The 135889-nt window shown below is 33.4% G+C and overlaps 1 protein-coding gene across 3 annotated transcripts; it reads left to right on the top strand.

Annotated features, from left to right (window-relative positions):
* Positions 1 to 17125: 17125 nt before the first annotated feature.
* On the top strand, positions 17126 to 116073 carry SS18 (SS18 subunit of BAF chromatin remodeling complex). 3 transcript variants are annotated; one of them, XM_074276914.1, is made up of 11 exons: positions 17126 to 17576; positions 26521 to 26597; positions 37065 to 37149; positions 70100 to 70253; positions 71980 to 72201; positions 98217 to 98384; positions 99054 to 99158; positions 101859 to 101951; positions 102748 to 102870; positions 108137 to 108270; positions 115827 to 116067. In XM_074276914.1, exons 1-11 carry the CDS (start codon positions 17508 to 17510, stop codon positions 115851 to 115853), a joined length of 1257 nt encoding a protein of 418 aa, XP_074133015.1. In that variant the 5' UTR covers positions 17126 to 17507; the 3' UTR covers positions 115854 to 116067. The 3 variants fall into 3 exon arrangements, with proteins under 3 accessions (XP_074133015.1, XP_074133024.1, XP_074133034.1); XM_074276923.1 differs by lacking the exon at positions 101859 to 101951 and having other exon boundaries at positions 17233 to 17576; XM_074276933.1 differs by lacking the exons at positions 99054 to 99158; positions 101859 to 101951 and having other exon boundaries at positions 17233 to 17576; positions 115827 to 116073.
* Positions 116074 to 135889: the final 19816 nt, after the last annotated feature.

Raw genomic sequence — 135889 nt, 5'->3', positions numbered from 1 at the left:
CAAAGAGGACCATGACTTCAGGAGGTGATGCTATGACATGCAAGTGAATTGGATTTGACATAAGGAAGGGCTGTATAAAGTCAGCAGTCTCACTTTCTCTTCCAAAGCTATCTGCATCCAGTAGCAAGATATAGATCAGGAGGATGTGAGATGGCCCTGGATGTAGTGGGAATTCTTGGCTAAGGATTCTTCCTCAGGTCTCAATTTAACATGCATTCCATGATTAAGGCAAGGTAAGAAATGAGTCAAAGAATGGTCTCTTTTACCTATTTAAAAGTAAAATCAAATTAATCTAGGATGGGAAGACTCTCAGGGTTTCTGAGATAAATTGCTATTTACATTCACTCTAAGCCATCAAGGCCCAAACATCTTTTTATACCTTCAAAATATATCAAGAGATTTCTTGCACAATTGCTAGAATTAACTTTAGACATGCTGGTCTTGAAGCAAGATTTAGTCTGCATACTTACTAATCTTTCTGCACGTCACTTCTAGCCTCTATAAAATAAGGAGAATAAGAATAATAATTGTTCATCTCATTTCATAAGTTTTTATGAATTTCAAAAGATATATATGAGAAATACCCTTTAAATTTTTGAAAACCCAAACTTTTATGTTTTTATTCTGTTAAATAGTTGATATATAGTTTTCTTTTGAACCTAATTTGGTTTCTAACAATCTAGTTTTTGAAACTTAAGATTTGTAATTTGAGGGGCAGCTAGGTGGTGCAGTGGATAGCACACCAGCCTTGAATTCAGGAGGACCAGAGTTCAAATCTGTTCTCAGACATTTAACACATCCTAGCTGTGTGACCCTGGGCAAGTCATTTAACCCCAGCCTCAGGGGGAAAAGAAAAAGATTTGTAATTTGATTAAATAATTATAGATTTGCATATTATATAAAATATGTGTATAAATACACATACATACAAATATGAAATTTACACAAAGTTTGAAATTAACAATCAGAACCATGAAATTGTTCTAAAATAGGATTAAGTATTTAGTTGTTTTCTGTTTGCATTTGTGTGTTACTATTGTGTTATTTTTTTCAGAGGACATTGTCAATGCTGTGATGACAGAGATGCTCTGAGATGTAGCTTGATGATTAGTTTTTTTTTTTTTTTCTTGCTGAGACAATTGGGATTAAGTGACTTGTCCAGGGTCACACTGCTGAGACGCGTTAAGTGTCTGAAGTTAAATTTGAACTCAGGTCCTCCTTACTTCAGGGCTGGTGTTCTACCCACTGCAGCAACTAGCTGCTCCTTGATTATTTTTTAAGATAAATTTTTAATGACTTTCTTTTAAAAAAAATTCCTGTAGTTTCTCCTAGCACCTTTCCCTTCTCAAGGAGAAATTTCATATAATAAAGAATATTTTTAAAAGACCAAAAAAAAAAAAAAAGAAAAAAGAAAAAAATTAGCCTAAGTGATCAATGAATAAAAAACCATATGTAGAACAATTAAAAATCTAGTGATGATTTGAAAAATAAATCATTTTCAGAGAACTAGGAAAGGTAATTTGTTCTTGCAAGTAATAATGATTATAGGTGTACATAGATCCATATTACTCTTCTTACAACCTTGCAACCTGCAAAAGACACAATTCAAAGTGACTTGTCAAATGCCATTGAGACACTGAGCAAATATGTTTCGAAGGATTTTACCTGAGGGGTTTTGCTCTGAGCCCAATTAAGAACAGGCAAGCAAGTACCTACTTTCCCACTAGACCTTGAGGAATTTATGGCACCCCAGGGGTATAAAACCTTCTAAATCATTTGACAAAAATCTGTACAATTATTTTAATTAATTGAGAAAGAGCCATGTTAAAGAAATCCCCTTTAAAAACTAGCCAAGTCTCGATGATCTGTATATATACATTATATAATTGTGTAAGTTAGCCTCAGAGGATTTAAAAATTTGCATTTGTTTCTTCCATATATCTCCTTTTAACTTGAAGTCAAAGGATCTGGTACTGAGTCAGCCACTAATTACATTTGTATAAATCTCTTGAACTAATCATTTTCTAGACTTTCATTTCTTTAGGTGTGAAGTGGGAGAATCAGAATTTATGTTTCTTCTAGTCTTGTTTGTTACTAATTCACTGACATGTACTTTTGTGGGACCAGAGCTATGATTTCACTGACAGTGAACTCTTGGTGCGAAACTATACCAATGAAGAATGGCACTCATCCTTGACTTTGACCCCTCCTCATGTGCAGCTAAATGAAGCTAGAAGAGATCACAAAATTGCTGACGGGTCTGAAATCAATCCATGCCATTCTCTTCTTCCTCTTTGTGCTTCTGCTCTCCCTCTCTCCCTCCCTCTCCCTTTCCCTTTCTCTCCCTCTCTCTGCCCCCTCCGTTTTCCCCTTTCCTTTACGATCGTCCCTTCATCCAGTTAATTATGGCTATACCCAAAGATTCTATCTTGCATTCAGTCTTTATTGTGTTCTTCTTCTGGATGTGAATGGTATTTTCTTTTCCTTTTCCCTTCTTTTTCTTCTCCTTTTCCCTTCTTTTTCTTCTCCTTTTCTCTTCTCTACTCTCCTTGTTGGGGGCGGGTTTGATATTCCTTGTTTAATCTCCAACTTCCTTTGGGCTAGTTTGGGTTTTCAGCCCCCATTCTAATGATCTGAAATTCCTTTCTGGGGAGAGACTGAAGGAGATAACAAAAGAGAATTTTTGTCTTATTTACAACAACAGAGAATTTTTGTATTATTGACAAATATCTCTGGAACCTCTTGATAACATCTCTGTGCAAACATTGTTTTGAGGACTCTAGTTATGTATACAAAGAAGGCTGAAAAATGAAATCTTTGCATTTGGTGTATACCAGCCAATGCCCGTGACGTCCCCCTTCCAGGCAGTTTGCATCTTCCTGAAGGCCAAATGCCTGTCTATCCCTTTACTATCAATAAAGACTATGTTTCCATACAGCATTAAGTAGCAAATTTATTTGCTGCCGACCCCGCCCTTGGTTACTTTGGGGAAGAAGGAGAGAGAGAAAAGGAACTGACTGATCTCGGTTTAGAACCTCAGTTTACTCCTCATCATTCTGCCCTCCCCTCCTTCTTTCCTTTCCTTTCTCCTCTCTTTCCTTCCTTTTTCCTTTTCCTTTTCTCCCTTTCCTTTCCTTTTTTCCTTTCTTTTCTTTTTCCTTTCATTTTTCCCTCCTTTCCTCTCCCCTCCTTTCCCCTCTCCTTTTCTTTCCCTTTCCCTTTCCTTTTCTCCACTTCTCCTCTCCTCTTTTCTCGTCTTTTTTTTTTTCTTTCTTCTTTTCCTTCTTTTTCCTCATCTCACATAAGGTATGATACCCTTGCCCTGCCCAAAGGAATAGATTTTGATCACTTAAACCTCACTATATATCTCTGAGATTATTGGACTAATTCCTTTCTTAAGGACCAAGCCTTAAACTTAAATCACTCTGGCTCTCATTGATTGACCAATAGTAGGTTCCAGGTCCAATCCAACTTGATCATTGTTTGGGTCCTGATTGACTCAGAATAATGTAAATAGCAATTGTTTCAGTTTTGGCCAGAAACCCTGAGGATCCTTCACATTGATTTTTTTTTTTTTTTTGGACCAGATAAAACAGGTTGTTCTCTGCCTCCTTTCTTTCTTTCTTTCTTTTTTTTAATTTTAAATAGTATTTTATTTTTCCAAATACATGCAAAGACAATTATCAACATTTAACTTTACTAAATCTTGTGTTCCAATTTTTTCTCCCTCTCTTTCCCCATCTCCCTCCCCAAGTTACCAAGCAATCCAGTATAAATTGAGCATGTTTTCCCTCATTTCTTACCCAGCTTCAATCACTAATTGGGTGTTGTCTCAGTCAAACTGAGATCTGGGAAAGATCTTAGCCAAAAGACTGAAGTCTCCCATCTCATTTAGAGGCATCTCCAGTTGTCCTGATCTGTTTCTTGCCCCTGGACCCAGATAGTTCTGGAGGAGAAAGTGAGGCTGGTAACTTTACACAGTCCTTCCTAATATCAAATCCAACTTAGTTGCTTGTCATGGCATCACCTCCCTGATGGGTGAAGATTTGATCCTTTTTGTGAATGAAGGACAAACAACAACAGTTTCTTACCTGAACTATTTTAGTAGTCTTTTAACTGAAATTAATCCCTCAAATTCTCCTGACTCTAATCTACCTTTCATACAGCTGCCAAAGTTGACTTTCCTAAAATATAGCTCTGATCGTCACTCCTTTCCTCAATAAACTTCAGTTTATTTTTTACAAAAAAAAAATTATTTATTTTTACAGAGATTAAAGTTTTTAATGTTTGTCATTTAAAACTTTTCACAATTTGGTCCCTTCTTATCATTCCAGGCATCTTGCCTCCTGTTAAAACTGACTTTCTGAAACAAAACAAAACAAAACAAAACAAAAAACTGTACATAAGACACACTTTTAAATTTAATTCACATTATTCTCTTTTAAGCTACATTATTTATATTTTAATGATTACTTTAAAATTTTTAAAAACCTTTTATTTTCAAAATATATGCATAGTTTTCAACATTCACCCTTGTAAAACCTTGTGTTCCAATTTTTTTCTTTATCCCTTTTCCCTATCCCCAATTCACTATATGTTAAACATGTGCAATTCTTCTATACATATTTCCACAATTATCATGCTGAACAAGAAAAATCAGATCAGAAAGGGAAATAATGAGAAAAACAAAACACAAGAAAAAATTTACAAAAAGAGTGAAAATACTATGCTGTGAACCACACTCAGTCCCTGTAAATGGCTTTCTCCATCAAAAAACATTGGAAGTGGTCTAAATCACCTCACTGTTGAAAAAAGCCATTTTAGTGATCACTTTGTTAGGCAATCAACAAAATAATAAATCAAATCTTGATTTATAATATTTGCTGGTTTCTGAGGCATAAATGCTCACACTCCAAATTTAATTATCTCAAAAGCCTATTTGAGCTGGCTCTATCATGCATCTAATATACTTTGTAATTCAGCCAGATGGTTTTATTTGCAGTGCCTTACATGCATCTTCACACTGACTTTATATGACTTTATATATAGAATTATTCACTTAGAAATCTTAATTTCTTTTAAGACAGTTCATTTTCTTTAAGAGATCTTTCCTGATCTTCAGTTGCTAAATCCTTTTCTTCAAGGCTACCATCCATCTACTTCATATATATTTTGTACATATTCATTTATATACATGTTGTTTCATACATTAGAATGTAAGCCCCCTGAAATCAGGGAACTATTTTTGCTCTTTATTTATGTTTCTGGAATTTAGCACTGCATTTGGCAAACAGTAAGTTTAACAATACATATTCATTTATTGGTTAAAGAATTGCCTTAAAGAATAAGTATTAATATATTTATTAATCTGTGTGAAATTCATTCAACATATATTAAATGCCTATTATGTGCCAGTCACTATACTGCTAGAAGTACAAAAAAAAAAAAAAAAAAAAAAAAGGCAAAAGACAGTTCCCATTTCAAGGAATTAGCAATCAAATAGAATAGCACACAATCTAAATTCAAGATGGAATATCAAATTTCTAAAATAAAATATTGACCATTTGGGAATTTTCTATTATATGTTCCTAATTCTATGAATAATCAAGAATTTATGCCAGATAAATATGAAAAATATTCAATTAAGCTTAAATATCTATTAAATACTCATTAGGATGAATTTGGGGACATAATTAAACACACCTACCCCTGTGGACTTGAATGGGAAGAAATCACAATTTTAGTACAAAATAAAGTATATTAAAGAGATAAAAAGATTTGTAAGATGGAAAGAAAGGGACTGAATATTATAGTAGCAAGAGTATAAGATTTGGGATGAAAGAACTTATGTAAAGTGTGAAATAAACCTTTTGGACTCATTAAGGGGTGAAGTTAAAAGTCTGCTTTATTCATGTTCTTGCTAGAAGAATCAGGTGTTTGCCTCCTGAAGTCCAAGGCCAACAGCTCCCTTCCTCCCCCAAACTGAGAGAGCCTTCTTATCCCATTCTTATTTGCAGGCCCCTTCCTCCGTTCCCCCTTGGCCAGGAACCACAAGATTAACTTGCTTCTGGGTCAGCCTTCTTCAGGTTACTTCTTCGTATGTTCTCCCTCCCACCACATACAATGAATGCATGATCATTAAAATGAGCTTTAGCTCCTCCTGGAAAAAAGAAATGAATATTTATGAGTACTTCAAGCAAAGTTTAACCTTTACCCTACTTAACTATCTCCTAACCTTGAACAAGACAGAACCAGTTACATTCCATTTTATCTACTCCTTCTGCTAACTGCTACTCTGAATTGATAGAGACAAATTCTCTGTTATATCTTTCAGTAAGAATTCCAGATTTACAGCTGTATGGCCTTGATCAAGTAATTTAATTTCTCTGGGTCTGAGTTTCCTTATCTGTTAAAAAAAAAAAAAACCCAAAACCAAGGGAATTGGATTAGACCTCTTTTAATTTGATTTCAAGCTCTAGATTTATAATATAATGTCTAATGGAAGGATTTCACTGAAGAGGAAGCCTTTGAGGTGGGCTTTACAGTACAGTACGTTAAATATGAAGAAAGAGAACATTTCTATCTTAGGGTACAGCTTAAACAAAGGTCTACAGTATTTCAGACAAACAAAGAAATGTTCAGGAAATAGTGCTGTTCAATTTGGTGGAAACAGAGTATACAGAGTGTAATAGTGATATGAGATAAAAAGCTAGAAAAATGATAGAGTGGCAACAATAAGGTAGAAGACCTTGAATACTAGATTAAAAAAAGTTTTATTTAGTTATTCAGTTTGAAAAAAGAAAACTGCTGATTACTTTAGAGACGTGGCCAGATCTATGCAGAAGGAAGATTCATTTGGCATGACTATGGAGGAAATATCAGAGAGGGGAGGGAAAGATCTGTTGCTATAGTCCAAGTGAGTGGTAGTGGTGAATAGAAGGAATGCTTGCTTGCAAAAGATATCGAGAAAATGGAAGTATTATGTGTGTATTTTAATTATCATATTATTATAAACTTGACAAGCATCAATAAATGTGAAAATTTGCTAATGCAAAGAAGAATTAAAAGATACCAATGATTCTCCAGTATATGCCATTTAAGCTTTTGTAGATTTCAAATTTAAAAATAATTCCAACACTTCCCTGATTGCCTCTGTCCCTTTATAAACTTTCTTCTGTGTCCTGTTATTTTAAAGACTATTTCCTTTCTTTTTTTTTCTTTTATCTAAATACAACCATCAATCTCCTTCCTCTTTCTCCATATCTCATCTCTATTTTATCTTTTATTTTTTATTAAAGCTTTTTAATTTTCAAAACATACACATGGATAATTTTTCAACATGAACCTTGCAAAACCTGGTGTTCCAATTTCTTCCTCTGTTCCCCCCATCCCCTAGAAGTCAAGTAATCCAATATATGTTAAACATTCACCTCTACTTAAAAATAAAATAACTGTTAATGTTATTGGTAAGATCTGCAATAAATTTATGTTGCATAAACTCTCTGTGTGCACCCTTGATCCTATCCCTTGCTATCGCATTCCATCTTCTCTAGTATATTGCCCTCACTATCATCCTCACTGTCACTTTTTCAAGCTCCTCTTTTGTATTGCTGCTTTCTCTTACCTATAAATATAATAGTTAACATTAAATAGTACTGATAAAAGTACTAGGTAATGAGCTGAACACTAATTTTTACCTCCCTTGATCTGTGAGGTAGGTGCTATTATCATCCCCATTTTACAGATGAGTAAACTGAGGCTAATAGAGATTAAGTGATTATTTAGGGTTACACAGCTAGTAATCATCAGAGGCTGGATTTGAACTCAAACCTTCCCAGCTCCAAGCCTACTACTCTACCCACCGCATTACCTTGAGGCCCACCTCCCCCTTGCTTTCTTCAAGACTGACCTCAAATGCCATCTTTTGCAATAGATGTTTTCTGATTCCCCTCTACCTTCTCTTTGAAATTGTTTTTCATTTTCAGCATATGTCTTGTGTCTAATATGTAAATAGTAGTTTGCATTTTGTCTCCATCATTAGAATGTGGGATGTTTTTAACCTTTCTTTATGTCTTCAGCATTTAACACAATTCTTGGTACAGAACAAGTCTTTAGTAAGTTTGGAACATTTTGATTTAACTTATTTCCCTCTTATTAACAAAAATCTATTTTCTCTCTCTCCTATCTACCATTTCCATTAAAAAAAAAGAAAAACAAAATATAGCAAATATGCATAGTTAAGCAAAACAAATTCCTTAATTGACCATGTTAAAAAAAATTACATCTCATTCACCATGAACTCCTATCTCTGCTCAAGAAATAAGTAATATTTTTCATCTTCTATTTTTTGGAATCATGGTTGATCATGATGTTGGTTATCGTAATTAAATCTTTCAAGTTGTTATTGTCATGTTTTTATTATATAAGTTTTTCTCCTGGTTCTGCTTATTTCCTTTTGCAAGTCTTTTTAAGTTTCTCTAAAATTATCACTTTTATAATTTCTTAGAGCACACTAAATTTGGTTATATTAATATACTATAATTTATTCATTATTTCCCAATTAATGAGCATTCCCTTAGTTCCTAGTCCTTTGCTACTATAACAAAGCTACTATAAATACATTTTGTACTTATGACTGCTTCTCTTTCTTTGATTTTTTTGGGATTATAGCTACATTGCTGATTAAAGAGTATGCAAAGTTTAGTAACTTTTGGGGCATAGATCCAAATTGATTTCCAGATTGTTTTGACTAATTCACAGCTCTGCCAACAGTGCACAAATGCTCTTGTTTGCCCACAGCTATTCCAATATTTATTATTTTCCATTTTTGTCCGTTTTTGTCAATCTGATACTTTAATTAACAATTTTTAAGTTTTTAGTGATTTGGAGCATTTCCTTTCTCTCTGTCCCCTCAATTTGACTATTGATACTTTGGATTTCTTTCTTTAAAAACTCGCTATTTATATCCTTTGACCATTTACCAACTGAAGAATAGTTCTTATTTGTTTCAATTTCAATCAGTTCCTTATATATCTTAAAAATGAGACCCTTATCAGAATACCCAAAACAAAAATAATAAATGCCTATTGAATATCTGACAATTTTGACTGTTATTTCTGGGAAGGTAATAAAAAAAACTGAGCATCTAGGCCTTGATGGGTCATATAATCTTTAAGACATATATAATTCAAGACAAGAACTAAGAAAGACCTTTCTATAATTTTTGCCTAAAAGTCTATCCCATTGCTTAATGAGTCTATATTTAGGGAGAGCAAGGCTTATAGTTCTTTCTAACTAGGGAGCTCTAATCTCTTATTACAATTTTTGTTTAAATATTAGGGGCTATTTAGGTTTCTTAGGTGATAAGTATCTAATAACTCATTTGCACAAACCTTGTCCATATCCCTTTTTTTCTTTTTCTTTTTACAAGATAGCATATATCATTTGGCTTACTAACCTATCAGACATGGTGCTAAGTGTTAAGGATGCAAAGAAAGGCAAATAAGTGGCTTTCCTAAAGGAGTTCATGATCTAATATGGGAAGTAAACTTGCAAACAACTACACACACACAAGATATATTCAAGTTAAATTGGTAGTAGTAGTAATCTCAAAAGGAAGGCACTCATATTAAGGAGCAAGAAAAACCTTCCTGCAGTAGGAAGGACTTTAACCGGGATTTGAAGGAAGCTAGACACTCTTTGGGCTAGAGACCTCTTCTATTTTCCTCTTAAACACTATATTCAATCCTTTCTTACCTGAAAAAAAAAAAAAAAGTGTGCTCAGGCCCAATATTGACAGATGTCAGGACTTGCCAAGTTGGGAGTTATAATATTTTTTTTTTCTCCAAGTATTTGTTTTCATCTTTTAATCAGGAAGTTTTAAAAATTGATGTCCTTTTCACTATCCTTTTCTTTCCCCCTCCACTTCCTACTGAACAAATGCAAAAAAAAAAAAAAAAAAATTGAAAAACAAAACCTAGAATCCATAGTTTTGTAAGATGACTAAACAAATTTCCACATTGACTTTGTCTGAAAATGTTTCTTTCTGGATTTTAAGTATATTATTTTTCTCTCAAAAGGTGAGTAGTATGTTTCATATTCATTCTACTGGGTTTGAGGTTCATCATTGCATTGATTAGAGTTCCAAAGCCTTTTAAAATTATTTTTCTCTATTATGTTATCATTGTATAAATTATTCTATTTCTCCTCTCTTCACTCAGTGCTCATTCAGAGTCTTCACAATTTTGTAAGAAAATTCCCATTTTATCATTTTTATGGTACAATAGAATATTCCATTATATTAATATGCCACAATTTGTTTAGGCATTCACCAATGCTAGGATATTTCTTTAGTTTCCATCATTTGGTCACCATGAAAAGAACTAAAAATATCTTTGTATATGTTAATCCTTTAATTTTTTTTTGGGGGGGGAGAATATTGGCATAGTATTAGTATAACTGTGTCAAAGGGTATGCACAATTTGATAGCCCTTTGGTATAGTTCCAAATTGCTCTGCAGAATGGTTGGATCAGTTCACAATTCCACCAACAATATATTAGTGTCTCAGTTTTCCCACATCCCCTTCAACATTCCTCATTATCTTTTCCTGTCATGTTAGCCAGTCTGAGAGATATGTACTAGTACCTCAGAGTTGTCTTCATTTACATGTCTCTGATCAATAGTGATTTAGAGCATTTTTTTCATATGACTAGAAATACTTTCAATTTCATCATCTGAAAATTGTTCATATCCTTTGACCACTTATCAATTGGGGAATGTCTTGAATTCTTATAAATTTAAGTCATTTCTCTATATATTTTAGAAATGAGGCCTTTATCAGAATCCTTGAATGTAAAATCCCCTCCCCCAGTTTATTGCTTCACTTCTAATCTTGTCTGCATTAGTTTTGTATCAAAAAGTTTTAATCAAAGTCTTCATTCCTATCCTCCCACTCCCACTTCAACACCCTTCCCTCACTAAGAAACCAAAACAAAACCCATTCTAAACATATGATCAATTCAAATTTCCACATTGGCCATGTTAAAAAAATTTTTTTTTTGGTCTCATTCTGAATTGCATGCTTCTATATGTAGAAATAGATAATGTTTCATTATTAGTCCTCTAGAATCATAATTGATCCATATCCTGATAAAAGTTCAGCACAATGATTTTCTATCACATTTATATACCACCATTTGTTCATCCGTTCTCTAATTAAGGATACCCCTTCAATCCCCATTCTTTGCCATTTAAAAAAGAGCTATTTTCTATATTTTTTGTATATCCTTAGTTTTTTTTTTTTTTTTTTTAAATTTAGGACTAACCCTTCCCTTAATCGAATTTTTCTTTATTTCCTTTTTCCCTCTTTTTTATTGAAATATATTTTTTTCTATCTGTACAGTCTTCCTTCTTTTGACTAATTCAAATGAAAGTGAGATTAAATTGTCAACCTTTCCCCCACATTACCTCCTCCTCATTTATGTAGGGGTTTACTTGTGTACAACCCTGATTATGTAAGTTAATTTTCTTTACCTCCTCCTGCCTGCTCCTATTCATATATTCTTCTTCCTCTCTCTTTCCGGTATTTTTTTTTTTTTTTTTTTTTTTTTGCTGAGGCAATTGGGGTTAAGTGACTTGTCCAGAGTCACACAGGTAGGGAGTATTAAGTGAGGTCAAATTTGAACTCAGGTCCTCCTGACTTCAGGGCTGGCGCTCTATCCACTACACCACCGGACTGTCCCTCCAGTATTTTCTTAATATCATAAAGATAGAGCAGAACTCCTTGAAGGCCTTGTCTAATTTCCTCTGTAACACACCTTCTCCCATGATAGTTCAGAGTGTACACAATCCTTCCATATCTGAATATAAACAGTTTAGCCTTATTTAATCTTTTATTATTGTTTATTCGTGTTTATCTTTTTATGTTTCTTATCACTGCTATATTTGAACTTCAAAGTTTCTAAGCAGCGTTGGTCTTTTCATCAGGAATGCTTGGCAGCCTTCTATTTTTATAAGATCTTTTATTTGCCTCATGAATCATATTCAGTTTTGCAGAGTAAGCTATTTTGAGTTGTAAGTCTATATCCTTTGCCTTCGGGAAAATTACATATCGAGTTTTCTACTACTTTATAGTAGTGGCTGCTAAATAATGTGTGCTATTAACTGTGGTTCCTTGATACTTTAATACTTTTTTTTCCTGGCTGATTTTTAGTTTTTCTTTGACCTGGAAGTTCTGGATTTCTGGCTGTGATGTTTTTGGGAGTCTTCCTTTTGAAGTTTCTCTTTTCATTTGCCCTCTAATTCAAAGAAAGCTGGACAGTTTTTAAAAAAAGATTTCTTGAAAAGGCTATTTTTTGGTCATGGCTTTCATATAGTCCAGTGATTCTTAAATTTTTTCTCTTCACTCTCTCAATCTTCCCCTGAAAAAGCTGGATCTGTTTTTCTCAGCCTATTTTAAGTTTCAACAAGTTCATTGCATGGATCAAATTTTATACTTTTTATGCCAAATTGCTTTTCAGTTTTTTTTCTATAACTCATTTCTTTCCCCAATTTTTCTTTAAGTGCTCTTTTCAATCATAAAACAGGTTTTTTAAAAAAAATATTTTAATAGTTTTATTTATCAGATATATGCATGGGTAATTTTACAACATTAACAATTGCCAAACCTTTTGTTCTAATTTTTCCTGTCCTTCCCACCCCCCCAGGTGGCAGGTTGAACAATACATGTTAAATATGTTAGAGTACAAATTAAATACAATCTATATATACATGTCCAAACAGTTGTTTTGCTGTACAAAAAGAATCAGACTTGGAAATAGTGTACCATTAGCCTGTGAAGGAAATAAAAAATGCAGGCAGACAAAATTAGAGGGATTGGGAATTCTATGTAGTGGCTCATAATTATCTCCTAGAGTTCTTTTGCTGGGTGTAGCTGGTTCAGTTCATTACTGCTCTATTGGAACTGATTTGGTTCATCTTATTGTTGAAAATGGCCACATCCATCAGAATTGATCATCATATAGTATTGTGGTTGAAGTATACAACAATCTCCTGGTTCTGCTCATTTCACTCAGCATCAGTTCATATAAGTCTCTTCAGGCCTTTCTGAAATCATCCTGAAAACAGGTTTTTTAAAAAACTTTTTAAACTCTTGCTTTATTTCTAATAGGAATTTTAGTTGAATTTGTGCCCAAGCTGTGTTTTTCTTTGAGGCTTTGCATATAGATGTTTTGAAGTCATTCTTTTCTAGATTTATATCTTGAGCCAACATAACAACTCTTTTTGAAGAGTTTTTGGGGTTTTTTTGGGGAGGGGGTTTGCTCATACCTCCATCCTCCTTCCTGAATTTAGATTTGAGGTTAATACTTAGTTCTGCCATACCTTTAGAGAGAATTTCTGGGCTGATCCTGTTGCTGCTTTCTTGAAATATTAAGTGCTATTCTAGGATCTTAGATTCAGTAAGAACTGCAAGTTTTCAGTGCTCCCAAACTTGTCTGGTTCAGGACAAAATATGTTTGCTGTCCACTTGTGCTTATCTCTGAAAGTGGCTGACTTGGGTTTGAGTCTGAACAACAAGAGGCTACTGCTAGACTCAGCTTTTATGAGGCAGCTCGGAAGTGCTCCTGGCAATCCTCAGTGTCTGAATATCTAACCTAGGTTGGACAAATGATTTGATGTGACTCTTCCCCAATCCCCATTCCCCATGCTCCTCAGGTGTCAATCTAATGCTTTTCCTAGATCTTTTGGAAGAGTTTTGTAGAGGGGAAACTTAAGCTATACTTGCTTCCATAAATTGCTTTTTCTCTAATTAATAGTGATTTAGAGCATTTTTCATATATTTTCTTCCTTTGAAAACTAACTATATACATGTATATATATGTATATATACATACATACATACATGCATGCATGCATATTCAAGAGAAATAAACTATATATGCAAATATATGTAAATAAACTATATATAAATATATATATGTATGTATACATACATACATACACACACATACACACACACACACACATATATATATGAAATTTTTTTTTCTATTGAGAATTACCTAATACCTAAAATATCAGTTTACAAAGCTCTTCCTTTACAACAATCTTTATGGTAAGTAGTGCCAGAACATATATGCAAATGTATTTCTTTGGGGGGATAAAATATTCTAAAGTGTGAACACTGTCTAACTATGATAGGCCTATGACCTCAGCAATATTCTTTTGCCAAATCAGATCATAACTGATGGGTTCCTTATTATTTGAAATTCTTCCCTTGCATGGATTATCCAAAGTGTATATTTGAAGCCTTCTTCTAAGTAAGTTCCCTCCCCCTAAAAATTTTTTTATGAGCTATGAAACAAATATTTTTGTCTAGAAAATTCAACTTCAATTTTCAATGTATTTGTGATCTTGTCAACATGTCATCCATACTTCCCTACCCTGTATAATTCTCCTACATGTCTATCTATAAATCTGTAGAGTATCCACTTAATGTCCTGGGCCTTTCTTCTTGATTAGATATGTGAAGTGAACAGAACCGGGAGAAAATCATATCTCCTGACTCCTTTTTAGTATTTTGTAGTTTTTTATTTTTCCAAATATATGAACAAATAATTTTCCAGATTCATCACTGCAAAACCTTGTGTTTCAATTTTTTTCCACCAGGAGTATTATACAACTGAAAGGACTAAAAAGCCTGGAATATGTCTGAGGTGAATGTGAAATACCTAATTAGTAGTTCTATAGTTATCTTTACTTTCCAGGAGAGTTTATTGGCAATTATGAGTTTTTATAGTATGGATAAATGTGCTTATTGGATCTAGCATTTAGCATAATGCCTGGAACATTGTAGGTGCTTAATGTTTGTTGATTCAACTATTGGTTTATGCATTTAAAAAAAATTTTTTGGTTGAGGAAATGACTGAATTTTAACTGATACCTACTTTGTTCACGGAGGACATTGTTAATCTCTTTTAGAAGAGATCTTGGGCTGTAGTTGATTTTTCTAATTCTTATGCTGGCATCCCAGTCGATCTGTATACATGGATCAGATTTGATTTGGCATGTATGTCCTACAAATCCTATCTCTTTGGCTCATTTTTCTCATGCCCAGAGTTATCTCCAATAATTGCTTAGGTCTGGATATGTAAAAGGATCTCCAGCTTTCATGAAAGATCTCAAGATAATCATGTTGTCTTGGCCATATTAGAAAGAAGGAAGCAGTAATTGCAAAGAACCAAGAACAGGTAATGCCAAATGAACCTCATTTTCTTTTTTGACAAGATTATTAAACTGATAGATGAGGGTAGTACTATAGGTATAAGTTTACCTTGTTTTTAACCAAGCTTTAGGGTATCTCATACTATTCTTGTAGAGAAGATGAAAAAAAAAATGTGAGCTAAATAACACCATTAGATGAATTTAAAATTGGTTGTATGTCTGGACTAAAAAGGTGTCATTGTGGGGGAGATCTTCCATTGTGTACCCCCCAGGAATCTGTTTAAAACTGTACTTCATATTTGGCATGCTAATTAGATTTACAGATGAAACAAAACTGATAGGGACAAGCACACTGGATGACAGAATCCCATTCATGATCAGGGTCTACTACATATTGTTGCTGTAAACTTTAGGACAAGTACTGTTTTACTTTTGTCTTGCTAGCCTCAATTCCTAGCACAGTGCACACAGCACTTGGTAATTGATTTTTTGATGGCTAGAGAGCCAATCCCAAAGCTGCTGCTACCCAAGATCTTCTCTTTTTAGCAACTCTTAAGGAACTTAGCATTGTTCAGAAAACGGCTACAGAGGTATCTCTGAGATTTCTCAGAAACATTTTCTTTGCCAGATTTTTAATTGGAGTCTAAGAGATTTCCCCCTTTGTGATGTTCTTTACCAGCAACTCTTATCCAAGTTCAATGGAGAAAACTGGGTACCTGGGACTTTTATTTACTAGTCCTAAACTCTTGGGTAGTCACTTGAGCCTCAGTTTCTACATCTTTTAAATGTACTAATTTTGTAACAAGTTGTTCTAAAATCCTTCATAAAACTTAGTCTTTAGAAATGCAAATTTAAAGTATTCTGGATTAACAATCAACAGGGTAACTAACATTGATGTCGGTCAGCTCCCATTTATTAAAGACTGATCGGGATTCCAAAAAAGCAAATACCAGACTCTGTAAGGAACTTATGTTCTAATGGGAGAGCGTATTTAGACAAGGTTTTGCTGGCTTTGCCTACACCTGAAGGAACAATTTGAATTGCTTAAAATGACATTATTTATACTTATAAAGCGTCAATATTATAATCTCGGTGCACTTGCTTGTATAGTAGGTTAAGATTTTTCCAAAGAGAACGGTTTAGTCAACTTTGTCCTGCCATTTCTTCCTAAGTTTGCGCAACTCACTTTGCTCCTGCAGTTTTGTGATTTGGAGGGAAGCGGCGTCGCATGATCTGACATTAAACACTAAGTCTAAGCTAGGAGGGTTCCAAGTTTCCTCTCCAAGAAGAATCTCTCTCAAGGAGTCCTCCACGGAGCTTCCGCGCAGCTCTGGGAGAAACATCTACTGCGTTTCGGGGCCACTGTCCTCTTGCCTTACTTCGAGGGTAGGCTCCCTGAGACTGTACTCTCGCCACCCCCCCCCCCCCCCGCCCCGCCGGTCCGGCTTTAAGTGAGTGACTGCACAATATGCGCAACCCACCAAGACCCGCGGTGCGGACGCATTTTCTGCGCTTAGCTGTTTACTTTCGGACAACAAATGCTCTTCCAGCTCCTTTCTCCTCTCCCCCACCCCCACTTTTCCCTTCGCTCGGTTCAGCAGACGCTTTCGGAGTTTGTAGAAACTCCCGTCGTGCGTCCGCCACCCCCCAGTGCTTTTCCCGCCCTGCTGAGCAGGGCAGAGAAACTAGGACACAACTTCTAACCCCAAAAGGAGGTGGGTGGGTTTGAATGTGGAGAAGAATAATCAATTGTCATCCACGCAGGAGAGGAAAGCGGCTAGAGGGATGCTCCAGCCGAAGCGAGAAGGGGGATGCGCTGGGTTGGAAGGGGCGGGTCGGCTTCAGCCTCTTGCATTTCCTGTGACAGGGGCAGCTTCGACCTCCCCCCGGCTCTAAATAGGCGCCCGACCATTTCCTGAATCGCTGGAGCGTGGGGAGGGCAATAGCAGGACTGTACCATTATGACTGGGTGTGTGTGTGAGGAAACGCGGGGGAAGGAGGACCATTTAGGGTAGTCCCGATGACGACAAGATTACGAAGCACTGCCTTATCCCCACCTAGGGTTGTTCTGGGAGTGGGAGTGGGCGAGTTCGTGTAGAAAGGGTGAGGGAAGGCCCCTGGCTGGCCGCAATTTGCTGCGGCGCTCCCGCCCCAACGCGATATCTCCCCCCTCGTTGTCTCCCGGTGGTTCCACCCGAGAGGCAGGCTTCTCTCCCCCAGTTTTCTGTTCACCCCCGGAGCGCCCGGGACTTGCTGGATTCGGTGACGGCTGCGAGAGGCCGATATGTCGGTGGCATTCGCAGCTCCAAGGCAGCGGGGCAAGGGAGAAATCACTCCCGCGGCTATTCAGAAGGTAGAGCTGCACTGCGGGGACTCGGGCTGGAGGGAGGAAAGGGGAAAGGCACTCTTCTCCCCCGGGTGGGGGCGGGCCTGACTGGGAAGCGGCCGTGTTTGTGTGCGCGCGCGCGGGGCGGGGGGTGGGGGGGGAAGCAGAGCCGCGGGCTGTGGCCTAGTGAGTGCTGAAAGGGGAGGAGGCAACACTCTTCCTCCGGCGGACTTTATTCCGCGCTCTCAATTACTTTACTAATGCGCACAAAAACCCCGTAAAGAACTGCTTGATTCCTCTGGGGATGGGGCGGCGGCTGGTTTGTGAGGGAGCCGCGGGGAAGGGGGGAGGCGGCGGGCACGCGATTCCCGGGCTACCGAAGGACACCTCGAGGCGGAGGGGTGGGCTGCGTGTGGGGGAGATGCGGGAGAGTCTCTCGGGAGTTCGTGGCCCTCGCGCCCCCCCCACATGTCGCTTCTGGAGTTACTTTTGTGACGCCCCGCCCCCTCCCCGTCGCGCAGGCTCTGTGCGGCGCGGGCGCGCGGATGGGGGTGGGGAGCGGATGAGCGACTCCCGCTTCTCCTCTGCTCTCCGCTCCGGGGTCCTGGAGCCCCTCGGGAGGGGTGAGGAGTGGAGGCATCTGGGGGAGCTGCGAGCGGGACGGACCTGTATCCCGGGCGGGGAGCGGGGTGGAGGGGAGAGAAAGCCCCTGGGGTGCTGGAGCTGTCCCTCTCTTCTTACCACCCTTTCCTCCTCTCCCATCTCGGCTTGTGGGGGGGGGGGGATGTTGGAAACCGTAGGGTCCGGACCCTCATGTTGTCTTTGCTCCCTTATTGGCCTTGAAGAGAGAGCAGCAGCAGCAGCAGCATCTGCACTCTGGGCACCGTAGTTTTGGAACTTCGAAAAACTTAAAATTCCTAAGTGATTTTTGTTGTTTGTCAAACCTTTCACGATTTTTTTTCTTCTCTTTTTACTTTTTACTTTTAAGTTGAAAAGGTAACACTAGACGTCCCCAAGTCACACTGCCACGGCAGACTTGATTTCTCTTTTCTTTTTTCTTTTCTTTTTTTAAATTAGTTTTATAATTATAAATTTTTTTGACAGTACATATGCATGAGTAATTTTTTTTTTTTTTAATAACATTATCCCTTGTATTCATTTTTCCAAATTTTCCCCTCCTTCCCTCCCTTAGATGACAGGCAATCCCATACATTTTACATGTGTTACAGTATAATCTAGATATAATATATGTGTATAAAACCAATTTTCTTGTTGCACGTTAAGAATTGGATTCCGAAGGTATAAGTAACCTGGGTAGAAAGACAGTAGTGCAAACAGTTTACACTCATTTCTCAGTGTTGCTTCTCTGGGTGTAGCTACCTCTGTCCATCATTGATCAGCTGGAAGTGAGTTGGCTCTTCTTTATGTTGAAGATTTCCACTTCCATCAGAATACATCCTCATACAGTACTGTTGTTGAAGTGTATAGAGATCTTCTGGTTCTGCTCATTTCACTCAACATCAGTTGATGTAAGTCTCTCCAAGCCTCTCTATATTCCTCCTATTGGTCATTTCTTACAGAACAATAATATTCCATAACATTCATATACCATAATTTACCCAACCATTCTCTAATTGATGGACATCCATTCATTTTCCAGTTTCTAGCCACTATGAAAAGGGCTGCCACAAACATTTTGGCACATGCAGGTCCCTTTCTCTTCGTTAGTATTTCCTTGGGATATAAGCCCAATAATAGCACTGCTGGGTCAAAGGGTATGCACGTTTTGATAACTTTTTGGGCATAGTTCCAGATTGCTCTCCAGAATGGTTGGATTCTTTCACAACTCTACCAATAATGTATCAGTGTCCCAGTTTTCCCCCACATCCCCTCCAACATTCATCATTATCTTTTCCTGTCATCTTAGCCAATCTGACAGGTGTGTAGTGGTATCTCAGAGTTGTCTTAATTTGCATTTCTCTGATCAGTAGTGATTTTTTAACAGATTTGTAACATATGAGTAGAAATAGTTTCAATTTCATCATCTGAAAATTGTTCATATCCTTTGACCATTTATCAATTGGAGAATGGCTTGATTTCTTAAAAATTAAGAGTCAGTTCTCTGTATATTTTGGAAATGAGACCTTTATCAGAAGCTTTAACTTTAAAAATATTTTCCCAATTTGTTACTTCCCTTCTAATCTTGTTTGCATTAGTATTGTTTGTACAGAAACTTTTTAGTTTGATGTAATCAAAATCTTCTATTTTATGATCAATAATGATCTCTAGTTCTCCTCTGGTCATAAATTCCTTTCTCCTCCACAAGGGCAGACTTGATTTCTTAATAAATATTGTAGACATACTGTTAACTGCCTTAAAAACACACACACACACGCACACACACATAAATTAATGTTCCGTTGTGGGTTTAAGGTTTGTCTTGGTGTTTATTTTTTTGAATTTCATGCCTTTGCTGTGCTTCGATCATGTATTATAGAACATATTTAGGGGAAATTTCCAGGTTTTTAGATTTAAGTATAACAAATATAAGCACTTGGAGTGGGTGAACTCTGCTGTGGATCCTGGCTTGGCCACTTTTTTATAGCTTTGTCAGGTCACTTCATTTTTTGGAGCTTCAGGATCCTCGTCTGTTTAAAAACAAAAGTGAACTACATTTTTAAAAACATGTTACGTTTTAAAATAGGTTTTAAATTTTTTTAGTCCTTCATATACATTATATCTTAATTCTACAAAAATCCTATTAGTGTAGGTCCTGTTATCTTTATTTTTACCAATAGGTGAATAGATTGAGGTTTAGAGAAGTTAAGAGAAGTTTAGAGTCACCAGGCAGTAAATGTTAGAGGTAGCATGAGCCCAGTTTTTTCTTAACCCTCCTCTAACTCCTTTTGATTATCTTACTTTTCCTCCTCCTGAATCTCCAGGTTACTAGGATTTGTAGTCATTATAGTGAGCATATTTATTAAGCATCTACTTACTATGAGCTGGACATGTTAAATATACATAGATACAAAGAAAGGTAAAAAGACAGTCTCTGCTCTTAAGGAACTCATAGTCTACTGAAGGAGACTACATGCAAACCAATGTAAAAACTATGCATAATAATTGGAAACAATCAACAAAAGGAAGGCACTAGAATTAAAGAGGAATCAGGAAAAACTTTCTATAAAAAGTGGAAATTTAGCTGAAAACTAGAATTTTAGACAGCTGATCTAATTCGACCATACACTTTCACCTCATTAAAACAAACAAACAAAACAAACAACAAAACTCTTTGATATACTTAGAACAAAATGCAATTTTACTACCTGGTTGATACCTGGTTTACTGCCTAGTTTCTAGTACAACCTTCTAATTTTTAAGATAAATAAATTTGAGACTCTGAAAAGTAAATCTCCTTAACCGTACTCTTTGTTCTGGTTCGGTTGCATCTGACTCTTTGTGAGCCTTGTGACTCTTTATGAGATTTCCTTGAGAAAAATATTGGAGTGGTTTGCCAGTTTTTTCCTCCATTTCATTTTATAGGTAAGGAAACTGAGGCAGACAAGATTAAGTGACTTGCTAGTAAATGAGGCCAGTTTTCCTGACTCTCTGAGCACTCAATCCACTGTGTTATCTGGCTGGTAGGAAAGGAAGTTCTGAGAGGAAGCTGAGACTGTAGGAAGTGAATAGCTTGCCCAAGTTCATTCAAGTTTTATATAATGTAAATGGGGTCAGAATATTGATAAAATCTAAAGAGAGGATAACCTGACCCTTGAAAAGAGATGGTAGACTCTATTTCTACTGACTACAGAAAGTAAGCAGATGGGCTTAAATCTTTTGTGAAATATTTATGATATAAATAATAAAGATAAGAAGTATGCTTAATTCTTAGAGCTAGGTTGAATTCAAGGCTTACCTCTGACAAAAAAATAGCTGAATAACTGAGAAAGTTCCTTAACCTCTCAGTTCCCTTAGGCATCCAAGAATATAAATAATAGTCCTATACCACGTTAGACTTCCCTTTCACACCTCAATAAATAAAGATAAAAACAAGGAAAATTGTTAAATTCTGGAGTGCATCACCAAGGTATTCTCAATCTTCATCATTTGGAGTCTTTAAAAAGAGCCTAGAGTTTTCCATTTTCCAGAGATCATATAGTTATGGCTCTTTTTAAAGGCAGGTAGTGTAATAAATTATTTCTTGAGGTTTTTAAAAATCTCAATACAAATGATTTAACCTGCATTGAGCAGCCTTCAATTAGCAAAGAGTTAACAGTCTAGTATAGCTAAATGTTAAACCTTTGCCACCATTTTAACCACCTTGTTAGATCATGATAAAGTCAACCCAGGATCCTGAACCCAAAACTGCAGGAATAATAGGGTCTTTCAGAACACCAGCCTACCTCCCATAGTCATTGAAGGGAATAATCCATTTGAAAAAGGGGTCTGCCTTCCATATTAGTAACGCCGCCAATCCCTGACCAACTACCATGGTTGGATAGGTTTGGGAATGGTAGTTTAATCCAATAAACATTAAGTGCTTACTATTTTCAGGGCACTGTTAAAGCACTGGGTATATAATTTTTTTTTTAAAGTCTCAAGTTTAAAATTTAATGGGAGGAGACAACATACAAAAGGAGATAGGAGAGTGGGGGTGCGGCAAAAGCCAGGGGATATCTGGTGTTGGGGCAACTTGTGTGGAATTGAAACTAGGCAGATAGAAGATGCAAAATGGAGTGAATCAAAAAGTCCCAATTTCTGTGCTTTGGAAAGGCAGGCAGGCAGGCAGGCAGGCAGGCAGGCAGGCAGGCAGGCAGGCAGGCAGGCAGGCAGGCAGGCAGGCAGGCATTGGGAGAAGTTTGATACTCTGCCCTCTAGCTCTCCAGTCAGAAGGGAGAGGAGACCGGGAGAGGTGATGTTGGTCAGGGCTTGAGTTACTTTGGTGATAATCGGGAAGCTTACCTTGGATAAAGATTCTTGTTCTGTGGTGTTGAGGCCAGGCAAGAGCAGCAGATGGAGTGGAGCTCAGCTCTCCCTGGACATGGGGAGTAATTTGCTAAAGAAATGGACTGTTTTTGACACTGCCATCACCACCAATGACTAGGTGCCACAAATAGAGGCAATGGAACAGCTAGGTGGTACAGTTGATAAAGCATGGAACCAGGAATCAGGAAGACCTGAAATCAGTTTGAACTTTAGATATTAATTGTGTAACCCTGGGCAAGCCATAACTCTCTGCCTACCTCAGTTTCCTTTTCTGTAAAAATTGGGATAATAATAGCAGCTACTTTCTGCTATCAAATGAAATAATGTTTGTAAAGTCCTTGGCAAACCTTAAAAGCATTATATAAATGACAACTCTTATTAATGATCTTGCTTCAAGCCTAGTTTCCCTGGACATCTTTCGGGGGAGCAACTACTTTGGCAGTTGGGCTAGCTGTCCTTGCCATCTACCCCTACAGCATTTTAAAGGAGGGATCAGAGGCAGCATGTGCCAAGCAGGTCGAATTACTTATGCCACTGACCACCTACTCTATCACTTCTCAGACTTTGAGGGAGAAAGCCTAGCATTCTGAATTTAAGATCCCTGGAATTAGCAGTGCTCCCAGACACCACCAGTCTTATCCCCCAGTTACTATTATTGTTCAGTTTGTTTCTTACTCTTCATGACCCCATTTGGGATTTTCTTGTAAAGATACTGAAGTGAAGTTTGCCATTTTCTTCTCCAGCTCATTTTACAGATGAGGAAATTGAGGCAAACCCAGGGTTAAGAAGAGACTTGCACAGATCACACAGCCAATTTTTGAGGCAAGATTTTAACTCATTAAAAAAGACTTACTGATTTCCAAGCCCAGTGCTTTCCATTGGGTGGGGGAATAATCCCTCAGGAGAAGGCTCTGACCTTCCTTGATATTATCAACATCAACCACTCATTACTGAATGCTTTTTGAACAGCTAAGCCCAAGAGTGCAAGGTTTTATCACAGGCCCAGGATCTATCATTTTGGGATTTGACCCCTATGGAGATGAGGTCGGCATTGCCTATATAGGTGCTGAAGCAAATACTTTAATAATCACAGCTACTGAGACCCAGAAAAGAAAGTTATCAATCCTTACTGTTGTTGGTTTCTGTTAAATGGTTCAAGTTTGGCACAAAATATCATTAGAACCATCGATAAAAAAGATGCTACACTCTTTAAGAATCACTGGGGTTTTCCATTGGACTTGGAAGTGGGACACATAAGAGGGTTGGTCTCCCATTTTTTATTTATATCCTTAGTGCTTTGTACAAAGTAGGCATTTACATGTTTATTCTTTCATTTCTTAAGACATGTACCCAACTTTTAGAATGTGATAAGTGATAAAGAAATTTTTAAGAGAATTTTTTAAAAGAAGATTGGTTAAGATGATCAGGAAAGGCAATCTGGAACAGGGAGTTTTTTAGTTGAATCTTGGTAAGTAGAGCAGGATTTCAGTTAAAGAATTTATTGGGATGTAACTAGTGGTTTGTGTGTTGTGGAAAGGTGGGAAGAGATTGTTCTAAAAGTTTACTATGGTTTTAGTGATTGAAAAAATATGAGCTAAGACTAGAAAGCCTTATAGAGGCTTATAGAGGACTTCAAATGCCAGACTAAGGAATTTGGACTTTACTTAATAAGCAGTATTTGTTGGAATATTGATCTGAATTGTCCACTAAAATTAATGACATGTAGATTTGAAGAGTCTGGAGGCAGGGAAACAGGCTTATGAGGGATGTGCTAATGATTCCATTTCAGATACATCCTGGAAATCCATCTGTGATTTAATAAGTAAATCTGAGTTAATGACTTGAAGGTTTTGAAGTTCATCAACTACTTTAGTGAATAATATCTCTTTTGAGCCTCCCAAGACCTCTGTGAGATAGGTTTTAAGTCTGGATGAAGACTTTTTTTTTTCTATGGTCATACAGCTAGTTGATGTCACAGATGTGGAGTTCGATACCAAATTTTCATCATTTTCATGTCTAGCATTCTATTTACATTGACAAGCTGCCTATTTAACAATAATGTTTCTTATTTTAAAATTTGATAAATACTTTTTGATATCACTGTTACTTCCCCCTGATTCTCCCAATATTCTATATCACTAGGAGTACTTAAATGATTTAATTAATCAACTTAATGATTAAGTTGAATATGACTTGCTATATTTATTAGTAAGTTACATTACTTTTAAAGTGTTGAAATCAGGAATGTTTTGTATGGTGTCAATTTGCCTGAGAGGAGGTAGTATTGATTTTTTTTGTTGTTGTTGAGGCAATTGGGATTAAGTGATTTGCCCACGGTCACATAGCTAGGAAATGTTAAGTGTCTGAGATCATATTTGAACTCAGATCCTTCTGATGTCATGGCTAGTGCTCTATCCACTACGCCACCTAGGTGCCCCAGTAGTATTAATTTTTTATACCTTTTGTTTTAACTGTTTTTTAATATGTTTACTGTTTTATTGTATCAAATCTTTAATTCAATCTGAGCATTCCAGAATTAACTTTTACTTAGAGATATGTTTAAATTTTAAAAAAGGGAATTTTCAATATTCCCTTCTAGGCTTCGTGCCATAATTTAGATCTAGTAGAGGAAAACTTATCCTAACTATTTCTTTCCCAAATAAAAAAAAAGCCACCAGTTAATTAAGCAGATGATAATATCATGTGTTTTTACAAATCTTTGATAGCAAGGCAATGATGTGTAATGGAAAAGACCATAGTTTTAAAGGCATAGAGGTTTTTCATTCAAGTCCCTCTTTTGACACTTGCTATCTTGTGAACCCTCTGGCCAAGTAGAAGATTCAGTTTCCCTGATTTTCCTCATCTGGAAAATGGGGATAAAAATTCCTGTAGTATATCTACTTTGGGACTTTTCACTCTGCTATACAAATAAATGACTTAAAACACATATTCTATCATTTGTAGAAAAAATAAATCCTCTGATTGTCAAGTAAGTAGAATTTTAAGCTTTGTTTTTGGTCTGGATCTGTCATTGAAAATGGTGCAAAGTAGTTTAGATAATGGTACCTATATTATCTACTTTGCTGGGTGATTTTTGTGGCTTTGTTTTTGGTCTGGATAGTATTTGATTGATAACAGGATTGAAATGATACTGGGAATTTCCTGTGAAGGAAAACTCCCTTTATCAATGCAGGTCTGCAGCTGGTCTCCTGTACCTTACCTGCTTAGAGAGTTGGGTCGCTGACAGGTTACATAATTGGCCTATGCTGGGGCAAAACTTGAATTAGGTTTTTGTAATTTGGTAGTACTTCATTGCCTCTTACAGTTTGTTAAAAAGATGCAATGAGACTAAAAAGTGCTTTACAAAATGCAAAAGTTCTCATTTAAAAAGTGTTAGCTTTTGTTAAATGCTGTGATGAGATGTAGAGAGCCTGACTTGACTTAGGAAGTTCAGGTTATAAGTTTAGCCTCTGGAGTACTGAGACTGGGCAAATCACTTTCACAAGTTAGTGTTATGATTAACTCTAAAATTATAAGATACCTACCTCACTAGGAAAAGCTTTCTGTACTTAGGGAATTAGAAGTTCATTCAAAAGCATTTATTGTTTGCATTAAAAAATCTTATTTTCATAAGTTTTATGTAAACATTTTCATTTTAAAACTCTGAGTACATAATTTTATATAAAATGATAGATAAGAAATTTAATTTTTTTTAGAAAGCTACATAAACTATGTTTATTAAACTATACTAAAAATTAGCAAGATATTGGAGTAAGAGCACTTAAGAATTTTAAGGTTACTGTTTCTTCCTTTACATTTTTATATGATGATTTTATGATAATATATAAAATTTCTTTGGGGTTTTTAATCATGTGTCTACACTCCTTTTAAAAAATAGCACTTATTAATATTGTAGGTTTTTGAAATTATAATATTTTTATCTAATGTTCAAGTTTATGACAAACTTTTTCAAATTTTATTTCAGATGTTGGATGAAAATAACCATCTTATTCAATGTATAATGGATTATCAGAATAAAGGAAAGACTACAGAATGCTCTCAGTAAGATTGATCTGAAACTTTTTTGGTATTTTCCATTTTTGTAAAAAGTGAAATGTATTATTTGAGGGATTTAAATTTTTTTTAAGACTTCTCACTCTGCTTATACAAATAAACCTTAAAGCATATATTTTATTGTTTATAAAAAATTAGCTCTTTCTGTGTTAGGAGATTATTACACCCTGATTTATTGCTTAAGGAAACATGGGAAGTTTACAATAAGTAAGTATATACTTTATTACAGTATGTATGTGTGTATGTGTGTATACACATACACATATACACACATATGTACATGTGTATATGTTTATAAATGAACCAAACTATCTACTTGTGTTTAAGATGATGACTTAAATATCTTTTCTAAGTTTATGTAATAACTTATGATTTCTGCAATGGAAAAGTAAGAATTGAAATCTTTCAAGGGAATGTAGAATACTTGTTCCCCCAGTGTGTCAGCACAGATTAATGCTTCAGGAAGAGCTTATTGGTGTGCTGCAACAAACCAGGTTTTTTCAACACCTCTGGCCTCTGCTCTTGGAAACCTTTCCTCTCATTTTCTTTATCTCTTCTGGACTTTCTTTTGCCTTCTTATTATAGTAAGATGTATTTTTTTTTTAAACAAAGCCACTTGGCCTGTTCCATCAATAGTGTGGATCCATTGGAAAGAGTATTGAATTTGAAGTCAGAGGAAATGGGTTTTAATTCTAGTTATTCTTGCCTTTGTGACCTTGGACAACTTCTTCTGGCCTCATTTCCTAATCTGTAAAAGGACAAGGTTAGAATAAGTGATCTCTTAATGTCCTTTTCCACTTCTAAACTTATGATCCTATAATTCCCATACTCAACAATTTGATTATTGGGTAGAGTATCTTCAACTTCTATGCTATACAAGCCAATTTGGGGATTTATATATCATAGAATTATTAAGCTTGGAAAACACTGATCTTGTCAAGTGGGGTTGCTACTATTAATCAGTTTTTTTTTTTAAAGGCTTTAGATTAAAAAAAGGAATTAATATTTCCTAAGGGATAGTATTGTAAAGTAGATATATGCTAGACTAGTAAAGTAGATATATGCTAGACTAGGTAAGAAAAAATCATAAGTCTGAAGCTAACTTTTCCTGTATCACATGATGAAATGACTTTACTCCTTGGCAGGACTTACCTTTTTACTTATTCAGGTAATCCTATTCTGTCTCTTCGAACAGATTGCTTTTGTCATTCACACTCTTATTCCCACTTGTTTTGAATCTCTCCTCTAATAGCTCATTACCTATTACCTGCAAAATATGCCTGTCTCCCCTATCCTGAAAAAACCCACACTTGACTTTTCTGTTCCTATGTCTTTTCTGTCCTTTATGGTTAAACTTCTCAAAAAAATCAACTATAATAGGTATCTCCACATTCTTTTCTCCCATTAAAAAAAAAATTTGTTTTTCCTTTCTTTTATTTAAAATTTAAATAAAAAAAAAAAAGAAAATTGTCATGTGCATATAAGTGAGGATTCAAATACGTAAATATAAATTTCTTCTTCAAGAAAACATAATAATAGTAAAACTATTCAGAACTGTCCTCTTTTCTTTGTTTCCTTATTAGTTTTCTTTTGTTCTCTGCTATAAATTTTTTACTTTATTCCTTTTTTTGCTTTTTCTTCCCTGCCTTCCCATCTTCTCCAAGTGGACTATAGTTAAGCATGGATATATTTATGACTATAGTTCCCTCCCGTCACTTATACTATTTCTAGTACTCTATCCCTGCCAACTTTTCTTACTTGCTATATTATAGCCAGCTATTACTTAACTTTTCTCTCTAGCCCAACTATGGTTCCTGTATCTTCTCCTCTATTTTTTCCTTCCTTCTTTATTCCTTTCCCATTAATCTATATATTTTATCCCATTCTTATTAATCTATATAACTTTCTATACTCTCCCTTAACTTATTCTCTTCCTCTCTTATTTCTTTATAGATTTTAGGAGTTACATTCGTGTGTGTGTGTGTGTGTGTGTGTGTGTCCTCTTTAACTCATTCCCAATGTGAATAGGATTTTAGAACTACCAGCCCTCCTCCACCATCTAAATCCTCTTGTCAGTTTTTGCTCTTACATCTTATTTGTATAACATAATTGCTATTTTTACTTTTTCAAACAGGTTGTCTTATTGAGTTTCTTGAAAATAGTCTTTGATATTGACTCATGTCAAATTTTCATTTTGTTTTGTTATTTTGAGAGGCACTTGGAATTAAATGACTTGCCTAGAGTCACATAGTCTTGTAACTGGTAATTGTTAAGGGTCTGAGGTTACATTGGAACTCAGATCCTCCTGACTAAAGGGCTGATATGCTATTTCCTTGTTATCTAGTTGCAACAAAATCCTAAAAATCTGACTGTTCGTTCAATAGTGGTTTTTTAAAAATTCAGTATTTTATTTAATTTTACTGGATAATTTTGGCTACAACACTAATTCTTTTGATTGTCAATATGTAGTATTCTCAGTCTTTTATTATAGTTGCTCATAGGTCTTTGTAGTTCTGGCATATATGAGTTTTGTGGTTATTATGGCTGCTTATAAAATTTTCTCTCTGATCTGAGAGTTTGAAAATTTAACAGTGATGTCCCTTTATATTGTAGGATCTCTTTCAGGTGGTGAGCAATGGATTTTTTTTTTTTTTTTTTTCTTTTCCCCTCTCACTTCAGAACAATTTTCTTTAGCTATTTCTTGTATTATTGTATTAAGGTTCTTTTTTTTGATCATAACTTTCAAGAAGTACAATTATTGTTAAGTTTTTCTCTTGATCTGTTCAGATTTATTGTTTTTCTTATGAGATGTCTCACATTTCTCTTCTATTTTTTTCATTCTTTATGTTTTATTTTATTATTTCTTGGTCTCATAATTTGGCTGGCTACCCCTTGGTCAATTCTAATTTTTTTTCCCCCATAGTATTTTATTTTTCCAAATACATGTAAATATGGTATTCAACATTGATTTTTGTAAGACTTTGTATCCCAGATTTCTCTTTCCTTGCCTTCTCACTTCCCCAAGACAGCAAGCAATCTAATATAAGTTAAATATGTGCAATTTTTTAAAGCATTTTTTTTTTTTTTTTGTTATGTTGTGAGAGAAAAATCAGACCAAAAGAAAGCATTCTGCTCATGTTCATGTAAGTCTCCCCAGGCCTCTCTGAAATCATCGTTTCTGATCATTTCTTATAGAACAATAATATTCCATAACATTCATATGCCATAACTTATTCGGCCATTCTCTAACTAATGGGCATCCACTCAGTTTTCAATTCCTTGCCACAACAAAAAGGGCTGCCACAAATATATTTCCACATGTAGGCCCTTTCCCCTCTTTTATGATCTCTTTGGGATACAGGCCCAATAGTGGCAGTGCCTTATCGAAGGGTATGCAGTTTTAGAGCCCTTTGGGCATATTTCTAAGTTCTCTAGAATGGTTGATTCATTTTACAGCTCTAGCAACAATGCATTAGTATCCCAGTTTTCTCATATCTCTTCCAATATTGATCATAAATGACAAATAATGTCATTTTAGCCAATCTGAGAGGTGTAAAGTGGTACTTCAAAGTTTTCTTAATTTGCATTTCTTTGATCTGCAGTGATTTATAGCATTTTTTTTCATGTGAGTATAAATGGCTTTAACTTCATCTGAAAATTATGTGTTCATAGCCTGTGATATCAATTTAGGAATGATTTATATTCTTATTGGAGTTGTTTGAGTTGGTCTTTTATCAGAAACATTGGCTATAAAATTTTTTCCTCAGCTTTCTATTTCCTTTCTAATCTTGACTACATAGGTTTGTGCAAAAACATTTTAATTTAATGTACTCAAAATGATCCATTCCTTCCTTCTCCAAAGATCTGATAGGTAGTCTATTCTTTGCTTTTCTAATTTGCTTATTGCCCTTTATGTCTAAATTATGAACCCATCTCAACCTTGTCTTAGTATAGGATGTTAGATGTTGGTCTCTGCCTAGTTTATGTCATACTATTTTCTAATTTTCCCAGCAATTTTTGTCAGATAGTGAGGTCTTACTCCAGAAGCTGGAGTCTTGGGATTTATCAAACACTAGATTACTATAGTCCTGGCCAGAAGCAATCAGCATAACCTGGTGAGCATAGAAACAGTCAGTGGGTCAGGGAAGCTGTTGGCTAGCTACCAGCATTTACAAGAAGATAGAGCTCTTAGTTTTAGATTTCAGGCCATGGAGGAGAACTGAAGGGAGACTCAAAGAGGGAGGCAATATCCCTCTACACACCCAAATACTAGAGGGGGGTCTGTGCTGGTTGCTTCTGGCCAGGGTCACTCAGCAACACAGCTGGACCTAATGTTCCTTATTAGCAGAGATTCCTTTGATCTTCTCTGATTCAGATCCTGGACTCAGCACAGTGTTGAGGAGGTGAAAGTTAACTGTGGTTGGGACTGAGGCTACCTCCTATTTGAACCTAGCTAACTCCACAGCTCAGGTGTTTCAGGGAGCTAGCCTGAAGGTGTTTACACTTCACATAATCTAAATCTCCTTCTGGGGGTCTTCAGATCTTTTCCAGTTCCAGGAGAGCCCTTGCTTGTTCTGCCCTTTGGTTTTTATCAGTCTGTTCACCCTAAGACACAATTTGGTTTTGTTTGGGAGAAATCTGGAGAGCCTGGAATCTTCTCTTCTACTCTTTTTTTTACCATTTGTAATCTGACTTCCAATTTTATCATTCCACTGAAACTTTCTCTAAAGTTACCAGTGATCTTTTAGTTGCTAAATCCAGGTGCCTTTTTTCAGTCTCTATTCTCCTTGAATTCTCTGCAGCTTTTGATATTATTAATAACTCTTTTCTCCTTGACAATTTAATTCTTTCTAGGTTTTTACATACCCCCTCTTTCTTGGTTTTTCTCCTACCTATCTGATTGCTCTTTCTCTCCTTTGCTGGATCCTCCTCTTGTTAATGCTCTCTAACTTGGTGTCTCTCAAGGCTCTATCCTGTTAACTTCACTTGATGGTTTCTGTCATTTCCTATGGATTTAATTACCATCTTTATGTTGATATATCTTCCTTGCCCTAGTCTCTCTGCTTGCCTCCAGTTTCACATCTTCAGCTGCCTCTCAGACATCTTGAATTGGACTTCCAGTAGATATCTTAAACTTATGTCAAAACAGTATTAAAAAAAAATCTTTCTTTCCAATCCTACCCCATCTTATATTTCCTTTTCCTGTAGAAGACAATGTTTTCCTCCCAGTTCCTCAGGTTTACAACCTAAGTCACTCTCGACTCCTCACTGTCTCTCACTCTCTGTAGACAGGTTGTTCCAAATTGTTGCCAAGGCCTTGTAACATTTCTACAACTCCTTTTCTTCTTCCACCCTGCCCCAACTCTAGTACAGGTTGTCATCACTATGTACTTTGTAATAGCCTGCTGGTAGGTCTGCCTGCTTCAGGTCTCTCTCCACTCCAGTCCATTCTCCATTCAGCTACTAACATAATTCCTAAGATGTAAGTCTGATCATGTCACTCCCTTTACTCATTAATCACCAGTGGCTTCCTGTGATGTCATATGAAATAAAATGTTCTCTTTGGCATCCAAAGCCTTTCAAAATCTAGCACCCTCCTTTTCCAGTCTTCTTACAGTTTCCTCCCTGCCACGGACTCTTTAGTCCAATGTCATTGGCCTTCTGGCTGTTTCACTAAGATTTTCCATCTCTGGCCTCTGGGTATTTTCTCTGGATGTCCTCCATGCCTGGAATGTTCTCCTTTTTCTGCTTTGACTACTGACCTTCCTGACTTCCTTTAAATGCCAGCCAAAATTCTTACAGGAAGCCTTCTGGACCTCTCAATTCTAGGGGTTTCTCTATGTTAATTATCTCCTGTTTATCCTGTATATAGCTTGTTTAACGGACATTTGGATGTTTCTCCCATTACACTCCTTGAGATTGCCTTTTGCTTCTTTTTGTATCCCCAGTGTTTAACACAGCACCTGAAAGATGGGTGCCTAAAATTTGCTTATTAATTGATGATTAATTGGTGATTCTTCCTCTCTAGGGAAAGAAAAAAAAGGAATACAAACAGAAGGGGAAAATCAAGAAATATAAAAAAATCAGCAAATTGTTAAGGCTGTGTAAATTTTTCTAATATGCTGTATAGTTGAAACCTTTGCTAATATACAAACTACACAGATGTTTGAGGCTCATACTGTATGAAAAGAACATTGAACTAGAAGTTAAGTTTCTTGTTCTAGTTTTGCCACATTATTTGTGTGGCCTTAGCCAAGTCACTTCTCTTTGAGCCTCTGTTTTCTTAATTTTTAAAATAGATACGTTGGATTTGGTAATCCTTGATATACCTTCTAGATTAAATATAATGTGATTCTGTGAACTTTGTGATTCAGGAAAAATCCTGGTGGAAGACTAATTCTATATAGAAAGTTATGTCATTTAGGGCTTTCACAGTATAGAAAATTGATTTATGTTACTTCACACTTCTAACATCCTTTTGCCCAGTACTTAATGGATGCTGTATATGGTTGCAGATATATAAGGCCTTTTTTTTTTTTTTTTTTTTTTTTTTTTTATAAACCATAGTCTCATAATTACTACAGCAATATACAGCTGCATCTCTGCCAGGTATACCATGATTAAATATATTTAGCTCCATGCTGTAGTTGCCAGTCTCAATTTTTTAGAAATTATGGGTTTTAAAAATCACAGTGTATCTTTTCATAGAGGTGTTTTTGAATTTCAAAATATTCTCCATTCAAAATTTACTTTCATGTAGAAGATTTTTAGAAAAATTAATGGAAAGGTTATCAAAAACACATTTATTTTACTTTATAAAATCTAAAGCATTTTTTTTCCTAATATTTTATTTTTCCAATAACATGCAAAGATAGTTTTCAACATTCACCTTTGCAAAATCTTGTTTGGAATTTTTTTCCTTCCCTTCTCTCTTGTTACCTTCCTAAGACAGTATGCAATCCAATATAGGTTAAACATGTTTGTTCTTACAAATATATTTCCCTATTTGTCATTAAAATATGTTTTTCTATAACTCTATATGTAGGTTTATCCTTAAAATGAAGTAGTTTAAGGTATTTTGAAATTAATTTTGTAGCTACATGAGAAAACTGACTTTATTTATCCAAGACAAAGCTTTAGATTTTTATAGGGTTACTGAAATTTGAACTATTTTCTAATGTAAGAGATTAATAAATGTATTATTTAAACAAGAAGCTTATGTGTTCTGGTTTTTTTTCCTTTTAAGTAGGTACATATCTTTTAATAGGTGCAAAGGAGATATTTTAAACACTCTCATTGATCTATTATCTCATCATTTGGTAGTTTGCTCTAATTTTGAAGATCATTTTCTATTTTCCCATCCAATCTTGATTGTTGTCCTTGCTTTCTCAACAGTTTGGGGAAGGAAATGGGATGATGACATTGGGATTTAATGTAACATGCAAGGATACTTATGGATCACTCTGGTTTTATTCTTTTGACATTCCCAACAAATTTTCCTGCCACATAATTCCTTGATGGCATCCTTTATTTCTGTTGTTCATTATAGTTCCTACTGGTTATATGTTACAGTCTGCTCCGTGCTGTCAGCATGCATCTTTTTCTTGTTCTTCTGATACTTTTCTTTAGAATGTGACAAATGTGTTCAACTTGTTGACTGGATGCTTAGGGAACCAGATTAAAATTAATTGGGAAATGTTTAACAAATTAAAAATATGATAAAACAGATAATTTTAATTTGTATTTTTCTAAGTCAATATTCAGTAGGAATTCATTTTTACTTTTTTGACATCAGTCTCTGAAGAACTTTGAATATAATAGGGCAGCGAAATTAGCTGCAAATTAAAATTTTAAAACAAAAAATAGATTTCAATTGGTGCTACATGAGAAACTTAAAATATTGATTAAGGGACTTTAACTTTTTTTTCATCTCCCTATCTGATTATAGATTGAGAAAAAATCATGAGTTTTACTGATTTTTCAATTCCCAAATGATTACCTTGATTTAGAATTAATTTCTTCACATTCATATGTTCTCGTATAGTTAAAAGCTATACTACTACTTTAGTTAACAGTTTAAGATTTCAGAAAATTTTAGCAGCACTCATTTTGGTTTAAAATTTTTTAGTGATAATTATTTTTCATTTCTGAATATCACATACGTGTGTATGTGTATACATACACACTTACAAATCCCTTCCCAACTGTAGTATATTTCTTTTAACAGAATAAAAAGAGGGGAAAACATCTCAACAAAACTAACAAGCACTTATCCTCTCAGATGATACATGTACTATTCTATATTCATAATTCTTTATCTCTGTAAAGGGAGATGCAGTTTCTTATTTCTTTTCTTGAGTCAAACTGTCATTTTAATTTCATCATTAAGTTTTGCTTTTTTGTTGTTCTTCCTTTTTATATATTGTAATTATTCATTTAATATATTTCAAAAGTCTTCATATTCATAACTACTTATGCAATAGTAGTCTATTACATTCATGTGTCACTTTGTAAAAAACTTTTTTCTTAAGAATTCATAAGTAGCTATTTTTTTCTTTTCTTTTTTTTTGTTTTTTAAAGCAAACAAAGAAAGGGAATGTGATAGCTGAATCTGTGCCTGAGGAAAATTCATTTTGGCATTTGTATTAAAGGATGAATTAGAGAAGCGGTGGAATAGGAAAGAACTTGAGACCATTAGGAAATTAACTGTAGTTCAAGGGAGAGATGATTAGGGCCTAAGCTATTTAACAGAGGTCCAGAATCATTGCCTTGGTTTGGTCAAGCAAATTTATCCCTACTTTTGAAGTATTAATCTGACTTCACTGTTGTGGTAATGGTACACATTTTCTTTGCATAGTACTGTAAGCTATGCAAAAGTAAATTGGAAAAGAAAATTAATAAAAATTTGATGGATTGGTTAGACAATAAATTACTGATATTTGTATATAATTCTCTAAATACAAAGAGGTAGTAGGAAAATAAAAACATGGTATGGCATACTTTTAGAAAAGAAAGACTTTATATTTAGTGACAAGGCTTGTAGATTTCTGAATAGGAACTTCCATGATATTTCCATTCCAGTTACAAAAAATTGCTAAAATAAAAATGTTAAGTTTGGTGTAATGAAAGTTTTCTCATATGTCAGCAATAATACTTAATAATGGTGCTTGGTTATTTTAATCACAAAATTAATTGCTCTCATATTCAGAGAATTGAAGTATATTGGAAAGAAAACTAGTCCTGGCACCAGAAAAACCTGGGTTCACATTCTGCTTCTGATGATTACTTCATGTAATGTGTGTGACCACCAGCAACATCAGAAGGCATCAGTTTCATCTTCCATAAAATGAATAAATTAAAATAGACTATGTCTGTGGTTTCATCATGCCCTGGACAGATGTTCTCCTAAAAATGTTTTTCCTTGTTTTAAAATCCAGTAACTTAATTGTGAATGTGGTGGTGAATATGGTGAACAAAGAACACAAGGCTATGAACTAGTTTTGGTCTCATTTTTAAATCTGATAACTGGTATAGAAGAGATATGTACCCTTTTTCTTTAGGAGGGAGGAAGAGACATGTATATAGTAACAACTGAAAGTAACAAGATGTGATAGAATTTAGCAAGAAAAGGCTTTTTTATTTTATTTTTTATTTTTTTAAGCATAACCTTTATATTGGGGAAGCATATTTAATTTGAATAAAAAGATTTTTTGGAATTACTATTAGGTTCTTTAAATTTTTTCCCTAATAGATCTTAGTTACTAGGTGCCTATTTGTTGTCTTAACTTGAAGTATAATAAAAAAAGCAAGCTGGGCTATATACTTGAGTTCACTTTTATATTTTTGTGAGGCATGAGCCAAATGTATCAAATTACTGATATAAGTGAAATTGTAGGGGGAATGTTTAATCAGTAAACTAAATTAATGAGCTTTTAAAAAGTTTTTGACACCTTGTATGTAGTATGCATATTTCTATCTTCCTTCTGTGTTGTGACTGATATTGCATCTACTGGAATGAAAATAAACTAACAGACAGTGATTCTAATTCATTTTATTGTGACCATTAAGTTTCAATGAATTTGCTGATTATAGAAGGATTAAATCTTGCTTCTTCATTTGTGAGAAGAGAAGATTAGGCAATTTTTCTTCCTCTTTTCATTCTAGCAAAATATTATCTTTATATTTGAGTTGAGTTATGATCTGAAAATGGTAAAGTGAAATTTAAGTTTCATTCAAATTTTCCTTTTTTTGGTTCCTAGGGAAATATCATTCATTTCATTAAAGTAGATAAAATATGGTTTTAAGACTGATTTTATATAAAAACTTGAAAAAACAGTTTGGGGTTTCAATGCTTATTAGGTATTTGAATTGAAACCTTTATATACAATTTCTGACTTGATTATAATACATTGTTCATATATCTTAGCTTTTAATTTTGATTTTTGTTTTTAATAGGTATCAACAGATGTTGCACACCAATTTGGTTTATCTTGCTACAATAGCAGACTCCAATCAAAATATGCAGTCTCTTTTACCAGCAGTAAGTATCTCCACTGTGGTTTGAATTAGGCAGTATTCACAAATGGTTTTAATTTCCTTCTGAAACAGCAAATTTATATCAAAGTTAACATATTAAATGAATGTCTTTCCATCTGAAGTGGAAATCTTGTTTTTGATAGCGGCCAGATTAGGTACTAATCACATAATTCACTTGAGTGAATTCCTTTTCCTTTTTCTTATCATTTCCCAACTCCTTTTCTCCTCCTAATGTGTAGCATTTCTTTATATGGGAAACTAAGCCCTGAATTTAGCATATCTTTTAGTTGGAAAAACCACTTTGAATGTTTAAAAAATTGAACATTTCTTATTCTCATTTCTATAGGGATCTACTTGATATGTTGACACAAAGAAGATAAAAGTATAGTCCATACTATAGGATTGTAGCAATTAAACTCTAAGCAGAAAAGATTTAAAATTTGGAAACAATTTTTTTTTTTGCTATTTTTTAAAGAATCATTGGAGTCATGTAGGGCTGAATTATTCTAAGCCTGATTTTTATTTTTATTTTATTAAGTACACTTTTCTCTCTACATTTTTAGTAATAATAGCTTTTTAATTTTCAAAATACAAAGATAGTTTTCAACATTCACCCCTCCAAAATCGTGTTCCAAAATTTTCTCCCTCTTCCCCCTCTCCTAAGAGAGCAAATAATCCAACATAGGTTAAACATATATAATTCTTCTAAACATATTTACACATTTATCATGTTGCATAAGAAAAAACAGATCAAAAGGGAAAAAAAGGTATGAGAGACAAAAACAAGCAATTAAAAAAAAAAAAAGGTGAAAATACTTTGCTTTTATCCACTAAAATCTCCATAGTTCCCTCTCTAGATTGGAATAGCTCTTTCCCATCATCTCATTGTTGAAAAGAACCACATCCATCACAGTGATTGATCATCATTTCTTATAGAACAATAATATTTCATAATATTTGTATACCATAACTTAGTTAGCCATTGCCTAATTGATGGGCATTGATGGGTTTCTAGTTCCTTGTCCTTACAAAAAGGATTGCTGTTAACATTTTTGCATATATAGATTCTTCTTCCTCTTTTATGATCTCTTTGGCATACAGACTCAATATTATGTTGGATCAAAAAGTATGCATAGTCCTTTGGGCATAGTAGAATCAGTCCACAATTCTACCAATAATGTATGCCAGTTTTTCCACATGCCCTCCAACATTTATCAATATTTTTTCCTGTTATCTTAGTCAATTTGAAAGGTGTGAAATGGTGCCTCAGAATTGCCTTAATTTGCATTTCTCTAATCAATAACAATTTAGAGTATTTTTTCATATGACTAGAAATGGCTTTAATTTCTACACTTAAAAATTGTCTGTTCATATCCTTTGCCCATTTATCAATTGAGGAATGGCTTGTATTATAAATTTGAGTCAATTTTCTATTTATTTTTAGAAATGAGGCGTTTATCAGAAACATTGGATGTAAACTTTTCCCCAGTTTTCTGCTTCCCTTTCAGTCTTGGCTTTATTGGTTTTGTTTGTACAAAAACTTTTAAATTTAATGTAATCAAAATTATCCACTTTGCATTTTATAATATTCTCTAGTTCTTCTTTGGCCACAAATCTCTTCCTTCTCCAAAGATCTGACAGGTAGTCAGTCTATTCCTTGCTTGACTAATTTATTTATAGTATTACCTTTTATGTTTAAATCATGAATTCATTTTGACTTTATCTTGGTATAGGATGTTAGGTGTTGGTCAATGTCTATTTTCTGCCATGCTGTTTTCCAACTTTCCCAGCAATTTTTGTCAAATACTGAGTTCTTATCCCAAAAGCTGGGGTCTTTGGGTTTATCAAACACTAGATTACTATGATCACTGACTACAGTGTCTTCTGAACCTAATCTATACCACAGATCCACTAGTCTAATTTCTTAATCTGTATCAAATTTAGCCTGCTTTTTAAAGAGTTTTTTTTTTAAATGCTATCCTGATATTTAAAAAAAAAAAAAAAAAAAGCAAGCAAATAACAAAAAGGTGAAAGTGCTATATTGAAATCCATATTTACAGCCCCCTCTCTGGATACAGATGGCTTTCTCCATCACGAGTCTATCAGAATTGGCCTAAATCATTTCATTGTTGAAAAAAGCCAAGTGTAATAGTTGATCATTACATAATCTTCTTGTTAAGTTCTTTAAAAAAATCTTGGCCTTTTCAGGAATTATAATTGATTTAATGCTGAATCTATTTTTCTTTGAGGTTTTGTTTATATATGTTTTCGAGTCCTTTTTTTTCTTTCTGGGTTTGTGTCCTAAAACATCCCTATCATCATAAAAAACATCCTTTTTTTATGGTGGGATGTTTTTTCTTTGCTCATTCTTCTAAACTCCTTGACTTTAGATTTGGTGTTAGCGTTATGCTCTGCATGTTTCTGGAGGGAACATCTATCATTCTTCTGCTACTGTTTTCTTGGGATGTTGAGTGTTGTATTTATTATTTGGACTTCTCAAGGGTAGCTTGGATTGGGGTCCTGTAAGCTTTCAGAGCTCCCAAAATGGTCTGATCTAGGGAAAGGTCTGATTGCTGCCCCTCACCCTTCCCTGGGTTTGACCTTTGCAAGTTCCTGACCTGTGTTTGGGTCTAAGCTAAGTTAGGTGCTATTGGATTACACCCTCTCAGTCATCTGGAAAACTCAGCTGGTTCATAATAGCCATATAGACACCCCATTGCTCTTGGATTATTGCCCTGATTGTTCCTCTGCAGGCTTCAGAATGTATTAGAAATTGAGACTGTTGTGCTCTTTGGATCTGAGCCACAATGTATGTGCTCACTTCAGAACTTACAGCATTTTTTCTCTCTCTTTTTTTTTTTGCTAAACAATTGGGTTAAGTGACTTGCCCAGGGTCACACAGCTAGGAAGTGTTAAGGGCCTAAGTCCCATTTGAATTTAAATCCTTCTGACTCCAGGGCTGGAGCTTTATGCATTATGTTATCTAGCTGCAGAACTTCCTCCTTTTTAAGCAGACTGCCCTGGGTCTTTGAGAAAACCTTACTTCAGAAGTTTCTCTTGGAATCCATGACATAGAAATAGGTAATGGGTGAAAGCTGCCAATTGACACTTATTACCACACCCTGCTTCATGTTACAGAGCCTCTGCATTGCAGAGTTTTCATTGCTATTATAACGTAATTTAAAAATTCTTTCAAAATTTTTCTATTATTTAAGAAATCCTAATTATTCTTGTGGGCAAGATGTTGATTTAGGTTTATTCTCTTTTTTAGTTTAGTGTCTTGGTCATTTCTGAGTTTATATAACAATTCTTTATTTTTTGCTTGTTCATTTTTAGTGTTGAGGCCTTTGCCCTGAGAATCCTTCTTTAGGATCCCTGTTCCCCCCTTTTTTGACCCATGGTCACTATGGTTTCCCTCTTCTTATGATGTAGATCCTTTCTTCTGGAAGGGAAGGAGAGGTCTTTTTTATTATTTTTCGTCACAAGCTGCATCTTTCTTGGTTGGGGTTTTTCCCCCATGGGCAGAGGAGGGTAAAGAGAAAGGACTTTATATTTGTCTTTCTACTGATATCCTTTTTCTCTTTCAATGCCCCTTTCACCTCTCCCATTTTGTTGTCTTTGCTTTGAGACTTTTAACATTTTCTTTCTTCCTTGGGAGAAATTTTTCACTTTGATCTCTCTGGATGTCTTACTATTGAAACTTTTTTTCTGGGGAGTTTCCCTTCCTTAAGGCTTTCACTTTCATCTTCATTCCTCAGGGTATTTCTTTGCCTTGGCTCTTTTTATTTTATTTTATTTTTTTGCTGGAAGCTTTTCACTTATATTTTCATTTTTACCCTTTGAGGGATATGACTCTTAACTGTTTTTAACTTTAGGGTTGTATCCAGATCACATTTTTAGCATTGTAGTGTGTGGGGATATTGAATATAGTTTTCTTCTCCTCAGCCATCTTAATGTTTGTTCACTCCCAGCTCCAATTGTTAGGAAGTTTTCTATGTAGCTGGGTGGCAGCAAGCCAGGAATCAGGAAGACTCCTCCTTTTGAATTCAAATCTGGTCTTAGATACTTACTAGCTGTGTGACTTAATTGTGTTTGCCTCAGTTTCCTCATTCATCAGATCACTTGGAAAAAGAAAGGATTTTAACATTGTTATCTTTGCTAAGAAAATCCCTAATGGGGTCATGAAGAGTAAGATGTGACTGAATAACAAATTTGCCAGCCATTACTCTTTGTTTTGTCCTCTGTTGCTAAAGAGAAAAAGTCCAATCCCTTCTCTACAAGAGAGTTCTTTAGATACTGGAAGGCAGTTATATTCTTTTAAAATGTTTTCCAAGTTAAATTAAAAAAACCACAACTAAAAATTAGTTAAATCTAATTCTTTCACATTTGATACTTTATATAGGATGTTTTTCTTTTGCCATCCTGGTTGTCCTTGGACAATGTAGTTTATTTTTGTTCTGTTTTAATCCACACTGAACAAAAATATCTCAGATAGGGTCCAAGAATGGCAAAGTACACAGGGACTTATCACCTCCTTATTCCTGGAAACTGTGTTTCTCTTAATGCTGATCACATTATCTTTTTTGGTTGCCACAATATACTACTAGTTTGGGAATTTGCAGTTCAGTAAAATCTCCGTGTCTCTTTCAGACAAACTGCTGCCTAGCCATGTCTTTCTGTCTTAGTACATGTGAAATTGATTTCCTTGTGCTTATATATAAAACTTTGCATTTATCTGTTCTGAATTTCATCTTATCTTATTGGATTCATTCTATTAATATGATCTTTTTGAATCCTCACTTTGTCATATAGTATATTATTTATTCCTTCTACTTTTGTTTCATATACAAATTTGATCAATATGTTAGTCATTCCTTTTATCAAATTTTTGATAAAAGGTTAAACAGCAACTGATTTCATAGTGTATTGAAAAATACTTTGTAAAATACCCAATGGGTAGATAATCCATCTTTCAGCCTGGACTCTTAGCAACTCAGGAGATATTTGTTGATTGCTCATTAAGTACATTAATACATTCTAATAAATAATGCAGGAAGGTAAAATAGTTCTTGCTTTTAAGATTTTACCATTTATTTGAGAATACAAGATATAAACATGTGAAAAGTTTCACAAGATAAGAAATAAAACTTCGTGGCAGTGAAAAGAGATATTATAGGCAGTGTAGTGCTAATTACTAAATGAATAATACAGATTAGAGGTAATGTGATCTTATCATCAGGCTGGTTATATCAGGGGTGCCTTTGTGGAGAGATTTGGGTTTTATTAGTAATCTGGAAAACTGCCCAGTATTTTTTGATAGTCATGGAGAGCTTTCCAGGTGGAATATGATAACAGTATATGGTAAAATTGCCATGGATCACTGCTACACAGATCCTAGAAGAAGATAGTTATCAGAATGTGCTATATAATTTTATTTCTGTACCTTCCATAGGATTATAAACTTTGTAAATTTCATCTGAAAACTTGTTGGGAGATTTTAGCTGTAATCAGTAAATATTTTTGTGATATTTGATTGTGTTATTAAATATTTCTTAAGCTCCCTCTGTGGGCTGGAAGGAATTTAGAGGTCATCTAATACATTTTACAAAGAGGAAACAGACCTGGAGAGGCAAGGAAGAAGGAAGAGTTAAAAGAAAATAACAAGTTTTCTCATATGAGAAGTTAGATAAGTGTTAGTGTTATTGGAAAAAAAAAAAGTGATTTCAAAAAAAAAGAGCAGATTTTGGGCAAAAAACAGTAAATTCAGTTTTGATGGCAACTAGGAGAGATAATAGAAAGCATAATGATTAGCCTAGAGTAAGATAGACTTTAGTTTAGATTTAGACTTATACTCTTACTAGTTATGTAACTCTGGGCAAGTCAGTTTGAAAAAAAAAAACAAAAAACCTGTTTGCCTCAGTTTCTTCAATTATAAAAAAAGGAGATAAGAGCACCTACCTTGTTAGGGTTGTTGTGAGGATCAAATGAGATTGTAAAGCACTTAGCACAGTATCTGGTGAAAAGTAGATACTATATAAATGTCTTCCCAAGTATTACTTCGGAAAGTTTGTGCTTGTACCTGGATCTTTGGATTCATATTAAATACTCAATCTACTTTGCCTGCTCTGTTTTCCCCAGAAGAGACAATTGGATTGGAACTCAACTGGTAAGACAAGTTAATTTGGGAATAGAACAGTTTAGTATATAAGGTACATAGAAAGCTTCATATACATTTTAGGGAGTAGACAGTAATTTAAACATATTAATAGCTCTTTATTTTTCAAAGTACATGCAAAGATAGTTTTCAATATTCGCCCCTCTAAAATCTTGTGTTCCAAAATTTTTTTCCCTCTCCTCTAAATAATAAGTAATGCAATATAGGTTAAACACTTGCAATTCTAAACATATTTCCACATTTGTCATGCTGCGTGAGAAAAATCAGATCAAAAAAACCCAAGAAAAAAGCAAACAATAACAACATCAGCAAAACTGAAAATATTGTGCTTTTATCCATATTCAGTCTTCATAGTTCTTTCTCTGGATTTGTATGGCTCTTCCATCACAAGTCTATTGGAATTGCCTTGAATCACCTCATTGTTGAAAAAAGCCATGTTCATCACACTTGATCATTACATAATCCTGTTGTTGCTGTGTCCAGTATTACATTGGTTCTACTTCATTTAGCATCAATTCATGTAAGTCTTTCTAGACCTTTCTGAAATCATCCTGCTTATCATTTCATATAAGACAATAATATTCCAGTACATTCATATACTACAGCTTATTCAGGTATTCCTCAATTAATGGGCATCCACTCAATTTCTATTTTCTTGACACTTCAAAAAGGTTGCTGCAAATATTTTAGCACATGTGGGTCCTTTCCCTTTTTTATGATCTCTTTGGGATACAGACTCAGTAGAGACACTGTTGGATCAAAGGGTATTCACAGCCTAAAAATGATTTATTAAAGAAACTCACTTTCATGTATTTCACCTTATCTATCTTGATTGAGAAAGTTAATGGTCAACTTTTTAATTAAACTTGTGATTTAATTACATAAAAAGATTAAAAACGCTTCCCTATTTAGAATAATACAGAATGCCAAGAACTAAGCCAAATAAACCACTAGTAGCTAAGATTGATATCAGAAATACCAGGTACTAGAAACTCATAAACTCTAAGATTCATAACATTGGATTTATTTTATTTTGCATCAAATTCTAATACATTTCTGAATTCTTAGTGAACAGATTTGAGGTCATAAATCAGAAAGGGGGAAAAGACTGTGCAATGAGAACAATCATTTATGGAATAGTTTCAGGTGTAGAAATCATTTTATATTCATTATTGTTCCTCATAGCAGCACTGTAAAGTAGGTGTTAATATTGGTCGTATTTTACAAAGGAGAAAGGTAATTTAGATAGGTTATGTAGTTTAGTTGCAGGATCCAAACTGGTCTTCATGACTGGAGTCCAATATGCCATTGACTGTATTTTGCTATCACTCCAAGTAATAGTAAAATAAGAGAAACTAAGACTTTAAAAAGTATCATGGTCTGGACTCACAGAATCTTAAGAAGTAAGCCTTTTGATATGCCTCAGTAGGCACTAAATTATAAATTCTTAAGTACTTCAAAATTCCAAGATTTAGCCTCTCTGTGATCTAGATAATAACAATTTCAGTAAAATATGATGTAAAAATAATTGTTATTCCTAATAATATGACCCATAATTACCACATACATGTTTTTGAATTTTTTTTCCCAGTAATATATAAAAAGAATTTTTAACATTCATTTTTAAAATTTTGAGTTCCAAATTCTGTACCTTCCTCTCCTTGCTCTGAAATAAGTAATTTGATTACATGTAAAATTATGCAAAACAGACTTCCATATCAGTCATGTTATAAAAGAAAACACAAAAAACCCCAAAGAAGTGAAAAATAGTATCGTTAGTCTGCATTCAGACTTCATCAGTTTTTTTTTGTGAAAGTTCGTAGCATTTTCCATCTTGAGTCCATTGGAATTTTCTTTGACATTTGTATTGCTGAAATTAGATAAGTCATTAACAGTTGATCATCATAAGTATATTGCTGTTTTTGTGCATATTGTTCTTCTGGTTCTGCTGTCTTCACACTGCATTCTTAAGTCTTTCCACATTTGAAATCATCCTGCTTGTTATTTTTTATAGTACAATAGTATCCATTACAACCATAATACAATAACTTGTTTGACCATTCAGTCCCTCCTTTTCATTTTCCAATTCTTTGCCACTCCAAAAAGAGCTGCTATAAAATTTTTTTGATAAATAGTTCTTTCATCCCTCTTTTTGATCTCTTTGGGAGTCCTAGTTAGTGGTATTACTGGACCAAAGGATTTGTATAGTTTTATAGCTCGTTGGATCAGTTCACAACTTTGCTAATATACATAAATGTCCTCTAAAATATTTATCATTTTTCTGTCATGTTAACCAATCTGATAGGTGTAAGGTGGTATCTTAGAGTTGTTTTAATCTGCATTTCATATGAATATAAATACCTTTGATTTCTTTGAAAACTTCGTGTTCATAGCCATTGAACACTTGTCAATTAGGGAATGACTTGTATTCTTATAAATTTGACATGTTTCTTTATATTTGAGAAATGACCTTTATCAGAGACATATTAATGTTAAAATTTAATTGTATCATGTATTTAGAAAAATCTTCATTTCTAAATAGTTAAAATAACGACTTTGTTGCTTAATGGGAAGAGATAAATATTTGTTAGCTAAAAACTATCCTGTATCATTCAAGATAGAAAAGGTTTTTGTTCTGTGATATTTTAATGTATCTATAATTTGATTCTCATCTATACATTCATATTTATTTGGGTATCATATTTTAAGTGATACATTATTCAGAGAGGATTTGTTTATGTATTTAATTTTTAATTTACTACCATTTTATCTTTTTTCTAATAATATGTAAAGACAGTTTGCCGCATTCATCTTTGTAAGATTTTTGAGCTCCAAATTTTTTTCTCTTCTTTCCTCCCTCTCTAATTCAGCAGGCAGTCTGATATGTTATACGTGTATAATTGTGTTAAACATCTCCACATTAATTACGTTGTGAAATATGACTCAGAAACAAAAGGGGAACCATAAGAAAGGAAAAAAAAAACCAAGAAAGTGAAAATAGCATGTTTTGATTCAGACTTCATAATTCTTTTGCTGGATGAGGTCTTTATTTTCCATCAAGTCCTTTGTGATTGCTTTTGGATTATAGCATTGCTGAAAAAAGAGATATAGTTGATCATTGAACAGTGTTTTGGTTTGGTTTTTTTTTTAACTATATACAGTGTTCATCTGGTTCTGCTCACTTGGCATCAGTTCATTTAAGTCTTTCCAGGTTTTTCTGAAGAGAGGATCTGTTTGATGGATTAAAGGCCTTCCTTAGGCTAGCTTTCAGGATGTTTCTCTCATCTCTTGTTCTTACTGTGTTTCCTACCTCCTTCTCTCACTCTCTTCTTCTTTTCCTCCTTCCCTCCCATTATTACTTCTTGTAACAAACATTATTATCATAGAAGTCTACAGCTAACAAAGTTTCCCCTATGTCTCTCTGGTACCTTTTGGGTTCCCTATAATTTTCATTCTTTTTAGGATTAATTTTCCTGAGTTGTAGCCAAAATGATAACATTTACATCTTATTTGATTCTTATTCTGTGAGGCAGAGATTTCAGATATTATCATTTCTTTTTTATGAATGAAGAAATTAAGGCTTAGAAAATTTCAGTGGCTTTGTTCTATGCAGAGAGTTAGTGGGATAGAATTTTACTCCTCATTCTGACTTTGAAGTCTAACACTCTTTTTCATGCTGTGCTTTTTCTCATAGTCCCTGTGAAGTTCATCACAATAATGTTGGTATTTAAAGACAAGAGTTTTGTAATTTTCCAAATGTATTTCATATGATTCTGGTTCATTTTCTATCTGTGGCACTTATCAAAAATAGACTTAAGTTGTAAGACTTCTCATTCTGCTCATGTCATGGTTGGACAATGCACATTTTTCATAAATTCTAGTGAGTGGTTCTTCTCTACATATTTCCTGCATATGTTGATATCTGTCTTGTGTTAGAATGAAAGCTTTTTACAAGTAGGGATTATTTTATTCATTATATTTATATTCTCCATGCTTAAATGGTTGTTGTTTGATTTTCCCATGCAAACTAATGCAGAGTATGGTAAATGGCACCAAGAAAATAGGATCCATGAGAACAACAATGTAAATAACAGAATATAAAACATGAAATGGAGTGCAAGGAATTATAATAATCAAAGTTGGCCCAGCAAAAGAGCTCTGGAAAAAAAAAGGTACTTCCTTCCTATCTTTACAGAGATGGAAGCTATGGCTATGGAATATTATATATGCTTTCAAACAGTGATTTGTTTGTGGGTTTGCTTCACTGCTTTTTTGTTCTCTTCTTATTTTTGCACTTTATTATAAGGAATGGCTTGCTGGAGAGAGAAAGGATATCAAAAAATCAAGAAACTATAAAAACAAAAGATATTAACAAGATTTTTTAAATTGAAGAAAAATTTAAAAAATACTCACAGTTGTTAGCAAAAAGTATGTCTGGAACTTAGCCACTACTAGCCTACATTATGTGTTTATTTTTTCATCTTTAAAATGTTTAGAAGAACCCTCTCTACACATCAAAATTAGGGTATCCTTGATGAAAATATGAAAAGAAAACAGTAATGCTTTTAAACAATTTTCTATAGCATATTTCTTTATCATCAATCACAATCTAAAAGATATAAACAATATAAAGATTGAAAGATTTACAAGGAATTTGACCTAATAACAAAATAATTGCATAAAGCTCTTTTCTCATAAGTGTTTCCCATTGAGCTAAGCCTATAAAATTTTTCTTGAGTAAATAGAATTGAATTGATAGATATAATTGCAGAATGTTCTTTACTGATTCTTGGGTTATATCAATTGAAGGATAAGCAGGCTTATGTTCATTATCTTAGAGGGCATTCCTATGAAATATGCAAATAAAAAAGGGGTTAGCAATGATTGATAAGATCCTACAAATGTTCTTGTGTGCAGGTGTCACTATACTGATCCTGCTATGATGCAATGAGAATTTTTTAAGATCATAGTTGCTCAAAAATGATACTCACAATAGTATATATGAGAAAATAGATATTTGAAGTGGTAATGGCTGAACAGTCAGTGAACATTTATTAAATACCTGCTAATGTGCCCACTAATGTAGACCTTAGGGATACAAATACAGTGAAGGAAGCCTAATTTTCTACTTATAAGGAGCTTTCATTCTAATGGTAGAAACAGCAAAGGTAGATATAAATATAGTCAGGTTAAATAGAGAATCAATACAAATATAGAGTTGTTAAATATAGTTTGAGGGAGAAGACACTAGAAATTGAGGGAATAAGGAAAGGAAAGGCTTCATTCAGTAAGTAGTATTTGAATGGTATTACAAAGGAAAAAAAGGATTCTGTGACGTAGAGGTAAGGAGGGGGAATTCATTAAAGGTATGGGGAATTCATTGGACAGCAATGGGAAATAGTATATGTACGAAGGGAGGGAGAGTAATGACCCAATGACATTACAAAGACAGGTTGGGCTATGTTGGGAAGGAATTTAAAAGCTAAACAGAGAAATTTAATTGGGATTCTAAAGCAGGGATTTTTTTTTTTTTAACCTTATTTTTTTTTCAAACTCACACTCTATCTGTATATATCTATATCTATTTATCCCTATATGCACATATATATATATTTTTTTTCACACACACATGTATGCATTTATATATTTGTAAATTGTATACACACACACACATACATATTTCCATATGAGTCATATTGGGAGAGGAAAATCAGAACAACAGGTAAAAACCATGAGAAAGAAATAATAATGGAAATTATATGCTTTAAGCTGCATTCAGTCTCCATAGTTCCCTCTCTGGATGTGGATGTCATTTTCTGTAGCGAGCTTAAGTTTATTATCTTAAGTTTATTGATATTGCCTTGAATCACTAAATTGCTGAGATATGGATATACACTCAGTTTCCAGTTTCTAGATGCTACGAAAAGGGCTGCCACAAACATTTTTGTACATATACAGGTCTCTTTCCTGCTTTTAAGATATCTTTGGGATATAAGCCCAGTAGTAACACTGCTGGATCAAAGGGTATGCACAGTTTGATAACTTTTTAAGTATAGTTCCAGACTGCTCTCCAGAATGGTTGGATCCGTTCACAACTCCACCCAACAATGCATCAGTAAGATTTGGCAGCTGGGTAAAGGAGAATAAGGAATTATGGATGATACTGAGTTTATACCACTGGGAGACTAGAAGAAATGATACTTTAAACATAAATAAGGAAGTTTGGGAATTGAATTTGGGAGGAAATGAGAAGGTCTAGGATAGAGGAACACATAGTAAACATAGGAAACAGACAAAGCAGTTAGGAGTAGAACCAGGAGAGAGGAGTGTCACAGTTTCAGAGTTGGGGAGAATATCAAGGGAAAAGGGTGGTCAGAAATATCAAATGCCGAATAGGTTGAGAAGAATTAGGTCTGAGAAAAAGCCAAGTATGGCAAAATTGTGACATGTCTATCCCAAGACCACTTCTGTATATCTGGTAAAATTATGTCATATAAAAGTAGTATCAAATCATCATCTACAGATATATTCATCATCTTGTACAGAATAACATCTTTATAGCATTTTATGTGGTGATTAAAAAGACTACTTTGAGAAGCAGCAAGGTCTTATATAAATCTGTACTGGGAGCTAGAAAAATTTAGATTCAAATTCTGACTTTGTGCCCCTGGTCAAGCTCTTTAAACATTGCAGTGCCTCAGGCAAATTATAAATTGTGAAAAAAAGGCTCTTGATATTCTTTGTTAGAAATTCCTTACTGGAACCTTAGGTAAATGAAATTACAGCTTTAGTTTTAAAAAAGCCCCAAAACATACATAACTATTCTATATAGAGAATCAGTCTAGATATATGTGTACTAGGAGCCATTTCCTAATAGATAAGTAGTCAATGCATATGATGATATATAGAGAAATAGATACAGAAGAAATACACATACAAACAAGGGTGAAAATGATTCCTTTCTCAGGGAGCTCACTATTTAGAGGGGAAAAACAGCCTGTAAATGGCTAGATAGTATTCGTGCGCATAGTGACCTTTTAGACTTTCTAGCAGCTTATTCCAAGATTGGAGGAGATGAATGCGATTGGATAGAGAGCAGGCAGCATGGAATATAGATAAACAATTTCTAAAAGAAGAGTTATAACTTTTTAGCATATAAAACATTTTCCTAAGTCACTCAAATAAGAGAAATACAAATCAGAATAACTGAGATTTCACCACATCTAGCAAAATCTAGCAAAGATGGCAAAAGATGAATAGTTAATGTTAGAGAGCCTGGAGGAAGATAGGTACACTAACATGCTATTAGTAGAATTCTGAATTAGTCTAAGCATTCTGGAGAATAATTTTTTTTTCCCCTCCAAATCAAGAAGCAAAGAATTATTATGCTACTAACAGCAGGTAAGGGTTTTTATCCATAGAAAGGGGTTTTAGCAATTAACAAGGGGCTGAAGATGCCATTAAGGCATGGCAAGTTTGGAATACACCTAAAAAGGAGTTAGGATCCTAATAGGCATTAGCTGTTGTGATTCTTAGCAAGAGATTAACCCCAAAAAGGAGTTACTGGGGGTAAAGGAATTATGCTATTGACTGGCAGGTTAACATTAAAAGGGTTTTAGTACCCTAAAAAGAGTTAGCTTGAAAAGCAATTTGGAATCATTCTCATTCCAGAGATCTTATTACTTGGGTAATAAGGTAGAGAGGTAGAGGCCCTTATGTGCCAAAATATTTACATTGTAGCCCATTTACTGGGAGCTAAAACTGGAAACAAATGTGCCTATCAGTTGTAAAATAAGTAATCAAATCAAGGCTTATGAAAAGAATAGAATATTAATTACTGTGTCCTAACAAATAAGTAGGAGAATTCAGAGAAACTGAAGATAATTCTTACAAATAAAGTAGGCAGAACCAGAAAAAAAATAGTATGCATATTGACTACAAAAAGAAAAAAACTTTATGAAAAAAGAAAAATAGGATGAAACTGAATGCTTTGTAATTGTAATGATCACGTTTTGCCCAGGAAAAGAGGTGAGGAGGTACAGATGGGGAACTATGGATATAGAATATTGTAAATGTTATGATGCATTAATCACCATTTGTTAATGTGTGCTATGTACTGGGAATATAGAAACAAAAACAAAATAGTCCTTGCTTTCACAGAGTTTGTATATTCTTTTTGGGGAATAATAATAAATATAGTTTTTAAAGGGAAGAATTACTTTTTGATAGGGAAAGGGTATTTTTGGAAGTGAATGTGATGAAAAAGTTTAAGTTAAAAAAATTAAAAAAACAAAGACAATTGATATATTCTCAGTAACTTTTTCCCTGCACAAAATAAGACCTATAGAGGACAACTTAAATCACTACTAACTTTTGTCAGTGTTAAGCAGAAAATATGATATTGAATTTTTACATATTTTACTTATAATAGAGATTGTTGTAAGTTTTTGGAAGAGAGGATATGGAAATAATAGTTCTTTAAGGTTTATCCTTTTAGTATCCTGGGAGGTTGAAAGTACAAGTATTACTCTTTTTTTTACAAATTGGGGATTAAAGCCAAGAGAGGTAAAATGCTTTGTCTAAAACCACACAGACAATGAGTGTTGCTGTTGAGATTCAAACCCATGTTTCATAAATCCAAATCCTATTAATGGTCTTTCTATTATACCTTGATAATGGGTAAAATATTACTTGTGGAAAAATTGATGTTACTCTGTTCCATTCTATTTTTGAGAAACTTTAAAATGCCATTTCTTTGAAATATTGCTTCTTCTTCTTTTTTTTTTTTTATTAAAGCTTTTTATTTTTCAGAGCATGTACATGGACAATTCTTCAACATTAGCCCTTGCAAAACCCTGTGTTTCAATTCCCCTCCCTTCCCCCACACCCTTCCCTAGATGGCAAATAGTCCAATATATTTAAACATGGTAGAAATATATATATATATATATATATATATATATATATATATATATACATATATATACATATTAAATCCAATATATGTATACATATTTATACAATTATAGTACCACACAAGGAAAAAAAAAGATAGAGAAAATAAAATGCAAGCAAACAACAACAAAAAGAGTGAAAATGCTATGTTGTGAACCACACTTAGTTCCCACAGTCCTCTCTCTGGATGTAGATGGCTTTCTTCATCACTGAAGAATTGGAACTGGTTTGAATCATCTCAATGTTGAAGAGAGCCATGTCCATCAGAACTGATCATCATATAATCTTTCTGTTGCTATGCACAATGATTTCCTGGTTCTGCTCATTTCACTTAGCATCAGTTTATGTAAATCTGTCCAGGCCTCTCTGAAATCATCCTGTTGTTCGTTTCTTACAGAACAATAATATTCCATAACACTCATATACCATAATTTATTTAGCCATTCTCCAATTGATGGGTATCCACTCAGTTTCCAGTTCTTGCCATTACAAAGAGGGCTGCCACAAACATTTTTGCATATGTGGGTCCCTTTCCCTTCTTTAAGATCTCTTTCTCCCCCCCCCCCCCCCAGGCTGGGGTTAAGTGACTTGCCCAGGGTCACACAGCTAGGAAGTGTTAAGTGTCTGAGACCAGATTTGAACTCAGGTCCTCCTGAATTCAAGGCTGCTGCTCTATCCACTGCGCCACCTAGATGCCCCCCTTTAAGATCACTTAAGGATCTAAAGCCCAGTAGAAACACTGCTGGATCAAAAGGTATGTACAGTTTGGTAGCCTTTGGGCATAATTCCAAATTGCTCTCCAGAATGGTTGGATCTGTTCACAATTCCACCAACAATGTATTAGTGTCCTCCAACATTTGTCATTATCTTTTCCTATCATCTTAGTCAATCTGAGAGGTGATATCTCACAGTTATCTTAATTTGCATTTCTCTGATCAATAGTGATTTAGAGTACCTTTTCATATGACTAGAAATAGTTTCAATTTCTTCATCTGAAAATTGTTCATATCCTTTGACTATCAATTGGAGAATGGCTTAAATTCTTATATAATTCTCTATATATCCTAGAAATGAGGCCCTTATCAGAACCTTTAAAAGTAAAAATGTTTTCCCAATTTATGTAAAAAGAATGAAATATTGCTTCTTTTCAAACATTGTTTCAAAAGAGGAAAAAGTCTTGAATTAAAAGTAATGTTTTTGCAATGTATTTAATTTCTAAAAAATTTACTTAGGCTTTTTTACAGTTATTTCCTCTGATCCCCATTAAAATTTCCTATCAAAGAGAAAAAAAGGTAAATAAAATTGGACATCAAAACAATTGTATCTGACAGATTAAAACATATTCCAATATTTCTTCTTTTTTTGTGCCTTCCCAAAGAGAATTGAGTAGGTTTCATCATTTCTTCTCTGGGATCAAGATCAGTTATAATTAATTCAAGTTCACGCTGCTTTCATAATGTTATGTTCCTTTGCCTTTTGTATATTATCCTCCTAGTCACAATTATATCATGCCAGCATGGATCACCATCTTGTATTGTTGTTGTTCATTTGTGTCTAAATCTTCTTCATTCCATGGAACATAGCATGTCCTGTCCTTCTAACCTTCATTGTCTCCTGAAGTCTTTCCAAATTCATGTTGGTTAAACATGTTGGACACCTTCCAAACTGAGGCTCATCTTCCCCTATCATATCTTTTAGCATTTTAATACTGTCTATAGGGTTTTCTTGGCAGAGATTATAATGATTTTCCATTTCATTCTCCAGCGGATTACATTTTATAAGAACTTTCCACTATGACCTCTCTGTCTCGAGTAACCCTGTATAGCATAGCTCATAGTTTCATTGAGGGTATTCCATTGACTACATTGTATTCCTGTCAATTCTTTAGTACCATTTTTCTCCTTATCAGCACATTCTTAAATGGCTACAATCTCAACATTATGCAAAGAACTCCAGTGTTTTTTTTTTTTTTTTTGGTACACTAAAGTAATTTAAAATATTCTTTTGGTCTCCTTGTTGTGCCATTTGATTTATACAATTTAGCTTCTTTTTAAAATTGTTAATAATTGGTGTTGATCTTCTTTGTCTATTCTCCATTTTCCATTATTAATTGCTTTTTATTTCATTGGAATGTCATATCTTTTTGCTGTTTTGCAACTACCTTTATATTAATTTGAGTAGGTTATACAGGAATTACTCTACATAAGCAAATTTTTTACTGTATGTTAAAATACAGTTTCATTTTTGCTGTTATTGGGTGCTCCTGGTCCACTGTTTACTGATTTCTTTTATTGAAAAAAGTATTCATGATAAAGAAGTGTGAAGCATTTATATAGTTTACAATTCTGTAGTTTCTCATGCCTTATTTTTGACTAGGCTTTTTCCATGCATTTTTTCCAAGTTCACCTACTTTCACTTTTGCACTGAAATAACTAAATATCAGGTGTATGTTAACTTAATTTAATATGTAATGAATCTTGGCTGCAATTAATGAGCTACAATTATTTTTATAGTGTTCTTTGTAGATACTTAAAGTGAGCATTGCAAAGTGAGATAACTAAATAATCCATGGACTATTTTAACTTGGGAAGTGCATGATAAAACTAGCAGGGTTGTTTTTTTTTTTTTTAACTTCTTTTTCTTTTTGACTTATTCCAAAAAATACTTATGAATCATCCTTCCATTCAACTTCAATTTTCTTCTGGTTTCATGTACGATGATAAGTTTAAGATTGGTAAGATTTAGTTTTCTTCAAAATAATTTTTTAAAAATTGTAAACTTAGTTGATAAATGAGCATTTTCCATATAAAAAGTAGAACAGAAAAATAAGTAAAACAGGAAAATCTCTTATTCACTGCTTGCTTTTTTTGCCTTTAGAATTATAGAATAAATTCAACATTAGTCTTTTGAAGCTGTCTTGCTTATCTGTATGTCCTTTTAGCTTTTCTTTTCTAGTATGCATTTTAAAAATTAAATTTCTTCTGAACTACATTTTATATGTAGAATAGATAAAGGTTGAAACTTCAAATCTTTATTATATATCTTGATTTTCTTTTTAAATATAATAAATTCAAACTGTAATTCTTGAAGCTGTCCTATCTATGATTCTTTCTATATAGTTTCTGGAAACTTATTGCAAAGATTTCCCTCTCAATTATTTCCCTTTTAATTTTACCTACATTAGTTTTGTTTATGCAAAGACTTTTAAAGTTTATGTAATGAGAATTACCTTTAACTCTTATTCCATGTTTGGTCAGTCTTCTCAGTGTTTAATTTTCTTATCAGTAATTGCAGAAACTATTACCTTCCTTTGCTTCTTCAATTTGTTTATGATGTAACTTTATTTTTAAGGCTCATATCTATTTGTAGCTTGACTTAGTATATGATGTGAGATATTAGTCTTATCCTAATTTCTTCAACTCTTTCAGTTTCCTTAGCAAATTTTCTCAAAAATCATACTTCTATAGTTTTTGTTGTTGAAACATCAACAAATAGTTTCAGTCATGTTAGACTCTTTATGACATTATTAGGAGTTTTCTTGGCAAAGATGCTAAAATAGTTTGTCATGTCTTTCTCCAGCTCATTTACAGATGAGGAAACTAAGGCAGACAAAATTAAGTGATTTGCCAGGGGGTCATGCAGTAAGGATCTGAAGCTACATCTGAACACTAGAGTTTCTTGACTCTAGATCTTTTATCCTAGACCCTGTGCCATGGGAACTGCCTAGATCTACTTTAGTAGTTGAAGTCTTTGGGGTTATTGTAGATTACATATCTATCCTGTTTCATTGATGGATTTTTCTATTTTTTAATTGATACCAAATTATTTTTATGACTGTTGCTTCATAAGACTGTTGAAAATTTGGTACTGCTAGACCCTCCTCTTTTTCACTTTTTTTTTCCTCTTTATTTTCCTGAGATTCTTAATGTTTTGGCTTTTTAGACGTGTTTTATTATTTGTTTTAAGCCTAAAAGTAATTTAGTTTTATTGATATAACACTTGAGTAAATAAAATGATATTGCTATTTTAAATTATTTTGCCCTATTTCAAAGATGAACAGTTGATATCTTCCTAGTCTGCCATGATATCCAAAAAGAGCATTTTATAGTTGTATTCATATAATTTGTGTGTGCGCCTTGGTAGATAGACTCTCAAATGTTTGATGAATTCTAAAATTATTTTGAATGGAATTTTTCTTTCTGGGTTTTGTGGGTAACATTTAGAAACACTGATTTTTTTTTTTTAATGTGGATTTATCTTTTGTTAAATTTGCTGAAGGTATTATTTCAGTTAAATTTTAGTTGATTTTCTGTAATTCTCTATTTAGAACGTGATAAATTTTGTTTCTTGATTTATTTTCTCTAATAAGATGTTCACCCATTAAACATTGGGCAAGAATCTTTCATTTGGATTATTAACAGCCAAGTCAGAGTTTAAAGATGTTTTGAAAACTTAAATTTAGTACCTTTAGCTTCCTTTTCTGCTATTTTGCCACTCTTAGTGCAGAAAAGAGATGGGCCCACATAGTCCTATCCTGGAACAAAAGACCAACAGCCTGAAGTTTAGGTTATAAATGAAATAGGAGCTTTAGTCTTATGTTATAAGACATGATAAGAACTCTAATTCTTAGTTTCCTCTGAAAGTTAAGTAGGCTCTTACTGCATGTCATTTCATTAAAAAAAAAAATAATAGTTTTTTATTTTTCAAAATACATGCAAAATAGTTTTTGGCATTTACCCTTGGAAAACATTTGTGTTACAGATTTTTCTCCCTCTCCCCTTAGCTGCTCTTCTTCTAGACAACAAGTAATCCAAAATATAGGTTAAACATGTGCAATTCTTCTAAACATATTTCCATATTTATCATTCTGCACAAGAAAAATCAGATGAAAGGAGGGGAAAAATGGGAAAGAAAAAAGAGCAAGCAAACAACAATAGAAAGTGAAAATACTAACTACATGTCATTTCTTAGCAGAAATAAATAATTTATTTATAAGAAATAAATATTCTTATTTGTAGAATAAAATGAAGAGTTAAAAAAAAATTTAGTCAGTTTAGTCACAGTTGACTTTAAAAGAAAGACAGGATAATTATCCAGGAATATAGACAGGAAATATAGGTTTCTATTTATTTGTTGGCTTTCAGGGCATATTTTACTTTGGTTAACCTTGTAGAACTGGGGTGGAAGTAATATCCAAATATAGAGAAATGGATGTTGAGTGGTTGTTTACACCAATAGAGACTGTTGTAAAGATGGAGTCAATCTTGTTTAGAGAGAACAACCATTGAAGATCTCCCTTCCATCCCCAAAGAATGAGAAGCATTTTTTTCTTTAAGGGTTGTCATGACCAAAGAGTTCCTCAGCCAGTGGTCAGTCTAGTCTACTGATAATGCATCTCTTAATACTTTCTTTGCCTTTTTGGAAACAAGTTGAAGTATCAAGAGTAGGACTTTGTGACTATTTACTTTGTAGTACCATGTAATTTCAGGAAATCTCTTGTCCAGTACTTACCAGGCTCATTTCTACTTTGCTTTTATGATCAGATACATTCAGGAGGCTATGGATGTGGCTTTTTAAATAGTAGGTATTGAATAAGCGTTTGTTGAATGAATTTGAAATATGAGAAAACAAAAAAGGAAATGTGAAAATTGTGAAAACTTGAGCTGTGATTATATTAAATGTTGTAGTTTATAAAACTTCACTCATTTTAAGCTTATAAAATCTATTTTATATGTTTTTAGTTTATGTTCAGGGTTAGAAGGTTCCTCTTATAACATTTTCAATTTTATTCTAGAAGAACATAAACCTAGTGTGAATTAAGGATTTTCTTGTTCTTACATCTTACATTGTTTTTGGGTCCCAGAAGTGTAATTTTCTGTGATGCTATACTTCTGGCTCTGTTAGATGTCCTCCAAAGCCCTCAGCTGACAATTTTTATATCCCCATGGACAGTCTTCAGTATAAATGATAAAATATTCATCCCTTGAGTCTGTGACATCACTAGTAGAGGGCATATTAGATGTCTTATTGAGCCAGGAAGTTTGATATTTCAGAATTAATCTTTGGAACTTGCCGGGGTGGGGGGTTGGGGGGGGTGGAGAGGTGGGGAGAAGGAGAGTGGAGTGAGAAGAAAAAGAGATTGAGAATTTGAGGGGTGGTTGAAGATTTGTTATGGTGTGTATAATATGTAGAGGGGATTCTTTTAATTTGCTAAATGATTTTAGTAAATGTGGGGAAATAAAAAGTATTTTTATATTATAGAAAATGTCTAAACTTCCTCCTGAGGATTAGGAATTTTTAAATTTTATTATATTGACAACATTTAAAGTTTATTTCAAGTTTTTTAAATAGGGGGATAGGGGAATAGACATATTATTTTATTGGTATGGGAAACTCCCAGATGAGGAAACTTTTTTTTCTGCATTTAGAGCTTGAATTAGCTGGGGCAGGGAGTTTTAAATTTCTTCCACTCGGGACATCCTTTCTCCTGAGAAATTTTTACTTAGCTCTCATATTGAATCCAAGCTAAGGTTTTGGGCAGCATTTGTGCATTTGCAGTGCAAAGTGCACATGTTGTATATTCAGAATGAAATTTACAGCAGGCAAATGCTGCCAGATGCACATCAGATTCATTGCATTTTTTACTCTTGTCAAATTTTTCTTTACCCTCCCCCCCATTTGATTACATGATCCTATATGGGGTTATTATTCACAGTTTAATAAGTGTTGGACTAGGGCGCCAGAAGTTGACTTGCCCAGGATTATGTAGCCATTATATATCAGAGACAGACTTCACAGGCTCTCTGTTGCTTTCTATATACAATTTAAGCCATGCTCATCTCTAATTTTTTTATATTGGTGGAAGACAGCAAACATTTATTACACTTGCCCTTCTTTCTTCCTTTCCTTTCCTTTCTTTCCTTAAGCTCCCTTCCTCCCTCCTTTTCTTTCTTTCTCCCAAAGGAATATCAAATTTTTCTTCATTGTTGAAATCTCCCAGGATATCTTAGGGTTCACTGCTAGATTTCTTTTCTTTCAGAATCATGCCTTAAACCCAAATCACTCTGGTCCTCATTGATTAGCCAATAATAGATCCCAGGCCAACCCTCAATTGGTCTTTATTTAGGAGGTCCTGATTGACTCAGTGAAAGTAAATAGCAATTGTTTCTCTTTTATCTTCCCCTTCCTGATTTTTTTTTTTTTTTTTTTTTTGACTAGGTAAAAGAGGCCATTCTTTGCCTCATTTCTTACCTAGTCTTAATCCCTAAAAGGACCATTGATGCAATCAGAGCCTTTAGTTTAAAAAAAAGCCAAGATCTCCCACTGCATCTAGGGCCATCTGAATTGTCCTGAGCTATATCTTGGCACTGGACCCAGATGGTTCTTGATGAGACAATGTGACTGGGAACTTTGCCCAGCCCACCCTCACTTAAATCCAATTCACTTATATGTCATGGCAACAATTCCCTGAAGTCATGGTTTTCTTCAAGCACAAAGGACAAAAAATAGCACATCTCTAATTTTTTATATTGGTGGAAAATGATAATAAACATTTATATTTTGTTTACTATATGACAGGCTCTATGCTGAGCATGTTATAGTGATTATACTATTTGAACCTCATAATAATCATAGGAAGTAAGTGCTTTAATTATACTCATTTTACATTCTAGGAAACTGTCTTTGAGACAAATAGAATTTAAGTGACTTGCATAGGGTCTCAAACCTAGTGAGTTTCTGAAGTCAGTTTTGAACTAGTCTTCCTGATTGCAGGCTTCGCCCTTCATCCACTGTTGCCTAGGTTGCTCAGTAGTTTCCTAGCCCTTATTAGATTTGAGCATTGGATTTTAATGTTTCTAACTAGTATAGCTATTGTGGTAGTGCATATAATATTATCTGATCCTAATTAGCTCAGTTTATGGTTTTAAATGAAAGACAGGAGTTAAGAGGGTCAGTTTTTCTATTGAGAGCTTCTTATCCATTTAAAAAAAAATCTCACTCATTTTAGGACTACTTATAAGAAGCAACTTAGTTGTTTTTTACTATGTAAATGAAATATAGAAGACACGGAAATATAGACAGTAATAATGAGAGACATTTAGTGACTTAAAATATAGAGAATACTTTGTATAAATCTTAATATTCAAAGCCACTTTGTGGTATTTGCCATTAGTATTATTTTTTTCTTACAAATGAAGTAACAGGCTCAAAGAATTTATTTTTATTTTTTAAATTGGTGAACAGTTATGCAACTTAGGATAAATTTGTGGTAAATTGTACAAAGCAGAAAAAAGTAATTAAATAAAATTTAAAAACCAAATAACAAAATGTTTTCTGATAGAAGACCCCGCAGCATAAAAAAGTAGTATGTGACTGGTTAGTACACTGGCTTTGTAGAAACTTTTTTTTTAAACTGAAAACAAAATCACTTTATTATAAAAATTTTTTTGCCAGTATATATGCATGAGTAAATTTTTTTTTTTATAACATTATCCCTTGTAATCATTTTTTCCAAATTATCCCCTCCCTCCCTTTACTCCCTCCCCTAGATTGACAGGCAATCCCATACATTTTACATGTGTTACAGTATAACCTAGATACAATATATGTGTGTAAATCATCCAATTTTCTTGTTGCACGTTAAGTATCAGATTCCGAAGGAATAAATAACCTGGATAGAAAGACAGTAGTGCTAACAATTTACATTCACTTCCCAGTGTTCCTTCTCTGGGTGTAGTTGTTTCTGTCCATCATTGATCAACTGGAAGTGAGTTGGATCTTCTTTATGTTGAAGATATCCACTTCCATCAGAATACATCTTCATACAACATTGAAGTGTACAGCGATCTTCTGGTTCTATTCATTTCACTCAGCATCAATTGATGTAAGTCTTTCCAAACTTCTCTGTATTCCTCCTGCTGGTCATTTCTTATAGAGCAGTAATATTCCATAACCTTCATATACCATAATTTACCCAACCGTTCTCCAATTGATGGATATCCATTCATTTTCCAGTTTCTGGCCACTACGAAAAGGGCTGCCACAAACATTTTGGCACATACAAGTCCCTTTCCCCTCTTTAGTATTTCTTTGGGATATAAGCCCAATAGTAGCAATGCTGGATCAAAGGGTATGTACAGTTTGATAACTTTTTGGGCATAGTTCCAAATTGCTCTCCAGAATGGTTGGATTCTTTCACAACTCCACCAACAATGTATTAGTGTCCCAGTTTTCCCACATCCCCTCCTACATTCGTCATTATTTGTTCCTGTTATATTAGCCAATCTGACATGTGTGTAGTGGTATCTCAGAGTTGTCTTAATTTGCATTTCTCTGATCAGTAGTGATTTGGAACACTCTTTCATGTGAGTGGATATAATTTCAATTTCATCATCTGAGAATTGTCTGTTCATGTCCTTTGACCATTTATCAATTGGAGAATGGTTTGATTTCTTATAAATTAGGGTCAGTTCTCTATATATTTTGGAAATGAGACCTTTATCAGAACCTTTAACTGTAAAAATATTTTCCCAATTTGTTACTTCCCTTCTAATCTTGTTTACATTAGTATTGTTTGTACAGAAACTTTTTAGTTTGATGTAATCAAAATCTTCTATTTTGTGATCAATAATGACCTCTAGTTCTCCTCTGGTCATAAATTCCTTCCTCCTCCACAGGTCTGAGAGATAGACTATTCTCTATTCCTCTAATCTATTTATGATCTCATTCTTTATGGCTAAATCATGGACCCATTTTGGTCTTATCTTGGTATATGGTGTTAAGTATGGATCCATTTCTAATTTCTGCCATACTAATTTCCAGTTTTCCCAACAGTTTTTTTCAAATAATGAATTTTTATCCCTAATGTTGGTATCTTTGGGTTTGTCAAAGACTAGATTGCTATAGATGTACCCTTTTTTGTCCTTTGTACCTAATCTGTTCCACTGATCGACTGGTCTGTTTCTTAGCCAATACCAAATGGTTTTGGTGACTGCTGCTATATAATATAGCTTTAGATCAGGTACACCTACACCACTTTCATCTGACTTTTTTTTCATTAGTTCCCTTGCAATTCTTCCATATGAATTTTGTTGTTATTTTTTCTAGGTCACTAAAATAGTTTCTTGGGACTCTGATTGGTATAGTACTAAATAAATAGATTAGTTTGGGGAGTATTGTCATCTTTATTATATTCGTTCGGCCTATCCAAGAGCACTGAATGTCTTTCCAATTATTTAAATCTGACTTTATTTTTGTGGCAAGTGTTTTGTAATTTTGCTCATATAATTCCTGACTATTCTTTGGTAGATGGATTCCCAAATATTTTATACTCTCAACATTTGTTTGGAATGGAATTTCTCTTTGTAACTCCTGCTGTTGCATTTTGTTGGTGATATATAAAAATACTGAGGATTTATGTGGATTTATTTTGTATCCTAGAAACTTTTAGAATATATTTTTCATTGTCCATAGACTAAAAAGTGTCATAATTCCACAGAGAAAACATTTTTTTTTAAACAAAAGTCGTAAGTCAGATTTCCCTTAGACCAATTCCTTCCAAGTTCAGCTGTTCACAAACAAGAGCTTAGATATATCTAGAACAAGTAAGTAATAAGTGTTACTAAATCAGTTTTTGAATTAAAGTTTGAGGAAAAATAGTAATAAGATAAGGTGAAGAAAAATATGGAATAATACAGTCTTAATTACCAACATAGATATTTTCCTAATGATGGGGGAGAAAGGAAAAAGCCATTTTTTGGTAAGTTAAAGGGGAAAAAAAGGTCATCCATATGTATAAGAAATTTAACAACTGTTGTAGACTGTCTTTGTTGTTGTTGAAGGATGAAGAATTGAGAAGTATTTGTGTAAATTTTGCAGTTTATTCAATTATCATTATCAATATTTGCTTCCAAGATCATTTCCTCAAAAAATAAAGGAAAAAATTTTTGGGAAATGATAACGAGTTCAGTTTGGAACATTTGGAACTTAAGAAATCTAAAAGATATCTACTTTAAGAAGTCAAATAGGTGTTTGGAAATGTGCATTGGAGGTCAAGAAAAAGGCAAGATTTGGATAAAGAGATCTGACAATTATCTGAGATGATTGAATCCATAGGGATTGATGAGAATCAGTCAAGGGACAAATGGGAGGAGAATCAGGAAGAGAGCAATCTCATGAAAATTGAAGACAGTGATTGTGTCAGATGATGGAGAGTGGTCAAGAAAGATGGAGTGAGAAAAAACTATTAGAATTGATGATTAGAAGATCATTTGTAACTGAAAAAATCTGTTATTTGAGTGATGAAATTGGAGGCCATCCTGAAATAAAAGCAAGAGGGAAGAAAGTGGATTCCTTTCTTTAGGAATTTAGCACAGAGGGGAAGAGTAACATAGGAAATCAGCTAATGGGCATATGTGAATCAGTTGAGTTTTTTTAAGGATGAGAGAGACATGAGATTCTATGCTATGGGAATATACAATAGACATAGAGATTGAAAATTAGCAAGAGTGGAGAGAAAAGGAGGGCTGCCTGCTAGGCTGAATGGAATAGGTTCACTTGTGTATGTAGGTTTTGCTTTGACCAAGCGAAGGGAGCACTTTTTTTTTTTTTTTTTAATAGATTTTTATTGACATACCCATATGCATGGGTAATTTCTCAACATTGATCCTTGTAAACACTTCTGTTCCAACTTTTCTCTTCCCTCCACCCGTTTCCCTAGATGGTAGTCAGTCTCATACATGTTAAACATGTTAAAATATATCTTAAATACAATATATATGTACATCTTTATACAGTTCTCTTGTTGTACAAGAAAAATTGGATTTAGAAAGATAAAAATAACCTGGGAAGAAAAACAAAAACGCAAGCAAACAGCAACAGAAAGAATGTAAATGTTATGTTGTGGACCATACTTATTTCCCAGTGTTCTTTTGCTGGGTGTAACTGGTTGTGTTCACTGATCAATTGGAACTGAATTGGATTCTCTCATTGCCAAAGATAGCCTCTTCCATCAAAATTGATCCTCATATAGTATTGTTGTTGAAGTGTATAATGATCTCCTGGTTCTGCTCATTTCACTCAGCATCAGTTCATGTAAGTCTCTCCAAGCCTCTCTGTATTTATCCTGCTGGTCATTTCTTATAAAACAATAATATTCCATAACATTCATGTGCCATAATTTACTCAGACATTCTCCAATTGATGGGCATCCATTTAATTTCCAGTTTCTAGCCACTACGAAAAGGGCTGCCACAAACATTTTTGCACATATAGGTCCCTTCCCTTCTTTAATATCTCTTTGGGATATAAATCCAGTAGTAACATTGTTGGATCAAAGGGTATGCACCATTTGACAACTTTTTAAGTATAGTTTCAAACTGCTCTCCAGAATGGTTGGATCCATTGACAACTCCACCCAATAATGCATCAATGTCTCAGTTTTCCCACATCCCCTCCAACATTTGTCCTTATCTTTTCCTGTCATCTTAGCCAATCTGAGAGGTGTTATAGTGGTATCTCAGAGTTGTTTTATTTATCAATTGGAGAATGTCTTGATTTCTTATAAATTAGAGTAAGTCCTCTATATATTTTGGAAATGAGACTTTTATCAGAACCTTTAATAGTAAAAATGTTTTCCCAGTTTATTAGGGAGCACATTTTTATATGAGACAGGATGAAGGAGAATAGTGTGAGTGAACAGGGGATAAGAGGAACTCTCATTTATATGCCTCAAAAGTGAAGCAAGTTTCTTAGCAGAGAAGAGGAGACATGAGAAGTTTGAGGAGGGATGAAAAGTTTGGAAAAGCCACATAAAGAATGGGGAAATACAAAAGGATTGTCTTGCCTAGTGAAGACCCATATATAAACTTGTAGTGAATCCAGCCAGCATGGTTTCAAGTTTTTTCTTCAATTTTGAGATAGCAAAGACCGGTTTCAAGTTTTTTCTTCAATTTTGAGATAGCAAAGACCATCTTGAGGAGGAATTGGGAAGAGCTCATGAAAGAGATGACTTTTGGTGCATTTCACAAAAGAAAGAATAACAATACTGAGACTCAAAAATAAAGAGAGATCAAGGCCTGTATTATGAGGGTTTAAATGTCAAATTATTATAATATTCCTGCTGATTGAATAGTATCATCGCTGCCTGTGAGATGCTAATTATATGATTGCCTACTATTCACTGCTCTTGACTTGCATTTTATTATTACTGTGTTTTTTTTTGTTTTTGTTTTTTTTTTTTTTGGCAAGGTAGTTGGATTAAGTGGCTTGCTCAGGGTCACACAGTGTAAGTGTTTGAGACTGGATTTGAACTCAGCTCTTCCTAACTTCAGGGCTGGTGCCATCCCATCTAGCTGCCCCTGCATTTTATTCTTAAATCTTCAGAAAATCCTTAGGAAAGAGTAACCTAGCCAAAATGTTCCACCTGAGGCCAAATTAGTCTTGGGACTTAAGAAATTGCTGTTACAGTTTTACTATTATTGTAATGTCTTTGGCCAAATGAAAGAAAAGTAAAGAATTAAATCTGGACTTAAGTCTCAGGCTCCCACAGCCTCACAGTCGTTATTGTGCCTAATATGGGTACCCCTATATATTTTTAAAATAGTGATAATCATATTTAAGAGACTAAGACATCAGGCAAAATGTTTATAAATTGTAAAGCATATTTGTAAATTCATCTTAGGGTAAAATATACATGAAGTAATTTTGATGTTTATATAGTTAGTTCAAATGAAAACCAACATATTGTGTATTTTTAAGTAGTATACTAACTTTGTCTTTATTTTTATTTCTCTCTTAGGACATTTTATTTCATTTTGGTAGTTTTTCCTTTGAAGAACTTTTGTTTCTCTAATTAGAAGTTTTGAAAGCATGTTTGTTATGTACATGATGAGATTTTATTAATGCAGAATTTATTTTTCTGTACTTTATAATAGCTATATAGCTTTCTTACAGCACTTAGTTTTATAAAGTACTAAACTTAGATTAACTCAACTGTGTATCTTCATAAACCTGGGATAATACCCAATATAGGGACTGATGATTATTCCTGTTTATGGATGAAGATATTGATGAACAAGAAATTTAAGTAATTCCCTTTCCTTCCAAGTTCACAGCTGAGTGGGATTTTAACTCAGCTCTCCTTATTGCAAGTTCTATTCCTTTTCACATCAGCTGCTATTAAACGGAATGAAATTCGTGTAAAATATTTGAAGGAAGATTAAATAATCATACTTAAATTTACTGGAGAAATTAGTTTTGAGAATCAATATTGATTTTTCTAGCCCTGTCCCTTTTCCAAGTGTAATATTGGTTATGTGAACATACTTTGAGACACTTTTGTAATAGCTAGAAAAATTAAAAATATGAAACTCAACTATCTTTGAGACTTTCAGACTTTGACAAGTAAGATCTCAGAAACAGATTTTTTTTTTTTTAAGACATAAAGTAACAGCTAGTAAATAGACTAAGGATTTGAATTCTTAGTTTTTTTCTCTAAATTTTGTGATCTTTCATTGTATAATATATTATTATATGACAAAATAACCTGCAAAATTTCACTGTTACAGAATTTATGAAGGAAAAGAACAAATTTTAGATGGGCATTGTTAAATCTGTAATTAGGGAATTTTAAAAAAATCTTGCTAATTTTTTTTTTTTTTTGGCCATTAAGTGTAAGCCCTCAAGTAGGTACTGGCTCTGGAAGTGATGTCAGAATTGGTTTTTAACCTTGTAATAATAGACGTGCTTGAAATGTTTGCTAATCTGTTAATATATAAGTTCCTGAAGTGAACTCATTCTAAGAATCCTCTTATAAGAAAATGAGCCTATGAGCATATAATTTTTAGTGCAAATCAGTGACAAATAATGGTTATTAACACGAATAATTATACTTTATAGAAAAACTTACATGAATTATATATCCTATTTTGAAGAATACCTGTATTTGTTATACTAAAATTCCTTAATGTGTTATTTTGGTGCCTCCTTGTGGAGATTTATATTATTGATGATAATACAAATGACTCACAAAAGCCGGGGATTATATTACTTTTAAAATAATGCTTTGCAAAAAAGTGACATGAAAAAATATTCTGAAGTAATCTAGATCAAGATTTGGTTTTATGCCTAATTATTTAATTTAGGTTATTCTATATTAGCTAATAAGGCAGAATTATATTTGTTGTTCATAATCATCATAATTACATTAGTAACTATAAAATTCATATTTATGAATGTTTATTAGGCAATTTGCTTCTAATTAGTTTGTACATTTGTATATATTTTCACTTAAGATATTTTAAGTGTAGTAAAATAATTTTATAAAAAATTTTTTTTTTTGCTATTTTTAATTCCTTTTTGGCTTTGTGATTATGATATGAGAACGAAAGTATTTTTAGTCAGTTATTAATAACCATATTTGGTTTAGATAAGATTTGCTGTAATTTCCCTCCTATATTGTTAGCAATTATAAGGGCTTTTAGGTAGATAATAATTGAGAGCTTAATGAATAAAGTGTATGTTAGGGAAATTTTAAAATAACTATTTTGTCAATAGTAGGAGAGAGTGAAAATTAAACTTTTTTTTTTGCCAATTTTTTTTTTTAGGAACAGAGAAGTCCCTTAATAGCTGCAATTTTAGAATCTCACTCCTTTTCCATCTTCCTGTCTTATTCTCATAGGATCATAGATTTTAGAGCTGGAAAAAGACCTTAGAGGTCATTGAATCCAACCCCATCATTTTACAGATGAGGAAACTGAGGCCCAAAGAGGGGAAATGACTTGCCGAAGGTCACCCAGGTAGTAAGTAGCAGAACTGGGAATCAAACTGAGGTCCTCTAACATCCATATCCAAAGTTTTGTCAATTGTACCATGCTTTTCTGATTTAGTTCCATTGTCTTTACTTTTTCTTCACAAACCGTCCTACTCTACTTGATAGCCTTCTGTGAATTACAGAGGCTAGGCATAAAAATACAGATTTTGAGCCATAATTTAAGAATCTCCAAGGTAGAATGTAAGGGGCAACAAATAGCAGTAAATTCAAAATAGTTCCAAGAGTTATACTTCAGCGGCAGAGAGAAAAGTATTACTTCTGATTAAGTTGAAGGATAAATGAATAGTGAGTAATTCTGTTTGTTTTTTCTGTTTTTGTGTGATAGCAGGATGATAACATATAGTGTATGACTTTTACAGCTGATGGTGGGACATTAATTGGAGAAAAGTGTGTTAGATGAAGACATTTGGGAAGCTCATTACAATGTTGGCAAATAAAATTTTGGTAGTAATTGAGATTCTTTGAGGAAGCAATCTTAAGTCTTGAAAAAAGTAAGTAGTCCAAGTAGCCCTGAAGGAAGGATATTCACAAAGGTATTAAAGATTAGGGATTGGAAACAGTAGAAACAGATAGCATAATTAGACATTTAGAAATAGAAAGAAAACAGGTTTTGAGTCAAGACTTTTAAGGAGAAGGTAGGAAAAGGCAAAAGAGGTTAGAATCAGTACTTCAGAGTTAGTTTTCTGGATTATGAGTTCATGGTGATAGGAGAGGGATATAAATAAGTAATAATTAAAAATAGTGGATGTTATAGTACTTAGTATTTATATTTTCAGTTTTTTTTAATAATGAAACAAAATACTAATTATTAAGGAAACTTCAGATTTTGGGGGAAGGAGTTTAAAGTTTCATAGAAAGTAGTGTGCCAGTATTAATTTTTTGAGACCATCTTAAGGAAGGCAAGAATCATTATTGTATGGCACAGTTAGTGAGAATTTGATATTGTGAATTTTATGGGATGGAATCAGGATAACATCTAGTCTTTTTGCAAAGCATTCAATTGTGTATATATAATAACAAAGATGATCCTAGAGGTTACTAAGAACTTGAAGTGAATATAGAAGTATGAGGATTCCTTACATGTTTTGCCAGTCTAATGTTCACATGTTTCTGCTATTCTGATTAGAGAAAGTACTCATTATGTTTCTGTTCTGAAATATCTCCAAGATTGAAACCAGGTGTTGCAGATCAGTTCATGATTTGTTCTTTTTCTTCATGTCCCTTTTAGAACTCTCAAGGTTAGTCAGTTATTTTCCTCACAATTTCATTAGGAAATTTGCCAAAGGCATCCTTTCGAGGCAGCTGTCTCTGGACCCTTGGAGGCTATCAGTAATGTGTTTCTAGTCCATGAGGTATTCAACAAAAAGTGTTGGGTTAAGCTAGGTCCTTGGTGTTTAAAGAAAAAAAAAAAATTTCCCCTTTACTACATATGCATATATCCTTTGTAATAGTAAAATGCACTATCAACATTTTAAGGCTCTTTATATCTTAGTTTTTTGGTCATTCCTTCTTTTTAGAAATAAATTTATTATTGGCCTTGGAAGAGATATATAGGTATTGCTGACAGAAAGAAGTATCAAGCCTTAAATTTGTTTTATTTTTGCCCAGTTTTGCATTTTAGAAATAACAGATGGTTGGAAGTTTTGCATTGATGAAGAAAAGTCTCTTGTTATGAAACTTTAAAATTTTTGGTTATTTTCATCATTACTTTAAATTTTAACAAGCTGGACAAAGTGATTTTTTTTTTTTTTTTTGGTTATAAGATAGACTTATGTTGTATGCATGTTAATTAATCCATTATGTAAAGTTGATGGAAATATTTTAAATGTGTGTCACTGAAATTAATATTGTAATGTGTTATGTTATTGAAAATATGAAATTCATTTATCCTTCAAGCCTTACTTAACAACATAGGCAACTGTTTTAACATATGTACACATAATATGATTAGACTAACCGCTTCTCTTGTTTCCCTAAACTGTTTTCTTTCAGCCACCCACACAGAATATGCCTATGGGTCCAGGAGGGATGAATCAGAGTGGCCCTCCCCCACCTCCACGTTCTCACAACATGTCTTCAGATGGAATGGTAGGTGGGGGTCCTCCTGCACCACACATGCAGAACCAGATGAACGGCCAGATGCCTGGTAAGTTTTTCTCTTCTAAGACATTAACACCAGAGTTGCTTAGCAACTGAAACGACATGGGGGCTCAAGGGATACTAGATTGTTGATGACAAAACTGCTTTGAATGCCCCCGAGTACAAGCTCTCTTAGAGTTTGTTAGCTACAGAGCTACGTGACCTGTATTCAGTGTTTATCAGGCTGCCCTTGGGCTTTGATGTAGCTGACACACAGCATTCCTCTGATGAACAGAACTGGCTAAATTTAGTCTGTCTGAAACCATGCAATATAGCTGGCTTTAAAAGCTTTTTAGGAGAAAAAAAATATTGGCCCCATGATTTATCTGTTTATGAATAGATTTTTATAAAAGTACATTTTGGATATGGTTTATTTTAAATTTACTTTAAAAATAACATGGTGGAAGAAACAGAAAAAAGTCAAAATTTGCCACTAACTTTTCATATTATTTATTGATGTTATTAGCAATATTTGCGGTTTAATTTTCATTGAGAGATCATGCTCACACATTAAGGTGAGAAAAAAAGTTTTTGTATGAGCCAGAGCTCCAGTGTTTTTATTCCTTTGTTGTAAGTGCACCCCCTTTGAAAGTTGTCTTAATTCTCAGGCCATTGGATGCTGTTTACTTATTCAGTTGTTTTGAAGTATAATTTTTAAAATTAGTGATCTTAAACCTTTTAGTTTTTGAGTGTTAGTTTCTTGTGTGGTTAATTAGGTCACTGACTCCTATTAGTAGAGGAGAAAATGAAAGCAGAAGAGATCACATTATGTTCCATCCAGTGTTCCTTTAACCAGTCTAAGCCACATTTTGATTAAAAATGGCATTTAGAATGAGGACAGCCTGACAAGGTAGCATGTGACACTTCAGAGACATATTGCTTTGGCAGCTAAGTTCTAACTTACTTTCCTATGCACTGACCCAGACTCATATGGTCCTCATAGATTATTTTGTCTAGCTTCTGCATGTGATTGATGAAGATTCTAAGACTCAGATAGGGAAGTGATTAGTTCAAGGTAACAATAAATATAGTTGGAATTAGGGCCCAATTTGCCTCACTTTTGGTTGTCTAATTTTCGCACACATAGTACCATTTTCTATACTTGTTTTTAGATGGGAAACAGTTCAAATGATTCTTTCACTCTGCCTCCTCATCTTACTTTGAAGCATATCATCAGCTAATATATTGGAGATGTGTTTGCAATACTTGCAAGTATTGTACTACCTTACATTGTGGTATTTTTGTCTAGGTTTTGGTTCAGAATTTTGATATAACCTCTACTACATTCTGAAACTAGACATTTGGATGTGAGCCTTTTCCCTCCTTTCCATATGCCAAAGTAACCTTTGACATGGTCTTTGATGAAATCTGGTGTTAGGCCATTTGGAATAGTTAAGTAAGTTAAGAGTCTGTGCAGAAGTTGCCAACATCTAGGAATAGTTGTCAAGTGTCATGAAGGAGGGAAAATGAAAAACAAGGTACTTCAAACATATCTAGCTTATGATCAACTTAGATAAGAGATGGACTTGGTATAATAGTGCTTTTGACTTTTACTTTCTACCTATTAAAAGGTAGAAAGTTGTCTTTTAGTAATAAATTTTACATTAAATCCACTTTCCTTATTCTCCATTTTAAGTTTGTGTTTTATGATTTTATTTCATAATATTATTTTATGAAAACTTCTTTTTGGAAGGGACCATCTATTTACTGAAGCTGTTAATTTTTCTTCGAAGGGCCAAACCATATGCCTATGCAGGGACCTGGACCCAATCAGCTTAATATGACAAACAGTTCCATGAACATGCCTTCAAGTAATCATGGTTCCATGGGAGGTTACAACCATTCAGTGCCATCCTCACAAAGTATGCCAGTACAGAATCAAATGACAATGAGTCAAGGACAGCCCATGGGAAACTATGGCCCTAGACCAAATATGAACATGCAACCAAACCAAGGTAAAAACAGACTTTGTTGTTATTTTATTTAGGTCCAAAAGAATTACTACTTAATTCTTTTAAAGCTTAAATTTAATTTTATTCTTCCATATAATGCATAAATGAATTCAAGATCAAAATAAGTGGCAACAGTACTATTTATAAAAACAATTGAATTTGAGATCAACTTGTAGAAATCTTTTATTTTGTCTTTTGAGATTGCATTTTTTATACTATTTACATTTTGCTTGTATTTGATGTCAGTTTACAGTTCACTTAAGACCTAATTTTGAATTAATTATTTTTAAAAACTAGAAAATAATATATTTTTGTTAGTTCACAGTTGATTATAGAGAGGAAATTGAGATAATTATTTTCTGTAAAAGTGTTTCATTATTATTTATGGCAATTGAAACCATTTAAAATGCTTTTTTTTAATAAGAGTTTTTTTAAAAAAACTGTTGGTTATTGATTCTTCTGAATGTTTTCTGGTGCTGTTTTTTCTTGTTACAGTAATTAACAGATTTTCTTTTTATTTTGAATATGTGGTAGAGATACTATATTATTGGCTCTTTTTAGAGGAGCTAGTATATAATATGATTAAAATTAACTATCAACTTCAGAGAATGAAGTTGCTGTGTGTGTGTGTGTGTGTGTATGTATAATTTTTTTTTTTTAAAGTATTCATGTGAATAATATCTTTAAACCAGCAAGTGGCGCTCTGTCCTGTTAATTGTCTCCTTCCACATTTGGCATATTGCTATTCTAAAGATACCTTTATTAAGGAAAAGAATGGAAAATAAGAACATTATATGCAATTCAATTTATTTTTCATATTTAATGTTTTCAAATTTTTATTTTTAAAAAACAAATTGCTAAAATATACCAACATTTACAAAATTTTCAAGTTTATTTAATGTTACAGTCAAATGATATAGTCTTATCACTAATTATGATAATTTTTTATGAAACTTGATAGAAAGAAAGGAAGATCATTCAAAATGTAGCTTTGCAAGACTGGCACTTACTCTACTCTTTTTTCAAATTTATCTAGTGCCCATGATGGAATGTTTTCTTTTTCTTATTAGGTCATTTAAAGGTTCAAAGCAACAGCAAGATCCAGGCAGTGCTAGATCAGAAGGGAGTTGAGCCAGCTCAGATGTTTCTACACACAGTTTGATTACCCGCAGTGAGAACGAGAAAATTGATAATGATTCTGACAACAACTACAGTAATGATGGCACACTTCTTAGAAAACCTATAGTTAAGAAAAGGTAGGGTGTGTGCACACAAGTGGTTGTTGTAGCATGGTTTGATATGACTCATCACAAGACCTTATGAACAAAATAATGCATGTAGCAATGTGCATGTAGAAAACATTCAATATTTTTTGAAGAAGTTGAGGCATTATATAACCACTTTTTTCTTATACTTAGGAGTCAGTGATTGTTCTATTCACTGTCATAGATCATGCTTATGAATTTTCCTTCAGCTGTAGCATTTAAATCATTTACTACTTTATGCTCTCAACTTCAGAAATTCCTCATTAGAAAATATATGCTGTGAAATAAATGGCAACATGTAGGTCTGGTTAAGATGGTAAAAGATTTTTGAAATGAAGATAGCACATTGTTGAGGAAATTTTGATTAAAATATTGTAGTGCTTTATATCCTTGAATTCTGTGGCAAGACATCTATTCTTATCTCTCCATTCAGCATTTATTTATTATATTGGTTGTGTTCTATTGTATCGACATTTTAGATCTTTCAAATAAACTAAATAGCTAAAAAATATCTTGGAGAATTCAGTTGTTGAATACAGATAGATACTCATTTTCTGTAATCACAAAAATGCTTTATATGAAAGTGATCATTTGAAGAAGTGGTACTGCAGGACAGGAAGAACAAATTGTATATTATGCTAAAAGTTATCTGTTTGGAATTTTCTTTACTAGTTTTTGTGTTAAAGGATTTTTTTAATTTTGTCTTTGCTACTTGCAAATACAATAATCTTGGAGAAGTTATTAACCTTTATTTCTCAGTTCCTAATTTTTAAAATGAGAGGCAGAAAAGTTGTTTTCTAAGGTCCCTTCTAGCTTGAAGATCTATCTCAGTTGTCCATTTCCACTATAAGATATCAACTAAAGGAATTTCCTTTGCTGAAATAAAGTAAAGCTTTAACTACATTCAAATTCAACTGTTAGAAAACTTGTGGTTAAAGTACAGAAGCAAGACATGACAGTAAAATCCATTTTATTTAAACATTATCTCGTTTTGGAGGAAAGTCAAAAGAATCCTAAATTACTACCAGTCAAAAATTCTTAATTAAAAAAAAATTAAGTATAGAATTTAAACATGGAAAGATCCTTAGAGATCCTCTATCCTAACTCCTAGAGTTTATAAATGAGGAAACTGAAGACCCAAATAGGTCTTATGCCTTGTTTGTGTTTATACTGTAATTATGGTGGAACTAGGAGGAGAACCAGAAACTAAAGAGCTTCTATTTTATTATTTCAAAAACAGTGTTGAAACTCACTTTTTCTGATAGTTTCATGTTTCTATTTTATCAGTGGAAACAAGGAAAAGAAAGAAGTGATTAAGTTATTAGTATATTTTTGAAATGCATTTATTAATAGAAGGAAAGAATTTCTCCATTAAATAATGACAGGTGAACTATTTATGAATTTATGAAAAATATATGAATTTTTTAATGAACTTATGAAAAAAATGAAAAATAATTTTGAATTATATTTTAAACACAGATTTCTGTACAATCAAATAAAAAATATAAAACCTAGACCATAAAAGCTACAAACTTTCCCCTCAGTGTCAAAAATTTGTTTTGGTCCAATTAGTGACACTGTAGAACATTGTATAAAACAATCTAAATCAGGTATTATTGGCAGTAGGATATTTCACTTCCATATATAAAGTAAAAATCCTAAGTGATTCACTCCCTAAATAAGCTCTTATTTTGTAGAATGCAAAAAAAAGACATTGAAATGACCTCCCAGTAAGGACTCTTTATCATAAATTTATATAGATTATGCTCAAAATTCCTAATAATTTAATAGGCAGGTGGATATTTGGCTAGAAATATTTGTGATTGCTTTATATGTGGCTAGTTATTTCTTTTACAATTCTGTCTCATTTGGATTTTCTCAGTTTAAGGAGTTAAGTACTTTGTCTTCCCACTTTCCTGCACATTTCTTCCCCAATCATGACTTTACCTCATGATTTAATGGGATCAAGGCCAGTAGGCATAAGCTTCTTTCCTTTCTGCCTCAGTACTGTCTGTTTTTCTTTTTCACTTTCTTGACTCCTACTCCTTTTTTTTCTTGAATCTTGTTTTTCCTTCAGACATAGTTTAGTTTCTTCTCTCTTTAATTTTTTTTTTTTAACTTCTTTACTATTTTATTTCTCTTCTTTCCTGGACAAACTTTAAGAGTTTCTCTTAAGTCTCCTTTCTTACTTTTCCTTTCTTACTACTCATTCTCTTTTCCTTCTCTCTTATTTCTCTCTTTTCTTTCTCCTTTTATACTCTCATTTACCTTCCATCTTCCTTTCCCTCTCCTCCTCTTCTTCCCCCAGAAGACTCTCTAATTTTGTGCCTTCCATTAGCTCTCAATTCACTGTTAATGACAACCAAATTTATGTCTTGACTTTTAAAATGTTAACTTACTTTTCTTTTTTCAAAAATTATATTCTTATTGTTATATTTTCCCCATCACTTCCCCTAGCCCTTCAAGAGAGTTGTCCCTTATAATAAAGAATAAACTTTGACAAAATTTTCCATTCTGGAGAATAATTTGAAACTATCCAAGAAAAGTGGTTCAACTTTTTTTCTTAAATAATAGCTTTTTATTTTCAAAATATATGCAAAGATAGTTTCCAACATTTACCCTTGTAAAACCTTGTGTTCCAAATTTTCTCCCCCACTTCTCCCTACTCCTTCCCCTAGATAGCAAGTAATCCAATATAAAAAGTGCATTTCTTCTATATATATTTCTACATCATACTGCACAAGAAAAATCAGATTAAAATAAAAGAGAGAGAGAGAGAAAAATGCAAGCCAACAACAACAAAAAAAGGTGAAAATACTATGTTATGATTTACATTCAGTTCCCACAGTCTTTTCTCTGGGAGCACACGACTCTCTCCATCACAAGTCTATTGGAATTGGCCAGGGGCAGCTAGGTGGCGCAGTGGATAATAGAGCACCAGCCTTGAATTCAGGAGGATGGGAGTCAAATCTGGTCTCAGACACTTAACACTTCCTAGCTGTGTGACCCTTGGCAAGTCACTTAACCCCAGCCTCAGAGAAAAAAAAAAGGAATTGGCCTGAATTATTTAATTGTTGGAAAGAGTCATGCCCAATACAATTGATCATTGTATGTATAATCTTGTTGCCCTGTACAATGATCTCCTGGTTTTGCTCATTTCACTCGGCATCACTTCATGTAATTCTTTCCAGACTTCTCCAAAATCATCTTGCTGATCATTTCTTATAGAATAATAAATAATATTCTATAACATTTATATACCATAACTTATTCAGCCATTTCCCAGTTGATAGGCGTCCACTCAGCTTCCTTACCAGTGGTTAAGCTTTTTATACCCATTGACATTGAAATACACTCCAAGCAAGTCAAAAACAGGAGGAAATGTCTCTTAAATAGTAAAAAACAATTCCTAGCAGTACTCTGATGGTATCAAAAGAATCGATAACAAAGTAGCTGCCTCATTGATTGAAGAATAGCTGAATAAATTGATTTTAAGAATAATAATGGAGTAGTATTATATCTTAAGAATTTAGGAATTCAGGAGGTAGAGCCAAAATGGAGGCGTAAAGTCACTGACTCTCTTGAGCTCTCCCTTGAACTCTCTTCCAAATGTTTTTAAGTAATCACTCTACACAAATTCTAGAGTGGCAGAACTCACAAAAAATGGAGTGAAACAGTTTTCCATCCCAAGACAACTTAGCAAGTCAGTAGAAAAGATTTGTTGCAAAATGGTAAGAGAGAAGTGCAGTCCAGTGCAGATCACATCAGTGTAGTTCGCATCAGCACAGACGAGGCCCTAGCAAACCAGGAACAGGCCTTGGGGTGACTGAGTCAATGGCAGCAGTGGCATTTTCTCTCAACCCACAGATATGAGGGGATTGGAACAGCTGGTCAGAAGGAGATTTATAGGGATCACTTTTCCTGGACACCAGGATCAGGACTCTCTTGCATTGATTATACTTAGTTCTGGGTTGCAGTCCTGAGTCTTAGTCCCACTGCAAAGAGAAGCTGTAGCACAGCAGAGCTTGTGGCCACAAGAAAGCAGGGACCCTGATCACAGTTCCAAGGTTGGAAAGAGTCCTTGTAGTCTCTTATAAATTAGTGCATTGTACAATAGGGTAGAAAACACATCTTTCCCTACATCATACTACCTTGGAAGAGGACAAAAACTTACAGGCTCTTAAAATTATTTCTGAAAATAGCTGCACAAAATCCCTGATGCTTGGGACAAGGACCTCTGCACTTGGGAAGCAGAATTCCACTTTCTCATAGAGTTAAAAGTCAAGAAATAGGCTGAAATAATGAGCAAACAATAGAAAAAAAAATTGACTATTGAAAGCTACTATGATGACTAAGAAGAACAAAACATACTCAGAAGAAAGACAGTCAAGTCAAAATTCTTGCATCCAAAGCCTCTAAGACAAACATGAATTGGTCTTATGGCAAAGAACAATTCAAAAAGGATTTTAAAAATCAAGCGTGATAGGAAAAATTGAGAAATGAGACACAAGAATATTACGAAAAAAGAGCTTAATAGTTTGGTAAAGAAGGCACAAAAATCCTGAAGAAAATAACACTTTAAAAAACAGAATAGGCCAAATGGGTAAAAGAGGTTCAAAAATCCAGTGAAGAGAAGAATGCCTTAAAAAAGCCAGATCGGTTAAATGGAAAAAATATATACAAAAATTCACTGAAGAGAAATCCTTAAAAAATAGAATTGGTCAGATGGAAAAGGAGGTTCAAAAGCTCACTGAGGAATATAATTTCTTAAATTATTAAATTAAATTAGAATTAGGCAAATGAAAGCTAGCTGTGTGACCCTGGGCAAGTCACTTAAGCCCAGCCTCAAAAAAAAAAAAAAAAAAAAAGAGCGAGTTTAGACATTATCTTTCAAGAAATTATCAAGGGAAGCTGCCCTGTTATTTTAGAATCAGAGGGTAAAATAAAAATTGAAGGATTCTATGAATCACCTCCTGAAAGAGATCTCAAAATGAAATTTCTGAAATTACTAACCTCCAAGATCAAGAACAAAATACTCTAAGCAGCCAAAAAGAAACAACTTATGTTTCTTGCAGTCACAATCATGATAACAAGAAAATACAAATTTTAGCAGCCTCTACATGAAAGGATCAGTGGTCTTGGAAGATGATATATTCCAGAGGATAAAAGAGAACCACAAGCAAGAATCAATCTGTTCCACAGAACTGGGGGAAAAATGGATATTCACAGAAATAGAAGACTTTTAAGCATTTCTAATGAAAAGACCAGAACTGAATAGAAAATTGGACTTTCAAAAATAAGATGCAAAAGAAACATGAAAATAAGAAACAAAAAGGAATGACTTAAATGTACAAATATATAGCCTTTTTTTTCATTGTGGGAAAGAATTGGAAATTGAATGTCACTTGGGGAGTGACTGAAGAAGTTGTTTTATATGATTGTGATGAAATAGCTTTAAAAAAATGATGAAGCAGGGTGCTCTCAGAAAACAAAATGGAAAAACTTGTATTAACTGATGTAAAATGAATTGAACTAGGAGTAATAGCACTATTGTATGATGAAACACTGAGTAATTTAGCTATTCACAGCAGTACAGTAATTTAAAACAATTCTTCAGAACTTTTGTCATAGAAGGTGCTGTCTGTCTCCAGAGAAGAAAGAACTGGTAGAGCTTGAATGCAGATGGAAGATACATTTTCTTTACTTTCTTTTTCTTTTCTGTATGTTCTTTTACAGAATGACTTAAATGGACCTCTATTATACTTAATTATGTCAGATTGCTAGCCTTTTCAGTGAGGAGGGGAAGGGAGAGAAGAGGGAGAGATTTGGAAGTCAGAATTTGAAACAAAAAAGTTAAAATTGTTTTTTATGTCAAATTGGGAAAAATAAAATATTAAGTAAGATTTAAAAGAAATAAGGAATTCAGAGAAGCCTGGGAAAACCTGTATTTATTAATTTAGAGAGAAATATCTTTCAGTATTAGGAAAAATTGACAAAATTACTTCACTAAATTATATAAATGATAAGAACACTATTGAGAAGTTGAATTCTGAATAATTGTGACAATTTTGGTCTCAGAGAACATATAATGGAAAAATGCCTCCATGTTCTAGGCAGAGATAAAGGGGTCTCTGGTGATCAGTTTTATGTATACTGCTACGTGCTTTGACAGTATTCCCTTTTATACCTGTTTTCATTTTTTTTTTCTTTTTCTTTTTCTTTTTTCTTTTCTTTCTTTCTTTCTTTCTTTCTTTCTTTCTTTTTTTTTTTAACAAAATAGGGAGAAAGAGGGAGGTTCTTCCTGCAAATGATTTTGACATAAAACAAAAAGCGTAAGAAAAAAGTGATTTTTAAATAATAAGTAGCTGCATTTTAAAATTAGCTATTTTTCTTTTATTTCTAAATTGTCCTTGATAATTACATGGGATTTTGAAATTTTTGTTATAAACATTTTATACATACTATATTTCTCTACACTATAAATTTATGATCAGTATGGATGTTCCTTTGATGATATAAAATGTAACTACTACATACCTGTGAAACAATATATATGTATATATACATATACATACAAACATACACATATGCACTCATACCCACACCATGGCACTACTAGGATACTACTAGGATAGTTCATTGCTTTATGTCTCACCTTTATTATGACTTGATTATCTTTTTATCTGATCGTACATTTCTTTTCTTAAATCTTCTGTGTAACTTCTTGTTTGTGATAATTAGCAGATGTCTTATATCACTCTATGCCTTTTCTTTTGGGTAATCTTAAACTTAAAGTTTTCTGAGACTGTACCACTGTAGTTTGGTTAAATAAAAAAAACAACTTATGATTATTATTAGAAGAATATCATTTTAAAAAATATGATCCTTTATTTTTAGGGAAAACTGCTATCAACTGATATCAAGATAAATAAATAATTGATACAAAGACAAAAAAAGAAACAATTACAATTTTTAACAAACTTAACATTCCTGTTTTTTTGGGGGAAGGAATATGTACGTATGTAAATATTTCAGTATTATAAGGCGGGGACAGTGAGGTGGCGCCATGGATAGAGCACCAGCCCTGAATTCAGGAGGACCCGAGTTCAAATGTGGACTCAGACACTTAACACTTCCTAGCTGTGTGACCCTGGGCAAGTCACTTAACCCCAGCCTGGGGGGGGGGGGAGAAATTATAATGCAATTCTGGAGGGAGGTTACTGGTGGCTGAGAACATCAAAAGAGGTTTTGTAGAGATCAGGAGTGGGGAACCTTTTTCTACCAAGGTCCATTTGGATATTATAACATCATTCGTGGGTCCTACAGAATTATCAACTTATAGAACTCAAGCACATGGAGATTGTTGTCCCTAGCTTTTAATTCATCTTTACCTATGATTACCCAGAGAAAATGATTTCACTGGCCTCATACAGCCTGCAGACTGGATGTTCTCCATCCTTGGTATGGGTTATATTAATTGAACTCCATCTTTTAAAAGAAATAAAAATAGGGCATTCTGTATAATAATCTCCATTTGACTTTAAAAAAATTTGTAATGAATCTTTGTTTCTTTAGGAATGCAAATGCTCTTGTTTGGGCTACTCTTCTGTGCATTAAAAAAAATGTTTCTTTTATTGATGATGATATTTGCTTCAGGCACAGAGAGAAAGGGGAAAAAAGCCAACTCTTTTAACATCCCCTCTCTTCCCCCCCAAAAAACATAGCAAGGAAATTGAATCCACTTAGTGGTCATGCTAAAAAATGTAGTTAATGTAGTTAAGGCATTTTAATTATATTTGATCTTTCACGACCCCATTTGCATTTTTCTTGATAAAGACATTAGAGTGGTTGCCATCTCCTTCTCTATCTTATTTTACAGATGAGGAAATTTAGGCAAACAGGGTCATGTTCAGGGTCATACATTTAGTAAGTTTCTGAGGCCAGATTTGAATTTAGGTTATATGACTCCATTACCTCTTTCAAGAGGTGTATAATCTGCATTTTCAAAGGTCTTTTGGAGGCATGGTTGTTCATTTCCATGATTTAAATTAAACTTTGAAAATTATTTTTCTTTTTAGTGTTGTTGTCTTTGTATAAATTTATTCTACTTTTGTTCACTTTTTTGTCAGTTCAAAGTGTATGGGATTTTCTGAAATATGTCTTTATTATGGTAATTACCATAATAAAGACATATTATATTCATTATTACAATTACTTACAATTTAGGATACTGTTTTACTAAAATACCTCTTTTATACCCACTTCAGGATCAAAAAGTTTGTTTTGCTTTTGGTTTTTCTCTCTTATCATACCCTCCACTCCTACTCCATTGTTTCCATGATCATTTTGATGTATTTTCACACTAAAATCGTGGGGCAGATTTGAGTGTGTTCAACTCACCATGGGCTGTGTCAGATAAGATTCATCTGATGCCCTCTCTTTTCACTCTTTCTTTGTATTTGCTTATATATATTATACTCATATTAACAAGTTTATATATATATATATTTTTTTTTTTTTTTTTTACTACTTTATATTAGTGCCCCTTCACATCCCTCAGAATAGAAACCATAAGATTCATGTTTTTTTTTTTTTTATTTTTATTTTTTTTATATTTTAACTCTCTTGGTACTTCTTAAGAAGTTAAAGACTTTGAAGGGAAATATATTATTATTCTCCTCTGTTAGACTATCTCTCTTTCTCCCTTTCTGTCTACCATATATGTCCTGTCTATCATATCTATTATATATATATGCGTGTGAATACATATCTATCTATCTATCTATATCCTTGAAATTTCTCAAATAAATTTTATTTTTCCAGGTTTATCTGGATTGTGTTTGTATTTCAAAGTTTCTACTTTGCTCTGATCTTCCATTAGAAGTGCTTTAAAAGCCCTCTCTTCCCTTATAGGACAATCCTTCCCATCCCTAGAGTTTAAATATATACTAAGCGTTGTATGGGTTATTTTTGCTTGTAAACTTGTATCTTTTGCCTCTTACGGTATTGTATTGCAAATATCTCATTTATGGTAGAAGTATTTTTTTCTTTAATGTGAGAATCCTAGATTTTGGTTATGATATTCTTAGTTTCTAGGCTTTTTTTTTTCAACATGCTTTTTAATAAGTAAAATAATTTTTAAATGTTCTCTCCCTGATCTGTTTTTCAGATCAGTTGTTTTTGATATTAGATCTTTTGATTTTATTCTTACCTTGCTTCTTGAAGTCATTGATTTCTCTTTGGTTTGTTCTATTTTAAGGTGTCTGCTTTTTGGCTTACATTTACCACTTTCTGTTCCGTGCTATTTATTTTCTTCAACAGTATATATTTCATATTTATCTTTTGCTTTGTTTCTTGTAGGTGTTTGTGTAAAGTACATATATAGAGAGAGGAAAGAAGGGGAGAAGGGGAAAGAGAAGTTCAGGCTCTACTTGAAGTTTTTATTGAGTTACTCTTTTGGGGGAGATCTCTAGATATAATTTTTGATACCAATTTGTGTCTTTTTTTTGGTTTACTGAGTTTTTCACTTTCAGTCCCTGAATTCATATATGTGTAGACTAGCTGCATTGCCTGGGTTCATGTCCTAACATCTGTTACCTGGGGCTGGACCTTAGGTCTCTGAAGTGTAGAAAACTTGATCTTTAGGATCTTCTCTGTCAGAGACTGTCAGAGATCTAAGAGCTCTTGGACCTACACTTGAACATTTTAACCCTTCTCTGGTCACAACCCATTGTTGATCCTCAGTGCTTTCAAGTTCTGTATTTTGTGACTTTCTAATCATTTTAGGTCAAGGGAACCTTATATTGTCCCAGGCACTATGTGCATTCTGTCTCTAGTCAACTGCAGGCTGTTGAAGGAGACTCTTTTACTATCATGTGCTATTTTGATGTGGAAGAATTCACTTGATTTAGTTTTAGTTTCTTATTCTTTTTCTTGATTATTATTAGGTCTGTGGTAAACTTCAGGGGTTGGTGGGAGAATGCATGTGGAAGTTAGGCAGTCAGCCTCTCCTATTCAGGAATTTTATCTTGGGTAGGAATCTGCCAAACGCATTTAATCTAGTTGTGTATTGTTAAATTAATCTAGCCTTGTAATACCATAGAGTCTCTTTAGTAAAATAATCAACTTAAGCAGGTCCATGTAGTTAAATCTATTAAAAATGCATATTATAATACCTTTTTTTGGGGGGGGTTTGTGGGGGAAACCTATTAGTATAGCTCATCCATACATATGTCTTGGGTAATTGCTGTTAGTGGATAGTGAACATAATTCTGAATTGAATAGGAGTAGAAAAATGGAGAAGATTGCATTGAGTAATATTGGACAACTTTGAATAATTATTAATTTATACTTCTCTCAGAAACCCGTCTTTTTAACATCATTGTTTCTCTGTATGACTTCAAGTCATGGAATAATTTGATGACCTGAGGAAAATCACATTTGCAAATAATCCAAAGAGATTATTCACACTCAGGGTGAGTCTAAGTAGGCTGTCACCTATTGCTAGTTATACCTGATAGTCAAGAAATGGTGTAAAAACATCCCTAAAGTCAGGTATAAATGGAAAAGAATGGGGATGGCCTAGCCATGTACTCAGCAGAATAACAGAAGGAAAGCCTGAATATTTTTCTGAGGTGTCCATGTAGTATATTAAAACAAACAAATCAAAAAAACTCTTCAGTGTATTGGAGATACATATATATATATATATATATATATATATATATATATATATATATATAGTGGAGAATTAATGGAAAAAAATTGTTAAGAATTCCAGAAGTTGAAAAGATGTAGATGGATTGTGGTCTACACCAAAAAAGGGGGTGTAGGTGAAGGAGGGGAGAAAAGACTGTTAATATCAAGAAATGGACTGATTCAGGTATATTAAAATAACTAAGCTTAATTTCAAGGACTCCATTGAAAAACTTCAAAAAAGGTTTTGATATATCCCCTTGCCTTTAATTGTAGATTTTTAAGTATTCCCCGTAATGCAGTGTTAGAATTTTTAACCATGGGTAGTTTTCTCTGTATATCTCTGAGCTTTATATCAGGATACCTAGGTTAACTTAAGTCTTAAAACAAGGGGCAAGGTTGGAGATGCTATTGTGACAAATTTTATATTTATGTATTTAGTTTATGTGGACTTTAAAAAGATCTTATATCCATTGGATTTTTTTTTTAAATCTTATTTTTCCATGTTCCCTTGAAAGCTATAGAAGAGTTTAGATTATAATTAACATAATATTATAGTCACGTAACATTATATTTACAGAAAATCACATAAAGAGATAGGAGCTCTGCTTCAGGGTAAATAGTACAATGATAACCTTCAACAATGAGAAGACAACTGCTCATTTCATTTCTGATTTTGTTTCTATTTCACTGAAGAGGAGTGGACTTTAGAGTTGATAGAACAAAAATAACCTACTGAAAGAAGATGATATCCAAGAAAAGTGGGGAGATAATAAGAGAATACCTGGTTGCTCTTGATGAATGCAAATAATGTAGGCCAATTGTATGAAATCTTCAGGTCTCAAAATACTTGGCAGCTATTATTAGAATTATAGTTAGTGATATTTAGAGGATCATGGAAATACAGTGAAGTAAACAAGAATGGAGAAGGATAAATGTTCCAATTTTTAAAAAAGAGAAAAGAACAGACTGCTAAAGGTTGATGAGCTTGACTTTGATTTTGATAAGTCATTAGAGAGCTTGTTGGTCAATATTTAGACATGGAAATATGTTATAAAAAGACACCATAGCTTTATTCCATTTTCTTTTTTTTGATAGGATGACTAAATTAGTATTTAAAGGAAATGTGGTTATAGTTCAACTAGATTTTAGCAGAGTTTTTGATAATATATCTATTTTGTGATACAAGTCTTATGAAGAGGAGGTTGAGATACGGATTGATGCTGTGATACAACTAGATGGATTTAGACCTGGTTAAATGGCTGTAATCTATATTTGTATGGGAAATCTGTGAAGTCTTATAGGGATTTATGCTTGACACCTTATATGCTAACATTTTTGCCAGTGATTTAGGTAAAGGAAAAGATGGTATGTCCATTTGGAAATAGTGACAAAGCTGGAAAAGGATAATTAACATAGTAAATAACAGGCTACAAAAGGATTTTGACTAGCCATAATATTGAGTTGAATCTAGTGATGAAATTCAGTGTAGATAAATATAGAATCTTGTATTTTGATACAATGAAACAAATTCAGAAATACTATGTGGAGGAGGAGGCTTTTGTTCTTGAAAAAGATATGGTGGTTTTAGTGGATTGCAATTGAAGAGTGAGTTAGCAGTATGATGTAGTAGCCACAGATTTTGTGATTTTCAAGAGGAAAACAATTTCCAGGATTAGTGGGGAAATACTCATGCTATACTCCATCCTCATGAGACCTCATCTGGAAATACTGTATTCAGTGATTTAAGAAATATATTGATAAATTGGAAAGTATTCAAAGGAGGGTGTTGTTGTTTGTACTTTGTTTTTGAAGAGGACTAATGAAATCACAAGTGAATTGGATTAAAGTAAGGCACAGTTGAGCAGATTTGTAAATAATATTTCATTTTTTCCACTTACATGTAAAGATAGATAGTTTTCAACATTCATTTTGCCTTTTTTTTTTTTTTTGGAGAAGCAATTGGGATTAGGTGATGTATTCAGGGTCACACAGCTAATGCAAGTATTAAGTGTTTGAGCCCCCTTAACCTATATCTCTGCGGTATATTCTTACCATACTAAAGGCCTATCATCTGGTTTTGGGGTTTGACAGAAGCGATAAAATTTAGTAAGGGGGGTAAGGGGAGTTAGCGGTAAAAAATTATTATAAATTATTTGCGTACGTCTATACGCACATAAGCCTAACTAGCGCCTAGACTTGATTTGTTTACAAGTTTTTTTTCTTTTTTTTTTTTTTTTAAATAATATGTTTTCATTTTTCAAAATACATTCAAAGATAAGTTTTCATCATTCATCCTTGGAAAACTTTGTTCCACATTTTTCTCCCTCCTTCTTCAACTCCCCTCTTGTGTAGTCAGCAAGAAATCCAGTATAGTCAACATTCATTTTCAATAAGATTTTGAGTTTCTAATTTTTCTCCTTCCTCTCCAACTCCCCTCCCCAAGATGGCAATCATTCTGATATAGGTTATACATGTACAATCATAATGTTATGCATTTCTTTATATAGAGTCATGCTGTGAAAGAAGAAACAGAACAAAATAGAAATCCTTGAAAAACAAAAAAAAGTGAAAATAGTAGTGCTTTGATCTGCACTGATAGATTTCATAGTTCTTTTTCTCTAGATATGGATAGCATTTTCCACTGAGTCTTTTGGAATTGTCTTGGATTATATTTCTGATAAGAGCTAAGTCAATCATAATTAATCATCATACAGTATTGCTATTACTATGTACAATGTTATAGTTCTGCTTGAATTTTTAATATATACATGGATAATTTTCAACATTCACCCTTACATAATCTTGTGTTCTAAATTTTCTCCCTCCTTTCCCCATACCCAATATATGTTATACATATGCAATTCGAAATCCAATATTCTTGCCATTATGCCATACTACATCTCTTGTAATTTATATGTTCACTTGTCGTGGGGGGAGGACTGTTTTAAGTCCTGGCCCCTTATACAAGTTATGCTGGCTACTTCTTTTTTTTTTTTTTTTTTTTTTTTTTTAATTTTATTTTAATAGTTTTTATTTACCAGATATATGCATGGGTAATTTTATAGCATTGACAATTGCCAAACCTTTTGTTCTAATTTTTCCCCTCCTTCCCCCTCACCCCTGGATGGCAGGTTGACCAATACATGTTCAATATGTTAAAGTATAAATTAAATACAATATATGTATTCATGTCCAAACAGTTGTTTTGCTGTACAAAAAGAATCGGACTTTGAAATAGTGTATAATTAGCCTGTGAAGGAAATCCAAAATGCAGGCAGACAAAATTAGAGGGATTGGGAATTCTATGTAGTGATTCATAGTCATCTCCCAGAGTTCTTTCGCTGGGTGTAGCTGGTTCAGATCATTACTGCTCTATTGGAACTGATTTGGTTCATCTCATTGTTGAAAATGGCCACATCCATCAGAATTGATCATCATATAGTATTGTGGTTGAAGTATACAACAATCTCCTGGTTCTGCTCATTTCACTCAGCATCAGTTCATATAAGTCTCTCCAGGTGTTTCTGAAATCATCCTCTTGGTCATTTCTTATAGAACAATAATGTTCCATAATATTCATATACCACAGTTTATTCAGTCATTCTCTAATTGATGGGGCATCCACTTAGTTTCCAGTTTCTGACCACTACAAAGAGGGTTGCTATAAACATTCTTGCACATACAAGTCCCTTTCCCTTCTTTAAGATCTCTTTGGGATATAAGCCCAGTAGTAACACTGCTGGGTCAAAGGGTATTGCACAGTTTGATAACTTTTTGAGCATAGTTGCAAATTGCTCTCCAGAATGGCTGGATGTATTCACAATTCCACCAACAATATATCAGTATCCCTGTTTCCCCACATCCCCTCCAACATTATGTATTATCTTTCCCTGTCATTCTAGCCAATCTGACAGGTGTGTAGTGGTATCTCAGAGTTGTCTTAATTTGCATTTCTCTGATTAATAATGACTTGGAGCATCTTTTCATATGACTAGAAATAATTTCAATTTCTTCATCTGAGAATTGTCTGTTCATTTGACCATTTATCAATTGGAAAATGACTTGATTTCTTATAAACTCATTTTTTCTTAGGGAATTGATTAATAGCTTGTTCTATTTATTTTTCTGAAATGGGACTCTTTAAGCAATTTACTTCCTCCTCTGTTAATCTGGGAAGTCTGCATTTTTGGAGGTAGTCATCCATTTCACTTAGGTTATCAAATTTATTGGCATAAAGTTGGGCAAAGTAACTCTATTTTATTTCTCTAATTTCCTCTTCATTGGTGGAAAGTTCCCCCTTTTCATTTTTAAGACTAAGAATTTAATTTTCCTCTCACCTTTTTCTAATCAGATTTACCAAAGGTTTATTTATTTTATTGTTTTTTTCACAAAACCAACTCTTAGTTTTATTTATTAGTTCAATAGTTTTTTTCCTTTCAATATTATTAATTTCTCCTTTTAATTTTAGAATTTCAAGTTTAGTATTTGATTGAGGGTTTTTAATTTGGTCTTTTTCTAGCTTTTTAAGTTACAAGCCCAATTCACTGATCTTCTCTTTCTCTGTTTTCTTCAAGTAAGTCTCTAAAGATAAAAAATTTCCCCTTATTACCCCTTTAGCTGCATCCCATAAATTTTGGTATGATGTCTCATTGTTGTCATTACCTTGAGTGAAATTATTAGTTGTGTCTATAATTTGCTGTTTCTCCCAATCTTTCTTTAAGTTGAGATTATTTAGTTTCCAATTACTTTTTGGTCTATTTACCCCTAACTTTTTATTGAATATAGTTTTTATTGCATTATGATCCGAAAAGAAAGCCTTTACTATTTCTGCCTCCCTGCATTTAATTTTGGGATCTTTCTGTCCTAATATATGGTCAGTTTTTGTATAGGTTCCCTGAACTGCTGATAAGAAAATATATTCTTTGCTGTCCCCATTCCGTTTTCTCCAAAGATCTATTATACCTAATTTTCCTAATATTCTATTTATCTCTTTAATTTTTTTCTTATTTGTTTTGTGGTTTGATTTATCTAATTCTGAGATGCAAAGTTGAGATCTCCCACTATTATAGTTTTGTTGTCTATTTCTTCTTGCAACTCTCTTAACTTATCTGTTAGGAAGTTAAACTTGGTGCATATATATTTAGTATTGATATTGCTTCATTGTCTATGCTACCCTTTAGCAAGATGTAGTTTCCTTCCTTATCTCTTTTGATTAGATCAATTTTTTTGCGTTTGCTTGATCTGAGATAAGGATGGCTATCCTGCTTTTTTGATTTCACTTGAAGCATAATAAATTCTGCTCCAGCCTTTTACCTTTACTCTGTATGTATCTCCCTGCTTTAAATGTGTTTTCTGTAAACAACATATTGTAGGATTCTGAATTTTGATCCAGTCTACTATCCATCTCCGCTTAATGGGAGAGTTCATCCCATTCACATTTACAGTTAAAATTACTAATTCTGTATTTCCTGCCATCATATTATCCCCAGATTATGCTTTTATCCCTTGCCCTCCCCCAAACCCCTTCCCCAGTATAAAACTTATGAGCCCTACTTGCATCATGCAGCCCTCCCTTTTTAATATCCCTCCCTCCTCCCTTTAAATCCCTTTCCCTTTCTTGTAGCCTTTCCTTATTACTCTTTTCCTTTTCCCTTTTCCTCTCCTCCTTTTTAATGAGGTGAGAGAGAATTATCTGTAAAAACCAATATGTCAATTATTTTCTCTTTGAGCCAATTCTGATGAGAGTAAGGTTCACAAGATGTTCCTCCCCCTCTCTAACTTCCCTCAGATATGATAGGTTTTCTTTACCTCTTTGTGGGATGTAGTTTCCCTTTTTTTAATCTCCCCCTTTCCCTTTTTCTGACACTATTCCCTTTCCATTTCTATTCCCCCCCCCCCTTTTTTTGTTATATCAGTAAAATCAAATTATACATGTAGTCTTAGTGTATATCCACACCAGAAATACAGTTCTCAAGAGTTCCTTTTACCTTTTTCTGTTTCTCTTGAGTCTTATGATTGGAGATCAAATTTTTTGTTTAGATCTGGTTTTTTTTTTCCCCCTTAGAAACAATTGGAATTCATCTATAAATGTCCATCTTCTTCCATGGAAGAAAATGCTAAACTTAGCTGGGTAGTTTATTCTTGGTTGCATTCCAAGTTCTTTTGCCTTTTGGAATATCAGATTCCAGGCCCTTCTATCCTTTATTGTAGAGGCAAGGATCTTGTGTAATCCTTGGTATTTGAATTTTTTTTTCCTGGCTGCTTGCAATATTTTTTCCCTTAGTCTGATAGTTCTGAAATTTGGCCACAATGTTCTGTGAAGTTTTTTTTTTTTTTTTTTTTTTTTTTTTTTTTAAAGGTCTTTTTCAGAAGGTGTTCGATGAATTCTTTCAATGCCTATTTTACCTTCTGGTTCTATTACCTCTGGGTAGTTCTCTTTGATGATTTCCTGTAAAATAGTATCTAGACTCTTTTTTTTTTCATCATAATTTTCGGGAAGTCCAATAATCCTCAGATTATCTCTCCTCGATCTATTTTCCAGGTTTTCTGTTTTTCTAAGTAGTTATTTGACTTTTTTCTCCAGATTTTCTTTTTTTGGTTTTGCTGTGATTTCTTTACCTTTTCCATTTCCCTAATTGTATTTCCCTGCACTTCCTGTTAATTCTTTACCTTTTCCAATTCCCATTTCAGGCAGTTGTTTACCTTTTTCAGTTCACATTTTAGGAGGTTGTTACTCTCTTGCATAGCTTCTCTTTCCTTTCCCCATTTTTCTTCTAACTCTCTTTTGAGATTTTTAATAGTCTCTTTTAGGAGAACATTATTTGGGGTATTGTCTGGAGGTTGTTTGCTATTAGCCTCCTCCGTTTTGGAAACCTCTCTTTTTGTATAGAAGTTGCCAATCGTTTTCTTCATTTTTTTACTCATTTTTTTTAAAGCCTTCAGGGTCTACCTTCAGGGCAAAGAGGTTACCAGATTCCTCTGCAGAACAAGGATGGATACATGGATAGTAACTGCCCTCTCAATGGGCTGCAAGGAACGGCCTAACTACAGGAGGGCTCTGGTTAAGAGCTCCACAGGGAATTGAGTAGGCCTGGGTAACAAGGGCTGAGCTGTGTAAGTATCCTGGGAGCTATGCTGTGAGGATTAGCAACTGCCTTGGGGCTAGAGGTTAAGCAGCAAAAGTATCACTACCCCCCACAAATGCAGTCGTTGGTTCCTATCCCTCCATCCTATCCCTTGCACTGGAAGTGTCTCTGCCTGGGCAGCATAGTCAAGCTGGGGAGATTCTACTATTTCAGGCCAAGCCCCTCACTGTGCAGATGAGAGGCTGCCCCAAGCTGTGCCCTTGCTGTGTGTGACTGCCTCCCAACAAGAGCCCCTAGCTGCAGAATGCCCTGAAGAGCTGTGTTATGGTCTGCACTGAGTCACTTCCGGTCCTGGGTGGGCGCAGCCAAATCCTCTCAGGTTCTGCCTTCCCTCAGTGTACCCTCTATCCCAGGCTCCAATTTCTCTGCTGGTCCACTACTCTGCCACCAAAGCAAAGCAATCAGGCTATGGCAGAGAACTCTATGTAAACTTTCCAAACTTAGAGGCTTCCCTGCTCCTGATTCTATCCCTGCCCTGTGCGGGTCTACTCCTGCCACTCAGGACCAACCTTTTCTGGCAATAAGGCTGGTGAGTTGTTATATTTCTGATCTTTGTGAATCTTACCAGTCTAGCACTATTTTTGAGGCTGATTTTAAAAATTGGTAATGAGGGTAAGAGGAGCTCAGATTCTCATGTGTGCCCTCTCCTCCATCTTCATTCTGGCTACTTCTTAAAAAGTATTGAGTCAATCCTCAAGACTCATTGAAGAAACAAGACTCAGGTTATTGACATCACTTCCCTGTTACTTGTCAAGAGGACACTGCTCTTTGATGGAGCGTGCTGGACACCTCAAGTAAGAGAGTTTGCTTAATTGAACTTACTGGATATATCCTTAGTGCCTCTTCCTATTGAATATTATTCTTCTACCTTGGCTTCTTTAAAGAAATCTCCTTTTAATTTCTAGATGACTTAGAAACTTCTCATTTTGTTTCAGTATCCTACTCTAATTGAATAAAATGAATTTCTATAATATTTTAATGCCATTTCAGAATATTTCGTATTTAGAAAAATAACTTACAGAATAGTGAGGTATAACAATATGAATATGGGATATTGGTAAGGCATGACCAGCACTTGTAGTATTTGTCCTTGTAATGCTATTCATATAAATACAGGCTCAGTATCTGAATAAGTGAGGTGATGGGGACATCTTTCATATTCTTGTATCAACCCTGAGTGTCTTGATGTTATAAAAATGTTTGATGTGTTAAGATTATGAACAGTAGCTTTTGAGTATACTACAACTGTACAGTGCTTCATTTTGTTTAGGAGTTTGTTATAATAGGTTTTCTTTGCAAACTTACTTCATATTGTTGTTTTATAATGCTTGCATTTATTTTTACTTGATATGAGTGGCTTTAAAAATTGCAGTTTTTTCTAATAGTAGCTCAAGGGACAATACTTATACATTGCTATTGCAGCATACTTCATTATCATACAGGAAATATCTTTCTGTGTGTATGTGTATGTATATATAAATATACTGCTTAAATAATCAAAATTGAACAGTCATAATTTTAGTTCCTTTTTAAAAATATGGATAAGGCTTCAAGGAACGAGATCAAAAGTCTCTTGCTTTAGAAATGCTTTCTCCTCTATTCTCTATGTAATTTTTGACTTGATCCTGAAAGATATTGGGGAGGGGCGGACTAGAAGGAAAGAGCAGAAGAGAAGAAAAGAGAGGTAGTAATTGACCTCATTGGGACTGGAACTTCTGACAGTCCCAAAGATAAAGGATAAGTGGCAGGAACTTTTTCACCAAGGGAATTAGTCTAGAATTACTTTTCTCCTTAAGAATAAAGCTTAGATTATGTTTTTCCTTCCTTTTTGATATTTGTATTATGTGTTGTATTTTTACTTTGCTTCTATTTTATTTTTAAACACTTTGCAGTTTTAAAAATTAATTTGTAATTACCTTTTTTAAAAAGGAAAGTTTTTAGACATCTTTGGGACAGGAATTTTAGGCAGTATTTTTGCCTTTTCTTTTTTTTTTCTTTTTTTTTTCTTTTTAATTTTTTATTATATATATATATTTTTATAATATTATCCCTTGTATTCATTTTTCCAAATTATCCCCCCCTCCCTCTATTCCCTCCCCCCAATGACAGGCAATCCCATACATTTTATATGTGTTACAATATAGTCTAGGTACAATACATGTGTGTAAATACCACTTTCTTGTTGCACATTAATTATTAGCTTACAAAGGTATAAGTAACCTGGGTAGATAGAAAGTAGTGCTAGCAATTTACATTCACTTCCCAGTGTTTCTTCTCTGGGTGTAGCTACCTCTGTCCATCATTGATCAACTGGAAGTGAGTTGGATCTTCTTTATGTTGAAGATTTCCACTTCCATCAGAATACATCCTCATACAGTATTGTTGTTGAAGTATACAGTGATCTTCTGGTTCTGCTCATTTCACTCAGCATCAGTTGACCTAAGTCTCTCCAGGCCTCTCTGTATTCCTCCTGCTGGTCATTTCTTACCGAGCAATAATATTCCATAACCTTCATATACCACAATTTACCCAACCATTCTCCAACTGATGGACATCCATTCATCCTCCAGTTTCTAGCTACAACAAAAAGAGCTGCCACAAACATTTTGGCACATATATGTCTCTTTCCGCTCTTTAGTATTTCTTTGGGATATAATCCCAGTAGTACTTTTGCCTTTTCAAGGAAATGTATAATTACTTAATATTGTGGCCTACTGAAGTCCAACGATCAGTATCTAGTACTTTGGGTTTTTATATGAGCTATCATTTAAAAGTTTTTGTTTGTTTTTGTTTCTCAACCTTTTTTGGGGGTGGGGAGGGTAATTGGACTTAAGTGACTTAAGTAGAGTCAAATAGCTAGGAAGTGTCAAGTGTCTTAAGTTGAATTTGAGTTCTGATTCTTCCTGACTCTGGACTAATGTTCTTTGTACTTTGCTACCTACCTGCCCCATTTAAAAAAAACAAAACAAAACAACAAAAACCTGATGAAATGTACAGTTTTTTGTTTTTTATACCACACTGTTCATTAGTCTCTCTCCCATAGTATACTCTCTTATAAAAACCATTGGATGATACCTTTTATGTTTCTCTCCCCCTTTTTTTGTGTGTGCATGTCAGTTTTTGATGGATGAGAAGTGATATCTCTTAAAGTTGTTTTAATTTGCATGCCTCTTATTAATGATTTTTGGAACTTTTTTCATACAGTTGTTAATAGTTTACATTTTTTTTTCATTCAGAAATTTATTCAGAATTCGTGAATGAAGGGTATTTTTGCGTGTGTGAGGCAGTTGGGGTTAAGTGTCTTGCTCAAGGTAACACAGCTAATAAGTGTCTGAAGTTAGATTTGAACTCTCAGGCTTGTGCTTTCCCTATCTACTGTGCTACCTAGTCATGATTTTCATGATTTTCTTCCTTTGCTTTAATTCTTTGCCAATTTTTTTTTCTTCTTGTTGAACTTTTCTAATTCACATTTGTCTTTGAAAATTTTTTTTTTTTTTTTTTTTTTTTTTGTAGCTGTTTTGACTTTGTGAACTTTTCTGTCACTATAGTAGCTTTTTGTGGTCAGATTTTCATTTATTTATTTATTTATTTTGTAGTGGTTTGTTCGTTTTTTTTTTCCCCCATCCTATTTCTTGATTTGGAACTTTGTGTTAACGTATCCATCATGGAATTGGAAGGACACTATCTCAAACTTTTCTGTACTGCTGTTTTTAGTTAGTTCTTGGGGTTGGAAGTTTTCAGTCCTTCCAAGGTAGTATGATCAGGGGGAGAAGTGTGGTCACTACTTTTCCTGGTCCGTATGCTGATCCTTACTCAGAAAGGGCCTCTTAGTTAACCCTTGGGATTGTAATTGATATTGGTCCTCAGCATCCTTGGTTCCTTGCTATATTTCCCCTAAGGGCTTCCATTTTCTTTTGACTGAAAGTGCCTCTACCTGCTCTTGAACTCTTGACCCAGAATTGGTTATGGAAGATGGAGTTATCTTATAGTTAAGTATGACCCAGAAGTGGCAATATTCTTGCTAAACATAGTCTAATCCAGTGACCAGCATTATCAAAGAGGTCTCTTGGAGTCTCTTCCTGACCAGTTGCTCTAGGTCCTTTTACTGTCTCTGGCCTATCTAATCTTCTCACTGGTATTTCATATTTCATCCATTTAGATTCTGGGCCAGTCATTATCCTTATTTAACAAGTTTTTCTTCCTGAACTCCTAAGTTGTCTCATCCTGAAACATTGTCTCATTCTGATCTTTTGTTGTATCTGCCTTCCAGAATTCAATTTGAGATATTATTTTAAAGTTGTTTGGAGGGCACAGCTGAGAACTTTCTCTATCCTATCATTTTGACTTTTTTCTTAGAAGTCAGCCAGCAACAGTTGTGAGCCTTCGAAAAGGCTTCATGTAACAGGTAGTGCTCAAGCTACTCTTTAATGGAAAAGAGAGAGTCTTATGTACCAGTGGTGAGGAAGGGAGTGCCTTCTAGGTGTGATAGCTGCTAGCTCAAATCCTGCTTCATTCCATTACTAACTGCATGGGTAAGTCACTTAATTTATCTCTATAAACCCCTAATTAATAGTTGGTTATATAAGGTTAATAACATCTACTTCACAGAGTTGTTGCCAGTCATTAGATATTTATTAAATGGTTATTGTGTTAGGGATTATGCTAAGTACTGGAGATATGAACAAAAGCAAAAACTTGGCCCCTGCTTTCTAGGAGCTCATGTTGCAATAGAGGAGACGGCATGCAAATAGATATGTGTATATATAAGTTATATATAGTGCAAATGCAAGGAAATCTTTGAGAGAAGAATTAGATGGACGTTAAAAAAAACATTTTACATAAAGCGCGGGTTAAACAGAGACTTAAATCAGAGAATCTGAGGTTTGGCAGTGAAGAATGGTGCCACTCTAAACTTGGAGTATAGTCGGTGGAAAAAGGGACAAAGGAGATAGGAGTTGAGTCATCCATGTGGAAGATACAGGAAGAAAGTCAATTTTCTGGACCATACAGAGGCCAGGAAGGAAGATTGCTTTATAATGAGGAAAGAAGGATTTGTTAGGACTACATCATGAAGGGTCATTCTGAAACCAAACAGTAATTTCTGTTTGATCCCAGAGATAATAAGGAGCCACAGGAGTATTGATAATGTCTTAAGGAAAGGTGGTGTGGCATAGAAAGATCTTCTGGTATTTCAGTCATTTTTCAGTTGTGGCTGACTCTTCACCCCATTTGAGGTTTAATTGGCAATGATACTATAGTGCTTTGCCATTTTTTTCCCCTGGCTCATTTTACAGATAAGGAAACTGAGGCAAATAGGGTTAAATGACTGACTTCCTTTCCAAGTTCATATAGTTGGTAAATGTCTGAGGCCAGATTTGAACTCAGAAAGATGAACCTTTGTGACTCCAGGCATGGCACTCTATATACTATGTCACCTAGCTTTCCCTAGGAAAGACCTTTAATTGAAGAAAATCACTTTGGATGTTATCTGTATGATGGATTTGAGTAAGGGAAGATGAAATTAGAAGACTATTAAGAAATAATCTCATCATTGGTATTGAAAATATAAATTAAAAAGGAGACTGCATTGGTAGAGAAAAGGGAACATTCTGGAAACCATTTTTTCAACTCAGATTCAAGATAGGGTTGCTTAAAATTGTCTCCAGTGAATGGAAAAAGCTTTAAGAAGTCCTAATGTAGAGAGGTTGGCTTTGGGAAGAACAAAGGACTATTTCATTAGAGACTGCAATAAAGGAGGGATAGTAGAGTATAATAGTAAGAGATGAAGAGAAGGTAGATAAGGGAGCTTGCAACAATATGTCTCAAGATGGGGAGGTTAAGTATGAATGGAGATCTGCATGTGGAGTAAGTGGATGCCTTGGGAAGCTTGGAAAAGCTGCTGTGCTGCATAAGATAGAGAACTAAGGAGAACTGAAGAGTTGCTCTGCTGCAGTGAGAGTTCAGTTGAGATTACATTAAGTTTGAGGTGGATCCATTTAGTATAGTTTTGTGGCTTGTGACATCTTCTAGTTCCTCTCCAAAGCTTTTAGTAGAGGAACCCAAGTTGTATGAATAAACCAAACATGGAATTTGACAAAGAGTTACGACATTGTCAAGTTCTAAAAGGTAAGGATTGTGGCGGTGCTTGTGAAAATGAAAAAAAGAAGTGATAAAGCATAGGAAGACATAACATGACAAAATGATAGGACTGAATTGGAGAAATAATTTCAGAGTTTTTAAACAAAAAGTGGGAACACTTGTGGGTGATTGCAAGATCCAAAGTCCAGTCAACTGTTTCTGAATGTGATTGTGATAGAGGGTAATGATCGGTCAATTTTTGCAAATATTTCGTCTAATGGAAAAAATTCTTTTTATTATTAGTAACATGAACTGAAATTTAAAAATACCAAGAATGGAAATGATGTAACTCCCTCCCCCTTTTCTAACTCTTCTGTTTAATTATAAAACTTTGAGAAATTGACTTTTGTATTTTATGTATAATGAGGATGATGGTTGTCTTGACAGAAGGATTGTTTGGATAAAATAAATAACATAGTATAATAAAAATGTATGAAACTAATGTTATTTGTATACATTGGGTTCTTTAAAACACTGAGTAAACAAAGAAGTCAAGAAACAGGGGCCAATTTTGGATAATCATCTTTTTTTTTGTATTCTATGGTGCTCAGATCTTTCTTTTGAGTCTTTAACTGAATTATTAGTAATGTATATGATTTTGACTTCATATTTTGAAGATTTAAATTTAAGTGCAAAGGAGAAAGATTGGAGTTAAGATTGTTATTGAGAACAATTGCCAAACTTTTGAGATTTTTGTGATTAAAAACTGATATCTTTATTTCTATTTTGTAAGATTAAAGTTTTATATATAATTGGTATATATATTTCTCAGGTCCAATGATGCACCAGCAGCCTCCTTCACAGCAGTATAATATGCCACAGGGAGGTGGTCAGCATTATCAAGGACAGCAGCCTCCAATGGGAATGATGGGTCAAGTTAATCAAGGAAATCATATGATGGGTCAAAGACAGATTCCTCCTTATAGGCCACCTCAGCAAGGTAATATAGAAGTTTTCTTGATTATTTTAAATAGTGATAATTATAACTGCAAGGGTTTAAATTGTTTTCATTTCTAATTAACTTTTCAACTTAAAACATTATGAAGCAAAATTGGGCTTTTTCTTTTTTCCAACTTTTTTCTTCCCTAAAATATAATAAAAGAATCATTAAGTGAATTTGAACCTTGTGGTATACATTTCTTTGTTTCTTTTTTCTTATTTAAACAAAGAAGGAAGATCATAAAAGTTTTATCACAAAAACATTAGTGCATAATAAAGAATTCTAAAAACATTTAATTCTAATGATCCTCAAACAATAGAAAAAAGTAAAACAATTATGTGTTCCATCATCTCTTTTTTTTTTTTTTTTTGTTGTTGTTGTTGTCTTTTAGCTTTTCTTTTTCTTGCCACAAGATTCTGAACTGTTGATATCATACATGTTTTCTTTGGATTAACTTTAGTGTGTAAAGAGACAAGTAGGAAAGCTACAAAATATGTTGTATATGTGTGTGTGTAGCTGTAAAATAACAGAATAATTAGAATGTCTGAAATGCCAAAGAATGGGTTGGGGAGTCTACATTTGAGAAATCTCTAAGATCAGATTAGAAAGAAAGCCTTTGATAAAAGAGAAAACAAATTATTTACATCTTGACTGGTTGTGGTTTTTCAGGCCCACCACAGCAGTACTCAGGCCAGGAAGACTATTATGGGGACCAATACAGTCATGGTGGACAAGGTCCTCCAGAAGGCATGAACCAGCAATATTACCCTGATGGTAATCTCTCCTAATGTTAACTTTCCCATTTTCTATAACTGCCCAATATTAATATAGAGAGCTATTAAAAACCACTTAATTGGGGTGAAAAAGTTAGCATTCTGTTTTAGTGACAGGTAGCTTTTTAAAATAAAAAAGTCAGAAATGTTTATAATAATTTGAGACATCAAGAATAATTTATTACAATTAACTTACATTAGGTTTTGTATAATATGTACTTACATATTTGTGCCATTGAGCTTCATGTTTTATCATTAGAATCTCAACCAATAAAAAGGGATCCTTTAGTACATTCTCAACCAAATTGTTAATTTCAACCAAAGTAATTTTGTTACATGGATTTGTTGTCTTCCATTGTATGTATACATCGAGAATACAGTTTTATAATAAGCTGTTTACAAGTTGTATTATTTTTGCAAGTTTTGCATACTGATCAGGGACTGTGATGTATTATAAGATATTTTAGTTGCCATTTGACAAATTCTTCAGTTTTAGTGTACTGAATTCATAGAAATTCATGGCACAATTACTTTTGGATTTTGAAGAAGAGGTGGGAGACAATTTAGTTTTAAAAAGAAGAAGGTAGGTTGTGAAACAATTGTTAAATCAGGTGTGTCCCACTTTAAGAGAACCCATTGGGTTTCACAGTCCAAATGTTTATAATAGATAAATTCAGAAATAATTATTCATATCAAAAAGAATCTTCACTTTATAATAGGATTTAATAGGGGATTCTTTTGAAAAGTAAGCTCCTTTAAGTTAGATTTAAGTTGAATTATACTTAATAGATTTATGAGGAAAGAAATTTAAAACTAAAATATTTGGGAGCTTTTAAGTATTGAAGGCAAAGCATTGTTGAAATAATATAAGTAAATGGAAACATTTGTTTCAGTGTATAAAAATTTAATGGACATATAGCCTATTGCATAAAGTGAGGTGCACCAGAAATTAATATTGTTCTAGTGATATAGTAAGTATTTTGGCACTAATTATATAAGTAAAGTGAAGTGCACAGTTGGAAAAGTTATCAAATGAATTATATAATGTAATAATAGATTTAGTAAATATTTATTCTTACTAGTGTTAGTAATTATCCTTAGGGATAATGACTTATTTGATGATTTGTCAGAAAAATCCCATTTTTCTATTATGATATGCTTTTCACTTCAAATAGCTAATTAATTTTTATTTTTATGTTTGAATATATTTATAGCCTTTAAATTTAATGGAAAAGTTTTATTATATAGCTTATTATAACTCTTTCAAGAAATAAAAAATCCACTTTATTAAATGTGTGTGTTAGGGTGACTATTTGATTATAGTTAAGCCACAATGATAGTTTTAATCATATTTTTAAAATAAATGAAATGATTGAATTGGGTACTACAAAAAGCTTTTGCATAGATCAATTTTATTATTTTTGTAGTATATTAATATAAATTCAGTATTCTTCCATAGCACACTTCTTAAATCTGAAAATTTGCTCTATATGTGACCTGTCTGCTTAGGTGAGATATAAAAGTTAATTGTACAAATTATCAAACCTTAAAAATTACCAGAGATAACTTATTTTAATATTAACTTATTTTAATATTCTTCATTAGATAATTTATTTTAGTGTTCTTCATTAAGTATTGTTGGTTAAAAGTATATATTTGCATAGTTGCATTTTTATATGTGTCTGACATTGGACCATTTCCTTTTAAGTTCAAGAATTATGTTAAGCAGCATTGGGTATACTCTATTATATTTCTGAATATTTATGCAAATAATAGCATAGAATATTTCTAAGGTAGTGTTTCTTAGAACTTTGGAACACAGAGAACAGAGCAGTGAATATAATACTTATAATACCTTATGTTATTCAGTTATATTTCCAAAATTTTAGCACTTTAGCTATATAGCTAAATATATAAATATAGCTTTGCTATATTTGTGCATTCCTTGTTAAGCACATTTGTGGAGTTAGGAATATTTTTTGGTACAAGCTTCCTGTAATCTTACAGGTGAAGTAGATTGTTTCTTAGAATTACATACAGGTAGGGTGTGCTTTGAGTTAAGGTAGAGGTAACTTTTAATCTCCGTAAAAGCTACAATAATTTGATAAAGATTTTATGTGAAAAATACTTTGAGAAATAATTGAAAGGCTTTTAGAAAAAGCATATATTTTCAGTTCCTAATGCTTTAAACAGGAAAATATAATGTAAAAATTTTGTCTCAGTTTCTTTCAGGGGAAAAAAAAACCTTATGAAGCTCTGTTATATTTTGTATTGTCTTTAGCATATGCTGTGGAATTGGAGATCAGCAGAACAGGTGTTTGACAAAATATGATAATTGCTTTCTTTGTTCATTCTAATTTAATTCAGGTTATTTACATGTGAAAGACCTAAATGCTTTCATTCTCTTTTTTTAATGGAAAATAAAGTTTTTTTCTCCCAATGAGGATTATCAGAGGGTTAAGATTGTCCCTTTCTGTGATGTTTCTAAAACTATTGCCTTTTATTTTAAAAAATTCTGCACGTTGACTCAATATGAAATTCAGTCATATTGGTAAATACTTGGCTAATGCAATTGAAAAAAATTTTTTTATGTATTTCCAGTTAAATTTTTTTTCATTTTATCTGAAAGTTTAAAATATTTTTAGAGTTTTCACTCATTGGCCATTAACGTTTCTTCCTGTCTCTTGTCGAATTGATGTAGGTCATAATGATTACGGTTATCAGCAACCGTCGTATCCTGAACAAGGCTACGATAGGCCTTATGAGGATTCCTCACAACATTACTACGAAGGAGGTATCTATATACCTTCACACACATATGCACATATATATATATCTCCTCCCCCAGGAATGATATTTCTTGCACAAGGCAACTTATAGACAAACAAAAACTCTGGTAGAGGATTAGTTACTCGCTATCTTGAAAGTCATGAAGACTCCACAGCAATGGAAATAATTTTCTTGCAAACACCTAAAATGTGTAACCATAATTTGCCCATTTTCTAACAACAGTAAAATGACTAAAAGATCTTTAGAATTTTTTTTTTTTTAATTTTTTATTTTTTATTTTTTTTGTACTCAGTGGAAACTTTCTATTTAAACATAAATCCATCAGTTCGGTTGTTTTTTTTTTTTTCCCCCGTGTGTGTTTACATTATATATATATATATATATATATATACACATTTGCATACATAATTTCATATATAAATATAGTGCCTTTAGGAACAGCTTGCTGATCTTGTGTAGCTAGTATGTGCTCTTGTAGCTGTCTTTAATTTTGTCTTTTTTATTTTATTTAGCATAGTCATGATCTTATGACTGTGATGTTCCAGTAAATGTAAATGCTCGTATGGCAGAGACGCTGAAAATGCTGCAGTTCAACCTTGCAAAATTGGCTTTAACTGCAGTTTGTTTGGCCGAATCCTTCTGTTTGGTTTGAGTTTTCTTTGTTTTGTTAACTTTTAAAAATCAAGATTGCATTTCATTTTTGTTCTTGTGTTGTTGGCTGTGCATCTTAGAAGGAAAAATAAATTAATTAAGCAAATCTCTCAATGGCTCTTTTTTTCCCTCTTCCAATCATACTGCAGGAAATTCACAGTATGGTCAGCAGCAAGATGCATATCAAGGACCACCTCCACAACAAGGTTATCCACCACAACAGCAGCAGTATCCAGGTCAGCAGCCTTATCCAGGACAGCAACAGGGTTATGGTATGTATCTAAATTATTGTAAATTTGGGATTGGGGTGGTGATGGTCAGACAAGGTAGGAAAGAGTATATTATTGAAGAACATATAGATTTCCCCCTTTTGTTTGCAGCCTGTAAATTCTGGTAAATTTGTTAGAATTCAACTTTGTTAGAAAGAAAAAGAAAAAAAAACTTGAAACATCGACAGCCATTTTACTCATAATAATAATAATGTTAAATGAAGCAAATAGTTAATAATTTCCTTTTTTGTGTGTCATGAATCAACCTTTGATAAAAATATTTAAGTAAGTTATTTTAAAGTTTGTCTTTATGAAGATTATCTACTGTTTAAAGCATGGGTGATAGAAAAACAAGTGAGATAATCCCTGTCCTCAAGAATCTTACATGCTTTTTTTAAATGGAGCATCTTTTTTAAGTAATTTTTTTTTGATGTCTTTTGCTTCTGTATCATTTGAATTTCCTCTTGTATCTTTCTCTTCCATTCTTCAGAAAGCTTTCTCACATGACCAATATATTTTAAAAATCCAAAGGAGAAAAAACTTAGCACAACTGAGTTATACATTGAAAACATCTGAAAATATACACATTTCAAATTTATAAATGGACCTCCTAATGGAGGAAAACAGATTATAAGAGGTGATTAGAAAAAGGTAAAGATTGGAATATTTATGACACCATTGTTTGGAGGTAGCTGGGAAGTTGGAGTTGGAGTCACAGTTAAGTAAGATAAACTTTCCCAGAGACTGAGTCTAAAGTTCTGGCAGATGAACCAGAAGGGGAAGAGCTATAAATTGTAAGAGATGGTATAGTTACCAAAAGAAAGCATTAAGATCCCTCAAAACTACAATAACCAGAATAATTCCTTTGCTTTTCACTAGGAGAAAATTTTAAGTCTTCCAGCACTTTAATTTTTTGGCATTACCATTCACTATTTTCATTCCTCCAGCCCAAGGAAGAGGCATTCCTACTTTTTTATAGGACTAATGAATCCCTCTTCATTTGTCGCTTATCACATCACTATCTCCTTTAAGACCTTACTTATTCCAAAAATTATATCTTCCCTCCCCAAGCTTTTAAAAAACTTTTCTTTTTCAACCAGCTTCCCATTTCTTCCTTCATGTTTAGTACCAGATTTCTGCACAAAGTGTTTCCATCTGATTACTTTATCACTGCATAATTTTTCCTTAGTCATTTGAAATCTTGCTTCTCTCTCCCTGTTCTTTTGACACACATGACAAATTAATTGCCAAGCTAAGCTAGTAGAGGACAATTGGCTCCATTCTGTTCTCCGTTCTCTTTAAGCTTATTCCTCTTTTGGCTTTGATTCAATTCATCAAGCATTCATAAAGCACTTTTGTGCCAGGTACTGAAGACACAAAAACAAAAAGGTACCCATATCTCTCTAGCTCTGCTTACTCTTGTCTTGGGCTGGTCCGTTACTTTCCTTCAGTAGTGGAACACTCTCTCTCCACTACTCTTGACTGCTAACCACCATAACTTCTTTTTAAGTCTGTGCTAAAATCTTATTTTCTACAGGAAACCTTTCTCATTTCTATTTTTTCCCCCCCTTTTTCTGAGGCTGGGGTTAAATGACTTGCCCAGGGTCACACAACTAGGAAGTGTTAAGTGTCTGAGACCAGATTTGAACTCGGGTTCTCCGGAATTCAAGGCTGGTGCTCTATCCATTGCGCCACCTAGCTGCCTCCATAGTAGGTTCTTAATAAATATTTGTTGAATTGAATTAGTGCTGATTCTATCATGGAACTACAGGGGAAAAGTAATCTGTTTTAAAGGACAAGTCTTTCAGATATTTGAAGATAGTTAACCATATGCTTTGTAAGTTTTATTTCAGTCTTCTAAAGAACTCATAGATGTATCTTGGTAATCTGTTATACCAGTTTGTTGTCCAAGATAGCAGCTTGTATTCAACAGTGAACAAGATATATATATATATATATTTTAATGAAAAGGGAAGAGGATTGGGGAAATAGAACCAGGAGTATAGAAATAGTTTTCCTTTAGTATTCTGGCTTTAAATCACATATTTGCTTCCTCAGGAAGAAGAAAAAAGTTTTAGGGTATCTATTACAGAATTTGTAGTAAAGTATAGGTATATTTTCTTATTCTTACCTCTTGGTCATGATATTAGGCATGAATTTCAAATTTTCTCATTTCAAACTCTCACCTATGAATAGTATAAATCATTGAGTACTGAATAGGGAATGGCATGCGTTTCACCATTCTCAGGGTATTTTCAGAGTATTACAGTAGCAATCCTGTGTACTATAACGTTAAGGTCCTAGAGACTCTGTAGCTCATCTCACTTTGACATGATGGTTTGCCTCCCTACATCATAATTAGCTTTGTTTGTTTCAGAAACATTAAAGAAATTATTTTTTGTTTGGATTCTGTGTTTTCATTGGGGTAAGGAACATTTGGTAAAGAAGTTAACTACTTCTACCAATATAGAATTGCAGCTTAATAGTCCTAAAGAGTTGTTAGGGATAATTAAAAAAATATTCCTTTCCCTTCTCATGCTAAAGTCTTAGAAATTTTTCATGCTGTATCATGTTTTGCCCACATGTACTTACTCATGTCTTTCCAGCAGAACCTTTTAGCTCATTACTTCCACCTCCACTTGAGTAGTTTTGAGGAAACTTTATATTTCATTATTATTTAGTTTTTGTTTTCTAGATTTAATAATAGAGTTTATATATAGCTTTTAGGTTTGCAAAGCACTTTTCATCTGTTGCCTCCTTTGGTCTTAGCAAAAAATCCTGTGAAGTAGGTGCTGTAATATTGTTCTCATTTTACAGATGACAAAACCAAGTCGTAGAGAAGTTAACCTTTTATATATGCAGATACATACATACATATATTAAATTTTTTTTGTTTAAATGCTATCAAATGAAAATAGTGCAATAACAGATAACAAAAAACAAATAAAATAAAACTTCAGTAATTGAAAGCCTAACATTTAAAGAAAGAAGCACATTCATTGATTTATAAAAATAATTAATGATCATGAGGGGTGGATGATATGGTAAAATAGAATTAAATAAAGTTTTTAGCAAGTAGCTAAATGTCACTATCTAAACATCAAGAAAATCTGAGGAAAAGTTTGTTTTGTCTTTCCTTCCAGGCCTTAAAAGCCAAGTATTTCTATAGTGGAAAAAATTAGAGTTTTAATAATAATTAGATTAATGGAATTTATTTAAGGTTAGGATTACATGAGAAAATTATTTTCTCCCTATTTTAATCCTAAAATGTTGATTTATTGTTGCCTGTTAATATTTCTCTCTGAGATCTGTTTTCTAAGGCAGATTTTGAATAGCTAGCTTTCTTATGTTTGTTGTAGGAAACATTCAAGTGTCAAAGCTTTCCAGCTTAAGCTCTATAAAGAATTCTTTATGGTAGATAGCAGTTTTTGTAGAGCTAACATTTCCATCTGGAAAACTAGATTTAGACTTAGGCAGAAAAAAGCACATCAATCCATTACAATCTCTTTCATGCCAAATTATTTTTTTCCATGGTCAAATAAGGCATTTAAAATAGTGATACCCAACAATGCTATGAAGGTACATCTGGTTCTAAAATATACAGCTTGAGACAGTATTTATTTATTTGTTAGAATGTTATATTGCAACATATTCTGCAGAGCAAAAGTGATCATTTAGCTCTTTTAGTTAATAATGTTTGTAGTTATGCCTCTAAAATCATAAATGTGTAAATTTGTAAATTTATATGTTGAGATATTTCCAGCTTTGTAAACTAAACTATTTGTTACAATATATGGCTATCATTATGGTTCTATTTCTGCTATCCATTTTCTTAAGGCTGTTATAAATGTTTGGGATATAAGATACTAGTTGCTTAGGTAGTTGAAATTGTATGAGGATATTACTGTTTTTGATATTAAGCTATTTCCTGTTACATAGAACTGAAGGGATATGTTGAAGTCTTGTTAAAAAATAACAAAACTAGAGAAAGAAACAATCTTAAAAACTATATGCTTGGTTGAATATAATTTCATCAATGAAATGTCAAAAGCTAAATTCTTTTGTTTGCAAAGTGTTCCTTCTTTTTTTAAAATTTAAAAAAATTTTTTAAAATTTTTTTATTTATTTTTATAATTATAATATTTTCTTTGACAGCACATATGCATAGGTAAATTTTTTTTATGTGCAGAACCGAATTTTGTTGTTGTTGTTGCAAAGGAAGGATTGTATTCGGAAGGCAAAAATAATCTGGGAAGAGAAACAAAACAAAACAAAACAATGCTCACAGTTTACACTCATTTCCCAGTGTTCCTTTTCTGGATGTAGCTGATTCTGTCCATCATTGATCAGTTGGAATTGGATTAGCTCTTCTCTATGTTGAAGATATCCACTTCCATCAGAATACATCCTCATACAGTATCATTGTTGAAATGTATAATGATCCCCTAGTTCTGCTCGTTTCACTCAACATCAGTTGATGTAAGTCTCTCCAAGCCTCTCTGTATTCCTCTGTTGGTCATTTCTTACAGAACAATAATATTCCATAACATTCATATACCATAATTTATCCAACCATTCTCCATTTGATGGGACATCCATTCATTTTCCAGTTTCTAGCCCCTATGAAAAGGGCTGCCACAAACATTTTGGCACGTACAGGTCCCTTTCCCAAAGTGTTCCTTCTTTAAAAAGCTTTATGGTGATCCTGTGCAAATCATTTTGCATCTGTTTTACTTTTGTTTTCTCATCTATAAAGTGAGGTAATAATTAACTGTGCTTAGTACAGTGTTTGGTTTAAAATAAGCATTCTATTAATGCTATTGTTGTCATCATCATCATCATCACTGATTCAAAATTGGTAAGCTTTATTTAAAAATCTAAATGTAGCCCCCCTTTTATAGTGTAACTTAAGAAGTAAAATGCCAAAGAATTGTAAATAATTTAGAAACATAGATGTGTCCTGTACAGCGTTGTCTGTCTAAGCGATGCCAAATGATGGCTATATTTGTGCTCTTCGGTCATCTGTTCTAACCTCTTAATTTTATAGATGAAGTAGGCAAGAGCAAATAGGTAACTTGTCAGAGATCACATGGGAAATGAGTAATAACCAGGATTCTGACCCAAGCCTTTAAGCTCAAATCTAATGTTCTTTTTGCTCTGCTATGCCATCTCTTTATTACTAAATGAACCATTTAGTTCTAAGGGACTTTTATTGTTGATGTATACTTTATGTTTTGGGATATGAATCCTTATTTAAACAATATTGCAGGTCCATCACAGAGTGGTCCAGGACCACAATATCCCAACTATCCACAAGGACAAGGTCAGCAATATGGGGGGTACAGACCTACACAGCCTGGACCACCACAACCACCCCAACAGAGGCCTTATGGATATGACCAGGTAAAGTACCTGTGATTATATTTCAGCTCTTTGTTTTGTTTCCCTTTTCATTAATACTGGCTTTTAGTTTAGAAGGCTCCATTTTCCCTTCAATATTCTTATTAATGTGTTGCTAAGAAAAATCTATTCCATAAAAGTTTCACTGTAACATATCTATTCTCTTTAGTCACCATAACCTGTCAGTCCTTTCTGATATCTATTGCATCCCTTTGCCTAAATTTCCAGTATTAGTTTAGATGGTTGTTACCTTGCATCAGTGTCTCTTAAAAAGCTTCCTAAGTAGTCACACAAACTCCTCCAGTGATTCCCATTTTAAGTATATTTAGCACATTGCCACAAAATGAATGTACCTAAAACACTATTTTCTTTATCTTACTGGAGTAATGTGCAATGGCTTTCCATTTGTCTATAACCAGAATTCCCTGCTTTTTTGGGGGTGGGGTGGGGTGGGAAATGTCATTTGTTGGGAGGGGGGAGGTATTGACAGGAAATAACATCATTTATAAATTGTCACTTTGCTGGCATAGCCCATTTCCCTCCTTTAAACTTATTTTAGTGGACCATCTGCCTATTGGAAATGCTTCTAAGTCATGAAAATGAGGTCATATTTGTAGCTTACTAGTTCAGTTTACCTGTTGATATTAATAATTTCTATCAATCATTTGGAAAGCTGTAGGCTACACAATAATAGCTAAATTGCTCACTGTGATGTGTAAGCTTCCCATGATCATCTGGTTTTATTTTAACTCTACTTCTCTTGTCCATTTCTTTCCCATAATGGTTTACTATAAATCCCATGTAATAATAACACTGTAATAATAAACATTATATAGCTCTTGAAGGTTTAAAAAGCACTTTTTATATGTAATCTCATTTTATGTACAGTAATTCAGTTCTTATTTCTAGTACCTATCACTCCCTTGAACTCTTCACACCCTATGTCTTATCCTTTGCTCTTTCTGTGTAGAATAATACTACCTTATCTTCTGATTTCTTTGAAGTACTTGTTTTTCAAGTCTTAACTCATATTTTACATGTTCCCTTCCAAATAATTAGATTATATAAATTTTGTCCTTTTTTGAACTTGAATAATAGCTGTAAACTGTTTAACATTATCTCATTGTTTTATGTTTAAATCTTATTTTCCCAGCAAGATCGTATACCCTTTATAACATCTTTCCCTCCATGGTCCATAGTCCTTATTTTAATTTAAAACATAATTAGTACATAGTTCATATTCATTTTAATGCTTGTAATTATAATTTTATAATTCATTTTAATACTTATATTATAGTTAGTATATTTTATGCAGAATTAAAATACAGAATTTGTAAGGTTCAGTCACTAATATTTTTCATTCCTTCTTTCACCTATGAACACTAATAGAGATAAGGAGATAGATAGTAAATAATTGAAATAGGCAGAAAGAATAGTATTTTAACTGTTAGTTAACTGTTTTTCCCCAAACCTAACAAAGGTTTTTGAGTAGACAATTTGATGTTTGAATTTTAACTATTTTCTTAAAAGTAAAATGAACTCCAGCTATGCAAGAGGAAAAGTAGCAAGAAACTAGGTAATCTACAGATTGAATCATTAGCTTCTTTATTTAGTGGAGAGTACATTGGATTTTGATTGGACTTGAATTCAAAGCTCTGCACTTCCTATCTATTTGATTTTTTTTTTTTTTTAAATCAGTCACCCTCTTTTGTCTCAGTTTACTTACCTATAAATGAGAACTTGATGATTTCTGTTGGCTCTTCTAGCTCAAAAATTCACACTTCTATGAAAACTATTAATCTTGAATAAAATATTTGTAACAGTTGGATTTGGAGAATATTCTCTTCTAAGGAATAGATTGCTATCATCCAGACTTCATCATGAGAATTCTTTTTTTTTTTTTTTTTTTTTTGGGGGGGGGTAGTTTACTATTAATCTTTTTCATTAGGGCTACCAAGTATTGTGACCTCTTTTTCTCTAGTTAACAGTTACATAGTATAGAACAAATACTTGGCAAAAACCATCTAATATAAAAACTGCTAAATCTTGTCTTATCCTGACTTTGGCTCCAATATACTTGAGTTGTTTCTTTCTGGATGCTTGTAATGTTTTCTCTTTGACCTGGGTGTTCCCAGAGTTTGGCTATAAATATTCCTAAGAGTTTTCTTCTTGCTATCTCTTTCAGGAGGTGATTGGGATTCTTTTAATTTCTGTTTTACCCTTTGGTTCTAGAATATTCAGGACAACCTTACCCATAATTTTTTGAAAGATGATGTCTAGGTTCTTTTCTTAATTATGGCCTTCAAGTAGACAATACTTTTTAATAATTTAAAAATTATCTTTCTTGGATCTATTTTCCAATTGTTTTTCCAATTAAATATTTCATGTTATATTTTTTCATTCATTTGATTTGATTTTATTGTTTCTTGATTTCTCATAAAATCATTTTAGCTTCATTTGCTCAACTCTAATTTTTAAGGAATTATTTTCCTCAGTGAGTTTTGTACCTTTTAAAAAATTTGGCCAGTTTTACTTTTTAAGGCATTCTTTTCCTATTAGCATTTTGTACTTTCTTTTGCATCATTCTTATTTTTCTTCTACCTTTCTTACTTGATTTTCACAATCCCTTCTGAGCCCTACCATGGCCTGAGGCCACTTATTTTTCTTGAAGGCTTTGGATATAGGAGCTTTGTTATCATCTTCTGAGTTGTGCACTTTGATCTTGTCATCCTGGTAACTTTCTGTGATCAGAATCTTTTTGTTTGCTCATTTTCCCAACCTTTCCCAGCTGAAGCCTCTACAACCAGTTTATCTGCTTCTTCATTCATCTCTGTTATTTTTTACATTTTTTAATTGCAACTCTGTAGCACTATAATGCCTCAGACTTTCCAAATTCAATCTCTTTTAACCTCAGAACTTTTTTTTTTTAAGTTCTACATGTAAGTATAACTAACCCCAGTATTAATTAGTTTTGGGGAAAAAAGAACTTTAAATGAAAGTGTTTTCATAAGTACTGTAGAAGCTAACTTCAGAATATGAATTTTTACATTAGTCTTTACAGAGTCCTGAGATTGTCATAGGATTAGGAGAGATTTAAATGAATGGTTCTTGGATGGGGAATTGAACCAGATGCACTAGAGAGAGAGAGATCTTCAGCTCCTAAGATTTTGTAATTTTAAGTCAGGCAGAATGGAGTATATGGGTGATGTTAATAGGATGACCAAAAAAAAAATTTTTTTTTTTTTTTTTTTTTTTTGCCTCATCCTATAAAAGGAGAAAAATTCTTTTACTTTCAAGGAAACTTAACTTTTTTAGATTTTTTTTTGATATATGTTTAGGTTCTGGCTAGTGATGGCTACTGTTGTTTGTCCTTCATTCTATTTGACATCTGGGAGGTAATGCTGTAATATGTAAGTGAAGGAGAGCTCTTCAGGGTCACCTGACTTACTTTCCCCATCAGAGCCATGTGGATCCAATAGCCAGATATAAATCAGAATGATTGGAGATGGGGAGATATTGGCTTTTTTAAACTAAGTTCTTCTACAAATCTCAGTTTGATTGAAGTCACACCCATTCAGTGCTAAGGTGCAATTGAAGAAAAGAATAGCTTCTCACCTAGTCAAAACAACAACAAAACAACACCCAAAATTAATAAAATAAATCTTAGAAGGGAAGGTCCTCTCAGCCAGTCTGGGCCCAAAGAATGACTAATTGGAAATTGGCCTGGGACCTATTTTTGGCCAATCTTAAAAAAATCTGAATGGTTTTGGTTTAAGGCATGGTTCTTAATTAAGAAAGCTTTCTAACCAGTAAACTCCAAGATATTTGAGAGGATTCAGAGAACCAAATGAAAAATTAAGTTTTTAAGATAGATGTATTTAATAAATGCTCATTGACTCACAGAGTAAGAGCTTAATAAATTATTAATACTATTTGTTGATGTCACTTCTTCACTTCTTAATCACTTTGCTTGCAATCCCTTACAGTCTGATGACCAATCCTCACCCATTTGATTAATTAGTGCTGGTCTCTCCAAGGCTTTTTGACTGATATGTACTTAGATGAATTCAGTTTAATTCAAATGCATTACTTAAAATGCCCATTTTGTATGAGACACTGAACTAAAGAGATGCAAAGACAAAAATACCAAATATGTGCCCTTGGCTTCAGGGAGCTTACATTTTCCTGGGAGAGGTACAGTGGTTATTAGGTCAATAAATAAAAGATAATTTGAGGAGGTAAAAACTAACAACTAATATTTAGAAAGGTTTTCTAAGGAGGTAGCACCTTCATATAGCTATTGTTCCCACCCTCAGAGTATGTCTTATTCAGAAATTGAGAAGCTATAATAATCCAAGCACTAATGTAGGAGTTGAAAAGTGGAAAAAGTTCTGAGCTCTAATACAATTTGTAGAAAGGAGAAGCTAATTGATTATAATTAGAATCTGAGGTTTCTGGTGCCAATATTCTTTTGTTTTTTTTTTTTTTCATGCTTACAATAAACATTTATTAACTACCTAGACACTTTGCTAAAAGCTGGACACTGGAACAACCAGTGTGTTTTTGTACTTGTGATAAATAAATAACTTGTGGTTAAAAGTTAAAATATCCTTAAGGTAATTTTTTGATGTGGATGGAGGAGGTAAGTTTTTCCTTAGTGTTGGAAAAGCCAACTAACCAGAATGTAAGCTTATGAATGACAGGAGCTGTTTTCATTTTTCTCTTTGCAATACTAGTATTTAGCACAGTTTCTGGCACAAATAGGCCCTTTATAGACACTTATTGATTTGAATTGAACTTGATACCTCTTTATACACTAGATAGCTGCTGATGAAGACAATACTTTTATTAGTGTAATCTTTAGCAACCTGAGTGAAAAATAAAGATTCTGTGTGAACACCTAAACTTTCCTGATTTCTTGGAATTGGCTAAAGAAATTGATAGTAAGAATTAGCTAAAGAAAATGATACTAGGAATACTCAAATCTATCTTCAGACATAGACCCATATCTAGTTTGCCTCAGTTTTCTCAGGTGTAAAATGAGCTAGAGAAGGAAATGGTAAACCACTCCAGTATCTTTACCAAGAAAACCCCAAATGAGGTCATGAAGAGTTAGAGAAGACTTAAGTGACTCAATCAGTGGTATCAGAACCAAAGAAATAGAGGCCCACTAACCCATATGGATCCTAAAACTTTGGGCCACATATCTACTTAGAAAATCACATATTATCTACATTTCTTTTTGAATAATGGATCAGTATTTTATTCTGAATTACTCAAGAGTGTTGGAGGCCTCATATATCTTGAGTTTAACACCTCTAAGTTTTTTGAATAGAGGAGGAATACAATCAGAATAGTGGGTTTAGAAGATTATTCAAATAGTGGTATACATTGGTTTTGGGAAGTCTAGTTCCTTGGCTTTTAAAATGAGAAGAGATGAAGACCAAAACTGTAATGCTTACAATGAAAGTGGAAAGGAACGAATAAATATTGTAGATGTAGAATTGACAAGATTTGGCAACTGTTTTACTCTTGGGTAAAAAAAAAAAAAAAGGAAAGGTTCAAATATTGACAATAAGAATTTAAATTTGGATGACTTAAAGATGTTGATTCAGCAAGTTTGTGTTAGTGATTTATGGGAAGGCCCACTTCTTTCATCTCATCTTCTTTCTTTCTCTTCTACTTTCAATAAATTAATAAGTCCATAAACACTTGTTAAGCACCTGCTATGTGCCAAGCGCTGTGCTAAGTGCTTTTCCTTGGTCACAGGAATTTTCTTTCCTTTCTTCTTTAACCTCCCTCTTGCTTTATTCCCATAGTCACCATCTGCAGTCCTTCTACTCACTCTTCCTTCTTTCCTCTACCCTTGTGTCTCACTTCTTTAGTGAGAGGAAAGACTTCACCTTCTGAGTCACAGTGCACAAATACCAGTGTTCATGAATTACACTCCCTGTTATCTTTGTGTTTTTTACTCTTTGTTGCATTTACCATGAAAACATGGTGGCTTGTATGCATTTGCTGTTGGGCCTCTGTTTCCTCTTATGTTCTTCCTTTAGCTTGCCTGCTTTTTCCTGAGACCAGTGCTGTTCTTAATTTTTTCCAAACCTTTCTTATTAACCTACTTAGCTTAGAATTTTTACTTTGGGCCCAGTGGTCCCATTGTGCCTTGCACTGGTTGTTGTGTTTTCTTTTAGTTCTCCATTATTCTTCATTCTCCTAACTTTTATGACTTAAAACTTTCCTACCTTCTGGGATAACTCTCCATGCTGATTATTAAGACTCTTTTATCATCTAACTCATTATCTTCTTGATCATCCTGTCAGGAATTAGTATGCAGAATAACTTTTAAAAGAATTATTATTTATAGTTATTGTTTACTAGTTACTTAAAAAATTTTTTTTTCAGTCAACCTGTGGATTTATGTTTTCTAATATATCTGTGTTCCAATTCTATTTTCATTAGGGGCATACAAAATGCCACCTGCATTATGGATTAATGGTAGAGAAATAGTCTGGTAACTGAATTGTAATTTATAATGTTTCTGGGAAGAAATTATTACAAATAGCAAGCACCCAAATTAAAAACAAATTTTTGGAATACAACTTTGTCAGAAGTTGAGGATTGCACATAATAATATTATTTAGTTGAATAATTATTAAGAAGAATGTTCATAATATGATAGATAAGTATTAGATGAAAACAGTTAAAAGTTGTATTTCAATATTAAACATTTTTAAATGACTTAGATTAACTGAGAAGAATTAAAAAGTTCTAAAATTTAATGTTTCCTTTCTTGGAGGAGTTCTATTATTTTCTTGCTTTTTAGCTTGTACTCTGAATTAGGGCATATGTTGTGAAAGAGTTTAAAAATGTTTGCATTGAAAGAATGGTATCTTTTTTGGTTAATTTTGAAGTACCTTTTTTTTCGTTGTTTTAAAATATTTTCATAGACTTTTTATTGTATAAACTCATTCAATGCTGACATGCTATGGATAAGCTTATTACTTATGCATTTCTAATGATTTAATAGAGAAGATAATAATTTTAGCTTTTGGTCCTGAATATGTGAGAAATTTTTGAGTAAAACAAAAGAAGATTTAAAACTTAAATTTTCATAAATATGTTTTAATGTGATATTTAGTTAAATTATGTTTGCTTACCATATGGTTTCCATTTTATTTTTTAAAACATAAGATAAAAGGCAATCACTACTGTATTTTCTTTATTTTTTTAGAAATTGGAAATCTTTTAGTATTATTGTGAGATATAGTTCTTGTACATCGTAATGCAAGTTAAAAATATAGCTTCACAATTACTGTTTGGTTTAGTTGACTATTTCTTTGATGTTTACCAAAATAATTTGCAATTAAATGGCCTTTAAAAAAATTCCAAGGTTATTTTCCTTTAGGTATTTAAAAAAAAATCTTGATTTTTTTTTTTAATGTATAATTTTTCATTTTTAATAAGATATTTTTTTTTAATGAGTTGTCACTTTGTTTCAGCAGAGAAAATGGTCTCAAACCTATTAACTTAATCATATTTAACATTTTATTTTTTAGGGTCAATATGGAAATTACCAGCAGTGAAAAAAAGTACTTACATTCCAGTAGCCAGTATCTATTAGCAGCCATATTGTCACCTCAGCACTGTGGACACCTCCCTGTGAAGAAAATATTTCATTCCGTCTAGTTTTTGGAAAAATCTTGTGGATAAATGACTGTTTTTCAGTAAACAGTCTTTATGGGCTAGTTGTTTAAAAAAAAAAAAAAAAAGGCTATAGTATCAAAAAAAAAAAAAAACCCACAACCTTCTGATTTCACATCTCTACTCTAGATGGCAACATTGGACAGAAAATACAACAGCCAATTTCCAATGATTTTAGAACTGTGTTTCAAATGGCCTGTTACAGACTGAAAGGTGTGAACAGCTTTGTATGTTTATGAAGGTTAAGGGAATTTAATACTTTTCCACAGATTCTTTTGTAAGGGGAAGAGGGAAATGCACACTTTTTACAGCAGCAATATTTTGTATATTATGTTTATTTCATATGCAAGGCAGTACACTATGCTGTGGGCAAGATCAGAAACCCTCTGTTAATATGGATCCGAGCATGGTAAATGCTTGATTGGGTTGGTCTCAAAATGGTGTAACATAAAGATAAAGGTGAGGGAGAAGACAAAGCACGCCATATGTCCACTATTCAGATCTTGTGTAGGAAATTTGAATCCCTGTTATCTGTTAGATAATCAAGGGTAATGTGATGCTGTTTTGAGTAAAAAGAATACATTTTTTAAAAACCGCCTTGTTTTGTGGAGAGAAATTTTTTTGTAAAGATCATTTATAATACAGTTTAAAATGTGAGGCAATAACAGAACTACTTTGGGTTGGATCTGAGAAATCTTTGGTAATAGCTTCGCATAAATGAAATAGTAATCTCTTCTTAAGAGCAATAACAAAACAAACAAATAGACCAAAAGTATTAATTTTACTTGCTTTGAAGTAAGTAGGGGATACAATAAATGATATCAAGGAGAGTTTGATTCAGTCTTTTTTTTTTTTTTTTTAACCATTAGATGAATAATTGGTTTATAATTTAGCATAGGAGACTTTACCCTTATCTAATTTTCTTAATTGGGAATGATATCTTTAGAAAGGGGACATTTTTGTGTTTATCCTATTTTCCTGTTAAGATGAGACCAAGAAATATGTAGGAAAATATTTAATGGTGAAATATATATGCGTTTATATCAGGTTTTGTTGTGAAATGGATTAAAGCCTACAGATGTTGCATGGGAGATAGCAGCAGCACCTTGTTCAATAGTATGGTACTTATTTGTTATTTGAGAACTACATAATCCCTAATAATTCTGCCTAAATTCAAGGTTAATATTGAAGTGTGTAAGACTCCATGCTTTCAACAACAATTGTGCATTTATAATTTGAAAACATAATTAGCCTAAAGGTAAAACATCATTTTTATCAGTTGCCTCTGCCTTGGAAGAGGATGTTCTTTTATTCCTGAATTTGACTTTTCCACTTCTAAGAACTAAGTGTATGTGATACCATAGCATTTGAATGAGATAAAACATACAGTGTACTCAAATGGAGGAATTTAAATTAATTTGTTTTAAAAGAAAAAATTTGTTTCTTTTATTAAGTTGGTCAGTAGGAAATGCACATCAAGGTTTGAACAGATAAAGCATGAACAGCATTATTGTGAGTGAAGTTCTTGTAGGTTCTGTGCCAATTTTCCACCACTGTGTACTTCATTGCTATTTAAAACTGTATCAACTCTAACGGAAGAATAAATTATTTGTGATTTTAATTTTCTCATTTGTTTCTTTAAATTAGATCGCTTTCACTCTATTGTCTCGTCTAGAGACTTTGCTGTGGGTTTTTTATGTAAGTTGGTCCAGTAAAAGCAAAACTATTTGTATTCTAGGACTTTATCAAAATTCTCTTGCCATGCCCAAGTTAATTAGAATTAACTGTTCAGTAATCAGCATGTTGTGTAGGCTGTTTGTTACAAAATTCTTTCTCAGAAAATGAAGTCCATGAGGCTATAATCAAGATGACTGAATTAGATAAATGAGTCGAGGAGACAAAAATGTGCTGAACCCAACCTGGTGTAGATATGTTATCTCATTTGAAATAAGCTCAACTGACATTAAGAAATAATTTGTCTTGCCAACCCATCTTCTGTTGTCTTATTCTCCTTTTAATGGAAACTAAAATTGCAATTTTAATAAGCAGAATTTCCTCTAGGACTTCCTTCCTGGAGACTAGTGCATTTGCAAGGTTTAATTGTTTTATAACGGTCCTATTTCGTAAAAGTTTTTAATTGGTGGTGACAAAAATTGCCTTATTCCTTTGGTACCTTGTTAGAAGAATAACCTAACTATAGCTTCCCACCAAATTTGGTACTCTCATCTAAATTAAATATTTTTGGAAATGACATTTTATTTTTTGAAAGTTTACAGTAATAGGCAAAAATTTGTTTTATAAAGATATAAAAATAAAATGTAGAAAACCATTAAATAAAATGAATATAGATCAATTTGAAAATTAAGTACTAGATTCTTTGAGAATTAAATTGTTGATAATTTTGTGGAAGCCTATTGAAACCACTGTATTTTCTGGAAAACACTTTGCTATTTGAGAAAATGGAGAACTTTCTGGAAATAAACATGCATAGTAGAGTGATATATTAGAAAACAGGGGACTAGGAACGAGAGACCAGTGACACCTATTTTTCTTTTACTTAGGAAAATTATGTTCAGATTTCTTTATAAAATGAAAGGTGGGACTTAATGAATTCCCTGGTTTTGGAATGTTTTTTCTTTTCATTGTTATTGCTAGGATTTCCAATACAATATTGTTTTGGATGATAGTGGTGACAGTGGACATAATAATCAGCATATAATTGTTTTTTGTTTTTGTATTTTTGAAATACATCTAATTTATGCTGTTTTAAAATCTACTTGAATCCTTTTTAAATTATAATGATTGGATGGAAAAAAAAGTTGTGACTAATGTCATTGATGATGATCTTTTTTTTAGATTAATGAATACTTATAAGATTTAAAAAATTTTTTTTCCTTCAAATAATTGAAATTTTTCTATAGAAAGTTTATTGGAGAATGTGTTAAATTCAAAAAGATTATTTTGTGTTCTAATAATTAAGAATGCATTTATCTCTAAAGCTGAATGGTTCTATATGTGTTAATAATGGTTCTATATTTATTAATAATATTAGCTAGCATTTACAAAGTGTTTAATGGAAAGCTCTTTACATGTTTTATCTTCTCAAAACAATCCTGTGAGGTAGATGCTATTATTTAATGTCCATGTTACAGATAAGAAGCTGGATCTGAGTTAAGTGACTTTCTCAGAATTACACCACAGTATCTGAAGCAGGATTTGAATGCAGATCTTCTGACTCCCAGTACCAACAGTTCATCCACTTTCTGTTTTCTGCCAAAAAGAACTACTTGCACTAGAAGGGTGTCTTTTTTTGCATACAGTTTGGTGACATGTGTGGGTCCCCTTCTTAGAAAAATGTTTTTAAATGTGTAATGAAATTATTCCAAAGGATAATCAAAATACTGTTGTAAAAATAGTTTAAAAACCAGATTTATGGATCACAGATTAAAAACCTGTGATCCACAGCAAGGTATAGAGAAGTGGTTCTCAGATTTTTGTTTTCAGTATCTTTGTACTATTAAAAATTAAGAATTTTCCAAAGAGTTTTTGTTTATGTGAGTTATGTATATTTATAGATATTTACCATTTTAGATATTAAAAAAATAAATTCGAATTTATAGATCCTCCAAAAGAGCTTCAGAGATACCCTTCCTCTTTCCCATCCTTCTACTTCTGCATTTTTGCACCCACTGACTCTCTGGACCGTACTTTGAGAACCACTGCTGTAGAAGAACAGAAGTTAAGTAGGAGATCTAGATTTCTGGTTTGCACATTGACCTCTTTGGACCTCAGTTTCTTCCTTTTTTAAACAAGGGCATTGAATTATGTTATCTTCTCTAATTTTAAAAAGATTTTTATTTTTTTTAAATTGTTGTTTTTATATGGCCTCTTTTTTCCCCTCCTCTTCCTTAAAGCCAATCCCTTATAACAGGAATTTTTAAAAAAGAGGAAGAAAAGAAAAAAAAATAATAAAACTAAGTCAGCACATTGGAAAAAAATCTGGTATCCCTTATATTTAATGTTTCATACCCATGGACCTCCACCTTTGCAAAGATAGAAGGGAGTAAGGTATGAAGATGGGATATATTTTCATCTTTTATTTGAAGCCAAACTTGTTCTGTATAATTTGATATTTAATTTCAATTGTTCTGTAACTCCTCTCTCCTTTAAATTGCTATAATTATGTATATAGTTATCTTAATTTCACTTTGTATCTTTTTATATAAATCTTTTCCTCCTTGTTTTCAGTCTGTATTCATCATATTTCTTAAAATATAATATTATTCCATTACTTTAATGTGTGATAGTTTCTTTAGCTATTCTGCTAAAGTTGGTTATGTAAATTGTATCCAGTTTTTGTTTCCCCAAAAGTGTTTGTTGGATCTTTTAATGGATTATTTCCTTGTATTTGCTTAGCAGTGAAAACTCTGGTCAGAGGCTGTAGACATTTTAGTCACTTTTTTGACACAACTCCAAATTGTTTTCCAGATTTTGTACCAATTTACAGTTTCAACAATAATAATGTGCCTGTTATTTCATAGCTCCTTCAACATTGACTATTATGATTTTTTGCTATCTTTGCTAATTTTTTTTTATGTAAGGTGAAACCTCAGGATTGTTTGGTTTGCATTTTCCTTATTTGTGATTTCGTATATTCATATGGTTTCATTGCTTATAGTTTGTATCTCTTGAGAACTGTTTATAAATATCCTTTGTTAAGCCTTTGGGAAATGGCTTTTGTTTTTATATATGTTGAGAGAGAGAAATTGAGATAGAGAGACAGACACAGAGAGAGCATATGATACCAAACAGAAACCGAGAGCATAAAATACCAAACTATTATCAGGATTATGATACAAAATTTTTTTTTTCAACTGAAATTTTTTAATCAAGCTTTTGTTCATTGATTAATGTTAGAAGGAAAATTCAGAGATAAGTACTCCATGAAAAAATCTGTGTTCAGATTTTCTTTATGGATTTATTTACTTTTGTGAATTCTAGATAAAATTGCTTTTTTCCAATTGTACAGTTTTCTTCTCTTTACTAACATCCCTACAGTTTTCTTATCTTAACTAACATCCCTTAACCATTTCAGCTTTTTGTGTTTTACACAGTAGTTTTGTATCATTGTTTACAAGATGTCTTTCCATACTCCTACAGATTTATAGTTTTTCCTTTGTTTATGCTAACCTTTGAAAGCAGTTGATTAACTTATCCCTTTTGCTGCTACTGACACAGTCCTTGTTGAATCTTGAAGAAATGAAAACTGGTTTGTCATTTGCAGTAGAGAAACTGAATTATGGAAAATAAAGTTCACTATAGTTGTCCTCACCTAAAAATCTTATCAAAAATGTTTGTTTTCTAAGTGGTCAGCACATCTAGACCACTGTTTCTGCACGAAAATGGCAAATAATGATCTGTTTTAAAATACAACTGTGTGTATGTGCTTTGTTTGTGAGGGAGCTTCAATGCAAGCCAAGTCCTAGTGACGAATGAAACAGAACAGAATCATAGAACTGGCATCTTAGCATTCATCTCATCTAGTTTAGACCCTGAAAACTTGTCCAAGCTCACAGATTTTAGGATCATTAACTGAGGACTAAAGAATTAGAAAGAAGAGTTTAACCTCTGCTTCTTGATTTGTCAGTCCAGGATTTGCTATTTAAACCACAGCTTCCTAAAATATTTCATGTGAAACTTTGAAAGCAAGACATCTTCTGAGGAGGAAAAGGAAGTATGCTATAGCAGAACAATTTGGAATCGGAGAACCTGAGTATAATTCTACTTTTCATATACCACATACATGAATTAGTTTAAAATATGTGAGTTAATCTGGGCCTCAATTTTCTTATTTGCAAAGTGGTAATTTAATTAGCCTTTAAAGTCCCTTTCAGTTTAAATCTGTGATTGTATAAAAGGCTAATAATTACAAAATGTTACTTGTGAAGATTGAAGAGTACTAACATTATTTTGATTTCTTTATCTTCATGTTTTCATAATGGAGATTGGGATGAAATTTTGTAGCATTTAAAAATAGTTAAATCTGTGAGGTGTAAGCAAATGAAGAGAATCCTATTCTGAACTTGTAGGTGGTGAGCAGGTATGGTCAGCAGTACCACAATACTGAAAGATGCCTGGGGATGGTAGCTATCCCTTTTCATGAACCGTTATATCCAATAGGGACAAATTTAGTAACTTCAACAGGACTCCTGAGGTCAATTGGAGCAAAATACTGTGTACAGTTTTCAAGCGTGTATCTTTTCTTCCCCTGTGAATACAGCTACTCCAGGGAAACATTTCTGTTACTGCTTAGTAGCTTAAGAGCAGAGAAGTGTGTGTTGTGACTTTCCCCTTCTCAGTACTAATATCCTTCTATCCATAGAAATCCTATTTCCTGTTCATTAATTTCAGTATTCCACTCTTCCCCAAGATCTTGCTTCACAGCAAGCTTTCATACTTCAAGCTCTACATGTTAGTACTCAGTCCTCATTCCCACATAAACACAACCATTTTGAAAACATGAACTGATATTAATTACCCCCTTGGCACCAAAAGTCAGGATTTCCTGATGCGGCACACTAATGTAAAATGCATTAGTGGGAACGCTGGCTCCAAGGGGTTATACTCTCTAAATAAACACAGGAATGTTTTTCTTTATTCACGATTCTCAGGCTATTCTGAAAGACTTTAGCTTTCCACACCTCCAAAAAAGCATCTTGAGTTTTAATAAGTTACAAGTGCTTTTTTTCTTGAGGAATTGAATTTCAAGCAGGACAATCAATAGTATTTAACCCTTTAGTAGAATATTCAGATCTACATGTGTTTTCTAATGATGCTGTGACTTTGAGCTACTGTTCATGTCTTTGGAATAATAAATGAGCCTTGGAAGGTGATATTTTTGCATATTTTCTTTTGTTAATGTGAATTTATATTTCATTTTTACTTGTGCACTTTCCTTTGAGGATAAAAACTGAGAAGTACAATCATTTCCTTTAAGTCTGGAGATGAATGTGTTTTTTTTGGTCAGTTGTAATTTGGATATGGCAAAGAGAATTTTAAAAAAAGTACACGTATATGTGTGCGCACATACACAGAGCATTATACTTAGATCCATATGGCAACTTAACTCAAGTATATATTGATGAACTTATTTCCTTAACTGAGATCAAAGCTGTCTCTTGAAAGCTGCTTCCTCTTTATGCTTCCACACCTTAAAATTGCATTTTTCTAACCTATGTCTTAAAGGGAACAGGTGGCTTCTCTGGCAGACTTCTAGATTGTTCCTGTGGCTTTATTCAAGACTTTCCTCCATCAGTTATCCCTCCACTCTGTTGCTGTTTCATCATTTCTCTTTTCTAGCTGCTGACCTGAGACTTAGAAATATACTCAGATGTACTTAATTCTAAGGAAAAAGTATCGATGCGCCCCTATCGCCCCCATGTCCACACAAAGTTAGCATAATGTCTTTGCTTGTCTCCAGAGACTTTTCTTAGATATTTCGATAACTTAGGTTTTTTATGATACTATTTTCTTAGTTCTCTTACTTGTCATACCATTCCTTCTCAGTCTATGAAAGCATCAAATGTATCCCATTTTTTTTGTGGATATATTCCTGAACCCTTTTCTATGACTTCTTCCTCGGTTACTTACCAGCTCCCATAAGTTTAATTATTATCTCGGTGAAGATGATTTTAAGATTCATTTATCCAAGTCCCTCTGTTTCCTGAGCTCTAGTGCCATATCAGTCAATAATGTACTTAAGGATCTTTTACCTGCTAGGAATAGTGCCAAATACCTATTGGATACTTCACAATTGCTGTTCTTTAAGCACCACAAAAGGAGCATTATTTATCATTGACTCCCCAAATCTATTCTTCTGAACTTTTCCAATTTCTATTGAAGGTTCTACCTGCTTTCTAGTCATCCAGGTTCAAAACCTTGGAGTAATCACTTCCTCACTCACCAAAATCATTCCCCATTGCTTAATTTTACTGTTGTATTTCTAGTATCTGTGCCTTTTTTTTCACTCAGTCATCATCCTGTTTCACACCCTCGCTCCTCTGAATAGCTTCCTCTCTGTTCTCTGCCTTCAATCTCTCCAATCCACTTTCCACATAGCTGCTCACTGGGTATTCCTAAAGCCCAGGTCTGTGATCATATTCACATTAGAGAGCTGGCTGACGCAGTGGATAGAACACAGACCCTCTTGCCAGAAAGACCTGAGTTCAAATCCAATTTCAGTCATCAACTGTGATCCTCATTGAGTAGTTAGTATTGTGCTGGTCCACAGCAGGTGCCTAATAAATGCATGTTCTCTTCCCCTTCCTTATTCTAGAATCAAATGTAAATAAATCTGGAATTTAATGTCCTTGATAACCAGGATTCAACCTACGTTTCAGGCTTATGTACATTATTGTACTGTCTTTTATCTAGCCAAATGGGCCTCAGAAAGCATAAAGTCATCTTGTCTCTCATTTCTTTGCCAGGCTGACCATTATAACTGCAGTGCACTCCCTTTTTACCTGCACTTCATAGATTTCTAGCTTCCTTCAAAGCCTAAGTCATGTTACTTCTAGGAATCCTTTTCTGATTTCCCCTTTCCCCAGCTGCCACTTTCCTTTTCTCAGTCACTGTCTTTATTTTGGGTGTGTTTATGATATATTGTTTTCCTCAATAAAATATGAACTTCTTGAGGACAGGGACAATTTCATATTTGTCTTCAAAAAGCCAAAGCCTAGCACTATGTCTGGCTAACAGTATATGTTTAATTAATAAATACTTGTCAATTAATTTGATCTAATCTCCAAAACACTAGCTAGTGTTGAAATTCTGTTATAAACCATTGTACTTGTATTTAATACTTTGGGGTAATTTTTATCTGAGTGGTGTTGTAAGACATTAACTCTCTTTTATATATAAAAATAACTGACAACATAGTGTTTTGTGCAACTCATAAACCTTATGTAATTATCTTATTTGAACTTCACCACAGCCCTGTCAGATAGTGAACTCATTATTTCCTTCTACTTTACAGATGGGGAATAGAAGAATGTAAGATGAATAAGAGACTCCCAACTCCAACCCCAACCCTAGTTTTATAGTTGGTTTGATATAAATGCTTAATAAATGCTTGTTTATTGGTTGCTGATTTTGCGTAAAGTTCAATGACTGAACAACCATTTAGGCTTTTATCTTTACTAGGATCAGATCAAGAATGTTGAGTATTTCAGAGAAACTATGTGGATGTAAAGTCTTTTCAGAGGGAAAAAAACAAAATCATCCAAAACTAATACCATCCATAATAACTGTTGTAAGCCATGTATCACTTTAGGACATTCTGGTGGTTTGAATTTGAGATTAGAATAAAATGTGGCACTTAGTCAACTAACGGTTAACAAAAGGATGTTTACTTAGCCATAACATGGAGATGACAGTTGGCAAGGATACAGCATTGATTTAGTAAGTCTTAATTGTCTGAACCAATTAAGTCTCAAGGATGTTTGATACCTTTTAAGGGAAAAACTTATAGACTATTTGGGATAAAGTAGTATGCTATTGCTCCAATCTCAATAATTTTGTTCAAATTTTAAGACTCAGCCATGCCAATGTGGAGATTAAATAGTTATTGGTCCTTGGTGTCCAATGCTTAAAAATTACCTAATATGAAAAATAAACTTAGATAAAATGCTACATACAATATTATGAACTTCAATTCAGTTGTTGGACAACATTTTTTTGATAAAAATTTTTTTCTGGTTATATCTGTTAACTCTTTAAAATACACATTTCTTCATGAATCATGTTGGAAGAGTAAAATCAGAGCAAATGGGAAAAACCACAAGAGGAAAAAACAAACAGAAAATGAAAATAATGTGTCAATTTACATTCAATCCCCATAGTTCTCTCTCTGGATACAAATGATGTTTTCTATCAAAAAGTTTATTGGGACTGCCTTGGATCACTGAATCACTGAGAAGAACCAAGTTTTTCATAGTTGATCATTGCACAATTTTGCTGTTATTATATACAATGTATTCCTGGTTCTGCTTATTTTGTTCAACATCACTTCGTGTAAGTTTTTCCAGGCCTTTCTAAAATTAGCTTGTTCATCATTTTTTATACAACAATAATATTCCATTACTTTCATACCATAACTTATTCAGACATTCCCTGGACAACAATTCAGGACTCAAAATTACTCTTGAGATCTCTCCAAGAAAAAATATCAAAAACTCTAGACTATTAAGTTACTGTAGAGATCCTGATATTTTCCCTCTTTCAATGACTTTAGTTTTGAAGACACACCAAAATTCATGGAAACTGAACTTAACAAGATTGTGGAGTGGTGATTTCATATAATTGTTAAAATGTTATTTGCACTGCCAGATCTCTCACTATGCTAGAAAGCAATTATCACTAAGATTCTTTGGTCCTGGTTGAAAATAGAAAAGTTAGTGAGTCAAACAGATTAGGTATACAACTTAAAAAGTAAAGATAAATATGTACATAGTATTTGTACAAGGACACCAACTGTTTAAGAAGAACTGTGGGGAAAATGGGAAAGCATTCTGGCAGAAATTAGTTAGACTTATTTCTCACATCATATACCATAAAGAAGCACTGACGTAAAGATTCACATCATAAATTAAAGGAACAAGGAAGGAGATATGTTTTGTAACCATGGTTAGGAGAGTTCTTGATTAAAAAAAAGATAGAGAAAAATCACAATTTGGAGCAATTTTGGTTTTGCTTGCATAACATTGAAAAACTTTCAATTAAAATATTCAGATAGTAGAAGGGAGGCAGTTTTGGAAAAGATCTTTGCAGGAAGTGACTTTAGCAAAAATTTGATGTCTAGAATATGTAGAGAGAGCCATTCTTCAATCGACAAATGGTCAAAGGGTATAAATGGGAAAATAAAGTTTTCAACAACCATATGAAAAAATATGGCAGATCAGTAATAAAGAATATAAATTAAAGCAGCTTTAGAGGTTCACTCTCACCTCTTAGATTGGCAAAAGTGGCAAAAATGGAAAATAATTGTTGGAGGGGCTATAGAAGGATATGCATGCTCATGTACCATTGGTGGAGCTGCGTCTAAAATAATTTATTATGCCCCCAGTGTCATCAAACCCTTTGACCCAATGATATCACTACTAGGCTTACACTCCAAAGAACTCAATGAAAGATGTAAAGAACTAATATGTACAAAAAATAGTTATAGTGGCACTTTCTGTGGCAGCAAATAATTGGACGTTAAGGAGATATCCATCAACTGGGAAATGGTTGAACAAATCAACCATGAATATAAGATTATTTCACTGCAAGAAATGGCAGAAGATATGGATTCAGAAAAACCTGGAAAGACCTATGTGAACTTATGCCAACTAGAGAACATGCAGAAGAAAATAATATGCAATTATTTTGATAGTATAGTTATGATCATAAGATTATGAAGAAAAATTAATGAGAGACAAGACTTGATCATTTCAGTGAACTATGACTTCTTAAGACTGAAGAAGTAAGGCACTCATTTATTGACATAAAGATAGAATCAAAATTACAGAATATAAAGTGTTTATTTTTCGATGTCCAATGTATGGATGTGTTTTTATTGAATAAACTTTATTATTACAAGGTTGGTTTGTTTTATAACTGGGGAAGGATGTTGGATGAAAGGAAGCTAGTGATGACAGTGCCAAAAATAAAGTGTCATTGAAATGCTTTTAAAAAATTATATAGAGGAAACAAGGAAATTCAAAGAGAGATGATAAACAGCAGCTTTGAATTGTCAGGTTTATTATATACTTACCAACTACATGTTAGATAATCTAGCTTGACTTCATATATATTTCTCTATTTCTGTTCTTATATATGAGAATATTCATGTTGGTGTTTGGGAAGTCTGGAATAATAACCATAAAAATGACTAAAACAGAACTAAAAAGACTTCACTTGCAGCTCCAAACTGGTCATACCCATTAACTTAGTGATTTAATTGCTAGGGCTTTATCACAATCATTTAAAAAATGTTAAATCTGAAAGAAAAAAAAGTTCATTGTTTCCCTGTAATGGTGGAAAGTTGGAAATAGCTTTTATGTCTGAATACTGAGGATTTGTTGAAAAATTGGGCTTTTAATACAATAGCTCACATATATAAATCACTTTAAAGTTTTTATGTGTCATCTCATTTGATCTTCATTACAACTCTATTTTATAGCTGAAAATGAAAAAAAAAAAAAAATTAAATAGACTTGCCCAGAGTCACACAACCAGGAGTTGTCTGAGGCAGGAATTGGACTTGAGTGTTCCTGAAGTTTAGCTCTCTATTTAATACTTCCATGAATATTTCAAACATAAAGAAATAAAGTAATATTTAAATGAAGAAGTAAATGAGATTTGAGATCAGACTGAATATTCATTTAAAATTAGAAAAAGATGAGAAAAACAATGCTAGAAATACAAATAGAAATTTTAGATGGACCCAAAAGAGGACAGGAAACCAAGTTTCTCTATTTGTCATTTTTAAAACTAAGTTTCCCCCTTTATCCATAGATCTAGAATTGGAAGAGAATGTAGAGGCCATCTAGCTTAACTATTTCATTTTACCATTGGGGAAACTGAGGTTCAGTCATTTGCTCAAAGAGGTTAAGTGACTTCAGATGTGGAATTTAAAACCAATTCCTTGGATTCCAGAGAGCATTATTCCTCTACACCATATTGCTCTATTTGGTTCTACTTTCTTAAATCATTGTTAGGGGTTTCGTGCAAGATTTTATCTTATTTTATATGCTGCTTTTATTATTTTTATCAATGGTTGTTTACAATAATAAACATTTTTGAGATTTCTTCTTACATTCTACTGGACTAATTCTTGGAGGAAAGGCTGTGTTTAGTTATCTGTGACTTGAGGCAATCTGTATGAAGAACTTTGCAATTATAATGTAACAAAGAAGTGCAGGTTGGTATATAGAGGAAAGAATATGAGATTTGTTTATTTCATAGCTCTGACTAGCTATATGCTTTTAGGTAAGATGTTTAATCTTTGGAACTTCAATTTCCTCATCTATAAAATGGGGGATTATAATTATAAAGTAGCATAAAGAGATGCAGCTTAATATATAGAGGAAAGAACAGATTTAAGTTTATTTCATAGCTATGACATATAATGTTATAAGTAAAGTGTTTAACCTTTAGAACCTTTCCTCATCTATAAAGTAGGGATAATAATTGCACAGGATTGTTGTAGGGAAGGCTCTTAAGTAATTATTATCCTAAAAATATGAATTTTTATTTCAACTCACAGATAGATGAAAGCCTTTATTAAATACTATATTCTAAGCACTATTCTATGTACTGAGGATACTGTTTAAAGAGTCTGTATTTTAATGGAGAAAGAGGAGTTTCTCTTCATGGAAAGATAGGCTTGATTCAGGCAATATTAGGTGAAGGTTCGATTATAAGACTCAGGAGACCCAGGCTCAGAGTATAATGTTCAACTTGGGGTTGAAGTAAGATGAGGATGGTAGCTGGAAGGTAGGAAGCAGTGTGTATCTATCACTGGGCCATACTAAGTTTTCAATAAATGTGGAATGGATGGAATATAAAGGATGCCAGCAAAGTAGCCAGTTTTCACAATGTTCAATATAGAGAGCTCTGACCCTACTTTAGTGCTAACACTTAAAATATATTCTTAAGCTATTATAAATTCAGTTTAAGGCACTGAAAAAACTGGATTTTCCTTATCAGCAAATAGTCTTGAATTGTTACATACTTTTGACCTTTTTATAGCTATAAATTGTATAAACTTTTTTACTCATTAGCTCAGCATAATAATTCTATTAATTATAATAGGTATTGGCAGTGAGATATGGTACAAAGGGGTAGAGTTCCAGGCCTTTGAAGTCAGGAAGACCTGACTTTAAATCTGGCCTTAGATATATACTAGCTATGTAACCCTTGGCACTTACCTTGTTTGTCTCAGTTTTTTCATGTGTAAAGTGAACTAGAGAAGGAAATGGTAAACCACTCCAGTATCTTTGCCAAGAAAACCCCTATAATGGAGGCACAAAGAGTGGGGCATGACGAAAGACGACTGAGCAACAATAGACATTATTAACCCCATTTTACAAATATGGAAACTGAGGCTCAGGTTAAGTAACTTGACAATGGTGACACAGCTGTTAAATATGTGAGGAAGGATTGAAAGTTTTGTTTCTACTGGCTCCCAGCCTACATTTTCCCCCTTCCTGCCATGGCACGCTTCCTTTTATATTTCCAGTTAAGTGCAGACATAATTGCTAAGCCATGCCATTCTAACAGATATCTATTGAAAGGCTGCACCTTCTATATCTTCTTGTATTGAGCCTCTTGATCTCTTTTCCTGTGAAACTTTTCCCCCCAAGCATTTTTGAAACAAAAATACAATTTCTTCTTGAGCTATTTGGTGTTCTGTTAAATTTTTACATCAACTTTTTATTTTGGCACCAACATTTCTAATGTCTTACTTTTATCCAATTTGTACAAAATAATTTCATAGTCAAATCACTGATCTAACAGAAACCTGACCAGCTCTGTGACACATTTGAGGAAATAAGATGGCAATCTTGGTCTTGTTCTTGAATTCCCATTTACTCATAAGCAAAGTCTGCCTGCCCCTTTAAATTCTATGCCAGGGTCACCATCAGGGGAAAAGGATACTGAAGCTCTTAAAATGTCTCCTCTTGCATGCAGTTTTCAGAATTCTCTCTATGTCATGCAGGTCTGAAAGGTTAAAAATAACTGTGCCTCCAGAGACTTCTCCTTGGGCTGTACTCTTCCTTGGGATCCTATAAGCTTTTTCCACCCAAACTGGGTCATCATCCTTGCCTAATTTTAAAATCTCCAGGATCCAATGCTCTACAAAAATCAATGAGATCTTTCCCACTAGATAATCCCAGCAGCTACACATTATATTCTCTGGCCTGATTCTGCATGAGTTTGATTTTATATACTCTATTGTAATAATTTATTAACTTGATAAAATCTGCTGACTCCTCATGGAAAATATTCTGTTTTTAGTTTATATTTCCTTCAGCTTTCTTTCAGCAGCCTTTATTATTATGGGTATTTACATGAGAATAGGGTTTTTGTTTTTTTAGAGTTCATCTGTGCCTGCTGTTTATGGTCTTCCCCGAAGTCATAGCCCTCTGTTTGTGACATACTTAGCACTTATATAGTGCCTTTCATCTTCAGATCACTAGACAAACTCTGAATAATTAATCTTTACATCCTTTTTTTTTGTGAGCCAGTTAGGAGAATAGAATTAGCCCCATTTTACAGGCAAAGTAACTGAGAAAATCAGGGAAACAGGTGTTAATAGTATTAGTTCAAAGTGCCATGGTCAGAAGCAGTGGTATTAATATCTTACTTAATGGGTTACAACTAAGGGGGAATGAGGACATGTTTACAGAGTTACTATAAAAGAAGAATGCAGTTTCTATGTAGAGAGTGATTAAGTTTTCAAAATAATCCCTTTTTCAAAAAAAAGAAAAAGGGATAAGTTTTCAAAATAATTCCTTTTTCAAAAAAGAAAAAGGGATTATTTTGAAAACTTATCACTCTCTCTAGTAGTAGGAGTTGCTGGTTAATTGAAAAACTAGAAAATGAATTATGCTGAAAGACTTGTAAAAGCTTAGGCCCAAGATTTGGTTCTGACCTAAAATTAATCTTTGACCATTTCCACATACACAATTGGAATAATCATTTGCAGGTCAACAGCTAAGCAATTTGTTAGAGAAGTGGATCTAATTCACAGCCAATCCATCTTTTTCAATGACCAGAATAGCTAGACAGGTTCTGATTATATTCATCATTAGGCTTGGATAGCATAAAGTATTTGGTTACTGATTTTTTTGCTTAGGAATCAATTGCTATCATGGTTGAAAAAAATCCAGCAGTTTCTAACAGTAAATTCTTAACAGTAAATCCAATTGTGTCCTCAAAAGGCACAACCATAGTATACTTGGAGATCAATCTGTCCATCAATCATAAAATATTTTTAAGTGCCAACTATGAACAAAGCTTTATATTTGACACATAAGATGTCAGTCTACTCTATTTTTCTTGTGAGAATTTAGGATACAAATTAGTGAAATCTGGAATTTAAGGCACTAATTGCATTCTGGACCTGTTTTGATTTCCTGATGATTTCTTAAATGGCTGCAAAACATAGAAGGACAATCAAAAGCAATTAATAGATATTATAGATGGAAAAGATCCATGAAGGAAGGTTAGTACCTTCTCTGATTTGGATTCCATTAACATTCCCCTGGCCCTTTCTGCTTTCAACAGCGTCAGGAACTGAAGCAGCCTTGACAGTCTAAAGATGGTTTTTTGACATAGTCACATTATAGTCCCTAAAGAGACCTGGACTTGGATGGATTGTTGGGTCTCACAATAAGCCTGATAGAAGAAAAATGAAATGAAACAAGGCTGGAAATGGTTCGATTATTGAGAGCTTACCTCAACAAATCCAGGATCTTGGTTCTTCTGAGTGTTACAGCTTTTGCCACTTTAGTCTGATAGAGTCTTCCAAATCTTTAAATTCCATTTTTCAGAAAGATCAGACTGGTCTTAGGAAGAGATCAAAGCTAGTGAATGGGAGCTCTGTTGGAGTGTCATGTTAAAAGGAAAAAATAGAATATAAACACACAGAGAGGATGTCATCTTATATGTACCAAAGAATTAATTCTGCTGCTTTTCACTTACCTTTAGAAATCTGGAAATAATATGCCTATTGGCTATTTGTGTTAGAGCAGATGTAAAAATAATCAATCTAGCTGGATGCATTTGGCCTCTTTTGCCTAATGTGAAACTTTAAAATATTTTAATGAATTACAGAAATCATTAAAAAAAGTCCAATCCTCTAAATTACATTAATAGTAGGCCAAAATGTTGTCAGTCATGAAATTCCATATTTACTCATATTTCCTTTAATGTATTCTTCTAGTCCTTCCCTAGTAGGTCAGATAATGAGAGATATAATCTATAATTTTCATACTCTCTTTCTCCTTTGCTACTGTCTACCTAGAATGACTACTGTGGTTATGGTGGCAGTTAAAACTTTTTCTAAAGGTTTGGTAAGAGCAGTAAAGAGATGAAGAAAACTTTTCTTTTTACCAACTCTCAAGCTCATCTTTAGAGCTTAATTCTGGCTTCAATATCTTATATTCACTGTGTATAATCTATTAGTGCTAGCTGGTAGAGTCTACTGTCATTTTAAAGTTAAATACTAGTTTAAAATAATAAAAAGAATAAGGTATTAAAGTTAAGGTTTTGACTTTCAGTTGTGCCTACTCTTGACAAAGAGTTTTCTTGGGAAAGATACTGGAGTGGTTTGCCATTTCCTTCTCCAGCTAATTTTACAGATGAGGAAACTGAGGCAAACAGGATCAAGTAACTTAAGCAGGGTCACACATAAGTGTCTGAGACCAGATTTGAACTCAGGATGAGGAGTTTTCCTGATTCCAAGCCCTGCGCTTTAATAACTTGCATCTAGTCAAATATTATTTTTGTAATACATCTTTTTTTATACAACTTGAACTACTTAGGCAAAATATTCCTTGAATGAATGCAAAAAAGAAAGAACAAAAACAATTTCCCATGAAATAATTGAGTTGCCCAATGGAACAATGAGTACTGGAACTCTAGTCAGGCAGACCAGAGTTCAAATCCAGCCTCAGAAGCTTATTAGTTGTTTGACCCTGGGCTAGTCACTTAGCCTCTACCTGCCCAGTTTCCTCTATTGTAAAATAAGGATAATAATAATACTATCTTCCTTTTAGGGTTAGTGTAAGGATCAAATATTATTAATATTTTAAAAATACCTGGCATACAGTAGGTACTTTAAAATGCTTGTTCCATTCTCTTAACCCCATTTGATCTCACTGGTTTTGGTTTTTCTCAATTCTTTTCTTTCTCTTCTATCCATAGTTCTCTCTTAATGAAGAGTTATTGACCTAAGAAAGTATCTGCTTTAAGATTTTGAATGAATTTTTCAAATTTGCAGTTGATATGACATTACAATTACATCTGAAATGACTTCCTGAATCTTTCCCATTTTGAAAGCTTTATGAACCAAAGGATATCTCTGCTTTTCCAGCAACAAGTACTATACAGTAACCACACTTTTTCCAGTTTCTATTAGAAAATGATAAAATCCAGATGTGGGAAAACTAACATTTGGATTTTCAATATTGCAGAGGTACTGTTTCAAAGGAATAAAACCATTCCTGTGGAATAGAGTGCATGATAACCATATTTCCTCTTCTGTTTCTTATAATGAAGCTTTTTGTATAGATTCTCAATTGGTTCTGAATAGAGTAAGGCTCTTATTAAACACCCAATTAATGAGACAATCACATATTGTGCCTTTTGCATTAATATTGTTAAATCAGTTCTATTCAGTGAGCATTTATTAAGCACCTATCATGTGAAAGAACACAGGAACTTTTTTTGGAGGGGTAGTATTTTATGTGATTTCATCAGTGGAGAAATTCCTCTATTCATATCAGCAACCCAGTTGTAATTTATAGTTAAGTAGAATTACTGGAGGGCATAGGGATTAAATAACTGGCTCATAGTCACTTGGTAGTTATGTGCCAAAAGCAGGACTGGAACCCAGGTCCTCTGCATTCAGGATCATAAAGTTTATTGGCTTTACCATATTGCCTCTTAGGCATCTGGAAAGCTAAAAGACAAAAATCAATTTTTATAATTTGAACTAGCTAGGCAAACTATTCCTTGAGTGAATGCAAAAAGTAAGGAATAAAAACACAATGGAAAGAATTTAAATTCTGTGGAAAGAGCATTGAACCTGAATCTGGATTCTAATATTTACAATCTGGGTGACCTTGGGTAAATTAATTAACTTGCCTGACTCTGTTTCCTTATTTGTAAAATGAAAGGATTATACTAGATAGTCTCTTGAGGTCTCTATCATCCCTTGGTCTACAATCTAGTATGTAGTACATTTAATTTACAATTTCAAAGATAATCTTTTTTCTTCTTTGCAATAAAATAATAGCAAGCAACAGTAGCATTTTTATAGTATTTAAAGTTTGCAAAGCATATTTTATTTTAGAAATATATCATTTTAGCTGCTGTATAAAATAATTGTTGTTTTAAAAGTTCGCAATAAAAAGATTTAAAAACATGTAAATATAATTGAATAAAATATAAATTGAGAAAGTATTCTTATTCATTTTTCTATTCTGCTACTTTAACAGGGAAGGGGGTGGTACATTCCAGGCATGGAGAACAATCCATGCAAAGGCACTAAGGTGGGAGAAGGAACACTCAATCCGGGAAGTAGCACGGAGGCCCATTTGGCTGAAACAGAGAACAGGTGAAGGGGAGTAATGGGAAATAAGTGTTTAAGTGTAGGTGGGGAAGAAAACTAGAAGAGGTTTTAAATGCCATCATCATTGTTGTTACCCTCTTCAAAGTAATATTGGTTCGACATTTGTACATGTCAAACTTTAAAACCTTTTTCAAGGTACATAGTGAAATTGTCTATAATTTGCCTCTGCTATTCTTGAAATAATTGAATATTATTGCCCCCGATTGTTATAAAAAAATGTCCCCCACCCCCTTCCTCCATTTAGCGCTCACAGAACAGAGGCTGACTTTTAAGTACTATGGAAGCACTCCTCTGCTAGAGTTCTTTGCAAATGCCTCCATGCGTCTGGAAGATGACTTTGATTTCTTGTAAACTAAGTTCTGTCATGTTGTGTCAAACTGGCAAGTTTTCTAGGATGGACCTAACAATAGATTGCATATCAGGTATCCAAGGACCAACTGTGCTGTTTGGAGGGGCTTGTCATCAGAAAATTGGCTATGAGCTAATGAACTGTTTTGGTCTCAGCATTTCCCAAAG

This window comes from Sminthopsis crassicaudata, chromosome 1 (assembly GCF_048593235.1).
Source record: "Sminthopsis crassicaudata isolate SCR6 chromosome 1, ASM4859323v1, whole genome shotgun sequence".
NCBI lineage: Eukaryota > Metazoa > Chordata > Mammalia > Dasyuromorphia > Dasyuridae > Sminthopsis > Sminthopsis crassicaudata.
The sequence above is the reverse complement of the archived record's forward strand: the minus strand, read 5'-3'. Positions and strand labels throughout refer to the sequence as shown.

Bases quoted from the DNA above. Each gene is read 5' to 3' on its own strand.
- SS18 (XM_074276914.1), top strand. From the start codon at position 17,508: ATGTCGGTGGCATTCGCAGCTCCAAGGCAGCGGGGCAAGGGAGAAATC. The intron at 101,952-102,747 runs GTATCTATATAC...ATCATACTGCAG, and splicing joins ACAACATTACTACGAAGGAG to GAAATTCACAGTATGGTCAG. The intron at 102,871-108,136 runs GTATGTATCTAA...ACAATATTGCAG, and splicing joins AGGACAGCAACAGGGTTATG to GTCCATCACAGAGTGGTCCA.